Source organism: Populus trichocarpa, chromosome 15 (assembly GCF_000002775.5).
Source record: "Populus trichocarpa isolate Nisqually-1 chromosome 15, P.trichocarpa_v4.1, whole genome shotgun sequence".
In the NCBI taxonomy this organism is placed as follows: Eukaryota; Viridiplantae; Streptophyta; class Magnoliopsida; order Malpighiales; family Salicaceae; genus Populus; species Populus trichocarpa.
In genome coordinates this window covers 10,826,117-10,947,543 of record NC_037299.2, presented here as the reverse complement: position 1 = coordinate 10,947,543, position 121,427 = coordinate 10,826,117, and the positions used below count along the sequence as shown (strand labels likewise).

The window sequence follows — 121,427 nt, the reverse complement described above, 5'->3', positions numbered from 1 at the left end:
AGTCCTTGGTATAAATAATATTATTCCTTCTCTCTCTTAATTCTTTTCCTCTCTCGCCTTCACACTCACAATCATTTCCCATTCTCTTAATCTCTTTCCTTTCAATTCTATCCTAAACTTCATGTACTTAATTACATATCAATTTTTTTTTCTTTTACCTGTATAACCGATGCACTTTTATAACTTGATATTTTTTTAGGATCATCAAAGAATAATGGAATTAATATGCCTAACCTGCGGATATCTGTAATATCCATAATAGTTTTAGCCTAATATGATATATCCAACTCGCTCAGGGTAAAAAAAAATAGGTCAGGTTTATATTTTGTAAAATATCAAAAATTAGGTTCGAAACAATTTTAGGTCAAAACTCGACCTACTATATCCATGAACACCTCTGCTAATGAAGTCATGAAAAAACTTCACATATAAATTATGCTTTTCATAGCTGGGTTGATGCATGGTGTGATTATGCTGGCCATCGGTTGATGGGCTTGACTTGTTACTATGCAATTCACTTGAAAAAATAAATCCCCTAAGAAACACGAAATTTTTTGATGCTTAAGCCAATAAGTATACATAGAGGAAACAAATTTACAAGAACATGAAAAATAAAGTGAAGGTTAGGGAATGTATATCCACGTGTGTTGGCCTAAAAACTGTTTGGCTTAATCTATCTTGTCTTGGCTTTCAATGGTGTAGCTTTGGTTGGCTTTGGTTGGCTTTTATGGCCTTTGGTTGGCTTTTATGGTTGTATGTTAGGCTTGTCTTGGAAGGAGTTCAATTCTCTTACTTGCCTTGGTGACTGGGTGTGTACACTCAAGCCTTGAGATTTCTTAATGGAGAAGGAGATCATATAAGTGGTGGAGAAATTGGCTCTCAACCTTGGTTGTGGAGCTGGTCATCCATTGAAGGAAAAAATGGTGTTTTGTTGGCTAATATATCATGCCGTGATCATTGTTCCAAGTCCATTATTGGTGTAGAAAATGATATTTGTCCTGTAATAAAAAAAAATTATGTGTGTATAGAAAAAATTATATGCATAAAAAGTTTGTGCATGTAGCTCATGAAAATCAGAAAAAATACATAAAAAGATGTGTCAGAAAAGGTTGGATAGGTCGGGTCAATCCCGAGTCAGGAGTGGAGTTTCAGGCTGAAATTAAGCCATTTAGACTAAAATTAAAGGCATGTCAGGCAAGAGTGGATAGACCGGGTGATAGGATGGAGGAAAAATATTATGTTTTTTTAGAAATACTTCTAGCTAGCCATGAGCTGAACCGTTCTCATGAGCTGATCAATACACTTTTTTGTAATTATGGTGATTGATAAATCTCATTTAGTTGGTCTGTGATCTTTAGCAATGAAAAAGTTGGTTCCTTGACCAAGTAGCAAGCGTACCTGTATATATATATATAGTACTTTCAGTTATTCATGATGGAATGTACTCAAGCATATATATAAATTGCAAGCTTGTAGTACCCGTCAATTTTGCTTCATGCCAAAATTTACGACAAGGTAAATTAGCATTAATTTCTGATGATTAATATTAAAACGTAAGCAAGTACGTACTTAATTATTAATATAGGCAAGCATCATCACAAATTCAAACGTCTATAACAATTCATACGCTGAGATTATTGACTTTAAGCCGTGAGGGTAGCATCATTTGTCCCCTCATTAATACATATCTAAGCTACATAATATCCAAGGTATAGTTGAACTTGGACATGGGATCTCTTCAAAGTCTTAAAAGAAACCCTAGCTACTTGCCAGAACATGAGAATTGGAAAGGCAGTGCCAAAAATTTAGAGTCCTTTTTGAAACAATAGATCGAAACAAAAACTGGGGGGTGGAGAGCCAAAATTTTCAAACCCTTTTCCATATAAAGATCCTTTATGGTGGTTAAGGCCTAAAAAACAGCCTCAGCTTTAGGGCACCATGCTTTGCCTCCCCAAAAAAACCCTTCACTGTCCATCTCTCTCTCTCTTTTTCCTGTGGAAACGTGCCGTGTCACTACTGTACATTAAAGAGAGAAACGTGCATGCGGGAATATAAGATTAGGTAGAGTTCGCATAGTATGCGTGCACCACGATATTACACAGCTGCCTTGACATAAAGCTTTCCCCTCCTTCTACTACTACACTTTCCATTTTAATATAAATGATCATACTTGCATAGACATCTACATGTTTTTGAGTCCCTTCTCTTCTTCTTCTTCTTCTCTCTCAAGTCTCAACCAAATTAAGAGGTAATACTGCACCGGTCTTCATTTCTATTCTCACACCATGGTGGTAGCATTCAACTTTGTGGTTATCAAACCCATGTTTAATTCTTTCCTTCAAGAAAGGCCATTTAGACAATATCCTACTCATTTCCATGAGAGGAGTAACCTTTCAAGCTTCCATTCGTGCAAGCTAGAGATGGTTCTTCCATAACGAAGGATAATTACATGCATGGGTGCATCCATGCGAGGGGAATCGAGCGTTCCTGGTCCGACTGATTACTATATTTATGTGAATTTTGCTTCTACAGTTGTACAATTATCAGTCCTTGTTTTCATTACAGATTGATCCTCTCTTTGTTTCTGTTCTTTTCCTTATCGAGCATTATTGATTTTCTTTTCAGAGCTAGGATTGTATGATCTGTATTTGATTTTATATCATCATAAGTGCTCTTGTAATAGTGGAAAAAAGAGAAGTGGTTATATTGGCTTGATGATTAATCTGTGTCGATGCAGACAGTTGTTATTATTAGGCTGTAAGAAGTGTGTGTGAGTGCTTAATGAATTAAAAAAATTCCATGTTGTACTCTAATCAATATACTCTTCTGTATTCCTTCCTCTATCTCCTTTCTCTCTCTCATAAACTTGTGTGCTTATTCACACCTCAAATGGATATATCTTCTGTAATTCACTGATAAGAATGTATACAAGACCACAGCTTTGCCAGTGACCTAATGAAACATATAATTAAAACGTAGAAAATAAGACATGAATGATGGCTCCATGTTTCCAGAGGTTAAGAAATTAATTTAGGATTGACTATATTATCATTTTTTCCTCTTTTTTTTTTTTTTTATTATTATAGTGTCGATTCATCATTACACTTTTGTTAGCAGGTGGGATCTGCATTACTTGACTCATATATTCACTTTAAGGTAGTAAAAGGAGATGACAAAGCCCTTATCTGGGTTTTTCATTTCCTGAAAGTTTTCCCAAGAGCTGACCCCATATATATATATATATATATATATAAAGCTTTTGAGGGCGCTATTTACTTGCCAGTTGATGACAACATTATAGCTGGGGCTGACCCTTTCTTTCTTTAATCTTGACCCACAGCTTAGCTATGCCTCCACACCTCACCTCAAGCTCAAATTAAATAGAACGCAAAAACTAACATTCACTTGCTGACATTAATTTAAACATGACAAGCTGTAAGAAACACTCCTTTTTTTCCTTTTTCTTTCTTTAATCATGAAAAGATTATCTAGGTTGACCGAGGGTTGGTGTTGTGCCCCTTAGGGAGATTCCACCTATATATATAGATCTTATGTGTTAAAGGCTAAGGATTTGCTGGTTGTTATCATTTCTCTCGTTATTCCTTTATAACTTAATGATAACAATAGCTAAAGCTGCTGTCTTAGCACAGATTTCATAGAGATGGGGATCATCTGTCTGTGGGGAGCACCAAAGCCTGTGGACCCCAATATTGTAAAATTCCTTTTTCTAGTACAATTAGAAAATTATTGTCTTGATTTACTGGGAAATACCATCGTTGAAATTCTAATTTTCCTCCTTACTTTAAACTGTAGGATGGTCCAAAATCATAGTAAAGTTTTTACCATGCTTGATAACACTGTGAGTACCTATCTCTTCCTGTCAAAGTCTGGATTGTATGTGAATGATCGATGTGTCCTTTATCCACCAATTGTTGAGAGCACCATGAATTCCTGTATGGAACCTTTTTCTTGAAATAGTCCTTTGTACATTTTATGCGTGCACATCAACCTGCGCTCCTTCCATTTGTACATGGACACCATGAATTCATGCTGGGGATGAATATAAGGATCCGTCCACATTACAAAATATACTGCACCAAGCTGTTGGAGAACATGAACGCCTCTGAAAAAGAAAAGTAATCTCTTGTGTTACAGTGATCAAGCATTCCATGCGGAATCAGTTCCTTTCTCTATGTATATTCTTCTGTTGATATACAGTACTGTTTCATCTTAATTATAAAATCAATGATCTCTTGCCTTAATGGTTCTTACATTCTTGCATGAGTAAGGTAAGAGAGATTCGTAAACCGAGGTAGGTACAAGGCTTGGGCCCTTGAATAATAGATATTAGATTGTTAGGTTAATATATAAAGCAAGATTAACAGAACGTTTGTTTTTATTGTTTAAAGTGTTTTCTTTTATGTAGAAAGCATTAAATTTATATTTTTTAAGTGTTTTTCATAATCTTAACGTATTAATATGAAAAAAAAAATATTATTCTAATTTAATTTTAATTAAAAAACACTTTTAAGTATTACCGAAAACAAACCTCCCTCTGTTGGGTCTTTACAATAAGTTGGGCTTAAGTCAGCGTGTCTGATCATCATCTCTTCCTTTTATATATATATATATATATATATATATATATATATATATATATATATATATATATATATATATGCACTTATATACGTTTTCTATTTGAGGGTTCAAGAATTTCCATTACTTCTAGTTTTGATGAATCAAATAATTAATTAAATACTAATCATTTCAATGAGATTGTGTTGATATAAGTTCATTACTATATATATATATATGCACTTATATACGTTTTCTATTTGAGGGTTCAAGAATTTCCATTACTTCTAGTTTTGATGAATCAAATAATTAATTGAATACTAATCATTTCATTGAGATTGTGTTGATATAAGTTCATTACTATGCTTTACATTTATCGACAAAGTTTTAAAGTTACGCTAAAAATATCAAATTACATTTATGGGATACTATACATCAAGATTAGTATTAAAATGTTGTTTTATGTTACTCAGAGTACTTCTAGGAACTAATTTAACTTTTAAAACCAACTTTTTATATCAAAAATACTATCCTAAAAAGTTGGCCCCGAAATTTCCTAAAACATCGATCTTATGTCTATTGAAGACACTAAATGACCATATAAACACATTTCTTAAACCTTCACGTAAGCCTAACAACATGTGGTACATTAACCACAGACATAATTCTTCTGCATCAAAGATTACCTGAATATTAGCTTTTTTTTTAAGAGTTTGATCAATTCTTTAAGGTTGAATTGTTACAAATCACAAGTCATTTAATTATCTGGTTCTAATAGTAATCCATATGAACCATTAGATTAGAAATATCTTAAACTCTTTTATAAAAAAGAGATTACTATCAAGAATGAAGTCAGAAATTTTTCATGCCTTGGGCTATTAAATAAATATATAATTTTTTTTAAGATAAATTATTAAATCATGTACATGAATTTTTAAAATTAACAGTAAAGTTTTAATTCAAATACACCACCCAATATATTAAAAAATAAATTTGAAAGTATATAAAATTAAAGTGAAAGTAAAAATAAACTCACTATTAAAGTTACATCTTTTGATGTTTTGTAGAATATAATTCATCTATAATCGAATCTGAATCGATATTGTAACAACCCCTCAACCGGGATAAAATAACAATCTCATGTCAACTGAAAAATAAAGTAATTAAATTTTTTCCCTCTCTCAATTCCTCCTTCCTTCACGTGATTCTTCCTTAAATTAGTATTTTATAAGTTGGATTTTGTAAGTTTATATACAAGGTTATTCTCTCACTTTTCTTTTCTTTTTTCTTGGATTTTTTTTAATGTTTTTCCCTTACTTTTCTCTATTTCTCTCTCGCCTTTTCTTTTCTTTCTTTTTCTATTCTGCTTCTGCCCAGTCGGCAACATATAAAAGGAAGGAAGAACTAATTTTTTTTATTTTTTAATGGCAAATAACTATTTTACCCTTAATGAGTCGTTTTGCTTTTATTTTACGTTGTTTTGTAGCACTACCAAACTCTATTCATCCTAAAATTTTAACTAGATTTTATTCAATATATTTTAAGATTCCTCGTAAAATTTCAGCTCAATCTGATGGTCAGATTGAAAATTACATCAAATAACATAAAACTAGTCAAATTGTGATTTTTTTATCAAATTTCTGAATTTCTCCAAAAATTCTGAAATTTTAACCCAAGCTAAAACATCATATTAGAAGGCTCCACGTAAATTTTTAGAATTTTTTGATACCTCAATCGAGAATTACAAATTTTCTTAACATAAAACTAGTAAAAAAATATTGATAAAATCTTGATCTGGGCTAGAGCCCACCCGAGCCCATACATGCCTCCGCCCTTGATTACTATGCCTTGAGTTCTAACTCTCTCTTTTTTTATGTTTTCAGGTGTTTCTCTTTGATCTCTTGATAAGAAAAAAAAACATGAAGCATAACAATCTATTTATAGAAAAAACTTGATATCCTATTATTGACAAACTATCACTTTGCCCATTGAAAAATATCATATATAGTATTTCAGGATAATTATTAGAAATTTATACAATTAAGTCCCTACTTGATTTTTCTAGATTTAGAATTGTTATTCATTAACTTATTTACAATCAAGTCTCACTTGATTAATCATTCTAATTTAATTTTTTACTAATGATTCTTAATATGCGTGATCCATTAAGTTCATAATATGTTGGCCCATATATAAATCATAATTCTAATCAAAATAGGATTAATTAAATTAAAAAATTAAACCTTTATCAATTCAAAAATTGATTAATTTATATTTGAAAATAAAGTGCACCATTTAATATTGTGACATGATCCTTCAAATATTAAAAAAATTATATGTGATTTGACTTAATCTTTTACTGACAAGTTTCTTAGTGTAGTTCTTATTCTTTTATCTAGAATGTTCTATTAGACATTTAAACATATAGTATATTTATTCTGTCAAATCATATTTATTCTTAACACTATAATCATTGATTTTTTTAATAAGATTTGAAACTTTTCAAATCTCATTCCATCTTACGCAAAGATTTTATAATCAATATTATTTGAGAGCATGTGGAGCAGTTTTCCTTTTTCATATAAAGTGATAAATTCTCTCTTGATCACTCAAATATCTTGATATAGTTTATTTCACATCCAATACCTGCCTATTTGTTATCATTTGTTAAAGGAAAGTGTAGTCATGATCAAAACATATTGTAAAAAACACTAAAAGGCATGAAAAAAATATTGTTCTCAACACCGCTATTCACTTAGAGACAAATCATTATGGATTGTTATAGTGTTTTTTTTTTCAATTACGTCATTATAGGCCCAAATTAATGGCCAATTAAAGCACGCTTATTGAGGATGGTCAAGATTAAAGAAAGGGGACTAAAATGAAAATGGCAGAAAAAAGGGGTGGTTGTTTTAAAATTAAGGTGAAATATTCACTTTGGTCCTTCAACTTTTCAAATTATAAACTTTCAGTCTCCTAAAATTTAGGCAATTAAGTTTTAGTCCCAAAACATTTTTTTTTTATTTTTATCTCTAGTTTGAAAGAGGAGAGATAAAGTGGCCGGATTCTGATTCAAAGAAAAAAAATCTCGGTTGACAATGATCTTAGCCATGAAAAATGGTTATTTTGGTATTAATAGGTTTCTTTCGATGAAGAGAGTTCATCCTAGGTGTTATTTGCCTTTAACCATGCTTGAGATGGTAGATCTGATCCCGAAAAGAATTTTAATTTTAGGTTGATTATGGGGTTTCGAGCTAATTTTTAGGTTATTTAAGGCAATAGATATGTTTTACAAGGTACTTAGGGTTTTTTGTGTGTTTTTTGAATTAAAAGATATGTTCGCCTTTTGTAACATAAATAAACGAAGTTAAAATTGGAGGGCAAAAATATTTTTTTTCATAAGGTTGATTTGATATTATCAAATTGATCGGGGTAAATCAGCTTCTCATATTTTTTTAGCACATTAAAATAACATAATTGTTCTTAAAAGCAAAAAAAGAAAAACTAGCGTCCAAGGGTCTTTTAGTCTTTTTTTAGCATAGTAAAATGACTTCAATAGCCTTAAAAGCAAAATTTACTAAACTTGCCTCTGGGGGCTTTTTAATAATTTTATTCATGTTTTTCTTGTTAAAATTAAGTTGGCTTAGGGATTGTTTCATATTTTGATATTTATATTATATTATTAAAAAATGATTGGCGTGCGTGTTACACACTTCAGTATGTGGAGTGCCCTATGCACTTTTTGAGAGGTGCATAGCATCGTGACACCTCTTCCACCTGGACCAGTATGTATGGTGTTTTATACGATGATTTGTCGTCAATGACTTTTTCTTTTTTCTTTTCTCCTCTTTTCTCTATTCTCCCCTCAAAATTCACGTTGACCATTCAAACTTTCATAATTGTCTTCTCATTTATTAATATTTCAGTTTTGTTCCTTATTGTTTTTTTTATATTTTTTTGTTTTTGGCCCATTTGTCAATTTTTTTAAAAAAAATTTGATCATTGGATCCATAATTATAATATGCTATTTTTTCAAATTCAAACCTCATTCTTTTGATTTTTTTTTGTTTTAGATTATTTTATGAATTTGAATTTTCTTTTCTATTCCCCTCTTCAATTCAAAATTCTAAGTAGTCCTCTCATTTACTTTTTATTTCAAAGTAGGTCCTTATTCTCTTTATTGTTATTTTTTTTTATCCTCTTGTACAATTGATATATTTTTTTGGTATAGTTATCTACTCATGTACTATCTAAAAGGAATAATGGTAAAAAGTATTGGAGTTAAGGACATGAGTTCTTCTATATTTCAACTTTGATTTTTTTTTTAATTTCTTGGATCTTTTATCAAATTTCAATTTGCTTTCAATGTCATCCTTAGATCCATAATATAAATTTATTATCTTTTCAAATATGATCCTCATTCTTTTTTTTTTTGGATTCTTTTATGAATTTAATTTTTTGTTTCAATTCAAAATTCTAGGTAGTCCTCTCATTTAATTTTTATTTCATATTATTTTCCCATTCCCTTAATTTTCATTTTTGTTTTTGAACATTTTGTATAATTAATTTTTTTTAATTTTATCCTTCAACATTTAATTTATTAAGGGTTGAGACTCGTGGTTTTTCTAAATGGGGTGCTTTATGTTTAGTGACTTCATTCATAAGTTTGAAAAGTTAACACAAGTTATCATTTTTTTCACTCTTTTTTTTTATTTCATCACTTAACGTTGTTCATTTTGAAAAATGAGCTTTTTTATTTTTTTCGGTTTTTTTTATCAAGTTATCATAATCTCATTATTTGGACAACAAGTTTGGCCAGGTAACCCGAGTATATATTGAGATAATTTTTTTAATTTTATTTTTTAACATTGGGTTATCTTGAAACTTATATTTGTAATTTTTATCTTTTTAACAAGCACCCCTTTTCTTCTAGTTATAGCTACCGTCTTTTCTTTTAAAATTTAATTCATTTATTAAGTGAAACTATCTTATTAAATCCATTAGGGTATATAACTCCAGTCATTAATTTTTTTTTTCTTTAAAACACACTATCATTAACTTAGCATTGTTTTTTTATGTTACAAGAAAAAGACCCGATGGGGGCCACCTATTTAATATTATCTACTTGTATGTTTCAATTTGAAACTAAATAAGAGCCATTTTTTTTATATTGAAAAAATTGGAATTACGAAGATTCTAAAAAAATATATTATTAAATTAATTTTGAAGAATAAAAAATATAAATATGAAAAAATAATATGAAATTATTAAAGAAATTATATAAGAATTTATCCTGACTTGATCCGTACAACTAATCAAAATATAACCTAATCAAAAATTTGATTTTTCAATGAATAAAGTCATTTGAACTTTTTTTTTTTATTTTTTTATAATAAAATTATACCTGAAGGCGAAACCCAGTTTAATAACTTTAGTTTTAAATCTCCAACACATATGGGTCGGAGACAAAGCCCAGCATGAAGCAAACCCATTCATTAACGTCATATATTTAAGAGTTTGGCTGTAAAAGCAAACCCTAGCTGCTTCTTGAGGCTAAACCATCTTCTCGCCGCTTAGAAGGGACAAAAACAGCAGCAGCAAGTCATGGGTAAAGCCCTACATCCTGAGAATCATCTCTTTGACAGATTTCTTGAAGTTTGTTTTTTCAATCTTATTTTTCCTAACGTTGGATATGATTTGCAGGCAAAGTGCATGGTTCTTTAGCTCGCGCTGGTAAGGTGAGAGGCCAAACTCCCAAGGTGGCAAAGCAGGACAAGAAAAAGAAGCCCCGTGGCCGTGCCCACAAGAGGATGCAATACAACCGCCGTTTTGTCACAGCCGGTAATCTATCTTTGCCATTTATTTATTTAAATTTTTGAATGATCTTTGTTTTGTAGTCGAACCAAACTTAATGAATTTATTATAATTATTACAGTTGTGGGATTTGGCAAGAAGAGAGGGCCCAATTCCTCTGAGAAGTAAAGCTTGAGAGAATGAGGAGATGAAGAAACATTCATTTGATTTTGGATGAACTATGTTGTTTTTCTTTTCTACAATACTACTGCTTTTAGTTTTTAATCTCAACTGTCAGACTATGTGGAGCATCTGCTCTCTTTTTGTTAAGTAGAGATGATTTGATTTCTTTTTTATTAAATATGTGTTTCTTCAAATTCATGTTATGGGCTTTTGCTTAGTTTGTTGTTATGATGTTGTATTAGTTAATTTTTCTGCTCCTCAAATATGATTAAGGATGAAGGAGATGGTCTGTCTGGTTAGTATGGGGAAGCAATGGATTTTGATTGAATTAATGAGGCAATGGGCAATCTTTATACACTTTGATTATCATTTGTACTTGCTAGAATGCAATAGGTTATCTACTTTGGTAGACTTGGAAGAGAATTGGAGAAACTCTGAGAAGATTCTAAAGGAGGGATCCCTGCTCTCTCGTGGCTCTAGTTTTCTTTTGAATATGGTCATATTTCTTATCGGTGCTGCTATGGGACCTGTTTTTGTGCATAACAAATCTGTTCTGAAAAATCAATGTTATTTTTTATGGTTCTTTGTACTGAAAGTACCGTTTCTGAAGCTTTTGGTTATGTTTTTAATAGTTCACACCTAGAATTCCCTGCAGAAAATGGCACTGACCCAGAATCCTTTTGTTAAGAATATTACTTGCTGTAGAGAGCCTATGCCATTACATTTCCTGCAAAAGGGGTAATTTGTGAGTGTATCTTTTTCCTGTTTGACCTAGCATGTGTCTGCCTTGAATCATGGATATTACTTAGTTGATGCCTCGAGTTGTGCAAGAAATCGCAGGCATAATCTGAAGCACTCCTGAGAAAGCTAGTGGACTACAAATTTCTCCAACGAAAATGCAAAATTGCAAATGGCTGATATACAAAATTGGCCATGGAAGGTTTATCCCAATGCCAAACCCAACAAAGTTAATTTCTCCAAATACCTATATTTGGGCAATGAAGAAAACAACTGAGGGTTCGTAAGGTGTCTAGCAGGTATGAATGCTTGTGTGTGGCTCTTGCTCATGTCTTGTGAGCTAAGAGATTTTAGAAGCCAAAAAGAGTCGCATTGCCCAGTTGTTTGAGCACCTAGTAACCATTGATGCTGCCTTGAGGGATACGGTTTTTTCGTGTTATTGATGGTGTATGTTTTGGAAGCCAATAGTAAGGTAGCTCCTAGGAAAATATCGCGGCTAAAGAGATTGATGAATGCTAGAAAATCTACAGTCCAGTGTATAATAAATATACCTTAGGGCATCTCCAACGGAGAAGAAGGGATATGGAAAGCCTTGCATTAACTGCAAAATTAGCTCTCTATTATTGAAATTTTGGTCTCCAACGGGATAGGGACATGGAAAGCCAAAACTCCTTTTGTCAGATTCAAAAGTCATTCCTATGTGTTTTGGTAAAAGAGCTATATAACCGTTGGGCATTTCCCACGGTAAAAAACAATAATATCTTTCTCTGTTAAGGTTGTCTTCATGTTGGCTTACGAATCAAATTAAGCTTATAAATTAAGAATTCAATTCTTTCTTTTTTAGAAATCTAAACATGTGCCCTCCTATCTATCTCCAGAATTCAATACCCTTGCTTGATCAATTTCTTTGAATTGATCCCGCGTCTCATCATCTGGGTAAGTTTCTTTTCTAGTATATGTTTACCTGTTTGAATGACAATTTTGCAACAAGTTTTTCGGTTAATTTTGTTGATTCTTTCGTTTTAAGTGGGTTTGATTTATTGGAGAGTTAGGTTTCGTTGAGAATATGAAGCTATTTTAGGTGTTTTGGACATGGTTAGTTTGCAAAATATGAGATTTAATGTGGGAAACCAAGTATATTGAGTGTTGCATGCAAAATGTTGTTGAAATTTCCGTGTGAAGAAAAAAGGTCTCATTTTTTTCATTTTATAGCTGAAAACATTAACAAGAAATTGCTGTAAAGAAATAAAAGAAACACTTTGCTGTAAAAGGCTTATGTGTTATTAAGAACCAAAGTGTATTTTGTTGTGCCTTCCAAAGTTTATTTTTGTTCTGAGATAAAAATGTCTTTCTTTGATCAAGACACTTTAACACCCTGCAAATACTTCAAATCTCCCAAATATTTTTATTTCAAAATCACTATAGAAATTTCTTAAGAGTAGATATAGTAGTAGAGTCGTTATCTGTAATAAAAATGTCATCAATATAAATCAACAAAGCTACAAAAAATTTTCCTCTTTGATATGTGAATAATGAATAATCAGCTTTGGATAGAGCAAAACCAGCAACTTCAATAGATGTAGAGAACTTGGCAAACCATAGACGAGAAACTTGTTTTAAACCATACAAAAACTTTTTGAGAGACATACAATGTTCTCTTCCTGTCGGGGAAGATCAAGAGGTAGAGACATATAGATGCCTTCATTGAGATCACTGTGAAGGAAAGCATCGTGAACATCAAGTTGATGAAGGGATCAACAACATAATGGGAAAAAGTGTCATGATAGTCAATACATTTCAATTGGGTATAACTCTTAGCCACCAAAGAAGCTTTATAATGCTCTAAAAGTCCATCAGAGTAGCGTTTGATTTTATAAACCCAACGAAAACTAATGGGTTGTTTGCCTAAATGAGACGGAATAAGAGACCAAGTGTTGTTGGCTTCCAAAACTATTAATTCAGATTGTAAGGTGTTTTTCCAATGAGAATGGAAGGCTGTTTCAGCATATGAGGTAGGCTCAGAGTCCTAACTAACAGTAGCAACAAAGAAGCGACGTGCTGGTGAGTATCGATTGTAAGAGACAAATTTATCAAAAGGATATCTCGTACCTTTTGGTAGATTAGATGACAAAGATAACGACGAATTAGGTGACGCTACTTGGTTGCAAACATAGTCACGTAAAGCTGTAAAGGGGGCATGAGAACATTGGGAACAACGCAGGATAGGGACAAAAGGTTGTAAGGATGAAGAAACAGAGAAAGGTGTTTTTATCTGTTAAAGGAAGGAATATTGAGCATAGACTCGAGAGATGAAATGGATTGATTGATTGGAAAAGAAGTCAAAGGGGTAGAGTTGTCCACACAATGAGAGAGTATTGTTTCAACATTGTTGGATGGAGTGGTAAGAGTAGATTCAAAATGAAAAATATTATCATGAAAAACAACATCTCTACTAGTAAAGATTCGTGGGTTGCAAGTTCATATAGTTTGAAAGCTTTTTGGTCAATTGGGTAATCTAGAAAAAAACAATGGGTGGCCATAAAGTCATTAAAAAAGAGTTTTCCATGAGAGAAGTGGTGCAGAAAAGTGGTTATGACATAGACAATTGTAAGGACACACTCAGCCTAAAAATATAAAAAGATTCGTTTGAAAACAAAGGGCTCGAGCACACTCAATATATGAAGATGTTTACGATCTACAACCCAATTTGATAAGAAGTTTAAACACAAGAATGATGAAAGATTGTTCCATTTTGTAAAAAAAAAAGTTTTATGGAAGTAAACTATGTGCCACTATCAGTGCAAAAGTTAGCTATAAAAGCATTGAATTGTGTTTTGATGAAAGAAAAGAAAAATAGTCAGTAATTGACGTGTTTCACTTTTTCAAATCTAGAGTAATCATCCACAATTGTCAAAAAATATTTAGCATCAAAAAGAGATGAAATGGAATAAGGATCCTAAATGTCATAGTGAACTAATTCAAAATGTCAAACAGATGACAAAGAAAATAAGTCTTTTTTGCTTTGCAAATGCACAAACATCACAAGCATTATATGCCTTGAAAGGAAACTTTAAAGAACTTTTAGCCATAAAACTTAATCTAGAGGAATATAGATGCCCCAGTCGACGATGGCAAAGATCGGCGAGGGAAATGTTTTGAAAACATGATGGACGATTAGCAATGGTCATTAAGGGTTTACGTTTTGTTTTATCCAAAACTAATGCAACCAAGTAATAAAGTTTGCCTTGTTGTTTACCCAAACCTCTTCATCGTCAAGTCCTGCAAAACACACCAATAGGGAAAAAAAGTCATGAAACAGTCGATGCCTCTTATAACACGACTCGCAGACATAAGATTCACTTGAAAGGATGGCACATCAAGCACATATTTCAAATGAAAAGCTGAATTCAAGGGTAAAGTTCTGATTGATGGTAGGAAGTAATATGATTAGTGGCACCATTATCGATGATTAATTGAGGGGTGTGCAATTGTGTTTGTGACGAACCTGAAGAGACACCGACAACATCAACTTGATGAGTGATAGATGTTGAGGCTTCATTACCTTTAATGATATATAATATCTATTTAAATTACAGATATGAAAGGCCATTCATAATGGATTGCATTTCTTGCATCATTGGAACCTCTTTCGTATTAGTAGATGAAGACTGATTAACCAAATGATGAATGGTGTTGTTGTTTTTAAAATGATTTCCCCTTTGATTTGGTTTATGTTCTGGGTGTCCCGGTGGATAGCCATTAAATCTCCAGTATTTCTCTCGCACATGATGATCCTGATCACAACAAGAACAATGTAATATTTTGCGATTAAAAGAGTTGGAGTGGGAAGAATAACCTTGCTGAACTCCTAATATTGCTCGTTCCTTTGTACCGTTGTTGCTGCAGTTTCTGTCATCTCACGTGCACCACCCAAACCTCGCTGCTTTTCTTCTTGCGCTATGGCAGAATAGGCATTTGTGGTATCAGGCAGCGGATTCATCAATAGAATTTGTTCTCCAATTGCACTGTAGGACTCATTGAGTCCCATAAGAAATTGAATCAATCTATGTCTTTTATGGTCTGCTCCACAAGAACAAATAGTGCCATTATAGGACCCCAGCTCATCCCACAATTCTTTTAATTTTGTATGACAAGCTGCAACAGTCATGTGATCTGAGTGAGACAAGCTATGTCCCTCTGGATTTAAAAAGATGCAAGGAACATTACTTCGACAAAAATAGTATGTGAGGTCTTGCCAAGTTTCTTGGGCTGTGGTCAAATATATGACATTATCTGTCACGTCTAGTGTAAGTGAATAGGATCACATCATTGCATCTTGTACATAATCATCTGGTTTGTTTTTCACATTATTTATCATACAAATAATGCAATACAACATGTTTACAACAATAATCTAAGTATATATTTGTTTTTACGTTTAAAAAAGTGTTTTTAAATTATTATTTTTTATAATTTTAAATAATTTTAATGTGATGGTGTCAAAAATATTTTTATATTAATATATTATTTTAATATATTTTTAAATAAAAAATAAAAAACTGATTTTTGTTCATAATTGGAGAAGCCTTCATGGTTATACATGTTGACGAATTAGAAACAAGCCTTTTCTGGTCTTAATACTAGAATAATATTTGCTGAAGGTACATCATATTTGTTGTTCTGCTTCAAACACCATTGATTCCCTCTGAATCTCAACTAGCTGTAAAGGGAAAAATCAGGCACGGGGCATCCAGAAATTATCGTGATCCACCACACGAGAAGTAATGATATCAATGCTTTCGTTCCGGATTTGTTGGGTGCAGAGCAAGATGCAATAAAAAAAGGGGCTTCCGAGTATCAAGATCTAAGCATGTGATGGCACGTTTCAAAATTATAACAAAGCTGAAGAAGGCCTCAATCTGTTTCTTAATCTCAAGGTAGCAGGAACTCAAATCCCAAGAGATTATTATTTTTTCCCTTTCCTTGCCTCGCAAGAGAGTGCTACAAACCACAGCTAACTATCTTTACCCTAAAGATGGCTAACATGGAATCGCTACCAGCTAAATAGAAGTATTTGGACACAAGAAATGCCACGAAAAAGAAACAAAAACAGAGAGAAACAATCTCCCAGGTTTTATTATTTTGTCCTTGCTACTTAGCTAGTTGCTCCAGAAACTAAACAGTGCAGCCAACGTTCTAGGCTAGTCTGCCCGCTTTAGCAACGAACTCCAAGCATTTCCACATCCCAATAATACTAGCATGTGGCAAGAACTAGGATGGCTGACCTTGTAGAAAGCCATTGTGTTGCATCCCACCACTTTCTTTTAATAACATATAACAACAACAACAAATAAATCAAGGCACAAATAGCGAAAAACTGCTTTCAGTCTTTGTAAAATTCACACCCTTCATAGCATTGCCTAGCTTGATGAATTTGACAAGGATAATACAATCACTCCAACAACAATTTTGAACCAGCAAGGCTTCACGTGTAATTCAATCAAATGAAACATATGTACAAGTATACATTCAACAAAATTTTGATGACCCATATCAGACTGAACAAAGGACAAACAATAAGGAGATAAAACTGTGGGTGTGTGAAGTTGGGGGCGTGGTGAAAAAATTTTAGGTGAGCTAATATTACAAAAATACATGACTTACTGGACCGTGCCTCCTCTCTAGTGCTTAATTAAAAAGATTAATGTATGATAAATATTGTGCTGCGTCTGTTTCTGGCACATTTTGAGTTGATCACCACATATATCTTCATGCTATGATTCTGCTCTATCGTCTCTTGTGGCTTGATCATCATGTCTTTCAAGTCATGTCAAGCAGCAGGCTTTCTGCAATGAAGATCCTTGAGTCTCGTAGATGTCTTGATCCATCGTGATTGGTAGAAAACCTTTCAGAGTTCATCTAATTACAGACTTACTAATCCATTGTCAAGCTGAATATTAGCAATGCAAGACACCTCGAATTCTATAGGGTAGCCCAAGTCTGTATTGCGCTCAATGCACACTCCATCACCGCATTTCATAACCAGGTATTTTCAGTTTACATATATTTAAAATTTCAACGCAGATTTCTGGAGAAACTTCATTCAGAAGGTCTGATATGGCTACTTTGTGCTTCCTCTTTACTTCCTCTAGTTCTTGTTGCTGCATTACCAGAAGATTCTCAAGTTTCTCAGCAATTATCTTGACAGATGTACTGTTTCTATTAGCAAAATGCAAATTATCAGATCTATGACTTCCATTTTTTCCACTGCCATCATCACCATCAGACATGCTCCCAGCCTCCAACTGTCCAGGTGACTGGGCATCATTTGGACTACTTGGACAAGACCTGTGAAAAGACAAGTTAGAACATCCAAGCTTGCTTGGAGAGTCTCCATCAACATCCTTGGGTGAGTCACGCCAATACTTGTGGCCTGAAGACAATTTTTCTAATACAAGACTACCAGGAGAGAGACTAGATTCATTTGACAAAGGTGAACTGTCATCCTTAGTTTCCGAAGGAGGTTCTGAGTCCTCAGCAGCTAAATTTTCTGGTGAAACATTGTTGGAATCCCAATCGGGAATATGAGACCGAATTTCTGAATCAATCATAGCAGCAATTGTTGAAACATCTTGATCAGTCACATCCAACTCTTCTACCATTTCACTAGCAACTGCAATTGCTGTATCTACTTTAACATCAAAAGGGAAGTGGATATTGCGGAAATGACCTTGAACATGGAAACAACTTTTAATTAGAATTATTTGTGGATGCTGATGGACAAAACCTTTAATGGAGAGAGAGAGAACCTGTGGAATCAGCTATCCTTAGTTTCAGAAATATTGTATTAATGTCTTTCCTCTGACCTTGTACAGAGAAATCTCTACTTGATTCAGCAGCAGAATCCTTATCCTTGGCACTTTCATTAACATCAAGCTGATCAGAAATACCACCTGCAAATTTATGCAAGGTGTCCAAGCCGAAAAATTAATGATATGGTTGGCTTACAGAATAGTAAGGGGGAAAGGGAAAATTTGCGAGGAATCATGTTTCTCTAATTTGGTTGATAACATGAAAGAAAAAGGAGGCAAGCAAGTTGGGAACCTTTGTACTAGTTGTGAATTGTGTGTTCCCACCAAATTGGTGCAGATTTAAGGACTGAAGAACTTTTATTGTTGTTTTTCATAGATAGACAAAAAGAAAAGAAAATTTATTTCCCTTTACTCTCATTTTCTCTATCCATGATTTTTTATCAAGTACCAAACAAAGCGTAAAAAACGTTAGAATACCATAGAATTTGGAAGCTATTTAAGTTTACCTGAAGAATGGGCTTTGGGTCGTAAAGAGCAACCTCCACTTACATTTTCCTCATCTGATCGAAGAAAGGGATCCATCAAAAGTTCCTTTGCTGGCAATCGGTCAGAGACCTTTGCAATACATTTTTCTATAAATGCTTTAACAGCAGGATCTTTCACCTTTGCTAATGATGCCGGTTTAATTCCCTTTCAAAAAAAAAAAAAAACCACAATCGCAGCTTAGAACCATAATGTAAAACACAATGAAAAAATGATAATGTGCTGGGAGCCACACTGGCTGTGCAAGAATTGGGATGGGAGCAGGGTGTTAAAAGCTGGACAAGCTTTGATTCAGAAAAGACTTGTCAAGGAAATGAGACATTAATGAATGCATGAAGGTCTAAAAGCTTCGGTGTCTGATCTAATCTGACAACAAAAGCATGGGAACACTACAAGTGGATAGGCTCCCTTTTCTCCATTCATCAAAACTCTATGTAGTAGAAATTTTCCAAACGCAAACTAGTTGGCTATTATTAGAGGTATGCTCTGCAGAAAAGTCTACAAACTTCTACTGTACAGATTCAAACTCTATCCTACTGAAGATACAGCCTGATCCATGATGGCAAGAAAACATGTTGAATGGAGGAGGAACGTGACATCTGAGGTAAAGTCAGTATACATTAAGGAGGAATACAACATATGCATGCCAGCATAATATTCAAGTATATTGGGGAACTATATCATGTCCAGAAGCTGAGGGGTTCAATGATATCTACCCTAATATGTCATGTAATAACTAAAGAACTGAACATCATATTAGTGTCACATTCTTTCACCAATAAGTGAACTGAAGCTCATATCTTAAACTATCATGAGAATCATAACGTCTATTGAGAACAGAAACTCCACAAGATTAATCTGGGGTTTTCACTTTACAACTTCCATATAAAATCAAGATCGTAAGAAATCTGATACCCAGTGAATCATGTGGTCAGGAATGGATGGAGAAAGAGAACCGAGATTAACACCTAGTAATGGTGAGAATTTTTTTGAAAAAATAGACAGAAAATCAACTTCCAATACAATTTGACAAACTAAACTATCAAGACCACAGCGTTTAAAAGTTTAAAGATGCAGCAAGATATTAAGCTACAAAGGCAGAACTGCATACTTTGAATTGTGTTAAAAATAGTCTAGACTCTATGACATAAGACACGTAGCAAGAATACAAATTGCAGAAGTAATTTGTTCAATAAATTTAAATTTGAGCAAGGATGATGAATTCCTTACTGATGTCACTTTCTTATATATTTGAGCAGCATTGGAGCATTCGACATATGGATATTCAACAGTCACCAACTCCAGCAAGCACATGCCAAAGGCATAAATGTCAACAAGCTCATTGTATTCCTCCTCATAAAGCTCTGGTGCCATAAACTCCGGTGTACCTAATTTCGCATTAACAATACCATTATCATTGTGTACAGAACAACTTCCATGTAAAAAGTAAAATAAAACAAAATACCATGCAAATCACCGGAAAGCAGTCCTCACCAATAACACTATGAGCTGACCGAGCTTGCTGAAGAATGGCAGCCAAACCCAAGTCACCAATTTTCACCTCACCTTGGTTTCCATTAACAAAGATGTTGTCACATTTTAAGTCTCTGTGAATAACTGGTGGATCATGACTATGAAGATATAAAAGTCCCTCTAAAATCTGCTTAGACCATTTCTTCAATGCTCTCAGATCAACATGCTTATGCTTCTGCCGATACCTAGACAGCAAGTAAACACGCTCCTCAACTCAACCAAGAGCACAATCAAACAAAATTAAAAAACAAGAGATGTTTTAATAGTAGAATTCAGAGGCTTACTTCCGCAATGTGCCTGAAGTGAAAATCTCAGTGATGAAGTTGATATTCTCATTTTTGGTATCGACCCACGAATTGTAAAACTTGATAATGTTTTTATGCTTCAAAGTCTTCAGCAAATGAACTTCAGAAAATAAACGCTCCAAATCCACTGAATTACGCAATAGATCTGCCACTTTAACTTGATTCCAAGCTACTTCTATTCCTTCCAATTCATCAAATGCTCTATATCTAAGCCCCCATAATTCAATCAAGGACCAGAACAATATATAATTTCAAACCCATTAAACCTTGCATGCATATCACGCACACAAAGAAACAATACTAACAGCCACTTTCATTATTCATGCAAAAGTTGTTTCCTTTGTAAGGTGACAAAGATGTACAAAAAGAAAAGGATACACTTTCTTGAAAGCACCCCTGCCTAAAACCTCTTTATACTGCAAGAAAGACAATAAAAGAATCCATTAATCAAAATGCCAGAGAAACTAATAAAATCACATAGCATTGAGCTGAGGAAGAGACATTGCAACAATATCATTTATTTCTAACATGGGCTAATTCAACTTTGATCAACAAAAGCCAAAAATGGAAACTTCAATCAAAATCTCAAATTACATGAGGAAAGAAGAAGCACAGATACAGACCCGACCATAACGACCAGAGGGGTCAATCTCGACGAACTCAGCATCAGAATCATCGGGGTCTGGCTCGGACGAGGATTCATGTGGCATCCTCAGCTTCCCCAAAAAAAAAAAAACAGAAACCTTTTTTTAAAATTTATTTTATGTCTTTCAAGATAGATCAAATTCAAAAAGCAATAGTGTTATTGTTCTGAGAATAGGAGAAAATGGCAGAAATAGAAATGGAAATGGAAATGGAAGAAGTGTGGAATAGAAAGAGCATTAAAAGAAGAAGAGCGTTGAAGGAAGGGTGAGTTGTTTTTCATCCAGTAGAAGAAGCTATGACCCCTCGTATTAATTGCCTTCACTTTTTTTTTCATCGTCATCATGAATTGATTTCTCTTAGACTTAATTAGTTGCTGTATACAGGTTAGTAAAACAATTAATTAAATTGAAAAAATAAAAAAAACAACTGAAAAAAATAAAATTATAAAAAAAAATTAATTAAACTGGTTAGAATATTTAAAAAATCAACTGATTTAAAGTTAGGCTCGGTATTGTTTTTTTATACAGCCTGTATATTCACTATTTTTATTAATTAATTATTACTAATATTGATTTATTGCGAAATTAAAAGATTATTGCTTCTTTTATTTTCTATGGTTTTCTAAAGTATTTAAATATATTTAAATAAAAAAAATATTTTTTAATATTAATATATAAAAATAATATAAAAGTAAAAAATAAATAAATCTTACAAAAGTATTTTTCAAACAGGAGCCCTCATTACATGGCACAGAACACAAGTGGCAGAGATCTTAGATGTGCTGTCACTTAAGATGGGGGGCACTGCACGTGTCAAGCTTCAAAAGTTCTCAACTTTTCTTTTTCTGAAAAGCAATTTTTTAAAAGACAAAAATCTCAATTTTTCTTTCTCTTCTTCTTAATAAAAGGGAATCCTCAAGGGTTTCCGTATTATAAAATTATAATTTAATATATTTTTAAATGAAAAATACTTCAAAAAATTATATAATCATATACTTATGATTGATTATATTAATTTAATTTAATTTTTTAAAATTTCAACAAATTTTTAATTTAATATCAAGAGCAGCATCATTGCCATAACTGGTAATGCTTGTGGATGTGGGGTGTGTTGTGTCGTCTTGTTAACAGTAATAGCCACCGACGATTCAATGGGTTTGACGGCCAACATATCACACAAAGAACATGTCAACCAACTATTCAAGAGAGTGAGAAATGGTATCTGCGGATTGAGAAAAATATATTTATTCATTAAAAAAAAACTAAAAGCTGAACGAAAGTTATTATTATAATACTATAATTACTAAATTATTCTTTATCATTTAAACTTTCAACTGGGCATTAGATATAAGATGGTCTTTTCAACATAAAACAATTATTTTTTATAAATTATATAGATTTACATTAATCATCTTGTTTTATTACAGTTAAATTACTAATTTGACCTTAAAATAAAATAATCTAATGTTTACTTCTCAATGATAATTGTATATTTTTAATTTTTTAGAATAATATATTTATTTTGATGTTCTTAAAGATAAAACTAGCTGAACTCACTCAAGAGTTTTCTTCTCTATTTTTTTTTATTTTTCATTGTTTTTATAGTAAATTCCAAGGGTAGTTGAGGGCATTGTCATATATTAAATTTATTAAATATAATTAAAAAACAGCTAGCGTGTGCCGAGAACGCACCAACATGCATATGGATGCCCTTGCTCTTTTAGGATAACGTGTAAGGGGATGTCCGACAATCAAACCCTGCCTTTCAGAATGACGTTTGAAAGTTCTCGACACCCCTGACTCGATAAGGCGGCGTTTGTCCCAAAATTCATGATGGTTTGGCATCAACGACCTTTTCATCTTTTCATCTTCCAACCTAGATTTTCGAGCAAGCCCTTTAAAAATTCAATAACAACCCTTTAATTTGTTGATTTCTCATATTTGGTCCTTTTTATTTTTATTATGGTTTTTTTATCTTGAATAATTTATAAAATTGATATGCATTTTCAATTTTATCCCTTTTAATTTTTTTCATCTTTCAAACTTGGTCCTAATTATTTTAATTGCTAATTTTTGCTTGGAATAATTTTTTAAATTGATTTTTGTTTTACAATTTTACCCTCCTTTGATTTTTTTTTCCTATCAAATTAAATTTTTATTCTTTTGATTATCAATTTTTTTTCTTTGACAAGATTTTATTTAAAAACATTTTTTAAATTGATTTTACTTTACGATTTCACCCTCCTTTTGTTTCTTTCCTATCAAATTTTGTTTCTTTCCTGTCAAATTTAATCACTATTATTTTAATTGTTAATGTTTTTGCTTTGACAAGTTTTAAAAATTGATATTTTTAAATTGGTTCATAATAAAATTCTTGATTAGACTTGGATCCAGAGTTTCACGGGTTATGAGTTTTTAATATTTGACTAGGTTTGGGATGTTTGTCCGAGTTTATTTGATTTTTTTCCTTTTGTCTAAGCTAATCTTTTCCATGCTTCATCCTTGAGTGTTTTGCTCTTTTTTTATCTTTTGTTTTTTTTTCCTTTAATATTAAGTTGTTTGTGATTTTTATATTTTTGTATTATATAATAACATAAAATAAAATAATTATTCAACTCAATGAAATTCATAATCCAAGTTGCAATAATCTAACAAGGATCAACTTGACTTATTTCTTAATTATTTTTAGACCTATCTAATTAAAAAGTCAAGTCTTTAGAAATTTTTAAGTTTAAAATGTTGTATTTAATTTAATAATAATACAAAAAAATAAATTCTAAATTCCAAGCAATAGCACGGGCAATAAGATGGTTATAACTAATTATTATGATGGTGACACCAAGAAAGAACCCTCCCATTCCTCAATTATGTGCCTAATTTGCGAGGGAAGTGTTTAGCAAGACTATAGAAGGGCACAAAAAGGGGCAGAAGGTTTCCGATTGACGACCACCACGATCCTTTGGAAGATGCAAGACGAAATGAACCTAGGGAATATATTTTACTAATTATATTCATCGCCCACTTACTTGTTCATAATGTAGAAATGAAGAGCACCATCAATATAAAAAGTAATGATAAGTATCACCTCTTTGCTAGGAAAAAAAAAAAAGTCTACTAGAAAACCTTTACTTAAAAGGGGACTAAACACAAAATAGACCAAGACAAGAAACATAAATCTGGAATTTCAAATGGGAGAAGAGTAGTCAATTAGCATATTATCATGTCTGCACAACAGCTCATTCTATCACAGCAGATTACAAGCAGAAATTAGAGCAAAATACAAGTTATTGTTAGATTTAACACAAGATAAAGCCACTATTGTTCATCTAGTGGTCAGTTTATTGATATTGAATTTAACAAAGAGGAGAAGCCAAAGAGTCTAAACTCAGAGATTTTTGTTTAGTTGTTGTTCTTCAAAGATAAATATGCACCTTGGTAGGATGATGAGAAAATTCAGATGCATATGAAGGGATAAGAACATTTACTGGGTGCCTTCTAATAAATGTACTGCGTTTAAGTTGAAACAGGTAATCCTATCAACAACTTCACACATGCATGCATGCATACAACACACACACAAAAATAATACATGTACAGATAAATTATATTTTAACAATGCACATAAATAACATGGATCCAACTCCATATAGCTAGGTTAGGGTATATAAGATTCAAGATGCAGATGGGATGTCATATTTTTCAACTCGAGAAATTTGAAAAAAAAAAATAATAAAAATAAAGAATTATAGTTAAAGAAACAAAGCAGGAGGATCTGTAAGTATCAATATCATCCAGTCAAAGTATATCAGTAAAAGATGTGCCTTATTCAAACTTCTGATACACAGAGACATGGCATATCTCTGCTGCGGGGGTTGTAAATCATACTTTGGCATCAACGACTTGCCAAATGTGCCTCAGATACCCAAGGGCCTCACAAAAGGGTATAACATGACTCATTATTTAAGCATCACAACCAGGTAAGTCTCCCTGACACTTCTATAATTTGAGAAGATAAAGGCAACACCATCTCCTATTTTACCAAGTTCCTGAACTGGATAATACAGAAGGATGAGGTTTTATTCTCTATCCCACAGGGAAATGCTAGTTTCTAATCTCAGTTTAAATAAACAGTGTGACAAGGTATATATAGTTTTAACTTCTGATCTAGTTAACAGAAACCTTGCCATGTACATCCAAATTGTTACCACAATTTCTTTTCTCCCATAATCAATCTACAATATGGACAAAAAGGAAAAAGAAAATGAAGGAGCGTTCACTATAACTTCAACATATCTAAGTGAAGGATGAAACTTTTATGTTCTTCAGAAAATATATAGAACTTTATTTAACTTCATTGATATTCAAACACATAACGTGTCTGCATGCGAAACAGAAACAGATCAATATATATATATATATATATATATATATATATATATATATATGCATATGCATAGCTGCATTATGTGCCTGGCAGTTTTATCGAGTCTCTTGAATTTGATGCGCGAAGGAACATCAACAGTAGGCGCTGACAAACCTTCCGAAGAATTTTCTGCCAATACTGTCAAGCTCTTCCTACGATGTGGGAAATTCTTCGCTCCTTTTTCTGCCCGATCAGACAAATTCAACCACTCAAATTCGGCCAACCCCACTCAATTTCACCATATTTTGGCTGCCACAACCAATTAAGAAGAAATTAATTAAAAAAAAAGAATAAACACGAAAATTGAATGGAAAAGGAGGAGGAAGATACAGCCAAGTGATGAAATGAGCGAAAAGGTAGTGTATGAAGAATCATAGTTGAAAAGGCTTAATCCATGAATTTTAAAGGTAAATAAGCTAAAGTGGATTTGAAATGAGACGTGTTTAGGTTTAGTCTTCAAATTAAACTTCCGTACAGAGATTGCATTGCTTCCACTTAGACCGACCGACCCTGTTTGGTCGCTGAGAAACTGAAACAAAATGATTTCTCATCATCGAAAACCCTGCTTTTCTCACTTTCCTTGATGGGTTTGGCGATTTATGTACATGGACTGACCAAAATGCCCCCTCTGAATTTTCGGAAGACCTGTCGTTTTGAAGGGGTAGCACTTGTCGTTTATATTTCTATTTTTTTATTATTATTTAAAAAAAAAACACTAAAACACAAAGGAGATGGGAATGAGCTCCGATCTTGGTAGACTAGCAATCTAGCACACAAGGTGACTCGCCTGCCATTCTGACGAACTTCTTTGTTTTTGTTTGTTTTTATAGAACCACCTTTTTTCATATTTAAGCATATATGGAGGGATCTCCATCCCACTTATTTTAAACATTATAGTAGTCATGTAGGTGGCTTCATATCGGGTTATAAATGATAATTAAAAATAAAATTAAAAAAATAAAAAAATAAAAATAAATTAAGATATTTTATCTCGCAATAAGCGATATATTATCCGATTGTGTTTGCTAAATTTTTTTATTAAAATAATTTTTTATTTAATCAAACAATAATAGAAATAAATATATACGTTAAATTGATTGAGTAAACAAAAGGAAAAAAAGTCATGCAAGGCTGAATATATTATAAATATTATCTGAAAATAAAAAACTATTAATTGAAAAAATAAATTTTACCTATATAAAAATATTATAAAAATATAGATGAATAAGAAAAATCTCTTTAAAAACTAAATACATAATAATAATAATAATAATAAAGCTATCATTGAAAAGAAGCTCTACAAACAAAATAAAAGAGAGAAGTGATATTAATTTAAATATAAATAATTATTTTTGAAAATAAAACATATAAAAAAATTCATTAATCTAAAAAAATAGAAAAAACAAAACAAAAGGCCAGGTGCAGTTGGACCTGACAAGTCAAGCTAGCTCGTCTGGCCTATTTTGTTAGGGCTCGCACAAATATGCCTTGCACATTTGGGACCCCCCCTTTTTTTTTTTGCATCTAAGATGAATGACATGTTGTCCGCATTAATTTTTTTGAAATTTTTTTTTGAATTAGACAACACGTCGCCTACTAAAGCGAACGACGTGTCATCTGATTTTGCTCAGATTCCAGCCACTATAGTGCCTAGAAAATCGAGGTTAAGGTTTTAACCTGAAAAATTATTTTTCAACCCGTTTTGATCCAAAATACATAGAAAACACCCTAGGAACCGTGATAAATCTATTTATGGCCTCAAAAAAACCCAAAACACCATTTCAAAAACTGAAATCAACCCGAAACCAAAAATCTTCTCGAGCTCAGATATGTTTTTTTTCATAATCTTTAAAGGTAAAAAACACCTAATATGAACTTTCCTCGTCAAATGAAATCATTTGACACAAACATTGACCATTTTAGTGGCCTAAATCGTTGTAAACAACATTTCTCTCTCTCTATCGCTAGAATTTGATGACCTCTCTCTCTCTTCTCTTAAACAAGGAATTAAAAAATAAAAAAAATGAATCTTTTTACCAAAATTGAATTGAAAAAAATATTGAGGTACCAAATATGTATAATTTTTAAAGTATAAGGACTAAATTAAACTTTTTGTGTGAACTTTGAAATCATCACCCTTTTGTGGTGCCTTTTCTACTCTGGTCCTCTGTCTTTTAATTTTATCTCTAGTCAAAGAATTTGATTCAATTTCTCTTGAATTTGGCCCTAAAAGGATGCAATCATACAAAAATCAAATTTAATGACCGAATTAAAAAAGAAAAAGAAAAAATGAAAACAATATGTCCACAGTGAGATGTGAGAGGGTGCATAGTGTCAATTCAACAGTACTTATCCCATGCGTTCTAGTTTTATTAATTAATTTTATAAATAAGACTTCATTAATAAAAAATATATATATAAATATGTCATTTCTAGAATAAGTTAGTAACGATACTTGAACTCGAAACTTTTTTTATTAAATGAGTCTTCTCTAAACTAATTATTTTATAGAAAAAAGTCTCTTTGAGCATGACTAAGAAAGTAATATTTTGGGAGTAGATAAAAATAACTTTAAATGAAACATCATATTTCACTAATACTAGAAGAGGCACAAGTGCATCAATATTTTTACATTACATATGTATAAAAGATAAAACTGAACTTAAATCTTACTTTTTAAAAAAGACCCTGACAAAAGCAACAATGGAAACTAGCCTTTTAAGTAACAACCAATATTTTCATTTATTTGAAACTCTCAAACTCATATTGTCTTTTACAATAAACTTATAGCCTCTCTTGCTTACAAATAAGTTGAAGTCACCATAAATCAATAGGGAATATATTACACTATCAAGCCTTATTAATCAAAGATTTATATCCATCAACGATCACTTGAATACATAACCAACACTAATATCCAAAAATTGGTAACTTCTTTGCTTCCTTTACTTGTATGTTTAATTTTTTTATTTGTACTATTGAGTTATAAAGCCCTCACTTTTCCAAAATGAGTTTTCTATACTTCATCTACTTGTTCATCAAAGTTTTATGGGTTATTTAAAAGTTATAAAATGCCTTTACATAAATGCATGGATGCATTTGATTATTATTATTGATTTTATATATATATTTCTCTTTGAAATGTCATGCTTATCTAGATTTGGTGGTTTAATGGTGCTCCAATCTTACTTTCTTGAGTTGCATTCCAGGTATGCTGAATTGTCTATCTCCTGTCAAAAAAACATCTCACCTAAAAACTTAAGTTATTATATGATGCCCCAATATATGATTTATATTTAATTTTTATCAAATAAAATAAGAGTGGTGAGATTCGAACTCGCAATCACTTGGTCAACAAGGCCATGATATTATGTCAAAGAACCATCTCACCCAAAAGCTTAAGCTCTTAAATGAGCCCCCAAGATATGATTTATATTATTCTCCAACACTTCTATATGCAAACATATTTTTATTTTCTTATTTGATCAAACAAAAACATTTAAATATTTGTAAAAATAATATTCTTTTATCCTAGATTCCTATTTATTAATTCCTGATTATATGTTATTGTCACTTGTAAACATATAACAAGTACTTCAAAGATCTTGAACCGAGTTTCTTTCATTTTTCTTGATCCTCTTTTTACTATCTTTTTTTTCTTGAACATTATCACGCTAGATAGTTTAATATAAAAAACAAAGAGCTTGCATGTGATGTAGTTTACCATAAGTAATATATTGTTAACTAATGGTTATCTTCTGATCGCATAACCAACATCTTATTCTTGATCTCTAAATATCATTGTTTTTAGATTTCCTAAATATCTTAATATTATGTGACAACTTTTTTTTTTCTTTTTGTCTAATATCCTTTTGCCTCAATTACATGAAATTAAGAAATTTTATGGTGCTCAAGTTGTAACTAATGACATCATATTAATTACTCAATGAGATGAAATAGATAAATATAAGTAGGAGAGAAAAACTAGGTGAAAATATTCTTATTACTTTTGATAGGTCATAGATTTTATTCTTTCTCTCACTTGTTTTTGTCTTTTTTTTTAAATGAATCTCATTGAGTAGCTAATAGAATGTCACTAGTTATAGCTTCAACACCATAAAGTCTTCTCATAAAGTCTTATTGGTAAATAATAGATGGTTGTTATAGATATTAAGTTATTATGGGACTTCATTTTATATTGTTACGAAAAAGAAAATATAAACAACTTATATTTACATATTAAGTTACTAAAAACAAATCATTTCTAACCAAAATAATACTAATTTGAAGTCATGGAAGAAAAACCTCGATAAGTGAAAAGGTTGATGCAAACTTTTTTTGTTTTAATGGTAAGGTTGATGTCGAACTTAACATTCTATTACAATAAGAAAGCAGTAAACAAAAAATTTTATGGAGTCAAAATGTCTTACAAAGACTAGCATTGAAGCTTTGCTGTATAAAAGAATATATAACTTCTAAAACTTTTTTTTTCTGAACTTATATTTGAGAGACTAGTTGTCCACCATTATATTGTGTTAGATTAACTTTTATAAGATGATTTAATCAAGAAAATGATAAAGTCAAAATAAAAAGTACTTAAAAGATGAAATTGACATGACTATATATTAAGGGTTTCATGATTAAAATACCAAGGAATCAATTTGACCAACAATGTATAAAAACAAAGTTATTTTTCCAAACCATATTGAATACATTGCTCTTTAGCTAGTGAGCTAGCAATAGCATCTTATTATGACAAAAAACAATCACCAAGACAATAATCTATTCTCTCTCTCTCTCTCTCTCACACACACACACACACACAACTCTCAGTTAAAGTAGTGATTGATGCATGTGTCTATTTAGTATTGTGGTGCTGAATGCTTTTTAAAAGTATTTTTTTAATTGAAAATGTATCAAAATAATATTTTTCTAGATTTTTTTCTATTTTTGATATCCGCACATCAAAATCATTAAAAAAACATATAAAAATATCAATTTAATACTTTTCTGATGAAAAAACACTTTGAAAAACAAGTTATAACACAAAAATCAAACACTCACGAAGAATTAATATATGAAGCTGAAATTAAGATAAGTTGTGATTAAATTTCAGCTTAATTAGAATAGCAATTGGTCTTTGATTATCCAAATACATAAGAAAGTCCCTTGCATTCGTTAAAAAGCAAAACAAATGGCTTCCAACTTTTTAACTAGTACATTAATGTGATTTTTATTTAATTCTAAGAGATTGATCATATAAGATGTTTGATTTTAAAAAAAACCTTAAATCTTGAAGTTAAGTTTTTTTAAAAAAAAAACTCGTTTAATTTTTTAATGTATTTAGCTGATGTGAAAGGTATATTTTTAAAATTTTATGAAAATAAATTAATATTAGCTCAACTTTATCTTAATTTTGCTGAGTAAACAACCCTATTTCTCGCTTTGAACTAGTCAAAAAATTTAAATTTCTTACTTTTCATGAAGGATTAGACCTAATAACTAGAGGTTTATGGCTAACCGATATTGCACACCACCATTTCGTTATTGCAATTTTCATATGTATAGGTCTAATTGGAGCATTGTTCATGGTATAACAAGTATTATAGAGGCTCATAAAGGTCCATTTACATCTATGGCTCCATGAGTCTATATGTTTATATAAATATAGATCTTGTTCATTGATTAACAAAAATATACAGAAGCTCTATTTTTCCATGTCATTCTATGAATCTATTTATTTTTGTGTATGTCATCGCCACTCTCTTTGGCAACATCCACTAATCCAAAACTTAATTTGAAAATTATAATTTAACCCGAATGTTTTCGGGATGCTCCTAATAACCAACGAATGGAAAATGCTTTTACTTGTGTGGATCCTATTTCAATGGGAACTTGACGAGTAAATCCGCCTACAAGTCTTGCTTGATTAGAAAACATTTTTTCGTGTAAAATGATTTTGGTTATTAACAAAACCTAATCAGCATTGGAAAAACACTATAGACACAAGCCCATTTGCATTGTCACCAAAATAGTGTAATGAAATCTTTGCTATTCAACTAAAAAATATTGAACTCGTTATTAGATGCAATGAGGTCTTTTTACAAGGCGTATTAATCATTACCAAATTAATTGAGAATAAATAAGTCCTTTTCCATTTCAAAAGCAAAGTGAAACAGTCAAAATGTATTTAAAAGCCAAAATTTTAAAATTAGATTCCAAGGACTTTTTTTGTTTTTTCATAATGGTTTTTCTTGTTATTATCAGGTCAGCTGAAGGACAATTTGATATTTTCATAAATATAAAAAATATAAAAATTAAAGCACAACAAAACAAAAAAAATGTGTTTGGAGAAAAATATTAAAATTGGCCTCAATAGGTTGTTTTATATTTTCATAATGATTTTTTTATTATTATCAAGTCAAAGAAAATGAAACTTAATATTTGCATAAATATATAAAATAATAATAAAAAAGTAGTTAAAGCGTGTGAGAGGCGTCTCTAGTTAGCAAAATACCCATTTTGCTGTGTCATTAGAAACAAAGTTGTGTCCTCTTCCTTTTGAGACAACATGTGTGGCTAATGTTGGCACAGTTTGTCACCGACGATGCTTTTTTTTTTTTTCTCTTTCCTCCTCTCAAAATTCATACCGACAATGCAAAATTTCAGAGTTGTCATATGATTTATAGGGGTTTTACACTTTAGTTTTTATTCTTTTGATTTCTAATTTTTATATTTTTTTTCCTTTTGTAAAACTTTGATTATTTTTTAATTTCATTATTCAATCCCTATTTGTGATATGTTTTTTTATTTTTCAATTTGGTCCTCATTCTTTTGATTGTTTTTTTAGCATTTTGTTAAATTAATTTTTCTTTTCAATTTCACCCTTCGATAAAAAAAATTTGTCTGTATTTTTTATTTCAATTTTGATCCTCATTCTTTTTATTGTGTTTATCGGGAACTTTTATTAATTTTTTTTTTCTTTTCAATTTCACCCTTATAAAATTTATTTTGTATTTCAATCTTGATCCTTATACTTTTAATTTCTATTTTTTGTTTTCTAATCCTTTTGTCTAATTAAAATTATTTTTTCAATTTTATCATTTAATATTTTATTATTCGAGAATTAAGTTTCATGGTTTTTCTAAATAGAGTGCTTTCGGACTAATGACTCGGGTCACAGTTTTGAAAAGTTAACATGGGTTTACACTGATTGTTTTTTTAAAGGTTCGTGACTTTCTTCATTTTCTTTTCTATTAGGTTATCCTAGTCTCGTGACTTGGGTTGCGGATCTGGCTGGATAACCTGAGTTGGCTTCAACCCTGATTACCAGAGTTACAAGTTTATCGTGCTAACTCAAGTTGACTTGATTTGAGTTTTTTAGATCCATTTTTACCAAACTTTGTTATTACGTATTTAATGAATTGAGAATTGAGCTACATTATTTTTTTTTAAAAAAAATATTTTTTTCCATGTCATCATAATTTTTTTAATTTGATTTATCTACTATTATTATTTAATTTTTTATCATCTAATTAAAACATAACAAAGTTATTTAATCCTATCGTACCTCATACCAATAACCCAAGTAAAAAATAAATAAAATCAAGCCTGCAGTGTAGCGTGGTTACTATTGTAAGGGAATCTATTATGACAGGGATTTGACTAAGAATTAATAGATATGCAGTAACATTAAATGCACTTTAATTTCAAGGAGTCTTATACTATACTTCAAATGCATTAATTAACGTAATTATGTGATGATTGTTGATACCTTCCTCAGACTGGGTCAACCACTGACCACATCTAAGATTTCAAGCCATAAATTTCTGCTGTACTTTTTTTTTCCCTCTTCCCTCTCTGTCAAACTGCAAATACCAGGCTTGCTGGATCATAAAGACTGTAAAACCTCTCTGTCCTTAAACTCAAAATGGAGCTGGATCCGATCAGCAACAGCAACCGTAGATTTCATAGGCCTTTTCAGCTGCTACACCATCCCAAGATTCCTTTTCCTACACCAAAAAAAAAGCTGGAACTTAACCAATTATCAAATGATAAAAAAATCCTGGAAGACCCACATTGGAAAGCCAACTTCTTGATGATTCAGTTTTCTAAAGTTTTGACTGGTCATCTCTTACCTCTTCCTATCTCATGTGCTGTCATGCTACTGAGGATTCTACACATGTACGGGTGTAAGTATTTTAAGCTTATGTATAGAAAAGCAAAAACACCTTGGATTCATTAAAGTTGTCTTGCTAGAGGGAAAAGATGAAGAAAAAAGGTCATGAAAACGAAGGAAACAAAAACAAGTTTATAAAATAGAAAATCCAGGTAAGAGAACAACTGAGTGATCGAATATAAAAAGGGGTGTTCTTCACTCACTTTCACAGTCCACTCACCGCCATCTATTTGCCACTTAGATAGTATTTCTTTATTTCCATTAATGCTGCCAAGGAAACCTCTGGCACTATCTGTGCCTTGATACAGTACATCTTGCAACCACTAAGATCTCTCTATCTACCTGCCTCTCTCTTTCCTTAATTATGCAAGCAAAATCAGTTGTTTTTTTTTCCAACTCTCTCTTTAATTCTCATCTTGTTGTCTCACTTCTATTTTCTGTTCACTTCCTGCAGCTCTAAACTAGGCTACACCCCCCCCCCTTACTGTAGTTAATTGAAAGAGAGCAGTTTTCAAGTTAATTGCCATGCAAGACCATCCAATTGGGATTCCTGCTTGCTTTACATCCGGTGAGAAGGTAGCTGATGATCCTGCCACAGTAACCAGGTCAGGGCAGAGTGTTTTCATGTCTGCTTATCGTACAAAGATTGCCGATCAGTGTCGTTTGATCACAATAACATGGTGCAAGAATCTGTTACTCCATGGTCTATCAGTATCAGTAGAAGGTCCTGAAGGAGAGAGTCAGTACACCTGCAAATTGGAGCTGAAGCCTTGGTATTTTTGGAGGAAACAAGGCTCCAAACGGTTTGTAGTGGAGGGTAAAGCTGTGGATATCTTCTGGGACCTCAAGGCTGCTAAATTCAAAGGTGAAACTGAGCCTAATTCTGAGTATTATGTTGCTGTTGTTTGCGACGAAGAGGTTGTGCTTCTTCTTGGTGATCTAAAGAAAGATGCTTACAGGAAAACTGGGTGTAGGCCTGCTCTTATTGATCCCATTTTGGTTTCAAGAAAGGAGCACATATTTGGCAAGAAGAAATTCGCTACAAGAATCAAGTTCCATGAGAAAGGTCGGTTTCATGAGATCTCAATAGAGTGCAAGAACGGAAGTAATAGTGGCACTATTGTTAGTAATGGCAATTCTATTAATGGGGATGAACCAGAAATGGAGATAAGGATAGATGGGCATTTGGTCATTCATGTGAAGCATCTTCAATGGAAATTTAGAGGTAACGAGTATATTAACCTTCGTAAACTAAGAGTAGAGGTATACTGGGATGTCCATGACTGGCTATTTAGTCCTGGTTTAAGGCATGCTTTATTTATCTTTAAGCCAATAATGTCATGCACATCTCTATCATTACTATCAACTTCATCTTCATCACCTACACTAACTTCATCGACATCTACACCATTGTCCTCCCAGACAGGAGGTTCTGGTTCACTAGAGGGGCTAAATGCAGGTGGTGGATCATCTGATTTTTGCTTGTTTCTCTATGCTTGGAAAGTTGAATGACTGTAGCGCCAATGCTCCATCGTCATCAACATCCAAAAGAATAAGGTTGTAAAAAGGAAAGGAAATATGGGGTCTCCATGGGATGGGCCAGCACCATGGGGTGGTGAGGATACAGATTGGGTTAAGAGAGTGACAGATGATTGGGTTGAGAAAGAAAATGGGATCCAAGAGAGACGCTGGGAGTTAGTTACAGCTGGGGATGAACAAGTGGGCATAATTGGACAAGACAGATTGTATCAGATAACATGGCCAATATTATTTCACATCCAGAGGCATCTTCCTGTTCACTTTTCTCCAAAATTATCTTTTCGTTTATCTCTCTTTCACTTGATCTGGTCTTGAAATATGAGAAGTTTGCTTTCCAATTATATGTAGTATGTGGAGTGCCTTAATTTTATATACAGGAAAAAAGCTATATGACGACATGTTTTCAGTAGGCTACTGAATGTCTGTATCCGGCAAAACAATGCAAATGCATGTGATGATGGGCATAGGGGAGGATATAGAGGGGCTATGGATGACGCAGAGCACATGCAAGTTTTTATGCCTATGAAACCTTTTTCACTTGCTTTGTTTACTCCTCCCTTTTTCCCTTTTCATAAACTATTTCTGAGCAGTAGCTTGTCATTATAGAATGATGCAGCAATAAACATAAATAATTACAGGATCATGTCTAAATTAAGGTGTAATAATAATAATAATAATAATAGTTGTATTTGTGCTGAAGAATATGGGCGACAAAATACTTGCTTTTGATGGACTAGCAAGTGGAAACAATTATTTGTAAACAACAAGATTGCCGCCATCAACAACGATTGCTACAATGAGATGATGTTGCCAATGGCTATTCAGTGCCTTCCATCATTATTCTTTCACACCAAAAAAACAAAAAAAAATATATATATATATATATATATATAATAAATTAGGCACAACAGATTTTTCTTCAGGGAAACTAGCTGTCCACTAAAAAAAATCTAATCTCGTCACAAATCAACGTTTTTATGATCTTTATTTACCAAAACCAAACCACTTTGCCAGGAAGAACTTGTTCTTTCCGCGAGAGGCATCAGAACTTGCTTCTGTCGGTGCTGCTGCAGGAGCTGCAAGTTCATTAAAATGGTGCTAAACAGTAATATTAGAGTTTGAAGAATGAATACTGGTGGGATTAAAAAAAAAAGAAAAAGAATTAAAGCTTGGAGTTGGAGTTCGAAGCAACAGAGATTATCAGGACTAAAATGGATTAAATATTACCTGCTTTGTTGTATTGTTAGGCTTCCCATTCCTTACATTATTAGAATTTTTATCTGAATTCTGTGGGATGGCTTCATGTCGAGAGACAGGGGTTGGCCTGCTTTCTGTTCCTCTATGGTCCATTTGTGCTCCATTATCACGACCACCTATATGTTCAGCTGCAAAAATAGAGAAACAAAGTATGAACTGCCTCTGTACGTTGACAGAAAAAGTGTAATAATTCGAAAAGGAAAGAAGGACATGGATTCATGCACCACAATGATCAACTTCAATTCAATTCAAAGTACTTGCTAAGCATTTGTATAAAATTTGAAGTCCAGTGTCATCTGCATGGTGATTATCTAGAATTTTGTTTCGACTCTTGTTCTACATCAACAATCCTAAGAGACTTCCAGTAGATAAATACAATATGTAAAGGTAGCTGCTTACTCTCACTGGGGGGCTTTCCATAGTTGTGCCTTAGTGCTTCAATAAAGGAGCTGTCTCTTTGATCTTGCATCACTAATAGAGATCCCAAAAGAAAGGAAATAAACCATGAGACAAGAATAACTTGAAACTTATTTCCTGATGATTTGAATACGTATGAAAAACCATACATTGATCAAAAAGGGCATTTCTATATTTTGGGGTTGAGCCAACTAGAAGCAACTGAACTGCCTCTGCATCTCTTGTCATAGAACAGGTAGCAGATGCATTCAAATTTTGTGTGTCTAACAGGATACCTGCAAGCTGTAGCAGAGGAAACTATTGAGAACTCAAACCAAGAAAAACAAGTGATTTTAACTACATTGTTATACATGAGCTGTTAATACATAATTAGTAATTTACCAAAAGCTTTTTCAGCACTGGAGTTTGAAGTAGATCATAGGCATCTTCACAGTAGTTATCGGTAAGAATAGTGCACTGTGATCCAACCTATGCAGAGAACCAGTAGCATTAAGTACAGATAATTAGTGATGACTTAAACCACTCATTAACACAGAAAATCAGAATAATTCCAACATCTTATACTCATCCTATCATATTGATTGTTGTGGACTGACCTCGCCGTTAGTTCTGAGGATATCTTGCCCAACAACAAGAATGTTTAATTTCCCTTCCATCATTAGACTCTCCAAATCCACCTGCACCAAATGGCAAGCACAAAGTGAGTAACTTCTATAACTATTTTCATTGCCAAATAATGGAAGCAAAATTATTAAGAAGAAAAAAGCTTCATTCCTGTACCTTCCCTTCTATCCAGGTTCAGGGTATTTGATTGTGTTGAAGGTACATTCAAAGGGTGCAATAGCATTTAGAAAAGAGAAATTTTCTCATTAGAGGGTACTGAATTCTTGTGATCTTGCATGAATTCTGAATTAGTCCATGGGCATGCACAACAAATCTCATTTCGTTCCAAGCAAATTCCAATCGTCATATTGTGAATAAAAACTAATTTAAGTGATGCTTGTGTATCAAAACAATGATCCAACATTCTTCGGAGAATGAAACTCAAATAGCATGGAATGAAAATTGTTGGAAGTACCTCGTCAGCGAAGAGCAATGAGGTAGCATCAAGGCCAACATGTTGGAATAACCAAGCAGCTTGTCTCTGCTTCCACATTCTCCCTCTCCTTGTATTCATCACAGGGAATACCACAGTTCCCTCTCTGTCACTATTTCCTTTATTCTTCGTCATTCTATTTGCCAACAACAACGCGTAGCATATAGCTGCTACCATTGAGCTAGTACCTGCATTTATTCACACAATATCAGCGACTCTGCTTTTAACAGTCAACGTGAAAAGCCTAACTAATATGCACTTATATTATATTGAAAGCCTCTACAAATTCTTCATTCATTAAAATGTGCTTACTGTTTGAAGGACCAGAAAGGATGATTTTGGCCTTAGAATCAAGCTCCCTATTCAAGATCTTCTCAATCTTGGTTTTTTCCTCTATAAGGAATCCATTAAGACTAAAATCTTCTTCTCCCTCTTCTTCCTTTTTGCACCCACTTACAAGAGGCTTTGGTGCAACTTTCTCAATGGAACAAGTAGACTTTGATATAGACCTCCTGTGAGACGACTCCATGAGATTCTTTGGTGGGGACAGCGGTTGAGTCTCTGGTTTGGAACATTTGTTTGATGATATTGATCTCCTTTGAGCTGACTCAATAAGATTCTTTGGTGGAGAAAGCAAATGAATGTCTTGTCGTAATATTGGAGCTGGCTTGAAAGTTCTACGTGAAGTGGCTGGAATTCCCTGAGCGGTGGTCGCCGGGGGCTCAGTTTGGAACCGGGACTTTCGGTATGATGACTGCCGAGGTGGCAGATTCAGGGCCGGTGGATCCAAGAGTGGGGAGGAACGGTCGTTGGATAGGTGGGGGCTGCTGGGGTCTGGAACTGGGGCATTGAAATTAGAGGGTGGTTTGAGGATGTTGGAGAACCACCCTTGGAATTGTGATGCTGGGGATGGCTCTGCAGGAGTCTCGACTAATGATTCTGATTTATTACGGCTATGTTTTGCTGATTTGGTTAGTATTTCTCCACTGAAAGCTTCCTTTGATCTGTGCCTGAAGAGACGAGAATAATTGTGTCACAGGAAATGTAACATTGCATTAGCATACCACAGTACTGAATTGCATTTCCTTCATCTCGCAGCACATGAATTAAATGCAAATCATCTCTTACCTTCTAGCAGACCTGGAGAGTGGGTCCCTCCTATCAAGTATAGAGGCTGACGACAGCCTGGCAGGAACGGCTGCAAACCTTGGTGATCCAACTAGTCTAGAAGGGGATTCACACCTCGAAGGAGATGACGCCACCATACGTCTAGCTTCTTCTAGCCACTCCTGAGTTAACTTACTGCTGTTGCTCCTTGTACTGTCATCGAAACTTTCTTCTTCGTCTTCCGAATGGCCCCCAGTTAAGTCATACGATCTCTTGTCATTGTCCACGGTCCCAAAGAACATGTCATTCATGAAATCTGTGAGGTCTGGTACATTTTTGGTTTTGTTTGGTCTCTGACTCTCAACAATTTTCTTTTGCAGGGTTATAGACCCTTTGCTTTCTCTCGAGGACTCCCTGCTAAATCTCCTATCCATCATCATCATGGCCGAGACAGAGAGAGAGAGAGAGTGGTGCTTTGATTTTGATTCATATCACAAGAGTACGTTTGCACTGTCATGTATATCTGCACATCTACCTGGACAAATAATCCAATATTTGGGACATTGATAGTATCAATCAAAGGAAAGCTATATGGAAAGAATGTTAGCCGGCATTCCCTTTGCTTGTTTTTTTCGTTGCATCGTTGTTGAGGATGGAAAACGTTCTGGTAATTCTAAGCAAATCATGTTTTGTCTTTCCTGACGTCTGTTAGCTATATTTTCAATCAAATTGCAAGAATTAAAGCTTAATTGTACACTAAGCTGGCCAAGGAAAACTGGCATGGCTTCATATTGTCCATTTCCTAAATAAAGAAGCATCTACATCCTACCGAGCAACAAATCATCATCCGTCGCCCAAAAAATGATCTGAACCTCGAAATTCATTAATTAAATAAGGTGTATAATAAGGATTAACACTAGCATGCATCACCGGTTTGAACTTGCATGAGAGCTTAAAATATATTATTTTTTGTTTTTGATTAATGTGGGTGTTCGGGTTAGTTTATGCATATTTTATCTAATCTTACAGAGCTTGATGTTGATAACAATGTAAGCCTTCAATAATCCTGAGATTTATGAGACTCGAATGAATGAATTTGAATGAATTTTAAAATGCAAATCTAAAATTTTATGAGTTAAGCTAATTTCCTTGTAGATGTGAAATATATCATCTTATTCTGGAGTCAGGCTCTCTCCTGGTAGTGATTTTCCTTATAAAGCAGGTTGAGAAAATAGACAATAATTATACTTTGGTTGTTAGAGAGTGTACAGTACTTTTTACTAGATATTGGAAGGTCAAGGTTCAACACACTTTCAACTCTACAGCAGACTGGTTGGCGAATTCGTTGGGTTATTTTACAATGAAAAAATCGTTGTTTGTTATGTTAACGGGTCTTATTTAACTAACGAGAAGAGTTTAATGATAATATTTTAAAAAAAAACTTCCATGAGAAAAGAGATTGTGCTTGGTTTAGAGAATTTTTTTTATTTGATTAATTATTGTGTTTTGGGTATGTTTTAGTGTTTTTAGATGGTTCAAAGAGGTTTTTATAGTGTTTTAAAGATATTTAAAGTGTAAATAAGTTGAAAATAGATTTTAACAAAAAATAAAAACAATCCTTTATTTTTTTCAACCATCATAATGATAGTTGGACTCTAGGTTGTAAACTATCAGATGACATATTTTCAGACTCAACAAGTGATGTATTATTTGTTTTTTTATTTAAAAAAAATGAAGGGTGAATGATTTGTTATTCATCTTTAAAAAAATAATAATGATTGGCCCGCTTGCTCGGGTTTTTTTTATTTTGATTTTTTTTTAATTCCAGCATTTAATGTTGGGTTTTTATTAAAAAAAATTTAATCAATTTTTCCGTTTAATATTTGATGATTTTGAATAGGTTTTTATATTTTTTATCATATAATAAAAAAATTTAATTGAATCTACTAGAATTCAATACCCGGGTCATTTGTTTTGCGGGTGGACCAGAGTTAACTTGAGATGTCGTTTTTTTTTCTTTGATTTTTTTTTTTGGATCTGTCAAATTAAAAATGTTATGTCGGGATAACTCCCACACAATTTAATTTAAAATATAAGTTAGGTAAAGAATCAAGTTTGAAGTTTTAAAGCTTAACTAGCTATATCATATCAATATCAAAAAGTTTTTTGCAACCTAAATATTTTTTTTTCATTCAATTTTTTTTCTAAACCACACCATAGTGCAGGAAATAACCTAGTGAATACTAACCCACGTCACCCCATATAGTTAATTAAAAAGTAGTTTAGTATCATTTACAGTTTTTCTTCCTTAATTGTGTTTTCAACTTGTTTTTGGAACAAAAGCAAAATCTTGATTGTCTTAAAAAAAACCCCACAACCACTATCACCATTGTTGGACAATTAGTTGTTCTTTCTTGATGTTGTTTAAAATAAATAAATAAACAAGTTTTTTTTTTTTTAATAAAAGAATACAGAAAACGGAAATGATATCAAAGAAATCTAAATTTAAAAGTTTTCTTTGTCATGGATTACTGAAATTTTGAAATTGGAAAATTGCATACAACGGATTTATATTTTTATTTTCAAAAACCCAATAAAAGAATCACCATGCTAAAAAATTAGATGATGGCATCGATTGTCATGAAAGGTATATATATGCTTTTTTAAAAAAAATTAATTAGGTATTAAAATGGTTTAAGACGAACGAGGGTTCAATTTTAAGAGAACACAAATATTAAAAATACTTGTAAGAATTTATATATGGTCCACACGTTAAATGGAAAAAAAGAAAAAAGAAAAGATATTGAATATCTGTGTAATTGTGTACTTATCAATGGACACAAACTCACCACTTCTCAAAAGGATGGAAACTATTTCTAATCCATAAAGAAATTAACAAATTAATTTACCATTTATCAATATCTTATCTGTCCATGAGGCCATAATTCAGTCAACAAAGAAGACAACAAGGTTTCATAGCAGAAAGCATAACGACACGAAAAAGCTTATCTACCAATTTTAGCAGCAATATTGTGAGGCTCTAGTTTAGCCAAGATAACATGGCCCGGAACAGTAAACCTTGTTGTAGAAGATACCATAGAGTATGAAGAAGAAGACAGAGCATGAAGAAGATGAATATCAGCGTGATCTTGAAATACTCAAGGCTGTGGCACAAGCATGGCATGGTCATTCAGGAAGTTCAAGGTCTACCAATGAATATGATGCTTATCGCCAAAATTTTCAAAGCAAGCCTTCTCGGTTCAAGCTAGAAGCAATGAACAAGTCATCAGCCAAGAGGGTTGAGAGTGTAAGTTGGGATTTCAAGCAATCACTGTGGGATTCCTATGAGATTGTGAACGTGTCCAACAGGTTGGAGAGAGAGCTTGTTTTGGAAGATCCATTTAGTGGGGTAGATACTCAAAGAAGGGTGTATAGTAAGAAAAGAGAGAGTAAGAACAGTCTTAGAAAATTGTTTAATGTCATGTCTTCAAGGAGATTCAATGAGGCTGAAGTTCCTCGTGAAGATAACAATCAATTTTGATGTTGCATTTTTACTAGTCCTGTCTTGTTCTTGACTTCCAGCTTATGTTAGTTCTATCTCCAGGTTTTGCAGTGCAGAATGCTAGCTAGTGCAATCTTCATTGAAAAAACCTCACATGAAAATTCAAGTTTTGTTTTGCAGGTTGTTTTCACACTTTAGCCTAATAGGAAAATTAAAATCAAATTCTTATGTTGTGCTTTTAGTGACATGGATATGTCTTGCTACAAGTATTTGCTGTCATGAAACCACAACACAAACAACATAAGACTTGTATTGGCAGACAATGTATTTTCAGTAATGCAAAACACTTCTGTATTTTTTTACTAATCAACATATGTTCTCTTTTTCAGAGCTATTATTCATTACAGCAATTTGTAATGTAGAAGAGCATTGCTAGTTTAAAACCAGCAGATTTGTTATGATTTGTTTTTAATTATTTTCCTTGAGAAGGAGACTAGTACAAGCAAAAGATTAAATTGCATGATAGCAATCAATTTTGATCCTTGATTTGTCAACATCAGATGAGGAATATTGTAATAGAATTCAGGATTCTGTCAAATTGAACAGTTTATCTGCACCAGATATTGGAAAGGGCGTGTTGTTCTTTACTCAATTATTGTGGTCATGGTAGATTCCCTGTAAAGAATTTCAACTGTTGACCACACAACGTCTCCATAATTTGATTGCAGCTCTCCAGCAACCTGATGATTGCACTGAAATAAGGTAAGCTAACATGATCTCATCATGGTCCAACTGTTGATTAATATTCCCGCTAAATTGGGAACAATGACCGAATCCCCACTTAATTCTAGGCCGGTGTCGACTGTATGATATTGTTGTCGTTGATAGATGGACATATTTGCCACAAGAATTTCTTTGTAGTTCAGGTTTCTGCTGGAAATACCAGGACTAATACCTCTATAAGCGCCGATAGGACCATAATCAAGAAGTATCTGCCATATTCAATGCCAGTTCTAAAGACCATCTCTCATCATCTGTTTCCAGCATAACCTCCAAAAGTTAAATGATTTATTAATCAAATCTGCCAACTGAACATAAAACCAGTCAGGAAGTCAGAAACTCAGAGGTCATGAATTAGCTGCATCGAAAGACAGCTTATTTGATATGTTTGACAAGTCATTGGCAATGGTGACAGAAAGGACATTCATTGTATCAGGCAGTTGGCTTGAAGCAGCAGCAGCAGCAGCAACAGTTTCCAGCAGTTCCTAGTTAAATGAGCTACCAAGCATTTCTACAGGCCTTGCATGATTATTTTGTTTTCACCGATATACACTTCAGATTTTTGTTTTTTTTTAAATATTCTTAAACTATCTGCGTAAGCCTGGATACTTCAAAGGAAAGAAGGGAACATATAAAACATTAACGGGTTATAGATGTTATATATCTGCTATATAATTGATTCTGGCAACATGTATCATGCATGTATTTCAGAGAACCTCAAGCATCGACAAACTGTGGGATTCAGAACTTGATGTAATAATAATAATAAGGCGAAGCATCGTTTGTAATTTTCTCTAAAGTTTAGTTTCTGTAACACTCGTCACATTGACAATTTATTTGTTAAAGGCTCAATTGCAGCACAAAAATTGCAGCTTATGAAGCCCTGGATTCACAAATAAGCAGCGACGAAAAGTTATATATTATACTATGTTGTCTTATTGCAATATAAAATAGTTAAATTATCTTGGCATGCTATATCCAAACAATCCTGAAAGAAGTTCTGCAGCCGCAAGAAGACAGGCCTTTTTTATTTAAATAGCTGTGTTGGTTACAACACTGTAGCTGAGATATACTTTGCCTGTAATCTAAGCACAACCGACATGCGCTCCTAGCCTATGGCAACTTGAAGGTCTTCCATTTGCACAGTTCAAGGCCCTTGTGTTTCTGCTGGATGAAGCCTTCAGCTTCATGATCAACAGTTTCTTCGATAACTTCTGATTTCTGATTCCCATTTTGTTCTATAATTTGCACTTGCTCCGTCACCTGAACCTTCTTGGGAGACTTGGTGGGATTCCTCTTGTTGATTACATAATCTTGGCGAGCCTCGATAATCTCTTCTTCTTAAATTACCTTGTTGTTGAAGGCCTTGCGCACGCTTGGGTACTGGGGAGCACCATGGAGAACACTTGGCATCCTTGATAATTTTGAAATATAGGCATGATAATCATCGGACGTAGTGTCCCAGCCATGCTGTTGCCTAGTTTGGTGAACAGTACCTTTAGACATTTGTGCTGATTTGCGAAGTTTACAACAATTTATGAGAAGTTGCAAATTTATAGACCCAAATTTCAACTTTAATCTCTGAAGATGGTAACGTTGCATCTAATTCCTTTATCTCTTGTCAAATATCAAGTTATATCATCCACATTTTAGGAGGGATCGGGAATAAATGCCTGTAAAGTGAAAGGCTGAATGTATTATTTATCTACGAGGTTTTGTTTAATTTTACGTTTTAAAAAAATAATTTTAAATTTTTAAAATTTTTTTTATTTTTTTATTTTAAATTAATATTTTTTGTGTTTTTAGATTATTTTGATATGCTGATATTATAAATAATTTTTTAAAAAAAAATATTATTTTAATGCAACCATACTCTCAAACACTCTTTTAATCTATACTAGATAAATATTATAGATATCAACCCATCCTAAATTAGTGGGTATTTTTTAGACTCGATAAATAATAGATAGGGTGTAGATATTGTTATACCCAATCTGAAACTCGCTAAAACCTAACCTGAAATATATATTTATATTATATAAATATATTTGTAAAATATTAAACAAAAATTAATACAGTATGATTAAATTAAATTCTAGGAGTTCACGTCAGCTGAAAATTAAATTCCAAATTTCTGGCTCTTCCTAGAAGATTATACCACAACTTTTGCCACTCTGTGAAGGTACCCTGGAAAGGTGTTGTTTTCAATTGTCGTTTGTGCTATTAAGATTCTAGAGCTGTACAAGTTTTTTGGTTTGTGTATACTGTATAGTTTGACTCTGGAAATTTTATCATAAAAAAATATTTAGACTATGAAAATTAATTTGATGTCATCTGATTAATTTTATAAAAACAATCTATATATAACCGGTAAAAAAACATTGTCTAACTTAAGATAAATATTCAATATAATATTTATTTTATAAATATTGAGATAATAATTTATTAGATTGATTTGGGTCAACTAAAATTAATCTTTTAATTTGTATGTTGGATCATAAGACTATGATAACTTCATAAATGAAAATAAATTATGAAACCTAATTTTCAATAAACTCAATGTTAAAGGATGAAATTAAAAAAGAAATCAATTAAAAAAATAGATAAAAAAACAACTCGAGTCAACCCGAGTTAACTTGACAAACTTGTGACTCGAGTCATGAGACTGAAACGACCTAATAAAAAGTAAATTGAAATAAATTATGAAGTTCAATTCTCAATCAACTCAGTGTTAGAAGATGAAATAAAAATAATCAATTAAAAAAAAGAAAAAATAATTCAAATCAACTCAGGTTTTTATTTCTATTTCGAAATATAAATATTATGGATAGAGTTATGACTATATTAATAGATTTTCAATTCAAATTAAGTTGCGCTGCAATTCTTACCAATCAATCAAATTCAATCGCTAGTTGGGATTTGTAGCTTTTGTAGTTATTGACCAAACAAAATGAAAAAAAAATATTTCAGACTTTTAGATCAAACCTAAATCTTTGTTTAATGAATAAAAATGACTCTTCAGCGGGGGGTAGGATATACATGTATTTTATTTCTATTACTATGATATTCATAAATGAATTAATTAATAAATAAAATAAAATAGTTAAAGGTGGGGGTTACCATTATTCTTTTTGTAGTGATGAATCTTGTATGTGTTCCTAAAAAAAAGGAATTTGCCCACTTAGGGCCTATCCATTCCACACCCAAATGCAACTCAAAATGCCTATAGTATAGTTAACCGTCGATGTTGCTTCCTTAGTGAAGTATCCCATTCTGACTTCTGTAGGGTTTGTTTATCGATCATAGTTTCAGCATTGCACCTCACTAGAACGACTTTCTTTCTTCCCTCAGAGTCCTTCTAGCGTGTCTTATTACCTTCCTTTCTTTCACAAGAGGGAAGATCTTACCAAATTTCAAATACATACTTGTCTTTAAGAATTGGATATAACAAACAACTTAATTAGCATAAAATTATCTTTGGTCCCTTCTCTTCTGGGCTAGGAGTGGAAATCGACCAAAAACCTCAGACGAAATAGCTTCAAAACCTTTAAGTCCATCAACTATCAATATCTCGTTCTTGAAAAAACAAACCTTTTTGACAAAGAAACACCACATGGAGAAAGGTTAATTCATTATACTCATGACCCGAATCATGAGACGAGAATAATCTTATAGAAAGTAAACCAAAACAAATCATAAATTCTAATTCTCAATCAACTCAATATTGAAGGATGAAATTGAAAAAAAAATCAATTAAAAAAAGAAAAAAAATCTAAGTCAACCTGAATTAACTTGACAACCCTTTGGCGCAATTCATGAAACTAGAATAACCCAATAAAAAAAAGATTAAAATAAATTATGAAGTTCAATTCCCAATCATTCTAGTATTAAAATATGAAATTAAAAAAATAATTACAAAAATAACAGGAAAAAATTACTCGAGTCAATCTGGGTTAATCCACCAAACATATGAGTCAAGTCATGCAACGGGAATAATCTCACAAAAAAACAAATAAAAAAAAATCATGAAAGTTAATTCTCAATCAACAAATATAAAAAAAAATATCAATTAAAAAAAACTTCAAATTAACCTATTAAACATATATTCATAAAAAGTTTTAAAATCAAACCCCCAATCGAAATTCAAAACCACCAAACCAATATAAAAAAATTAGTGGCGCTCTCTCTCTCTCAATTTCCCGCCAAACCTAACTCTCATAACCAGTCATTTCCAGAGAACTCAAACCTTACGAAAGTGTAAAGCAACCATAATGCCTAAACTAAATACACAACGCCCACCTCCTCAAAACCTAGAGAAACCCTTTGACGGACTATGGCCTTTCCATTTTCGATAAAATCAATCATAGTTTTTAAATCCGATTCGGTTTATATCCGGGTTTCGGATTCCAGGTTTTGACAAGATCATCAAGTTTTGACCAGGTCACCGGGTCGGCCGGGTCAATCTCTATTTTAAAAAAAATTCAAAACGGCGTCGTTTTAATAAAAAAAAAAAACAAAAATCAACGGGTTGCAACCGGGTTTTGCCGGGTCAACCCGCCGGATCGACCGGGTCATGACTTTTCATATTTTTTCATCAATCCAGCCCGGTTCCAGCCCCAGGTTGGCCGGGTCCCGGATCGACCCGCCAGGCCGGGTTTCAAAACTATGGAATCAATGATCCTCATCCCCATCTTGGTAAATGGACACATAACCAGACCATCAAAATATCAATTGCTTCTCTTTTCTTTTGCTTTTTCTTCATCAGTAGAATATCATTTTCAGAACAGGAAGCTTATATAAGGTCTCTTGCAGAAATTGCATTCTGGGCCTCACTGCTATGTTTTCTCCCCCATTTTGGTAAAAAGAAAATGTTGCCCATAAAGCAGAAAAACAGTTTTTAATTTTCTCAAGGTCATAAAAGTCGACAAACATCGCAAAAATCTGTAAGCTCAGGCTTATATGAAAAAATATATATAAAAAAAAAAAAAAGTGGGTGGGGGGGATTGAGCTACCATAATCGGCTTCTCAAGAATAAATAAATAAATAACCCTTCCTTTATTTCATCCCCGTACATTAAAAACCTAACCTGGCAGATATTTCAAAAACCTTTTTTTGAGTGCAGTAACAGAAGTCCTAGAAAAAGTACATGATGCTGGCAAAAATTATGCGGAAACATAAGAAACATGCCAAAAACGTTGTCGGATGATATACTGCATAACACAAATCTCTCATCCAGAAGGGCACAAGAATAACGAGAATGTAGACCAGGCACAAGTACACAGAAAATCAGAAGGAACCATATTGATAAATTATTCATTCACAGTGCATCTGATATATATATATAAAAACATATCCAGTCAGCATTTGGTTGGAGCACCAAACACGATAAATGCTCAAAGAATCCGTAGATCAACTTATTAAACCTTAGCAACCCTAGATTTATTTAAAATACCTATTGACAACGTAAAGGAGGATTAAGATTCTAGAACTATGCCTTCTTTCCGGTGAGAATATCCATGACCACACCCTTGATACTCCCATTGTTTTTCTTCAGCAGCAGCTTGTTCATTTCCTTGTCACGGAAACCCTGCAACCACAACATACAATGTACATTCTGTAATCTTGTGTTGTGCATAAAACAACATAAACAAAAAACAATCCTAGTCTTGCTACAAAACGATCTAAAAATGAACTCCAGAGATGACTTACCATCTCTTGCAACTCCTCGAGAATGGGGTCCCAGTCAGAAACACCACAAAGATCATCCACTGACTGCTCCAGATCATACTCATTCCGCCTCAAGATCTCCTTATTCAAATCAACCTGCTTGAAGCCCATTTCCTTGAGTTCCTTTAGGAGGGTCTTCTCAACAGCATTTTCAACAATGACCTCTTCAGGGGAAGTTGAAGCATCCGCAGCGGGAAGGAGTTCGGTACTAGCAGGAACTGTTTCAGAAATGTCTATCATTGGATAAAGAACAGGAACAGATGAAGGCATGGCCTGGGGAGGAGCAGAGGCTGAAACACCATGGCCAATCAGTAAGGCATCATCTATAGGGAATTTTAGTTCTTGGCTCTTAGGCTGTTCGTCAACCATGGGGACATCTGGTTCTGAAAGCAAGGTATTGTTCTGAGGCTCCAGAAAACAGCCATCCACAGCAGGCTGGACATTCATATCTAAAACACCAGGGAATTTAGAACCAATGTAATTGGGGGACTCGTTCAAGTTCAGATATTTGAAGAATGGATCTTTCAGGGAAGCATCAACCTGCATGGAAAAATAAGGAATAACTACTGTGCACTTTCTGGTGTGTGCGCGTGTAATGAAAAGGTCCAAGTAAAGCCAACGAAGGGAGCACCAAGAAAGCCAATACCTCAATAAGAACCCAAACACGCTGCCCGAATTTTCCACCGGATGGGTATGCCATCCTCCAGTATGATATGTATCTACCAGGCAATGCAGGAGATACAAAATCAGCTGCAACATCAAGTTCACCATCAATAGGCACACCATTGACTGGAATCTGCATGGATCAATGAGACCACAAAATGAAGAAAGATCAGATGAATAGCTTAAAGCAAAGGCAATTGTTAAATGTTACTACAAACTGAAGAAGCCCACCTCTATCTCAACAGAATCAGTATTGAAGAACCTGTCTCCCCCAATCCACACAAGCCGCACTCCCTGAGGCCATGCGACACTACCATTGTTGCGCATTCGCCAAATCTTGGTAAAAGGAGTACATGTAGGCATCATGGTACCATCTGACACATTGACATCCAAAACAAAACGGCTGTCTAGCTTAGGTTGAGCTCCTTTTACTCCATATGAACCTTTAGAGAGAGGCTGTGGAATGGCCCAAGATTTCTGTGTCTTTTGGTAAAAAATAAAAAAAGACATGTCAGCAATGAAAAAAAAATAAAGCAAGATTTTATCAACAGAGAAAACTCGCATGTTGTATTAAATATCAAGATAGGCACAAAGTCTGCATACAGGATCATTAAACCCCTTGAAAGACCACCGATTACGATAAGGCATCGGCCTATCCATCTTGATGTAATCAGCTTCATTACCCATTTCAGCGAAGCAGATGCTGCAGAGGTCATAATCCTCTTTACTGCTAGAAAGAAAAAAGAGCAGAGAGGGAATCACTAAATAAATATGAGCAAATAGCATCGATTCAACAGCCATTATCTTTATAAGCATAGGCACAGCATCAAAGCTTCAAGTGTATATCTTACACTTTGGACTTGTATCGAGGCCCGGTAATTGGATGAACACCACAACCATCACATTGAACACCCCTATGAAACATGCCAACCATGGGATTATTAAGAGAATTGTTTCTCTTAATTACATGACTTTTGAGAGTGCGTGAAGCTGAGTCATTTGCCACTGACATTCCACTAAATGGACAATCAGTGTATAAAGGAAAGCCATGATTCACAGGAATGTTGGGGAAACCAAACCAGCCAGGCTTCCCAGTTGGAAGACCAGTATTCTGTTTCTTGGCTTCCTTCCAATCATCACAAGCAGGGACGAAGGATGCAAGGGGTTTATAATGCACAAACGAATTGGAAATTTGAGGGTTAGGATTCAGATTAACAGGAGAAGGGACAGCTGTGTGTGGTGACATCGCAGTCTTAGTACCATTTTCAAACCTCTCCTCCTGGCTAGTTTTGAGAGGTGAGTTTAAATTCAGCAAGTCTTCTTTCAAGCCACCATCCTTGGAAGCATTTAGAACTGTAGGAGCTGTAGCTCCAGTTTGGGCGCCTATACCATCATGAGACTGGGAGGTTGGATTCAGGTGGTATTGCCCCATTTTTGAAAAGCAGTCAACAAGCTCAGTGAGCACTGTATTAGAAGCCACAGCTTTTGAAGTCAGGTCGAGAGATATCTTTGAGAGTACTTCACGTAAGGGCTCTGGCACAGATTTCAAAACGTCAGCAACACCATTGTTGAGGCATGGTAATGGACTCTGGACCCTGGGGGACCTCATAGGGGTAGAACTACCACTAGATCTAGCATTAGATTTACCAGACTTATCATTATTAAGCTGTACATCAATCCTCAAAAACTTCAGGTTCTGCCTCATCACATCACGCAGATCATCATCATCAGCAAGAGTAACCACATCCCCATCTTCATCAATATAGGTCAGAGTGAGATCAGCATCTGGAGGAAAATTAAAAAGACCAAAGATCTTTTCCCTCAGTGCAATCATGTCAAGATCGAGTTGCTCATTCTCCTTTACGTGAGCATTAAAACGCCTAAGTGTATCACTATATTTAACCTGTATCCACATGAGCAAATATAAATAAATAAATAAAAGCAGAGGCAATTGGAATATAAAGAACATAAAGAAATTCAAAATTAACATATAATTCCATTTGTTGTCAAAACATTTTCTAAACTCAAACCACAACATATTCTAACCCTGTTTCGACATATCCCTACTCAAATCCTTTGCAAGGATAAGATAAAAAAACACAAAATTGTGCAGTAAATTGGTCCAGAGATCCTTTAAAGCATCAAAGAAGAAATCTCACCAGCTTTGAGACCAACAAAAACTGCATAATATAGTAACAATTTTGAAAAAAGAAGGCAAAACCCTAAATAAAACCAAATCCAAAAAAGATTCTTTTTTGAGCCAAGGTCAGAGTTCAAACTATTAAAACATTCTAAAATAAGCCCATCAGATTTAAGCACCTCATTACACACCCTAATCTAAAGAAAAACAAATCATAATACGAAAGACCCAGATCAAACCCTACTCTATAACAAAGGAGAAAATAATAAATGAAAAACATAAAAAAAATATTTCTCATATTTGACTCAACAAACAAAAAAAACAATAACACTTGATCAAAGAGCAAACACACAATAAACAAAACACAAAGAGATCAAACACATCATTGAAGCAATACATGGCTGTATCTAAAACCAAATTGTTCAAAACACAAAACCCCAATTTCCAAACTTTACATATTTTATTCACAAAAAACACAAAAGCCAATATGAGAAAACGTTAAAGAACAAACCTTGATCACCATAGTAGAATCCATCGCGTTCCAGTAAGCCGCGCAATAAAAGAAAACCTTAAAAAACCCAAAGAAAGGATTAAGGGAGGAATGGTTCAAATTAAGAATAAAAATCGGAAAAAGAAAAGAGAATATGAAGAATCAATCACTTACCAAGCGTACCTGTTAGCCGCTTTTACCGTCTAACTAAACTATAAAACTTGCTTTGATTTTCTCTCTATCTCTCTCTCTATATATATATATATATATATATATATATATATATATATTTATACTCTTTGTTTTGGCTTATTGGATAAGTTCTATTTTTATTTTATTTATTTTATTGAAAAAGAAAACCTATGGGATTAAGGAACTGAATTGGATGTGATTTAATACGACTGAGACTACTGTATGAATTTGTGAATTCATACGTGGGTTTATTTTATTGGTTGTTTAGTTGGTATAAGTCCTCGGTGGATAAGCTAAGACTTCAGTGGTATTGTGTGCAGTTGGGGATAAGTAGAGACATGGAAGTTATCGCTTAATTAGGTACTAAAACAGCTGAATTGATTATCATCGCATCTTTTTTTTAAGAAAAAAAGTCTACCTTCTAAATTATTATTTTTTCCGAATTTCATTCTTACACGTTATATTTACTTGCAAATTTATTTCTTTCGCTTTCATTCTATAATATTTTATTAATTTTAAATTCATTATCACAATTTATTTTAATTTCTATAAAATTATTGTAATCTCAAAAAAAAATGCTACCATTTAGTTCATGCTTAAATTTTATAAACATCTATTTTTATTATAATATTATTATAAAAAAATAATTTTAAAAAATAACGTTATTAAATCTAGTGAAGTTCATAATCTGAGTCATGAATTTACTAAGTTAAATGAAGCCTTTATTAATCTAATATATCACTGTCTTAATATTATAAAAAATATTCTTAATTTTTTAAAGTCAAACTACATTTTTTATTGGTCATCTAAGTTGCTTTTAGATCCTACGAATTCACTAAATTATGTCAAAATAACTAGAATTAAACAAGAAATCAAGTTGAAAGGATTTAATATTGACCTGTTAGGTTAGATTTAATAACAATATCAAATAATTTTTTAAAATCAATTTCAAAAAAAAAATTATTTAACTCGTAACATTTAGCAATCGGCAAAACTAATACAAACTACTCTTCATTCAAACTTTAATACAACATGCCCATGAGCCACTCAAAACATATCATCCTAAGACTATAAAAGTAATTGTTGTTGTTGTTGGCAAATTAAAAGGTAAGAGTGTTAACTTGATTGTTGTTAAAATTCTATTAAATGATTATTGTTTTATGATAGAAAAGATAAAGATGATAAATATATTTGGTTGAAGAAATAAAAACATAAAAATAAATTTATTTTTTATATAATTTTAGAGTGAATTTTTCTACTTTCAAAATAAAAGGTACACTGAGAGCATGTCTTCAAAGACTGCATTTATTATTTTCTATTCCTAAAGTATTCTAATGGAGAATTTTCAATTCTAAAATTATTCAACAAAGACATATAAAAATAAAAATTATTATACTTATAATTTTAAAGCCCAACTTAGGGTCGATCTGGGGAAGACCCGAGTCGCTAGTCGGGAAGGTAAACTCAGATTGACTCGAGTCAATGTAAGAATAAAAATGATTATTATCATAGTTTTAAAACCCAACTGAAGGGTTAATTCAGGGTAAGGCTCATGTCACGGGTTAAGAGAGTCAACAAGGGTTTTCCCGAGTCAATATAAGGATAAAGATAGTTATTATCATAGTCTTAAACCTGACTTAGAGGTCGATTTAGGGCAAGACCCGAGTAACGGATCGAGAGGGTGAACATACATGGATAAAAATGGTTATCATCATAGTTTTAAGACTCGATTCAAGAGTTAACTCTGGACAAGTCCCGGGTCACAGGTCAGGAATGTCAACCTGGATTAATCCAAGTCAACATAAGAATTAAAGTACTTATTATAATAGTTTTAAAAATAAAGGTGGGTCGAGTTGACCCGGGTCAATGTAAAGATAAAAATTATTGTTATCATAGTTTTAAAATCTGACTCGGAAGTTGATCTAGGGTAAGGCCCGGGTCACATGTTGGGAGAATCAACTCAGGTTTATTCGGGTCATCATAAAAAAAAAGTGATCGTTATCATATTTTTAAAACCCAACTCGGTGGTCGATCAAGGGCAAAACTTGGATCACTGGTCGAGAGGGTTAACCACCCAGGTTGATATGGACCCGCATGCGAATAAAAATAGTTATTATCATAGTTTAAAAGCAAACTCAAGAGTCGACCTGCAGTAAGACTCAGGTCACGGGTTAGAAGGGTCAAGTTAGTTTAACCTAAGTTTTTTTTTTTAAAAAAAAAAGAACAAAGCAACCTCATTTTGATAAAAAATAATAATTCAAAAAAAAATCAATGAGTTTTTACCCTTGTTTTACCCTGAGTAGATTGGGTTGCGGGCCAACAATGCCACTGGTTGACCTGGGTTGTTGATTAGGTTAGGCTGGGATAATCTTTCCATTATTTTTCTTAAAACCAGATCATTCCAGGTCCTGGATCGACCATCAAGTTAGTCTAGTTCTTATAACTACGGTTATTATTATTAATTTCAACATATCTAATTACTTTTTAAAATATGTAGATTCGATAGTAATACATATTAAAAGTAAAACAGATTTTTTTATATTTTATTTTGTCTTATATATTATAATCAAACAAAATACAATAACAATCATTCTATCTTATATACCACTACCAAACACAATTTTGTTATCATTTTTATTTCTATCTTGTCGCAGTTGTTAGTCTCTTATGTTCAGGATAATAATCAAACCCTACATTGAATCCACCAGGTCATAAAAAAATTAATTGTTGATAAAAAAAAAAAGAAGCTAATAGACCTGATTTTATATCTTATATGAATAAATTCAGTTGTTTTAATTGCGTTTAATAATCGAATTATATGGGAAATTATGAAAGGAAAAAAGAATATATGCACTTTTTCTTTCTTCTTTTTTTACTGTATGGGGGGGGGGGGGGGGGGGGGGGGGTTTACTAGCTACTATAAACTAGAAGATTGATATTGACGAGATCTACTTAATGACTTGGGTGTTTGCTTTTAGTCGGGTTGGAGCATAACTGGCCTTTCCTATTTCTTCTTGACGTATGTTCTTGTCACAGTCATGGTAAAAGAAATGGCGAAAAGAGGGAGGCTAAAGAAGTGAAAATTTCTTATCAATTTGTTTTCTAGATCGAATCGACAATTGTTGAGACAAACCCTTTAAAAAAGATCTGCAATGAACATGTACGAACCCTTGATGCTGTTCAGTATATATATAGAAAACAAAAGGAGAGAGACGAAATACAATTTGAAAATGGCACTACAAAAAGACAGTGAGCACTACAAAAACACCATAGGCCATAACAAGAAAGGAGAAAGATAATCACAGACAAATATATTCTTTCAAATACTGCAGTTTCCCTTTACATCCTGAGTTGCTTCTCGTTAATGGGTCTAAGCAGCCCCTCTAATCAAGTACATAACAACATCAGCAGTGATTTCCCTCCCTTGTTGAACAAGCACCCGGCGTCGCTTTCCCGAAAAAGCTAGAAGCACCAGCACCGTGATCCACGTCAACACCGTGGCACGGGCAGCAACAACAAGCAATGTTGATAATAATAAGACCCCGGAAACCAAGAAGGCCGACCCAAAGAAACCAGCCCGGTTGAGTCTGCTAGGGTTTGCAGTACAAGCGTAGAGGTAGCACACCACAGCACAGAAGGAAACCAAGAGAGCCAACATTAACAGGAACAAGAACAACAACAACGTTGTTGTTTTGGAAGAAGAAGATGTTCTAGACAGCTTGGACATGTCTCTGATAAAAAAGAAAAAAACCTTAATGAGAAGCAAGAAGAAAGAAGAAGGGGCAGTTTCTTGGAGAATTATTTTTTCTTGATCAATTGATGGGAGAGTGGAAAGAAATTGGAAAGCATGTGAGCACATGGGGAGGTTGGTGGTGCCAGCCTTGCTCCTTTATTTATGGTGATGTTGTTTTCGGTTCGGATTGTTGATTTGGGGGGCAATACTAGCTGTTGGATACTTTGTACAGGGAAATACTATCCTTCCAGTGTTCCGACTGCATATAGGTGGTTGTGTTAAATCGTGAGTCAGATTAATTTTTTAAAAAAATAAAAAATTAATGCTCAGATGATACTAGTATTTTCAAAGAAGCATAAAAAATCTAAAATTTAGATCATTGGTTCAACTAGATTTAATAAGTTTGGTTAATTTAATAATATAATTAAAAAAACATTAACAATAAATAAAGAAAATAGAACAAGAAAATTGATAATGCTTAATTGCAAAAAGTGATCACTTGTGAATATTATGAAAATATAAATTTTAAACATTTTAAAAGATCTTTGTAATCTTATTTGATAACAAAAGAAAAATTAAATGAGAATGAGATAATTATGAACAAAAATTTAATGTTCAATTCCAAGCAAACCAAATGTTGAAGATAATTTTAAAAATAATTTTAAAAAAAAACAAAAAAAAGGTTTGAGTCTACTCGAGTTAACCTGCCAAATTTGTGACTTGGTCATGAGATCGAGATAACCTCACGAAGAGAAAATTGAATACAATTATGAAACTCAATTCTCAAACCAACCTAATGTTAAAGGGCAAAATTAAAAAAAAATCAACAAAAAAAAAAATACTTGAGTCAATCTGGATTAACTTGCAAAGCCCGTGACTCAATACATTAGATCTAGATAACCTCAATAAAAAAAAAATCATGAAGGCCAATCCTCAACAAATATAATGTTGAATGATGAAATTGAAACAAATCAATTTAAGTAAAGGAAAAAAAACTCAAAGTCAACTCAATCTAATCTTTCAAATCCGTGATCCGGATCATAAGACCATGATTACTCCATAAAAGGCAAATCTGGAAAAAACATGAAGGCAAACTTCCAATTAACCGAAAAATAAGGGATGAAATTGAAAAATAATCAATAAAAAAAGGATCCAAAACAAAATAAATAGCAATCAAAAGAATTAGGACTGAATTTGACATAAAAAAATAAAATGAAATATACAATGATGAAACTGAAAAACAAATTCAATTAAGAAAATAATAAGAAAAAAACAAATAAAAAAATAAGGATCAAATTTGACATGAAAAGAAAATAAAACTAAATACCAAAGGATGAAATGGAACAAAAAATAAATAAAAATAGGATTCAATATAGGATAAATAACAATTAAAAAAATAAAAATCAAATCTGATACAAAATCAAAATGACATAACATCGTTCAATTTTGGCCAACTTGGCTCGAATCTTGAGGTGGGGAAAGAAAAAAAAAGGAAAGAAAAGAAAAAAAAAGTTATTGTCGCACTGCCACTCATTTGTTGCCATGCTTCAGCTTAAAAGGAAGACCAAATATCTCATGTGTCGCCGTAATAGCATGGACACAACCCACATGCTAGTGCATGCAATTTATGGTCTAGATAGTTTTGATATTTAAAGAATATTTTATATTTTATAAAATATCAAATTGCCCCTTGATCAACTTGATTATAACTAAAAACTTATGGTGAAAATACAAAAAAGTCATTGGATGCTAAAAAAATATTTTGCTTTTAAGAGTAATTTAGTTATTTTAGTGTGCTTTTAAAAAAATAAAAATTCAAAAAATCCTCTTGACACCAATAAAATAAAAATTTCTTTTAAAGATAATTTTATCATTTTATTGTATTATAAAAATATGAAAATATCAAGTTGTCATCGAATAATCTGATAATAATTAATGAACTTTGTGAAATAATCATATTACCTCCAATAACCAGACCAATTATTTTTATTGAGAAGGGTAAAATTATTATTACATTGTTCAAATCCATAGTGTTTTGTGCATGGATCAACAGTTAAACATCTCTTTTAGTTTATTTACTAGTTATTTGACCTATATTTTGCCGTGAGACAAATAATTGTTTTTGGCAAAATACAAATAAATATGCAAGCTATTCAAATAATTTTTTTAAAATCTAATTATAAATAAATAAAATTCTATGTATGCATTTATTTTAATACATTAAGAACTATATGTGTCAGTAAATGAAAAAAAAATAAAGTGTCAACGTATCTATTCAACTCGCCTCGCTGCAGATTGAATAATGTTTTTTCTAATGCAAATGAATTAATGTGTAGGTGTTATTAACGCATTTTTTTTTACATCAAGCAACAAATATAATTGTAAATCAAAAAGTCAATGTTTACTTATAATAATATTTATAATAAAGATCATATGCATTATTAAAAACATGTAAGATCTTAAGCTAATTCTTAACGTAGCAGAATAATGGAACAATATTGGAATTGTTACAGTGAAACAACATTTCGTTAGTCTTTGTACAATAATTTTTATAAAAAAAAGTGTAAAGAAAAAAATTTAAAAACAAATTACAAAAGAATAAAGATAAAAAAAAAATGGTATAAATAGGTCAAGTGTAAAGTGATAAATATTTAAAATGTAAAAAATAAAAAATATATTTTTTTCCAAAAAAAAGTGTAAAGAAAAAAAAACTAAAAAAATATTAAAAAATTAAAGATAAGAAACAAAATGATAATAAATAGGCCAAGTGTAAAATGATAAAAATACAAAGTATAAAGAAAACAAATATAAAAAAACTTGTTTTATATATAAAAAAAAAACTCAAAAATTAATATTTTACCACCATTACAATATCATTAAAGTAAAAAAAAAAAAAATGGCAAAATCTATAATTTTACCATTTATACATCAAAACACTGTTTTGTTTTAGTATATGCATAGTTATTATTAATTTAATAAGTGGACCGGAGATGTATAATTTAATTACGATTTAACCCATAATATGTTTTTTTCCCTAATGGTGGTGGGTTTGAATATTAATTCCTCGTCAATGTACTCTATGATTCATCTTTTCGAGGAATTCACAGTGTCTGTTCACTGTTGTTTATATCCTTGAAAACACGCAGCAGCAAGACACCTTTATTTTAATTAATTTGTTGTATGAACTCGCAACACTAATCATTAATATAATCATGATGAATTTGCTATTAGAAAAAAAAATTGAACTAGGATTTGAGATAAAATAATTGTTTTTACTATAATTCAATTCAATGTTATTTTAAAATTGTTTGAAGATATATTAGACTTTTTCAATCTTTTTTAAACACTTAAATTATTTAGATACACTAATACACCATAAGAGAGAGAGAGAGAGAAAAGAAGAGAGAGAGAAAGAGAGAAAAGGATGGCTTAATCTAGAGGCTTTCATGTCTCTCTCTTTTTTTTAAGTTAAATTATTTAATTACTCATTGGTTTAAAATTAACAAAACTATCTTCTAGAGGTTTTATGATTTTTCAACTTGGTTTTTGCTTTTGTTAATGTCAAGTTAATTTATAGACATTTTTATATTTTAATAAATATTTAAAGTTAAAAAAAAAAAAGAATGTTGGCACATGAAAAGGTATTGGTGTACCCCTAAACTAAGAACACTATTCATTGGATAGTGTTATAATGAATTTGCCCCTAGCCCAAGAAACCATTGAGTAGGATTTGAGGTAAGATTATTTTTTTACTGTGATTCAATGTAATTTTCAAATTATTTAGGGGATATTATTTTTTTCAATATTTTTATATAGCTTAAATACTTTGAGAACTAAAAACATTGATGGCTTAATCCCAGGAGCTTTTATGTATTTTTAATTTTTTTAATTAAAGTTAAATCACTTAATTATCTATAGATTCAAAATTAACAAAACTATCTTTCTCAGGGTTTTTTTTGATGTTTTCAACATGTTTTTTTTTTTTTTGTTAATGTTAAGTTAATTTAGGGGTGTTTTTGCATTTTAATAAATAAATAAATAAAAACAAGTGCGGCTAGAGCCTAGAATTGGCAATCTAGCCTAGAATTGGCAAGTTAGGCGTACACACCTGGCCCTTAATTGTTTTTTATTTGAAAATGAAAGAGACAAAATGCGACGAATAACATGTTGTTTCGCTCTTAAATGTTTTTTTAAATAAAGTTTGGCGACATATCACTTGTTCTTCCCCAAATCATTGCCGTAATAAAGGTCTCAATTATGTTCTCAAAAAAACTAAAAAAACAAAACAAAAAAATCTCTGAGATCTATCATTTTAGATGATAGAAAGACTAAAAAGTACCTAGATGAGGCTATTCTTATCGAATAAAACCCATTGATATCAAAATAAATATTTTTTATAGATTAAATCAATATCAATCAATACTTTTTTTCTCTTTACCATTTGAATATGATAACTTTTTTTTTTTTTTCAAACAAGGAATTAACCAGGAATTTAACTTAATGAAATTCTATAACACAATTAAAATTTTAAAATATTAAGAGACCGAAAAGTTGTGATTTAAAACATAAAAGGACAAAAGTGAGTTTTTTTCTAATTTTTTTAAACAACTACCTCTTTTCTCTTTATTTTACACTTCGGTCCCTCTTTAACAATTCTTGATAAATTGATCATCGATTTGGGCATAAAAAATGCTATTAAAGAAAAATAAAGTTTAAGAACTAAATTGTAAAAAAAAAAAAAATCATTGTGAATTGCTACCCATGCTGCAACTGCATTATAAACCTGCTTCTACCCGCCTACCTTGTTATAACCCAAACAACATGCATGTTGTTCATACAAACGTTCACAAACTTATAATTTATTTCACACGACCTCGGGATCAGATACAGCTGACACCACCTTCGTTATCAAGAGTATTCCAGTAAATAATCTATACAATCGTATTGTTTACCAACACCTTAATTGTTTGATTTTCTGGACTTAATTTTATTGTTCTATTTTCACTAATCTATACAGGAATGATCTAGGCCTCGAGGGTTTTAAACCTGCATGAGGGTGGAGTCCTGCTCTCTGCCCGAGCTGTTTTTTAATGACACAGTTGCTGGACCAGAGGTAGCACAAGTACTTGAAATTAGCTGTAGCAAGATGAGATGAGGAAGTTGGCTTGTGGTGTTGGCATTTAACACATTAATGGTAGATTCAAATTATCATCAAAACTCCTGTGGATATTGCTCATGATGTGTTCTAAGCGAGTTAAAAGAGAGACAAGTGTGTCATTATCTTCCATTAGTGAAGTGGTGTTGATGGATGAAATGTCCACCCAAAAACTGCAAGTAATCCAAACCATCAAGTATGCCATCACAGACTAATCCAAACCATTAAAGTCTATGCTATCACACAAAAATCCAAACCATTAAGTTCACTTAATGGCCTACAATACTTAGCGTCTTTATACAGGAGGACTGCCATTTGTGCATTTCTTCACGCTAGTAGAGTTATCAGGAGATTACTAGAACTACCACTAAAGCTTATATGCATTTTCAAGAACGTTCTAAGATATTATGAGCAACTTCCAAACATTAATAGCAGCAGAAGGAACTGTTGTGAAATTCGATATGCAGGAGATGTTTTGATAACAGAGTAGCCAAGAATCTACCTGTTTATTGTCTGGCAAAACCAGAATAGGACTGAGTGGAAGAAGAGCAAAATTTGCTGAACTTGCAGCTCTTTCTAGTTGGCATCGTTGCAGCTTCAAAAGAAACTGCAAGCAGAAGAAATCCACCTCATCAATCATATCAAATGTACATGCTGTCAAGAAGAAATGGATCTTGAAATATCAGAGACTGGGAAGTCATAGCTGTTGATCAAGATAAGGATCTCTAGGAACTCTCGGACTTAAGAATCCTGAAACAGTAGCAGAAACACCAGTAGCATAAGTTTTCAACCATGAGGTGCTGAGCGTCAACCATCCAGTCTGTGCTTGTTCTTGTACTTCAAGCGTGCTCTTCCTTTCTTCCTCCACCAGTATGTCAATCCACCTCTTAGCCATAAAAATCTTCACAGCCTCGACCCCTTCCTTGATAACTTCTGGCGGCGGAATTACAAGGGGATTTTGGTCCAGGTTGAGCTTGGTCAAATTATCCAGCCGACCAAATGAATCAGGCAAGGCAGAAATCTGGTTGTTGCTGAGATCAAGTTCCTTGAGGTTTGTCAAATCACCAAAAGTTTCAGGGAGTTCTTTCAGGTCACTGAAATTACCACTCAAATTGAGGATCTCAAGATTTGTCAATTTCCCAATAGCAAGGGGAAGGCCACGAAGCTCATTGAAATGAGCATCCAGGTGGCGCAGAGATCTCATCTCACCAATAGATGTGGGAAGAGAAAAAATCTTGTTCAGCTGGATCGAAAGCCTCTGAAGATTCGACATTTCATGTCCAATATTAGTCGGCAAGTATGTCAGGCAGTTGAAGCTCACATCCAATTCCAGCAACGACCTGAACCATTGATGAATAAAGTCCACTGTACAGGATTTCTGGTCAAAGGACAAACTTGTAATGAATTAGAATTACCTGCAATGACAAATGGTGCCAGGCAATACCTCTATCTTGTTGCTAGAGACATCCAGGATTTTCAAGTTTTGCAGTAATCCAATTGAATCTGGCAGTGCTTCTAAGAGATTTGAAGCAAGATTGAGCTCCTCAAGAATTTCTAACCCAGTTATTGAATCAGGAATGACCTGTTTCACTCACACAGGTTACTCAGTTACTAGGAAAAAATAATACAAGTAATAACCATTTATGAAATGGGATTGGACGGACAAATTAATCATCAAGATTTCAGTTGGGGCTACACCAAGAACTAACTTTTTACTACCACGAATGCAAACAAACAGCACTATGTTTATTTATCATAATAAAAATATCCATCCACGAAGCAAAACAAGTATGAGAAGTTACATATTGCAGTTAACAAGTCAGGTTGGTTCTCAATGATTTGCATATCTCATGCTCAGCATTATAGGATTCATGAACAATAAAGTGGGAAAGATTTTAAGGCCAGATTTACAGCTATCGTATAATTATTTTCAACTAATAAACTTGAGGTTTTCCTAAGCACTAAGTTCTACATAGAGTTCCAGCCTCTATTCTACTTGTTTTATGCGTCAATTCTGCTGATTTATTGCTGTTTTATCCCTAAACTACACCACAACTACACCTATGAACTCTCACCAGTATGATCATTACTGGGAAAGCTTTGGACATTAGAACTGCCACATAGTAAGAACTAACCACGTTAACGGAACCTATAAATGGTGTGTAAAAGAGAATTTTCCCTTCCTTTCCACCCCAGTCAAGGTAAATCCTACAATAACTATTGCAAAATATTGAAGGAATACTCAGCCAATAACTTCAAGTAGCTATATGATTCTGAAAGATGACATGCCATGTATCTAACTGAAATAAACATTTTCATCTACAGCTGAAAATACAAACACACCAACAATATGCACCAGCACTGCTTTAAACTAAACCAAACCCATATCAGAAGCATAGCTAGTACCCAAGTAAGATACATTTTTCAATTAGCAAATTCCGATTCGAGCGCTCTTTGAAATTCATCGCTTTCTTTTAATGACAGATTTGATATGCACAAATCCTTTTACGGTACCGATTATTCAATATTGGTAACAAATTCAAACCTCTTAATTCATCTTAATACCATAAAAATTATGTCATAACTCCACTCTAACCTTATCAACTCGTACATTAAATCTATATTATCACACAAAAGATTTTATAAATTCACAGCACATAAAAGATTTCAAGAAACCCTAACTACATTTCTAAACACTAAATAATAAAAAAAAAAAACCTGAAGTTGATTATTGGAAAGATTAAGCACTTTCAACCCCACAACCCTCCCAAATCCCTCAGGTAAGAACCTCAGTCTCCGATTCGACAAATCCACTCTTTCGATCCCTTTCGAGCTCCCCTCTCTCAACACTCCCACAACCTCCTCAGTCACCTCCACCTCCACCTCCTCCTCCACCTCCACTCCTTCCACCTCCTTATCTTCCTCCACTCCTCGCTCCGCCATCCTATAAATTTTCACCAACTTATCCTCCGCTTCCTTCAACAACTTCTCATAATCCTTGTGCATTTCATCCAATTGCAATACCATTTTATAAAACCCTATCTCTTTCTCCGCCTCTTCTCGAATCTTCTTCTCTTTCTCAGCCAAATGCGCCCTCCACTCTAACCTATCAATCTCACATGGCCGCGGAGAAAGCACAAGATCCTCCAATTGCTTCGATAAATTGGACTCGATTTCACTGAGTTTGAGTTTCGCTGTGTCCACGGTTTCATGGTCGGGCCGGGGGCCTAGAGTATGGAGCACCGATCGGGTTTGGGCAACATCGCCAACAGCCCGTCTCATTGAAGATAGGAGGGCCGGGTCGGATAATTGAGGAAATAGAGATTGTGGTGGTGGTTGTGATGGCTGTGGTGGTTGCTCGATGTCGAAGGAGGGGCCAGGGGATTTGTGTCCGAGAGAGGGAAGTCGGGCCATGACGTAAGAGAGAATCGGGTGGGTTTTCGGGTCTGGGTCCATTGTTGGATCTCTTGGTAAGAGAGTTGTTGTGATGATGAGAATCTGTTATAATCGAGAGAGGTGACAGGGAAGGGGGGGTTTCGTCGTGGATCCCGATAATCGTACAGAATCTGATAAGATTACATGCCGGTGATGTAATTACTGACTTGTCAATGCACTATTGGAGGGTGGTAAAACACTGTAAATTTCTTCTTCTAAAAAGTGTCCGCCTGGATCAAAAAAATAATTGAGCTAGCGGTGAAAGGGTATCGTGTGTGTCTCTATATATAAACCCAATAAATTTGATTTAAAAAAACTTATTCCTTTCTTAGTTTATTTCTTCAAATATATCAAATAAAAAATATATAAAAATGTGTCTTTAAAATCATAAAATTCATTTAAAAGAATAATTGATTGTGCGGAGTTTAATCACTTAGTTTTGTTTCCTATATTTTAGTTTTATTTATACAAGTTTATTGTAATTTAAAAAACAAAATTTAATATTAGGTTGATGTTCAGTTTATAATTTTTATTTTTTATTATATTATTAAATAAAAAAATTAATCTATCATATTTTAAAATAAAAAAAAACATAATTATTATAAATTAAACTTCATGATTTATTTCAATTTATTTTTCATGACGTTATCATGATTTAAAAATACAGATCGATATTAGATTGGTACTTAATTTTTTAAACATCTATTTTTTTATTATATTATTAAATAAAAAAAATTATTCTAGAAAAAACACAAAACTAAAAATTAACTTTTCTAATTTATTTTAATTTATTTTTCTTGAAGTTATCATGGTCTTAAAAAAAATATCTTAGTATTGAATTAGTGTTCAGTTTTACGAGTATCTATTTTTATTATATAATGAAATAAAAATAATTAAAATAAAGTTATTAAAATAAAGTTATGTAGTGATATTAGATAAAAGTTTTTAGTAAAATTCAAGGTTATTAGCTATAATTATGGTAGTGCCTGAATGCATGTAGTGCTAGTAAATGACACGATAACTTTAATAATTGTTGCTTATGACTTGATAATCATTAATACCTGTTTGTTTTAGTGGTTTTACCATGATTTAAAAAAAAATAAGTTTTTTTTTAAAAATTATATGTATTTTTAGATTGTTATGATAAGTTAATATGTTAAAAATATTTTTTTATTTTTAAATAAAAATAAATTTAAAAAATAATATATATTATGATTTTAAACACTCTCTAGGTAATTGCTGAATTAGATGCTTACAATGAAGAGATTATTTATATTACTACAGAAACAAGATACATCCAATCCCAGTCATTAGATTGGAAACAATCCAAACGCCGCCGCTTTGGCTGGCTGGGCACTGCAATGTTCAATACCCATAATATATATATATATCTGTGTGTGTGTGTGTGTGTGTGTGTGTGAACATTATTTAATTGCAACAATGCCACCTTATTTATTACCTATACCCTGGCAATCAGATAATAATCTCTTTAAAATTTCTTCTCATGTAATATATAAATTTAGATAGTTTTTAGTTATTATTTCATAACAGAGAAAACAGAGACAGTAGAGAAGGGAAAAAAAACAAGACAACAAAAGATTTAACTTTTAGTGGAGATTTAACTTCCCAAGTATGAAACCTAAGTTACAAAATTGATGTAAAGAACAACAATTTTACACGCAGATGTCTTAAAACCCTCTCAAAAGGTTTCCCTCTGCCTTTCAGAAGCATCTTCATTCTCAACCTGATAGAAAGCACCAAAAACAGTAGTAAGTGCACATTTTTATCTTTTGCGGCAGATATAAAAAGGAAAACAATTGGAAGGTGATGGTATGTCAATGCTCAGTCACAATAGTTTCTAATGCAAGAAAACTTCTAGCGGTATATATTGGGTTTTCCCCTTAAGAAAGCTGTGCACAAATCAATACCGTGTCCTGTTTGTTTTTGCGATTCAAAAGCGTTTTTGAAAAAATTTGAATTTTATTTTATTTTTTTCTTTGCTTCAAATTAATATCTTTTTAGTGTTTTTCGATCATTTTGATGCGCTGATATCAAAAATAATTTTTAAAAAATAAAAAAATATTATTTTAATATATTTATGAGTGAAAAACATTTTGAAAAGTAACCACAACCACACTCCCAAACAAGCTCGACTTGTTTAGAAAAGCATGATGGACCCATCCGATTGGTGTTTTGGCGCTAAAATGAATCTTTAAAATTAGGGAGCAATGTTTACACAAAACCAGAGATGCAACTGCTCAGCAACAGCTAATGCAACTTATAAACATCAGGGAGGGAGGTCAATGCTATTTCAAGGTAGTGTTTGGTTACTATTTTGAGACAGAGAACAAAAATAGTTAGAATAGAATGGACATGTCCCCTATCCTTCCTGTTTTGAAAGAAAGGAGATTTACTACAAAACTGTTCCAGAGATGGTGTTATTTTTATGTCTCCATCCCTCCAACCAAACATGTTTTTGTCCCTTCTGTATTTATCTCTTTTGTCCAGAGACATTTACCTAATGCAACCTATAAGTTTCATTTGTGTTTCGACTACAAGAGATTTGCATGTCATGCCAATACAAATTTCGGATTTTACACATCAAATAAATTTGGAATTGACTTTCTCCATCCCATTTAAAAAAACATCTAAAAAAATAGTGGAGATCTTTGATCACTAACCTCAACCAGAACCCTAGCTTTCTTTTTTGATTTTCTAGGTTCATCTTCCTCCACCTTTCGATGAGCAGACTCTGATCCAATCTTTAACCTCTTACGATCAACTGTGTCCATATCCTCTTCCTCCTCAGGTGCATCATCTGTATAAATTTCATAAACATATAATTCAAATTTGAACATTTTGCCTCGTGTATATATAAGCCTATTGAAATCTGAGGTTTGATATTCACAGAATGAGATCACAAGAATCAGTATAGTAAAACATCGCATGCTCAAGTGAGCTGAATCTTGTTTTTCAGCAAAAACGAAAAAATTAATTGATATATCAAACCTTCACACTTCTACCAATGATTGTCAACATAATTAGCATTGACACATCTACCAATGATTGTCAACATAATTAGCATTAACTTTTAAGGTGAAAAATTTTCATCATAATAAATGGAATTTTATATAGCAAGTACAGGAAACAGTGCGAATGCACTCATGGCAGTGAGCGTGCAGTAACTGGGAAAGGGGACATGAAAAATCCACACCACACTACTCTCTTTATAAAAAAAGAAAATACTTTACCATTATTCTTGAGAGACTCGTCAATAGCAAAACCACCGAAATCTTCTATATCATCTTCTTCTTCAAGATCATCATAGCCTTGAACATATTCTATTTCAGGTTCCTGCTGATTCACAAAATTCCTTAGTATACAAAACAGAAATGCCTTCTTGTATCACACAACATTAACTACTTAAAATTACCAGAAAAACATACCACTACATCATCATCATCGCTAACAGCATGCAGTTCATTTTCGTCAAGAATTTTGTTGAAATAGTTTGGTAGAATATTATGTATGTCACCATAAAGTCCTCCATTGAGTCTTTCTAGCAACTCTTTCTCAATACTCTGTTGAAAGCAGCACCGGTTAGAACTATGTAAATCCACAACATGGTTGAGACAATTATATCAAAGAAAGGAATCTTAACCTTATCCAGTTCAGCAGCTGTTTCAGCCTTTTTCTCCCTTCTAGATTCTCTCTTTATCTCTTTTCTGGGAGTAGTCATTATCTTCTCCCTAGCAACAAAAATTAATGCAAAATCAACTGTAGAGGTAAACAAGATCTCTCTGGGCTTTGGAATTTGATATTTGAATAAATCGGAAAGAAAAATGGAAATGAAAATGGCATCAAACAGTAACATAACCATAAAATTACAAGGAAACACCAAAAACTCCACAAATTATCAGGTTAAAACCTTGGTTAGAAACATGTTGGCACTCGTCTCATTTAAGCAAGTGTCATAATATCTCCATCTCAGCATTTAAGAATTTGTTCACATCAGCGTGGTAAACATCTATAATGAAGATGAGACACAATAACCACATCCAATCATATGGTTTTCACTTTGAACACTGTTTCGCTTTTAGATATCCAACATTAAACCCACATGTGCATCAATAATTTCATTCCGCCAAATAAATAATAACAGAAACTAGAAACCAGGCCTAACAAAGTCAAGCCTTATTGACAGAAGTAGGCCAAAAACTAAATGTGATGTGACTGATACAAATGAGTCAAGCCTTGCAAAAAGCTACGTGGCAATTTTAATGAATCTGTCCGACAAATGTATCAAAAATAAAAGAAGAAAAAGGAAAGAAACTTGCTAATTTAGTTCATAAATAAACTTGACAGCAACCAATTATAATGAAATATCCTACAGTAAACGCTGTAAATAATTACTAGAACCAAGAAAGTAGTCACACAAAATAAATTAATATTAGAACAGAAGAACAAAAGAAAGGCAGTTGCAAAACCTTGTTTTCAATGCCAGCTTCCTCATACGTATACGCATCTGAGTCATTTTTGTCAGGCGCTGTTTAGCTTTGTGCACAAGAAACTTTGGCCAGTACATCTTCAAGTTCCAAAGAATTTACAGATCAGCAATAGAAAGTCGTTAAAAATAAGTTTTGGTTCAAGAAATAAGTAAACACAACCAACATCAGAAGACATATAGAAATGAAATACCAAATGCTTGTCTATGATTTCAAGTGCCTTCTCATAGTTTCTCGGCAACTTTACTCTTTCCCATAACTCATTGGGTTTATGAGCTCTCTCAATAGTCTTCATATATAAATAAAAGACACCTGTTCAGAACCACACAAGCATCTAATTCAAAAGGAAATTCATCATCCAATTCTCACAAATATACGTAAAAGACAAGATTATTAAATTGTAACAGAAAAGACCTCAAATTAGATAGGTATCTACATAAATCACATCGCCAGATCCAATAATACATCTAACCAACCAATGCTTAGTTACAAATAAGATCAACACCTCCACAAGAACCCAAGACTCCGTTTTAAGTGGATCATAAAACCAACTCAGGATTCAATCCCAAATCGGAACTAAGCAATTGACAAGAACCAACTCAATCCTCATTAGCAAGCCATTAGTTACTAATCCAACATCGGGGAAGCAGAAACCGAAACAGTAGTAGCTTACTCCAACATGCACCGAAAAACCCAGTATAAATTTCTAATTTTCAACACAAAACGGAAAACAAATTTATCAACAATCACTTATCCTCTCTACATTGCTCCCAACAAACAAAATTCACTTGAGAGAATTGAAAATTAAAAAGAAAAAAAATAATATATAAGGTAAAAACATACCATCGTGATCACGGATAGTTGCATAGCGACTATTAGCAAGAGGGCAAGAGCTCCGATTACAAACCCCAGTTATGTTATATGGGTTTCTACAAAAATTCCCCGTTGTGATTCTACAATAAAAACACAACAAACCCATCAAAACAAAACCAAAAAAAATCAAATTAATTATAATTTAAACAGATTCAAATTCAAAACATTACTATATGCTAAAAAAAATTTAAAAATGGTTTTACTTGGCCATAAAACTGCAGTGATTGTGCCTGATAACTTGCCATATGACCTCATCGTGCTGCATTTTTCTTTCTCTTCTTAATTACTATAATTTTTTTATTCTATAAAAAAATTAAAAAAAAAAAGAAAGAAAGAAATATGGGGAGCTTTGGAGGTTTAGGGTTTATGCTCTGTCTGTCTATCAGTGAAAAGCTACCAAAACCTAAAACGGGTGTTGCCGTTTCTTCCTTTTCTTTTCCTGTTTTTTTTTTAAAACAAAAAACAAAATAATTCGTGAACGTATGGGGTCCACAAGGCTAGAATGATTACATACTTGTAAATTTAATTGTCACGGACAAATAATGTCCTGCCATGTCAACGTTACTGTCCAAACCATTGTTCTCAAACCAGCCCGCCGGAGGGACATTATTCTAAAACCCGGCCCGGCCCAGCCAAGTTTGGAGTCCTATCAACCCAGGATCCAGACCAGGTTGAGTTTTGTTTTGAACCGCCCATGTAGTTTACCTAGGCATACCCATATGACTTGGTGAGATAACTCACCACCCCAAGTGACACTATCATAATTTAAATGAGACCGACAAATATTTTTTAAAATTTTTGTTCAAAATTTCATTTTATTTTTTAAAAGAAAATTGTGTTAAAAAAGACTTTGTTTTGGACTAGAATTTTTTTAAAAAAAAAACAATAAAGTTTGAGCTTGACTTGTTAACCCTGTCAAGTGTCAACCCATAACTCGGGTTAGGTTTTTAAGCTATGATCCAAACTTTAGCAAGCTAGTTAGCCATGAAAAATAACATAGCTAACAAACCCAGTTTAGTTGATGGGTTGATCTAGCAACTCGCTAACTTAAAACTTAACTTGTGTCGAGTTTGTTTTCAAACCAGGTTTAGAGTTGACCAGGTCAAACTCAATTAACTTGGAGGTCCAAACACGAGTGACCTAGAGGGTCAAACCCAGGTGACCTAAAGGGCTAACTCGTAACTTAATTGACTCGATCAAACTTAGTGAGATTTGATTAAGTCAAATCCAAGAATTTTTATTTTATTTTTTCCAAAACAATGTCATTTGATTTAAAAAAAAAAAACTTGAAATGCCAACATTTTAGGATAGATTCGGGTTGATCATGTGAAATCACGAATTGACCCGACCAACCAAAGATTCAAGATGTTTCTAATAATTTTTTCTTTCTGAAAATGCATTTTTTTTTCATTTTTTAATTTTTATATTGACCATTTCATAGGGGGATTATGAATTTTTTTTCTTGTCTTATGTAGAGATTAAATGTTTTTTTTCCGAGAGTAGAAGGTTGCATAAATAGTTTATATCAAATCAGATGACTATTAATAAATCTGTATGACTACATAATCTAATATAATAGAGAATTGTTCACAAGTTTAGTTTAACAACTTAAACTGATTTCTTTCATTAGGAAAGATAAACTGAAGAATTTCAAAAGACACACTTTTTCATCTCTACTTACCTTTCTTGGTTAAAGCTATAACGAATCAATAAGACTCAAGCTTCATTTAATGGAAAGATCTAATGAGTAATTTCCTATTCTAATTTTCACCATTGTATATATTTTATACCCCACACTCATAAATTTATTGGGCTAGGCTGATTAAATCTGAAGGCTAATAATAAAAAGAAGATAAGGATCCAATTTCTATTATGTAATTGTAATAGAAAAAAATAAAAAGATTTAACTTATAAGGGAAAGCATAGATAACTATAGCAAGTTTGGTTTCTATTTAAAAAAAGAAAGTTGAAAACATATTACCCTTCTTTAGTTACTAAAAGCCCCTCCATAGTTTAGTGATTGGTTAAAGCAATGGCTAATGATTATGATTATGACGTTAATGTTAGAGAGAAAGGTCGATCTCCTATAGGTTGGAAGGCGATAATAGGATGGGTAGCAAGTGATAAAGGTGGGAAATTATTTGCCTGATGTGTGACTGATTGTCCATTTTCTATTCAAGGAGAGTGTACATGGTTTAAGCTTGCATATGATGATTTGGGTAGGTTTTATTATACTTATTATTCATATAAACAACAAGTTGATATGGCCAAGGGGTTGAGGGAGAAAGCTATGTTCGCCAAAAAGGCTTTATTGAATTTTATAGACTCTAGTGTTAGAGAGAAGCATGTTGAATTTTATGATAGTGATGGCAGTCACAATGCACATATGAGTCAAGAGTAACCATCATGTATTGATTCACTTGAAGATTCAATGAACGATGAAATTAAGGATGAGAAAAATATATCTGAAACATATAAGCCTCATATTTTAGAAGATGAGCAAGGAAAATAAAGGTAACAAGAGGATGATAAAATTAAAAATGATGGTGAGAAAGAGGAAAAATCATGTATCAAGTCATTTAAAGACTCAATGGACGATGTAATTAGGGATGAGATAAATATATCTAAAACTCAAAAGCCTAAGATTTTAAAAGATGAACAACGAAAACAAGAAAAGAATGACAAAATCATAAAAGATAATAAACAAGAGAAAAAAACTATGTATTTTTTTTTTATTTTTCCAAAACAAAAAAAAATTATGACTTTTTTTTTTTGTCTTACATGAAGATTGGATGATTGTTTTTTATGATCGATGGTAGCAGGTTGTATATAGAGTTTAGATCAAATCATATAACTTTTAATAAGTTTGTATGACTACATAATCTAATACAATATAGAATTGTACATAAGATTTCTTTCATTAAAACCTACCAAGGAAAGATAAATCAATGAATTTCAAAAGACACACCCTTCCATCTCTACTAACTTACCCTAATCAAAGCTAGAGCGAATCAATAAAACCCAAGCTGCATTTAATGTAAAAATATAATAAGTCTGTATGGAATTGATAACAATTAGGGTTAAGTATGTTTCAACTTATAAAATGTTTGATAATTATTAGATTATGAATTATATTTTTTAAAATTAGGATAATTGAGTTACTTTAGAATTTAAAAAATGATGGATTATTAAGTTGTTATTGCGAATTATTAGTTGGTTTGTGTAGATTAATTGTGATTTATTTTTAATAAATAGTTGAATTTGCTATTGGTATGTTTTATTATCATTTTACTATTTCTAAGTTATTAGTTCCAAATCTTACTTTACATAAGTTTTTGATATTTGATGTCTCTAACGTGTTTGGTTAATTGTGTAATGAAGTTTCTGAAGGTATTGTTTTTTTATTTTCATTTAGGGAGATAAAAGTTCTCTAGTTTTGGTGTAACTCATAATTAGAAGCAAAATATTTTTTGAAAGCTTAAAAATCATCTATCATAATCTGGATGGCATACATATCGAGAAGAATGTGTTTGACAATACTTTTAGCATGATCATGAGAAGTGAAAGTGAAAACAAAGGATAAGATAAAAACTATATTGGATTTACCTTCTTATTGTGATCATGAGAATATGAAGTTGATTAAAAATGAGTTTTGTGTTGTAAAGCCCAAAGTCACATTCACTTAGATAGTAATAGGCAATTTATTCTTTATGAATGGCTAAAGAGTTTGTGATTTTCTAATGGTTATGCAAAAAAATATATCTAGATTAGTGAATATAGGGAAAGCATATTGTATGGGATGAAGATTCATGGCTATCATGTGTTTATGCAAACTTTTATTCTTGTTACTTTTCAGGATTTATTGCTAAAATGACTTGTGATGCACTCTTGAAGATTAATCACTTTTTTACATATATATTTTTTTAATAAGTTTCATACCTAACACATGAAGCAGCTTGAAATGAACATCATTAAGACCATTTACAAACTTGAAATGATCTTGTCTCCTTTATTCTTTAACTCAATAGAGCATCTGCCTATACATTTAGCGTATAAGGCAAAGGTACATATGTAATATAGATAAATGTATCTATTCAAAAGGTAAGGGATGACATCCTAAGTAATTATCCATTATTTTTTTCAACATTCAATTATTCATCTTTTGTAACTTTTATGCATATATTTATTCAACTTTAAGAGAAAGGTTAAAAACAAAGATTATGTTGAGGCTTCGATATACAAGACTTAAATTGTTGAATAGATTTTCATTTATCTCGTGTTATTTTGAGCTTTACTTGAGAACAAAAGGCAATTGCATTCTCAGAAATGATGGTGGTGGTAAACTATCTTCGAATGAGAATTTATCAATATTTTGTTATCATGGATGACTTTATCGAAAAAACCAGTTTTTCAATTATATAGAATTCTCATTAATTATACTAAATTATAAGATTGATAATTGTACTAATTCATTAACTTCTTTTAGGCAGCAATTACAAGATGAACAATTCACCAAGTGATTTGAAACACATTTAAGTGTTTAATAATTAATAACTCTAAGGTTTTGAATTAGTTGTGTTTTTTCTTTGACTGTTAATAGTTGTTAAATATAAGTAGGTGTTCAACATGGTGCAAATACTAGTACATTGAAATTTCTATCTTTAGATCTTGAAAGAAAGGTTTAATATTACTACAATGAATATCTCATCAATGAATATATAATACAGTAAGGGTAGAAAAAAATTATAATAATAAAATATATGTAAATAGTTCAACTTCTAATAAATTTAAAGTTGATTATTATGGCAAGTTAGATGAGAAATTAAAGTTTTTAATCAAATAATTGAGTTGTATCATATGTCACGTGTTTTTATTTTATTTAAATATTATTAGTATGATATTAATAGAGTAATTAGAGTTGATCATCACATCAGTACCTATGTTTTCACTTTCAAATGTTGTAGCTTTGTCTTATTTATTTATCTTATATAAATATAGTATTAGTGAAAAACAAAAGGTGATATTCTCGATAGAGAGAGAGAGATTAAAGAAAAAAAATAGTCCGAATAAAGTACGATTATTACTTGATATAAAACCTTACGTAAAAAACTAATTAATGAAGTACAAAGACGCATCATACTCTAGGATACCGTATTAATGATACTTGTTTTGGATTAGACATGTCCTTAGCTCTAGAGGGATTGAATATGCCCTAAATCCTATTTATATCCTTAACATGTTTGATGACCCAAGGTCCAACTTTTGCCACCTTGAATTTGGTGCTAGTTGAAAGACATTAAGAACAAGAAAGAAATAGCCATGTATATATATATATATATATATATATATATATATATATATATATATATATATATATATATTAAAGAGAGTATCAAATACGCATTGTAGCATCTTCGTGTCGAAGGGGATGTTGATCATGATTTGCAAAAAGTTTCTCCCTCTTGATCAATTCAAATACCTCCTTCATTATTTGTGTGAATTTATCAGTTATGTTTCGAGTGATTCTTTGTTGGAACTTGGTGCTTTTCAACCAGGTGATCCCAACATAAACACCACACTTGCATGCACAATGAGCAAGGGAGGATTTCTCAATCTGGTACCGAAGATTGACCTGCAGAAAGGGAACGAAAAACAAGATCAAGGAGAGAACCAGAACAATAAATGACTCGTGTTAGCCGTAAACGTCTGTATAATAAGGAGACATCATACATGGAAGTAGTCAGCAAATGGGACATCATGCATCACCGTGAGCTCATTAACAGTCCACCCTTTATCATTTTCAAGCGGAGATTTATGTTGTGTGCAGGTGACTTCCCCTCCAAAGATTGAAATATGGTGTTTGAATCTGTACGTGATTTGCCGTTCAAAAACTCCAGGCTTTACTGACTCCCATGCTGTAGTTGCATAGCTAAGACGTCCAGATTTTTCCATGATTTCGTGCTCCATCTTTCCTCCGTCAAACATTTCCATCAGTGATTCTACCTGGCAACATCACCACAGCTTTCAGCACCAGTATCACAAGTAGCTATACATAAATGCTGAATCTTACCTCGATTCTGAAAGGTGTATGCAGAATTATCATTACAAGGCTTGAATGTCAACTCTTAGCCATCATATCACAAATATTCTACATAAAGAGTCCTAATCCGAGTCTCACTAGGTATCAACCTTATAGTATAAGTTGCAAGCAAATATAATAAGAGAAGCCACATAATCCTCATCTATTTTATGGTCTTAATGCTAGTTCATTAGACAAATTTCTGATGAAACGCTATTCTACTTGATTCAAAAGTTACAAATGAAATGGAGAGGTGAATGAGACAGGAATTATTTTCTTACACTAAAAGGAAGTTCAGCAGAGAAAATCTTGGGCATCTTTACTTCTTCAGGACTCACAGAGCATCCATAGTCTTCAAGCATGATGGACCGTTTTTCTTCATCTTGAGGCTGTTCTTCAGCAAGTTGTGTTTTATGCTCAGGGATCATTGTTTTTGTTTTCCACAAGGCCATGATTGTCCTATTGATACAACATGGTGAATCACATCAGCTCCAACAAAATAAATGTATCATTTCGAGTCAAGAGATTATTCGTCTCACCAAACCTGCTTGCAATGTTGAATGAAATAAATGATTGGAAGTGGTATCTTAGCCTGCCTTCTTCATCTTGTGATTTCGCCCAACGTCTTGCATGAAGACCTCTTCCCCTTCGCAGAATTATGACCAGAAAAGGACTACCCACGGATGATAGTGATGGAGGATGCACTTGGATGTCTTCGATATCCTCCCAGAGAAAGAAGAATTTTGTTTTATGTCCAAACAAATTGGAATAAAAACCAAGAATTCTTGCAGACAGAAAAAGCCTTCCCTGCATTTAAGAGACATCTCAGCATCGAGCAAATAGGTATTTTGGAAATGAATTAACAGGCCTAGTATGCAAGATCATCCAATGCGTTCTGCATAAATTTTAATTTTATCTAATATGTTACTATTATTAATAGTAAGGTTAGGTCATTATAGGTGTGATTTGAAAATTTTATAAAATAAACAACGTTTTAGGATTTTAGTAAAGAGGTCATCTGCAGTTTTGCCGATCTTACTGTGGTTTTACATCATGCTACCAACTTATATGTTTATTATATTTAAACAAAACGAACTCATTAAATTACAAAAGCCTAATAATCAATTGCTTTTAAGAGTGAAGAAGTAGAAATGGAAACCGTAACTCGCACCTGCAAAGGCATTTTCCTCTTCAGTTGGCATGTAAAATCATTGATGAGAAATTCTTCTGGTGGCAACTCAAACAATTTCTGGAAAGTCGAATTCCTGTGAGGTGATGGTAAGTTCAACTGCGACAATGTGAGATATAATTTAGATCACATTTCTATAATAGAAATGAAAGGCAATAAGAATGTAGATTCATTAATGGAATCCTATACCGTGATTTTTTTTCTCTTTGACTCAAGAATCTTATGAACTTCAGATATGAGCTATCAAGGGGACATAATAAACTCTCTAATCCAAGTGTGAAGCAGTTAACTACACATGGATGATGAGAAAGTTCCCTTTAAAAGTAATTCCAACAGATATCTTTGGTGTTTACCTTCTTCCCGACTTCCTTCTCCATCTTTGTTAAGTACTCCTTTACAGTTTCAACACCTTTGTCGTTATCTATAAATATTCGCAAGTGTAGCTTTGACTGAGAAGACTGCGAGAGCTTTCCCTCAAGGGGAATCCACATGTCTGCTAGTTCAGTTGATGTGTGCTTCAAAAACATTATCTCAGCATGCCCAAGTGAGGTGGCCTGGTCAAATGGACCGTCAAAATCAAAAACTTCCACATCTAGAACTGAGGGTGGTTCATCCATTGCATCAAACTCTAGTATTTCTGCATTATGTAGCTTCAAACATGGTTTTGCACATGTAATTATAAAAAAACATACGCAAATAATCCTCAGAAGAAAAACACCTTACCATTCCATTGGGGATCACTCGTATGAAGCTGTATAGAACTTGTTCTTGTTTTACCATTACAGGTCAACACTACATAAGGATCTGACAACCCTGTCGAATCCAAGGATGGTAAATTGGTGCCTTCAATTAATGCCACAGTAAGAACCCACCCTTCACCTTGGGCTCTGACACCGTGGTCACTGCCTATGAAATAGTTAATAAATTAAACGAATCCTAGGATGGAGTTACATGAGTGATAACAATTTCAGGGTGGTTTAGGCAAAAGTTTGAAACAAGATACAAGCAGGTAGAATAAGATTTACCTCTTTGAAGCCTAGCTTGTATGAAGTGTTTCATCATGTTACAAACTCGTTCCAATTGAATGACTAAAATTGCACAAGTGATGAGCTGTCCAAAACTGTCTGGTAAATCAAGACCATTAAATTCCAAACCTTGGACTATGCTTGGCTCACAGAAAAAAATATGAACAACTACGTATAAAATCATAAAAATGGTGGACACAGCTGTGAAATTCCAAAAGAAATCTGATGCCAATTGCCATTCTGACTGGTGTGCTGCTTCCAACTTTGCCAGCATATGGTCCTTGTTTGATGAATCCATAGAATCCATGGTCTTGAAATTCTGAGCCAACAAGTTGGCAAACTGATCAAAACTCTCCTTCAGTCCCTGCCTCGCTCCTCCTTCAATCATACCTTTCATCATTGTGCTTTTACAGAAATTAATTCCCCATGATATTAAAAGGTGGGAAGATGCTTCTCCTGAAGATATTTCTGGACCAGGCAGTATCTTGTATAGCAACTCAATGTTGAATGTATTTCCATATGGAACTTCTGGAGTGCTAACATTTGTCAATACTGCAAATTCCTTTCCATCTGCTTTTATATATGTTTGCTCCTCGGTAGCTTTAACGGACTTAACTAACTTTGTTGCAGCTTTTGTATAGGAAACAGTTCGCGTTAAATGAGACATGTTTGCTGATTTCCTTTTCCAAGGCCCCTCTTCAGCATCTGTTGTTCCCTGCAGCTCTTCTAGGTCCTTCATAAACAGTGAATTGGGTGCAAAAAGAAACATATTGAGATCCCACGAGGGGACAACATATATTTTATCAAGAAGAATACCACCCTGGAGGTTTTCAGGCATTTCTTGTTCATTATCTCTTGAACTCATGATCTCCAATCCTTCTACGAAACTACAACTTGATGAATGATCACAATCCTCACAATCAGAAGAAGCACTAGTTAACTCTGAAGAATCATCAGTTCTTGAATTTTCCTCATGCTTATTGAAAACCCTCTCCAAACGACTCACGATGGTCTTCATTAACTTCTTCCCTTCTGCTATCTTGACACGAGGAGCTTTACAGCCATGCATGCCATGAGATGATATGCATGGACCTTCAGATTCTTTATAGTCCTCGTTAACATTTGAGTTTGCATAAACAAAGTGGTTAGTAGAAGATTTGTCGCATTTTCTGCTCAGGGAGAGACTGAGAAGAATTTTCCCTGTGCACGTAAGTAAATTGTCATATATAAAATTGAGGCCTCCATTGCACCTAACATGACAAATCATGCATTCTTAACCTAAAATTACATATGCACCACTGTCAAGACTAAATGAATTTCAACAGACTAAACAGAAATACAAGGAAAAAATTGCCTATCATGTTGAGCAGCTGATCCATAACTATGGGGAATTTTTTGGATAAGCAATGGAAAATCAAATCCGCACATAAGCATGGTAGTTAATTCCATAACTGGCAATATAGTATCAAAGAGGAATCATAGTTGCCGAAACATGAAACTCTACAAAATGGCCCATTCAAGGAAAATCAACTAGCCTTCAACACTTACAAGTTACAATAGGTTCACCCAAAAATTATCACAGAATTGATTGCCTGGTAAATCTGAAGTTAAACAATCACTGGAGGGAAGGAAAATCATCCTAGGGAGAATCAATAATTGAATTTAGTTATAATTTACAATCAGTCTCTGTCAATGTATAAGAAAACAGAATGAAACAACCTAAAATCCTATGTGAAGGGTCCAGGGTCAACAAATTATTCTCCAAAAAAATGAAAAAAAAAATCCAATCAATGTGTTGGTAATTGAAGCAGGAATTCTCACTCAAATAATAAAATTCTTCTTTATCAGCATCAAGCACATCGTCACTGGTTATTTTATAACACTAAGAAAAATGGGTCCTCAAGCAAGCAAATGCATTTTTCATCTTTTGCTTAAACCAAACACAATTTCAATAAATATTCCAATAACGAACACTTTAATAAAAATCTGGAGGTAGCGACACTAACCACAATCCATATTGATAAACTTGTCAGTCATGGGCTTTTCAAGCGAGAACCAAGTAGGTGGCAAGGTCTGATTCTGCTCTGCTGCAACAGACCAAACAGGAATCTGAACCCGACCCACTAAATCCCCAGAGCCATTAAAGAAGCTGCCAAAATCATCATCATCATCATCATCATGATTAAAGACAGAGACAACCAACTCTTGCTGATCATTATTACCATTAACTCTGAAAACAAACTCCTCATTCATTACAGGATTTGAGTTGTTTCTGAATACTCTAGTCTTGGACTTGTGTTTACCAACTTGAAGTATAAAGTAAGTGTCCTTCACAGCCAAGCCTTTGCCTTGCAAGACATAAACATATAACCTCATGGTTGGCTGGCTATAATTAAAAGTCCAATCCTACTTTGAGAGTGGAGAACTGAAATGGGATTTGAAGAGATTTGAGTTTCCAAATGTTGAAAGAAGGAAGCAAAGATTTTCGGTCCTGGTTTTGCGAGATTAGTATTAAAAAGAGGAGGAATATTGTGAAGATGGCATTTGGTCTGAGGCTGAGGGAAACGTGGACATGGGAGATATATGACACGAGATGATTTACCTGTTAAAATATTGAAAGAGGAAATGTAGGAAATTGGAAGCAGAAATTTAAGAGGCGGTTGGTTTGGAATTCAATGACGATGACGAGCCATTCTTTAGCCTTTGCGTAACGGTTATCTCAGCTTTGTTGTTCTTTGGTGCTTCCTCAACCTTTTCGATTACTCCTCGTTTCGTACTAGTACTATTGTGCGAGTTATAGTTATCTACTAGTTACGTGGGCTAGTTACGTCGGCTAAGCTGCGAATTTACTTTTTATTTTTATAAAAAATATTATAAAAATTAAATTTTATCATAAATCTAAAAAATTTGGGTCATGATATAAGGTATTTGGAAGTGTGGTAGCGGTTACTTTTCAAAGTATTTTTCATTTCAAAACACATTAAAATAATATATTTTTTATTTTAAAAAAATTATTTTTGATATCAACACATCAAAATGATCAGAAAACATAAAAAACATATTAATTTAAAGCAAAAAAAATCAAAAATTTTCAAAAGCATTTTCTAGCCGCAGTGTCAAACACTGCCTAAGCTTGGATCCTAATACCAGGACTCAAGAGAATTAGGTCATGGGCTGACCCAAGAGAATTGGGTCTTGATAGAGGACCCAATTCGCTTGGATCCGGCTTCAGGTCTCAAGCTTATGGATCCGGCGTTAGGATCCAATTCTCTTGGGTTTGGGACCCATTAGACGGCAGACCCAAGAGAATTGGATCCTAACGCAGGACCCAAGAGAATTGGGTCATGGCGTCAGAACCCATTAGCCTTGGGTCAGGTGGGGCTATAAGATCCAAGATATTTGGGTCGTGACGACTGACCCAAGAGATTTGGGCCCTGACACAGGACCTATGAGAATTGAGTCCTTACGCAAGACATATAGTCTTGGGTCAGGCGGGGCTGCAAAACCCAAGAAATTTGGGTCTTCGCTCATGCCACAATCAAGCAACTTGGGTGAGGCGCCCCTTTCCTGCCTGAAAGGGGATTTCTTAATAATAATAATAATAATTGAGTTTTCCCTTCAAATCAATTCTATGTTTTTTTTATAGTAATAATATTTATTTCAAATTTAATAATATTAATAAATATAATAATATTAAACTCATCCGACCTAAGTTCTTATAGTTTTTAATCCCTTCAAATTAAATTTATAGTTTTTAGCAAAGAGCAAACCTAAACAGTGCAATCTACAGTGAAATCATTCACAATCTACAGTACTTCCAAACAGTGTAATACACAGTAAAATTACTCTTAGTCTACAACATTTTCAAACAGTGCAATCCACAATAAAAACACTCACAGTCTATAGTAATTAAAATTTACTAATGATGATAACAACAACAATAATAGTAACATTAATTCTTAATTTTACCCTACAAATCAAATTTATTTTTTCTTTTTAATATTTATAATATTTTCTACAAATTTATTAATTATTATATGAATAATATTAATTATCATCAAAATTATAATATTTATAATAAAAATAACGGTATTTTTAATATTAATAGAATTAATTATAATAAAAATCATAATATTTATATGAGAATAATAATATTCTTGATATTAATACTTTTAATTATAATAAAGATAATAATATTTTGAACACAAATAATAATATTTTTCATATTAATAATAATATTAAACTTGTGTGACCAAAGTTTTTATAGTAATACTTTTTTTAAAAAAAAATTGTTAACTATTAACGATAATAACAACAACAACAATAATAATAATTGTTATTATTTTTTTTTCATTTTTCTTCTCTGAAGGGTCTGCAGACCCAATCGCACAGGCCTCTAACTCCTAGGGGGGCTACAGAATTGAGGTGCATGTCAGAAGAGACCACGGCGGGTGGGTCTGCACCTAGCACACGGGTCTGCAAACCCCAGGCATGCAGATCTGCAAACCCGCTCACCTGAGTCTGCAGCCTTACCATGCCCAACCAAACAATTTGTTATTCTTCGTTTCAGGGTCTGCAGCCTCACCATGCCTTACCAAACAGTACAATCCAAAGTGAAATCACTCACAGTCTACAGTAATTCACTCTATAGTACCAAACAATACAATTCACAGTGAAAAGCATTCATATTTTACAGTAATTCACTCTACAGTAAAACATTGATCCCTTTTAGTTATAGTTAATTATTAACTAAAAAACTAAAATGCATGAGGGATTTATTGTGCAAAATAAATAATGAATCTTCTCGCATGACATTGTGTACAGACTATTCACACTGTTATTTTTTTCATCTCTTTTTTTTTTAATTTGCCCCTTATTGAACCAAATTATAGGTCAATTTGTTAAAGGAGAGTGAGATTAAAAGATATAGAACCAAAATAAAAAAACATGTAGGGAACGAGTGGCTTTAAAAGTTTAGGGAATATGTTTATTGTAGTCCCTATATTTTACAAATTATAGATATTAGATCCTTTTAGTTTCCAAAATTAAAGGGATAAATCAATTTTGGTCTCAAATTTATTTTCCTTATTTTTTGGCCCCTGATATAGGGAGATGAGAGGAAGTCATCGAAATCCGATGCTAAAGAGAAAATTTATATTGGCACTAATTACAACCACCAAAACGATTTAAATTGGTGTCAAATTGTTTTTTTTTTTTTTACGAGGGGAGCTCATATTAGGGGGTTTTTTACCTTGAAATTGCCAGGAAAAACATATTTGATCTTGCTAAGATTTTTGCTTTCAAGTTGATTTCGAGTTTTGGGATGTGTTTTTAAGTTTTTTAAGGCCACAAATAGGTTTTTTCAAGTTCCCCATGATGTTTACTAGGTGTTTCTGGTAAACAAAATGGGTTGAAAATTCAGTTTTTGGGTCGAAAAGACCATCAGCCCTGTTTTTCCAGCCACCACGGTGGCCAGAAATTGGGTAATACAGACAACACATCATCTAACTCTTTTTTAAAAAAACAGAATTGAAACAGACAACATGTGTTTAATTTCATAGAGAAAAGCCTAATTTAGAGAAATACACAAGGAGTGTAAACACGTGTGGAAGTGAATGAGAAAATAAAATTTTATTTATCAATAATGTATTTTTCAAATCTAAAAATGTCAAAGAACACCAATACGACACAACCAATTGAAAATTAGGCTTTTTAAATTCAAGCCATGGAAAATAGATGGAAATGATTAACAAGGTAATAAGAAATTTGGAGGATATGATATAGAAAAGGGAGAGCCATATTGGAAAGGATTAATAGGGTAAGGCTTTTTTGTTGTTTTATTTCATTATTTGGATATTAACATTCAGTTTATGACTTGTGTTTGGGTTTGGGTTTGTTTGATCTAAAATCAATGTTTTAGAATTGTTTTAAAACTTAGGCTTGTGTTAGTTGATTATTAACATGGATCTATTTTTTTGGAATCTAATAAGGGTCTATTAAGGTTATTTAAGAAGATAATATATTGTTTTCTATGCTGCAAAGATTCAGCATCCATAATATTTTGAATAAATTTTTGTTTTGCGTGAAACAACGATTTTTTTCTTTGTTGGGATAATAAAGATTAGCTGCTAACTTATTAAGGTATAGATGACCTTATGGCGTCTTTCATACTTCAAGTTCATATTTTGCTATAAAGTTCTTTTTTCAATACCTTTGTTTCTTAGGTATATGGTTATCTTTGGGTTAAGGTTTTTATCTGAACTTGAATTTCAGCTTTCTTGTGTTGTTTATGTACTTCATTGTGGGTTTCTAGATCTTTATATCCATGTAGTTCGCAGCAAGAGGCATATGGCCTACCCCACAGACTTTAGAACATCCTTTTTTTTATAATGGTAGCGATGGTGTCGATCACATCATGCTGGTAGGGAAAATCCAATGGTTTAAAGTTTTGGTTGTATGTTGTCTCATTCTCTTCTTTATTATTGTTTTGTTTTTCTTCTTTCTCTTTATGTTTTTCTTGCATTTGCGGTTGTCATGGATGGATGTGCTGCTACGGATGGTGTGGAGGAGCTCGTGGTGGTTAGAATGGTGGTGGTTGGTCGGCATTTGGTGTTGGCGGGGAAAAGAAATGAGAGAGATAGTTTCTCTTTTCTCTTTGTTCTTCTATGCTTTCTTTCTCTTCTTTTTTTTCTCTAAATTTTTCAACACACTCTTTCTTCTATTTGTCACTTGCTCTCCATTTTATTTTTTTGGTTCATTAATGATGGCTGGGGGGTTTTAAGGTCAAAGAGGAAGTGAAAGTTATAAGGCTAGTTTTTTTTTTTTGGTGGATTGGTTTTCAATAAGTGACTAAGTTTTCTCTCCTCTCTCTCTCTCTTTGTTTTCTCTCTTTTATCTCTATCTTTCTTTTTGTGGCTAGAGTTTTTGGTAAAAGAGATGAGGTTATATTTTTCTTTTCAAGGAAGAGATAAGATTAGGGTTTTTTTGTGTGATGACTCCCCTATTTTTAAACAATATTAACTTTTTTATTTATAGTCTAACTTATGAATATTCTTATCCTAAGTATATCCTAAGAATATTACTATTGTAGATTTTTTTTTATTTTTCATTGTTATTGTTTTGCACATTAATCGCTTATCTATTTTGCTCCATATTTTAATTTCTCATTTTTTTATATTTTGATTTTAAAAAAAAACAACATCAATGTCAACTAAATAAGAAAAATAATTGAGAATAACAAAACATATGCAAATGCATTAAAAATATATTTTTAAATTTTGATTTTTGAAAAAACATCAGCAAGATAAAAATAGTCAAAATAGCAAAGTGGGTGGGCAAATCATTGAAATGCATCAACAACAATTTGTTTGAGTTTTTTGCTTTTTTTTTTCTTGAAAAATATTTTGAAATTGAAGGTTAAATTTTAAATAATGACAACATTGTAGGGTAAATGTCTATTCGATTAAGTAATTAAGTGTTATTAATTATAAACTAAATGAGGAGGGGGTTTTATTTTACCTCTCCTCACATATCATTATTCATTGAAATAGTATTTTGTTTTGCTCTATTTTTTTCTTCTTTGATTTTTTTTCAATCAATTATTTTTTTAATTTCATCCTTTAATATTAGATTTTTTTCTGTTTAGTTATCATACTCTCATGATACAGATCTCACGTTTGACAGATTAACTCGGTTGACTCATTTTTTTTCTTCCAATTTTGTTCTTTAATATTGATTTGATTAAGAATTAAACTTCATGAATTGTTTTGTTTACTTTTCATTAGGTTATCCTGGTCTCATGACCTAAAAATAGTATTTAACGGATTAACCCGAGTTGACTCGGGTTCTTTTTATGTCTTTTATTTAATTGATTTTTTTAAAAAAAATTATTATTCAACATTGAGTCGGTTGGGAATTGAGCTTCATAATATGTTTTGATTTGCTTTTTATGAGAATGTCTTTGTCTCACGATCAAGGTCACGAGTTTTGAAATTTTAACTTTAATTAAATCAGGTTATTTTTTTTCTTTCTAAGAGGTTATATCAGTCTCATGACCCGGGTCACAGGTCATAAGACATTGGACTTGCTTTTTATTGGGTTGTCCTCGTCTCATGACTCGAGTCACAGTTTTAGCGGGTTACCTAATTGACCTATTTTTTCTCTATTTTTTTTAATTGACTTTTTTTTTAATTTTATCAGTTAATATTGTGTTTGATTGAGAATTAAATTTCATGATTTGTTTCAGTTTGTTTTTCATTAAGTTATTCTGGTCTCATGACCCGAGAATAGTGCTTAACAGTTAACTCGAGTTGACTTGGCTTATTTTTTGTCATTTTTTTAATTAAGATTTTACAAATTTTATCGTTCAACATTAAGTCCAACAGGGGCTATTGAGAATCAAGCTTTATAATTTATTTTGATTTTCACTCTATGAGGTTATCTCAGTCTCAAAACCAAAGTCGTGAATTTGACAGGTTGACCCGGGTTAAATCAAGTTGTTTTTTTTTATTTTTTTCTATAAGGTTATCTTGTTTTGATGACCCGGGTCATGGGTTTGGTGGATTGACTCAAGTTGTTTTTTATGTTCTCTTTTTAATTGCTTCAATTTGCTTTTAATTAGGTTATCTCGGTCTTATGATCCGGATTGCAAGTTTGACATGTTAACTCGAATTATTTTTAATTGATTTTTTTCAATTTCATCATTCAATATTTGGTTGATTTGATATCTATTTTGATTCATAATTTATCATAGTCTTATAACCCAGGTCATGAATTTGACATGTTAACCAGGATTATCATAGGTCAATTCAATACATTGTTATTTTAATATTAAAAAAAAAAATTATCTTAAAATTTTGTTTAGTCAAATATTATTTTCACGAGTTATATGAATTATTTTTTGACCAGTAAAACCAACCAAGTTTCATCGAATAAACCCTCATACGATTTTTTTTTGCTAGAAAAAAAACATTAGCAACATTTAATATTTTTGAACGTTCAAGAAAAATTTTACTTGACTCGTAATGTAGCAGAATCAATCATCTAGTATACACCATGAGATAATGGGTATGTAAAAAATAAATATAATTAAATTTATAAAAGTTATTTTATATATTAGAATATTATCTTCAAAAGAAATAATAAACCGGTACCCAAAGTTTTTCTATCAATTGAAAATTCAGAACATCTACCAAAATGATATCGATACTTTTTCATGAAAAAAAAAAAAAAACCGTAACCCAAAACTTAAAATAAATTACTTACAAAGTAGGTAAGGGCGGCCAAATCTGGAAAATATTGCAATCAGGTAAGTGGCTTTTCGAGAGAGCTCATCATGATGCTCGTTGACTGTATTAACTATTTTTTTCTCTTTTTTTTTTATTATAGAAAGAACTTATTAAAATTAGAAATAAATAAATAATTTTTCAATTTCTATAATATTTAACCTGTAGTTTTTAATTTTTTCATTTCTTTATTTCTTTATAATCTTAATAGTTATTTATGTAATAAAAAATTGAGAAAAAATAACTAAGTCATAGGAATCAAAAGACATGTGTCGTTTTTTACAATTTACTTAATGCTTTTAGTGAAATCATTAACAAATGACTCATATTAAGTAAATTAATTCAGCATAGGGATTTGATTTTTTTTTTAATTTGAATGTCTGAGTTAGCTTGATTATACCTCGATTAATTTCACGAGCTTTAAAATTAATAACCATGTAAGCATTTAGTGGCCCTGAAATTTATGAGATTCAGACTGGTAATTTTTAGAAAGCAAATATGGAATCTCATCAGTTGAGCTATACCCATCAGAGTTTATAAAAATTTAATTATTACTTAGATTGATACAAGAACTTGATTAATTAATTGCTTCTAATACATAGATGGTATAAATAGTTAACCCCATAATAAACTAATTTTCAATGAAGTTTATGATTATCATAATAATTAATAAACTTTATTTTTTATTTTCATTTTTCTTCATCTTAAAAAAATGAGAATCTATATATCACAATATTTAGATAGGATCTAGTTTTTAGCCTGCAACTTATTAGGGAAAAAAACCTAATTTAATAATGTTCTTGAAATTAAAAAAAAAAAAAAAGTCCCTCAATTAGATAATTGAAACCCTTTTCCTTTAATTAAATTAGGTAATCATTTGTGCGGGCAGAAAGGTAGCACAGTGAGCTTCCGATTACGCACCACCACAGGCCCACACAACTTTTATCTTGAGCATATATGCTGACATGGCCACATAAGTTGGATGACCCTTGAGGTGCTAAAAGGGAGGCCATATTTTATTTTTATAGAAAACTTAGTTTAGTCTCTAAATTATATATGCATTCTCGATTAAGTGCAAAATCGTAGATTCTAACAATTCCATCCCTGAGTTTTTAAATATTTCTCAATTAGGTACGTTATAATGTTCATTAACTTTCCCGTCAAATTTATCACATTCTTAGAAACCTCGATTTAGTCCCTAGATTATACATCCATCCTCAATTATACCTTAATGTTGTAAATTTTGAGGATTTGGTCATGATATTTTTAAAATATTATCAATAAAGCCCTTTGTTCACGCTCATCAACTTTCCCACATAATGTTCTGCATAAGCATGCGCTCTGTATGGGAAATGTTAGGGGAAATCGACAAAAGGGCCATATTGAGAAGTATAGAAGATGGTGGGTCCTAATTGATGAAATCTATAAGTTTGGGAGCCGATTGAGAACGGGTATTAGTTAGGGACTAAATAGAAGTTTCCCGTTTTTTTGGTTTGAGAGAATCTCTTTACCCCACGTCTCATCACGCCTTCCAGCTGGTTCCTTCACTCGTCATTGGTTTAATATAATAATTATTTTAAAGCAAGGGCAGTCCAAGAGTTTCTTATTTTAATTATTTAGTTTAACCATGACCCAGCCAGCCAGTTGTTCTTTTACCCGGCTCGTACGCGGAAGGAATCACAGAACCGCAGGTGTCAATTTGTGATTTTTCAGCTGCTCCGCAACCAAACATTCTGATTCCCACCATCTTTTCTTGACCTGCAAATCTTCAAACAAACAAGAATAAATTAATTAGAACAGCACGTATTTTTGACCAGTAAATTGAAAGAAGCTTACACCTTCTTCTCTTTTTCCCAAGCACAAAGAATTGGTCCCAAACCAAAACCCACTCAACCTGTACGTGTCAAAAGCTCCACTTAACAAGAAATTGAATTTGTCCTCAATGGCCGACGGACGGGTGGTGCCTAAAATGGCACACAGGCGAAACAACGGAACCCCCTCCCTCTCTTTTAAAGGCCATGGATAAAATATTGTCCGGCGACTAAAGTATTTGGTGGTGGAGGCAAAAAAAAAAGATTTGATTCTCATATTTATATTATTCCAAACACACACAAATTTACTCTCTTTTTTTTCTTGGTCGTCGTCGTCATCATCTATAGTTCTTTTCTGTATAAAAAATAAACTAATTGACTAACTCCAGCGTTTAGGAAATTTAATATAGTCTTCAAGTACTAGTGCCAATAACCGCAACACTGATGATTATGACGTAGGAGTTCTTGTGGACGGCTTGGACTGCAGCGACGGCCTTTGTATCCGATCGGAGGGGAAAAACTGCCAGATCGGTCATGATTCAAAACTGATTTGGTAGGTGAAAACTCGATGCTGGAAGCATTCGAGGTCGGAGGAGAGATTTTCTTGAGCGATTTCGGAGGAAACAATATAGCTCTAATCTTGGAACCCGGACAAGATCTATCGTATTCGGTAATCAAGTTGGTTAATTCCTCGTCCGATTTTACCGAAATCAATGTCTCCAAGTCTCCGTTTGGTAAAGGACACCTTAATTCCACCGAAAATCCACAGAATTCACCTAGCTTCACCATCAACTCTGGACACAAAAAAAAAATCAGCATCGAGCCAAATCAAAATTAACCTAAAAATTAAGTGTTGATTAGTGAAAAAAAAATAACAAACCTGCATAGGATATAGAACGATCGACGGCAAGAACTCTGGTCATTCCACCGACGTAACGGAGAACGCCGTCACTGGAACGAGGAAGCAATTTCCCGCTGTAACTACATAGAAACTTGAGAGTTTCTGCTTTTGCTTTATTGTCAATCATCACCATGTTCTTTGTTTTTTCGGAGTGAAAGTGAAAAAGGAAGCTGGTTGTTCGAAGAGGCTTCTAGGTAGTAAAAGGGGGAGAGAGAGAAAGAGAGAGTTTTTTGCTGCTCTGTCTTTCAAACAAAACCTAGGCGAAATCGGAGGTATAAATAGGAGGGTGTTGAGGCTAGTGTGGGACCTACACGGATGTCATGAGGTATTAGCAACTTCTGCCGGAAGCACTCTAGGAAGGTTGAAGGGTTAAGGAGTCTGTCATACACCATACGTTACCGTTTTGGAAAATCCAAATTATATTCGGATATTCGTAGCGGTTAGAGCGGGTTGGCTTGGCTACGAAAGAATTGGGGGCATGGTGGGCCCTAGTCTAGGTTAGCGTGCTGCTTTCTTGGTCCAAAGAGGCATGGACCTACTATCAAATTAATTTTTTCTTTGCCTAATTACGTTCCTTTTTTGTGGGACACCTTTAATTATGCTCTTGGTTGTTTCGTAAATCATGGGATTTCCTTGCCAACCATTTATTGGTGTTTGCTTTCCAGTACACGCTGTAATAAATATAGTGCAATGTTTATTAATTCGGTAATTAATCTCTTAAGAATGATTTTTTTCTTACAAAATAAATAATAAATGTGCACGATTGCCTTATTATCATACATTAATTGTATGGTAATTAATTAATAAGATTAATTGTCCCAGTAGATTTTTTCATATATAAAAACTTGTACTGGTAAAGGGAATCCCTAAAATATTATCATAAGATTTAATATAATAATAATATAGCATTTAAAATTAGAAACTTAATACGATAAAATAAATTAGATCCATGAAAAATAAAACTTTTCTTTAGGAGAAATTTGTCTATTATCTTTTTAAATTTAATTACTAATAATAAATATTAAAGTTAGGAGTGACTATTTGTGAATTGATGTGTAATTTTAAAATATTTCTTGTTCATATGTCACTTTTTTTTTTAGGGGAATTGAATAATTGATGTATCTTTGCAAGTGTGATAGAAATTATTTTTAAAAGTATTTTTTATATTTTATATTAATAGCATATTAAAATATTTAATAACATATAAAAATTAAAATTTTATAAAAATACGGTCCAATTAAGAGGAGCGGGTAGTAAAACTGATTCTCCAAGCAGCCGTCTTCAAGAAGATATCTAAATTAAGAATTAAGTTTACTTTTACGCGTTTTCTACTCATAAAATAATACTACTATCTGTGCTGCCATAGACAAAGGATTGATTAGTAATTAACTCTCAATTAATGATATTTTATTTTTCTTTCTAAGATATTTATTTAATTTCCACAAAATTACTCTACAGTATATGTAGGCCCCTGCGTTCACAACCCCCGGGAAACAATCAGATATTTTGAAATAATGGATTTGAAATTAAAAATAAAAAAAATTATATCAAAAAAATAAAATTAAAAAATTAAAGCTAAAAAAAATTTCAAAACATAATTCAACTCCAATCTCAAACACTCCTTAAATATGTGTTTGATATTATGATAGTTTTTATGGTTGTGGTAATATTTTTAGCTAAATTAAAAAAAAATTAAAAATATAAATATTTAGTTAAAACTGTTATGAGATGAATTTTAATTTGGAAAAATAAATAAAAAAAAAGCCTCCCTAAATAAAAATAGGTTATTTTAGCTTTTATAAAATTAAGATTTGAAATGTGATTATATAGAAGACCCGGTGCAAAATGCAAAAGTTAACAATGATAACTAAATCTAGAAATTTATAGTATTTGTTTCTATGATAATGGTTTTTGAAAATATATCAAATTAATATTTTTTTATTATTGATATTAGTATATAAAAAAATTTAAAAATATAAAAAAATATTAATTTAAAAAAAAATCAGTTTTTTTTTAAATCACAGTGACACCCCAGAACAAACAATGCCTTATTGGATTCCTTCCATAATAATTTGCTTCCAAAAGAAGTCTCACCAGAAAAAGTTTCTTCCTTCTGTTTTTGTTTTTTCTGCCTTTAAAAGAAAGTATGAGTGTGTGTCCAATCTCTCTACAGTCAAATGATAAGCCCAGATGAAATAATTTGCATTCCTTCCATAATACTTCATGTCAGCATATGCTACACAGTATATGACTAGCATATTTATAAAAATAAAATAGTTTTTAACCATGAAATGAATTGAATTTCATTTCATGATATTTTTATCTAATATTAATATGGAAAAACTTTTAATCCATTTTGATTAATTTAGGTTGATCTGCGAAACTCGCGGGAATAAACTTGAAAAAAAAAGCTCAATCCCAAATTAATTTAATAGTGTAGGACTAAATCGCTAAAAAAAACATTTAATTAAAAAAAGCTAAGTGAACTCGATTCAACCAAGTAAACTCGCAATGAAAGTCATGCACATCATCGGATTCAATAAATTTATTATTTCAAAGATTATTTTTCATTTAAATTCATGAAAATAAATAATAGCCTCCATGTTTTGGATTAACCTATTAAACTAGTAACCGACTAATGGATTGAATTGGGTTCAATGCTTTGTTTTATCAATTTAAAAAAAAAACCAAATATAACAAAGCAAAAATAAATAATAAAAACAAAAGGAGCCCGACCTCATAGGCCTGCACATTAAAAATAACCTAGACACGTAGGCCTTCCAGCCTAGTCTGCGTGAGTGGACCTATTTTTATTTTTTTTATTTATTAAATGGGTAAATGATCTGTCGTCTACTTTTTGTAGAATTCGCGACCAAGAGTTGTCAAAAAATCAGGAGTTATTTTTGCTATAAAAAAAACCTATAAAACACCCTAAACACCTTAATAAACATATCAATGGTCTTAAAAACCCAAAAAACAGCTTAAAAATGAAATAAACCCAAACTCAAAATTATTTTCGATGTCAGATCTGTCTCGTCGAGCCAAAAAAAAGAAAAAAACACTTAGGTGAAACTGCTCTCATGAAATGGAATCCATTGACACCGATGTAGTCTTTTTTGTATCTGAAATAATTATCAATGGTGATTTTTTTTTCTCTATTCTGGAATCTAGTAAGTTTCTTTCTTATCTATTAAAAAAAATTGAAAAATAAGAGAAATGAAATTTGATACTAAAATAAATTTTTTGACTTCTAAAAGGACTGATCATCTAATAATAATAATAATAATAAAAAGAACTAAAATGAACTTTGTAAATGAAATTCGAAGCTGTTGTCTATTTTACCCGTCCTTTTCACTTAAATCATTTATCTTTTAATCCAACAATTTCTTCAAAAGAAAAAGGGAAAAGCAATTGGATGTTAATTTTGGTTCTATCGTGTAAAATATATTTTTTTTAAATGACTATTCCAATTTATAATAATTTGTAAGATAGTGCACAATGCAAATACTATAGTAAAAAAGCCTCACAACTTAGTTTTTTTTTTTGATGTAATATTTTAGGCTGTGGACATTCACGTAATGTTGATTTAGAAAGATATAAACATTCCACGAAGACTTGCTATGTCCAGTTAGAAGTGTTAAAAGGTTGAGGAAATTCGTCAATCTAACTGCACTGTTAATTTAAATAAGTAACTTCTTCTATTGAAATCATTATTAATTAATTTTTCTCAATTATCATTATTACAGAGAAATTACTTAAACTATATATAAAAAAATAAGATAATTTTTTATAGTGTGATAAGTACACTTATTTGACAGATATTAAAAATTTATTTATTGTAATGTAAATGGTATTTATTTTTTTATTTAAGGTAAGAATTTACTTTTCAAGTCATAATTGTACTATAATATTCACAATAATAATTAGCACAATTCCAGTATTTGACTATATTATAGAAAATGAGATGAAAAATAATTTATTAATATTTTTTTCAAGTTTATTAAAATAATCAGAAAAAAATCTTACAAATTAAAAAGTTGAATGCGAATGAAATTAAAAAAAAAACTAATTTCATAAATGATCTACAATAAAATAAATAACAATTAAAATAATAAAGATAAAATCTAACAAATAAAAAAGTTGAAAGATGATGGAATAAAATAATAATAATTAAAATATCATAAATTATTTTAAATAAAATAAATAACAATAAAAAAATAAGGATCAAATCTAATAGATAAAAAAAATTTCAATTAAAAAAATGATAAGAGAAAAGTAAATAATAATAAAAAAGATCAAAGTTGATATAAAAATCAAATTAAATCAAATTTCAAGGAGTGAAATTAAAAAAAAGATTCAAAATAAAATATATAGCAATCAAAATTTGAAGGACAAAATTTGATATAATTAGCAAATAACATGACATTTCTAAATTTTTCACAACTTCAGGAAAGTGTTTTATGCCCAAAATAAGAAAAAAAAACACTTTTTTAAAATTAAGTTAAATTTTTTTTTACTGAAAAATATTTTTTAATAATTAATTTTTTTAATAACAAACAAATACAAAAAAATTTAAAAAATATTTTTTAAAAAATATTTTTCATTCAACAAACGGGTTTAATGTTTAAATTAAAAGCACGCAGGTGATGCACAATGCTCTTCTAACTCTTTATATTTTTTATGTAAATAAATATTTTTGAATTTATACATGAATTAACATTAAAAATTATTAGATATATTTTTAAAATTATATTAAAAAATGTCTTTAAATAATAATTCTAACATTTGAATAAAAAAAGAAGAAGGAATGGACATGTACTTTTTTTAACAACGCTATGGGAGGAGGGGATATGCAGTGGTGGACACGTAGAGGGATGTGTGTCATTTGCTGGTGGAACAGTTAAGATTCTAATGCAGTTAGGCTTGGACACGTGGAGCTAACATCATCTCCGTTGGCATTCATGGGGGGCCGTAATTGTTTTAATATTTGCCCACTACTATCCTCGATACTGACGGCGATTCCATTAATATTATATTTATTGTGCATGGAGTTAAAAGCGGGTTTAGTGTGGGTGTAGTTATTTTTTAAAATATTTTTTATTTAAAAATAATTGTTTTTTAAAAATATGTTACATAAAAAATATTAAAATAATATTTTTTTATTTTAAAAAAATTATTTTTGATATCAGCATATTAAAATATCTAGAAACATCAAAAAAATATTAATTTGAAGTAAATAAAAAAATAAAATAATTTTAAATTTTTTCAAAAACGCTTTTGAAACAAAAATAAACAGGGTCTTAGATATTCTACTAATATCATCATCGTTTTTTCAATGTTTTTTTTAAATATATTAAAATATTTTTTTATTTTTTATTTTTAAAATTTTATTTTTAATACCAACGTATCAAAATGATCCAAAATTATAAAAAATAAAGGTTAAGTTTTTTCAAAAATAGTTTTTTAACTAAAAAATAAACTATGTGTGAGATTCTTATCTCATGCATTCTGATAGAAGGAAGAAGATAGGTAGTGAGATGCTGACACATTTAGATGAAAAGAAAATAATATTAATATCCTAAGATCCATATCCAAAACTATAGTTTAAAAAAAAACCCATAACCATGGTTAGAAAGAGAGAGATTAGATTTGGGTTCTTTAGTTTGGATATGATGTTTTTGTTTTTTAAGTTTTGAAAAATCTTAAAACTAGAATATTCATTATTACATGATGACTTGTGATTTGACGTGGTTGATTTTTAATTTTATTTTAATTTATTTTAAATATTTTTATTTTAAATATTTTTTATTTATTTATACTTAGAGAGAAATCAATTTATGAAATCATGAGTTCTAATTAGATTGAGAAACCTATTTAAAATTTGTTTTGTTATCGATCATAGCTTCTTCTACTAATAATCCAAATTAAGCTATTTTGGTGTAAAAAAAAAACTAAGAGAAAATATATTATTTTTATGTTTATGACTTTTTCAAAATAAGGCTTTGAAGTAGCCTCTGATGACATTCTCAAAATTCTAATTTATTTTACTGAAATATTTATTAATTTTTATTGAATATACATCATTATATCCTATGCTTTTGAATGATTAATCACCATGAGCCCAGGCCTAAATACAGACACTGAAATTTTCATTACCTAGTTTCATGGAGCTGTGGCAGTGAATATATATATATTATTTTATTTTATGCGGTAGGACACGCCCTAAGCCCAAGCCTAAAAGGAAGAAAGGATGGTCAGCTGGCTTGGAATTGCCATCGGGCTTCCGTTTCTGTTCAGCTGGCTGATCCATGTTCTAGTCTGTCAATAACTGGCCAACCTCCGAGACCATGAACTCGACCAGTCCCGGTGCCCTTGCTCTCTCTCTACCTTCGAATATTCAACACAGCAAATTCTTCCAGAAATAATTACTTGCTCAGGAACAGTTATACCCTAGCAATGGAAGATTCTAGGCACCACAAAGGGAAAGGAAATAATAAGAATAATAATAATAATAATTAAAGGATTGACATGGCTTAATGGGAATACAGAAAATGAACCCAAGGAGCTAGGGCTAATTTAACCCCACCACCACTGACCAGACCAAAAGTCGACTTTAGTGGCCATGGAGTGCCAATTTTGTGCTCGGTGTCGTTCGGTATTATGGTTGCGGATGAGGTTCATCCACAATCATAAATATTGTTGTTTGGTATTACAATAAAAATAATTTTTTACTGGTAGGACCCATCATTAATTGTGGTTGTGCCACATGTTTACAAGAAGCAGCTCTTGTGCGGAGAAAACCCATGAACAGTGTAGACATTCTCCACTGTTCCTGCTGGACCGGGTCCGATTCAAAGCTAAAAATGCATTGAACCGGGTCTGACCCAGCAGAATAAAAAAAAATATTTTTATTTTTAATTGTGTTTTATTCGAAAAACTAGTGTTAAACATTATTTAATAACACTACATAAATTAGACGGAGATTGCTTGATGACGTAACATTTGCAGAATTTGATCGCAATCCCAATTTTGTTCCTGATTATATTTTACCTGATGTTGCTGCGCTCTTAAGAAATTTGTAAAAACTGTAGTTCTTGTTGGATGTATTTCTTACGTGATGAAATTGTAGATAGTTTAATAGAACAATAAAAAATATTTTATATAAAGTATTATTTATTTCATGATATAATAGCAATAGTTAAATCTATAATATTTAAATTAAAAACCATCAATATTAATATATATTTTTTAAAATTATTTTATAACCTCAATTTCAAAAGCATTCTTAACCAAACACATTAAACTATTTTTTGTTTAACCTCAATTTCAATCACAGTTTTAATCAAATATATATTTTTCCAAACCAACTTTAATTAAAAATAATTTTTATAAAATATTTTTTTTTAAATCACAATCACAACTACTACGTAACAAGCATACATGTACTACGTAACAAGCATACATGTAAGAGAGTCACGAAAATTGTAGCTGTCACCGAGCTCAAATCACGAGAATTCACTGGCCACGGCTCACCCGTTCTATTTTCCAGTCTTCACTCTAAGGTAAGAAGCCTCGACAGCAAGACCCATCATCTATAGCAATTGGCAATTTGCTTGCCCTATGCGATAAAAGATGGAATTTGGCACTTTTATCTTTTTGCTATGTAGATAATATAAATTATATTCTTGAATTTCATCTAAAAATTTAAATTTTTAAATTGAATTTGTTCTTTAAAATTATATTAGAGTTTTGATGATCAAGTGGTCACAAGTTCGAATCTCTTTATTTCTGTTTATTTGATAAAAATTAAGCATAAGATAGTATGAGTTTGTACAAGTTTTAAACCCAAAAAGCTTTCATTTAAGAGATGTATTAAAAAATAATTTAAATTATATATTGAAACCTCACTTAAAAAGTTAAATTTTTTATTAAATTGATATTTGATTTTGATATTGGAGCATGTTTCTCAAGTTGAAAATATGTAATTCCCAAATATTAAAGCAACGCCATGAACAGTTCCTTAAACATGAATTGTAAAAGCTCTGAAGTCTAAAGCACAATCCCAGGCGAGAACAAAATAAACGTCAATCCAGGCACATCGCTGATTGATCAACAAGGCAGCATGTTAGTCAGCCATTCTGGCTTCTATCCTTTCAACTTGACCACATGCCCTTTCAAGTTTCTACGCCTGCATGCATCAGTCAAGCATTTTGGCTTCTATTCTCGAAGCCATCAATCAGCGTATAGTGAACGATAGGTTGCTTTCACTTGCAAATTGATCGACAACGTAACATGCTAAACTTTCTTTTCTGTTCGTCATAAAATGAAAAGAAAAGAAAAAACAAACCGATGCATGCACGTCCAATTGTCTCAGGTTATATTAGAATATATTGCGTATATTAAATAATCAAGACAATGCACACAGAATTTGACTTTAAGTAAAATAACCATAGTTTTGAGTTTTGAAACCCGCCTGACGGGTCGATCCAGAACTGGAACCGGGTTAGGTTGAAAAAAAATAAAATAAAAAAAATTCGGTATAATCCGGTTGACCTGATAACTCAGTAATACATAGTAAAAAACTAGGTTACAACCCGTTGGACTTTTTTTATACTAAAACGGCGTTGTTTTAATTTAAAAAAAAATTGACCCGAGCGACCCGTTTAAAACCCGGAACCCGAGTCTTGAACCGGACCGGATCTGAAAACTATGAAAATAACAGTATATATAATAATCCAAAACTGAACTACTGTATTTTTTTTAAAATCTCATTATATATATATATATATATATATATATATATATATATATATATATTACTTTCATTTACTTTCATTTGTTATTGATATGTTTATAAAAGTAAAGAGTTTTAATTGTAGAGAATAACTCCTCTTTACTTTTATAAACATATCAATAACAAATGAAAGTAAATGAAAGTAATATATATATATATATATATATATATATATATATATATATATATATTATGTTAGTAATATAAATAATATTAATATGAATACAGGTGACCATCACTTAATAATAACGTAATAAAGTCATTAATAATGCAAAAAAGCATCATCAAATGATGAACAATGAAAGACAGAACACACCTACCTATCTATCTGATCTGATGTAATGAAACAATAGTCAGTCAAATGACCAGTAACGGTAAAAAAATTAATCCGACCTAAAATTTTAAATTCTTACGTAAGAAGTTAGGTTACAAATAATTTATAATTTATAATTTATATTATATTTTTAATATATTTTTTTGAATAAAAATTCTTGAACTTGAAATATTATTTTATATTTAATTTTTATTAAATAAATAAAAATAATAAAATTTAAACTTATAATCATTAATCACTGATTAAAACTCTAATACGATATCAGTAAAACTAATTCAAAATTTATATTATTCTTACTTGCAATTTTAATCATCCACAACCATACACCTCCTCAAATCTCTCCTCCGGCTGCCGGAATCCTTAGGGATGCCGTCGCGACCACCTCTCCTCCTCTTCCTCTTCTTGATTTCTCCCAGTTTCGCCCTTGACTTCCTCTTTGATTCCTTCAATGCCACAAACCCTGGAGTCATTCTCATCCCAGATGCCATAGTCGACACCTCGGTGATCAGACTCCTCAATGACACCAACCAGTACTCCCTAGGACGTGCTTTTTATCCAACAAGAATGAAGATGAAACAAACCCAGAACTCGACTACTACTCTCTCTTCCTTTTCAACTTCTTTTGTCTTTTCTATATTGCCTAACATTGCTTCAAGTCCTGGCTTTGGTCTTGCTTTTGTTCTCTCTAACTGGACTAACCCTCCTGGTGCTCTTGCTAGCCAATACTTTGGTGTTTTTTCTAATCCGACTGTACCCTCTGTAGCTCCACTTTTAGTTGTTGAATTTGATACTGGGCAGAACCCAGAATTTAATGATCCTAATAGGAATCATATTGGTATTGATTTGAACAATATCGAGTCTGCTAAAACCGCGCCTGGTGGGTACAATTCTTCTGCCGGTTTTGTGCCTGTCAGTATGGGAAATGGTCAGAATGTCCGAGCGTGGATTGAATTTGATGGGGCCAATTTTGAGATCAATGTTACAGTTGCCCCTGTTGGAGTTTCTCGTCCATCTGTGCCGATTCTTAGCTATAAAAATCCCTTGATTGCGAATTATACATCTGAGGAGATGTATGTGGGCTTTTCTGCTTCAAAGACTACTTGGGTTGAAGCACAAAGGATTTTAGCTTGGAGTTTTAGTGATACAGGTGTTGCTAGAGATATCAATGTTACGAATTTGCCCGTTTTTAGCCTACCATCTTCGTCGAATTCGTTGTCAGCTGGTGCTATTTCTGGCATAACGATTGGTTGTGCTGTTTTTGTTATGATTTGTGTGTTTGTGGTTTATTGTTTGTGGTATAAGAATAAGTCGAAAGATTTAGAAGAAGATGAGATCGAAGATTGGGAGCTCGAATATTGGCCTCATAGATTCTCCTATGAAGAATTAAGTCAAGCCACTAATGGATTCTCCAAAGATCAGCTTTTGGGTTCAGGTGGATTTGGGAAAGTGTACAGAGGAATCCTCTCAAACAATTCTGAAATTGCAGTCAAATGCGTGAATCATGACTCTAAACAAGGTCTAAGAGAGTTCATGGCTGAGATATCGAGTATGGGCAGGCTGCAACATAAGAACTTAGTCCAAATGCGAGGCTGGTGTAGAAAATCCAATGAGCTTATGCTGGTTTATGATTACATGCCCAATGGCAGCCTCGATCGTTACATATTCCACAAGCCTAAGAAGCTATTGAACTGGCAACAACGGCGCCAAGTCCTTGCTGATGTAGCTGAAGGATTAAACTATCTCCATCATGGCTGGGACCAAGTAGTTGTGCACAGGGATATTAAATCAAGCAATATTTTGTTAGATTCAGATATGCGAGGCAGGCTTGGAGATTTTGGCCTTGCGAAGCTTTATAGTCACAATGAAGTACCTAACACAACTCGAGTGGTTGGCACATTGGGATACTTGGCTCCTGAGTTGGTAACAATGGCTGTAGCAACATCCGCGAGTGATATCTATAGTTTTGGAGTTGTGATATTGGAGGTGGCTTGCGGTAGAAGGCCGATAGAAATGGGGTCAACTGAGGAGGAGGATTCAGTGCTGATTGATTTGGTGAGAGATCTGCATGCTAAAGGGAAGGCGGTGGAGGCAGCGGATGAAAGAATGAAGGGGGAGTTTGTGGTGGAGGAAATGGAGATGGTGTTGAAGCTTGGATTAGTTTGTTGCCATCCTGATCCCCAGAGGAGGCCTAGTATGAGGGAGGTGGTGGCAGTTTTGGTTGGGGAGGATGTGGCTGCCGCACCTGCTGAGTTGTTGAATGTTTTGGCCAGTGGCGAAGGGGGCGGTGATGATAGTACACATGGTGGTGAAAGAGGTGGCTCTAACACTACATGACCCGCAGGTGTGAATATAGTTCTTCTTCTGTTAATATTTTTTTGTTGAATTTGTGGTGGTAGATATTATAGTTTCAATTCCTTTTACATTTGTAATTCAATAAAGACTAGTAAAACATTCATCCAAGAACAAGCATGAGTTAGTTCTCACGTAAGTAAACATTTGGAGGAGGTTTCCTTAGTTTTTACTTTATGCAAACAAGTAGCCCGAAACCTTTCCTCTGACTGATTGCTTTTTTCATCTTCATCTAATCAAACACAAGAATAGGACCATTCCGAAGGAACAAAGATGTAGAAATATAAGAATGAACTCTCTTTCCCTTTCAGATTGAGAGGTATTTACTGATGATGTTGTCTTGTCCTTTGGATCAAGTGAGAAAAGTCTCTGCTTAAGAGAATATCTTTGATCAACGAAGTTTAGCTTTCCTATCAGAAAGTTGACTGTACATAATAAAATGAGGCAAGTTGGCTCCCATTTTCTTTTCAGCTATATTAAATTAAATATGCATTTTGTAAGTCAGCGTTTGCAGAGCTGTGGTACCCTTTGTTCGAATCTTCAATAATCAGTACCAGGCGTAATTCAGACTGGACCAAGTCCAGCTCATGGCTAAGATAATTAACAATTGGTTGATGAGCTTATTTTGCGTGATTCTTCTTCAGCATGATCTGTTATCAGGAATCTATTCCAAGAACAAAATACTGTTAGATTAGACTTGTGAAACAATCATCAAATCCATGCCATAAAGTGGTGTTTTCTTCTTTCCTTTTTCAATGTTCATGCTCTTTTTCTCTCTTAAATAAGCTAATTAAACATGTCCTATGATGTAAGAAAGAGATATCTGTTTCTTTCCTGCGTGCTTTTATTCCATCAGCTTCTGTCAAACATGTATTCAGTTCATATTCTTGGCATAATAAGGTATATGACATGCTGTTTCTGAAAGGTCCATCAGAGAATCAAATTCTTAATTCATATAAATGGAACAGTCACATTAGAGGATCAAACAGTTATGCACGATTATTCACTCGGATTTCTTCTACTCTCTTAAAATTCTGCCTTCTGTTTCCTTTTGCCTTTCCTAAATTGGTTAGCACTCGTTTTAACTTTCGAAGACTTGATCGATCCATCCTGCGAGTGTCAATATTTACTAACATTCAAAACTCTTTTTCACGTCCTTGAGATGTCTTCCGCCCAGACTTAAAGATTTCAGAGACAAAGCAATAAGAACCGGATTTAGGCTTGCGTTTATCAACGAATCAAGTTCCTGTTCTTCTCAAACTATACTAACTAATTTCTCAGGCTCCAGCCCAGTTATAACTCTTCTAGTTGTTGGCCGTTTGGTGCCATGGGGGAGCGACGCAAACGACTATCATGAGGAAAAGGACTTCATGTGATTCTTTTTTGTGGTTGCAAGCAGCCAAGTAGTATGATGAAAACGGGCAAAGAAGCAAACCCAGTCATAGTGCCCATAATACATGTCGCTTGAATTACTATGGATAGACCATAAGGAGACCAGGCATCAAGGAATTCAATGTTCCAACTGTCCTCGATCCTTGCTGCAAGATTAAGAGTGATGATTGAACAATAAGTGCGGGAGTTAAAGATTCAAGGCCACACCAGCCACCATAAGCTTCTCTCGCTTCTGTCAAACATTTGTGTACGAAGTTTTCTGTCAGCCTTTAATATGAGATTGAACAACTTGTCACTCATGAATTTGTGTTGAAGTTCCGTTGGTTTAAATTATTAAGTGAAGCTAAATTGGTGAAGACCTCAATTCTTGTCAAGAAATGATTTTCCTTTTTGTCTCTCTATTGTTTTTCCTGAGGATCGATGACCTGGGGGTGTTGTTACAGTGTTTGAAATCGTATTTTTAAAGAACTTGAATTTATTTATTTAAAATTATTTTTTATATATATTTTTAGATTGTTTTGATGTGTAAATGATAAAAATAATTTTTTTAAAATAAAAAATATTATTTTAATACATTTTCAAACGAAAAACACTTTAAATTATAACCGACCGTTATTATATTTACAAACCCCTTCTAAGAGGGTGCTTGACAGTGTGGTAGCGGTTGCTTTTCAAATAACTTTTTGTGCCGAAATGCATGCCAATGATGTTTTTTTATTTTTTAAAAATTATTTTTTACATCAGCATATCAAAACGATCCAAAACGTAAAAATCATATTAAATTTTAGTAAAAAAAAAAATTAAATTTTTTGAGAACGCGGTTTGCACCGCGTTCCCAAACATGTTCTAAGTAAATGATTAAGTCCCATGACTGCAAGTTAATTGTTATCAAGTCTGGAATTTGGGTTGCTCATGTTACTGTGGAGATGCCACAATTATAGTGGCAAATTGACCTTGAAATGCCTTATTTGCCTGCTGGACTTGATTCTCCCTTCGAATTAGGGTTTAGGTGCTTTTTGGAGAGAAAGCATAATGACATCCACATAATTTTAAGCCATAATGACTAGCACTAATGCCCTGTTTGAGATATACATAAAGTCACGTGCAAAGGCTCATCATAGAGGCAGAAGAAAATTACACTAATATCCTCTCTCATGACAAAGTGGACGCCACTGCTATACTGTTAACTACGAAACTCCCTCAAAGTTGGGGATAAATTGGGCATGTAAAATGAAAATAAATGGTGAAATGATATATAAATTCAACATATTTCATAACAGCTATATTTATTTAAATTTAGAATTTAGCTTGAACTATCTCATTAACCTATAAATACATTTATCAGATCATTCATGTAAATTGTTTAGAGCAGATTTTTATTTAATTATGACAAATTCATACCTAATTGCTCAGAATCATAAGTGAGAACTACTGTGTGAACAATAATTTTTTAAAATTTTAATTGAAGTTTATTTTCGAGTTTACAAGTTGGACAAAGATGTTTATTTTTACTGATAAGATATATTTAAAACAAAAAATTTATGAAATTATAGTTTTTGTGTGAAATGATCGATCAACTATACAATTATATCTGACTGGTCGATTAGTTGATAATTATCTTTATTTTGAAGCTCAGTATATTTAAATTTCGCTGTTGTAAAATGTGATAATTATTTTATCGCATTTAAAAATAATAAAATTTAATAAACATTATATCTCAAAAGTGATACAGAAAGGATGTTATTTACTTAATTTTTGAGATAAGAGTATTTTTTTAAGGGGGGGGGGTAATAATTTATAAAACCACGAAATTTAATTTCAGTGTGGCCCGCAAAGCACTTTGATATCCATCCATTGAACTTATTTTAAATCCACAAGCTCTGAGCTGAGCTGAGCTGCTCAAGCCTTTCTACAATTAAATATGTACAAAGTGGAATGTAGCCATCCATTATTTAGAAAGGCAGATGCTACTAGTTACATTTGGGCCAGTTTTTCTGTGTCTCCATGGCGATATTGATGATGAGACTAGAGAGTGAAGTTGAGGGAGTGGAAACTGAAGTATGTTTTCTTTCCCCTGGAACTAATGTTGAGTCCTTGAGACTTCAGCTGGCATAACGATGCCACCGACTCCGTCATACTTACCGGTCCACACACCAGCACTCCGATATCAGACCCGCCGGTTTCATTTGGAAACTTGGAGAATATATCTATTGGCAACATGTAATTACACAAACTGAAATTAGAAACAGAAAGTTCAAGAAGTAGATTCAGCAAGAATTGGAGGAAAGGGTTGAGAATAGTACCTTGAAAGTCAGGCCTTCCTCCAAAATGAAGTTCATGTTCTTCAACAGGACTTTTAGCCTCCACTGAACCATGTTCTGTGGCTTTACCTTGTTTTGGAGAGACAGGTGGGATATCTTTCTTGAGTCTTTTCCATCTCAAAATACTTGCTAAAAAGGTGTTGCATGCCAGTGCTATGATGAAAGAAGCTAGGAGAAGTAGATCAACAAGTGAGGAGGGGGTCTTTTCTTTTGCGGCCTTCTTTTCTGAGGGAAGAACCATCTTTTCCGTCACAGCACTCTTCTTTTCATGGGGAAGAAAAATGTGATTGAAGCAAATAAGAGAAACTATGAATTTGATGGAGGATAATGCGGCCATGGCAGCCATCCAAATTGGACTTTCTGGTCCATGTACGGCATATTTTGAGCATTCGGTGCTAAAGTTAACTGTTCTTACTAGAGATAAGTCATTCACTAATCCTCTCACTGTTGCATTAGACCTCTCTTCTTGAGTTACATATACTTTTAGCTTCAGAGACAGTTGTGTGGATGACTGGTTCAGAAGTAGAGAAGAAACTGAGTTTAAAAGGCAAATATCTTGTGATTTCTTCACGACATAGATAAGCTGAACTTGCGTGGGGAATCTATATCTGCTGCTGTTTACAGAAGCAATTTCTTTTAAAATGCTGAGAAATGGGGTTATCCCAGCTCCACCAGCAATCATTAGTAGGCTGTCATGCCTGCAAAAAAATTCTTAACTAGTGACAATCTCTAAAATCATCTTACTAGTGCAAAAAATTTATAAATTTCTTAACTAGTTCATTATCATCTTTAGTTCAATTAAAATCTTGTCCTGCAATACCAAGTTCTTTTATGCAAACCTTAGGAAGTCCAGGGAAGCAGGTCCATAAGGGCCTTCAATCGACACAGGCATACAGCTCATAGAACCAGTATCTGAATCTAACTCTGCTTGTATCACGTCATAGAAAGTACTTGTCCAGCCCCCATTGCATTTTACCACAACAGACATCGTGTGATCATCTAGGTTAGAGCTAGAAGTTATACTGAAGGGATGCCACTGAAACTTGGAAATACTTGGTATCTTCATGTATATAACACTTGTTGGGGTATACTTCAATCCTACAATTAGTACGAGAGCCATTCTGATGAGAGAATTCACTGTCACAACACTAATAAATATGATTGTAACTGGTAAGATTGAAAAGTTTACTTGGGTCCTTTGGCAGCGTAAGTTCTATGGCTTTGTCGGGGAATAGGAATATTCGTGCTGAGAGAACGCAAGTTTCTGGTCTTGATTGTACAATTCGAAGTAGCTTGTCAAGACCGAAGAGAAATATCCCAGCAAATACTGAGTAGAAGTGCCGATCTCCAGCATGGAACAAGAAGAATATCAGAAAGACTATGTACAGATGGTGTGTGTAGTAGAATATTTCAAATCTTCTCCTCCTTATTTGAGGAAGAGATGAGATCCAGATTACTAGTCCTGTAACAAGAGCTATCTCCCCTGCCAGGTATATCCGTCCTGTTTTCTGCCATCTCCACATCTGTTATTGAAGACTCATAGCAAAGCAATAAAACAATGAAAAAACTAGTTAAATGTTAATAACAAAAGATACCAAATTGAATCACAAAAAATGCAAGTTGAACCAGTAAAACAGACAAACTTTAGTTTCAAGAGGGAAAGCAGAAAGGGCATAGAATACCTCATCTTGAATATGGTGGCTGACACCCCAGATAAACAAAGTGCTTGCGCCATGAATGGTGGCAAAAAGTATCATTGAAGTACCTAGCCATATATGGTATCTTACTGAAGCTTCAAACTGGATGCCAAGTATCTGAAATAAAGCCAATCCCCTTAAAATAGGAAGAAGAAGCAAAGCTAGGCAGGCTTCTGCTAGCAATCCGAATCGGGTTGCCACTCTTAGATACTTGAGTTGCCATCTGAAATACAAGTGAACATCAGTAATGGTGTCACTCTTGATTTTTACTCTCCACCATTTGTTATTTAGGATTGTTAGAACTCACAAATCCAAGTTCAGTGACTTGATTGGCATCAACTTTTTGAAGTCATTGCTGATGCGGGCATAATAAGTCCAAGCTAGAAAGAGGACAAAGAGGAACACTGCTAGAATCTCTATGCTAGATAAAATTCCCAGAAAGCTGTTTACCAACACAGGATTTGAAAAACCAATAGTTGCACTCCTTGCTGGCCTGCCATCCATATTAATCATAAAAAAAGTAAGCCATTGATTTCCAGTGAGCATAATCCGATTTCGCAACTATATTACCTGCTTCGAGGAGGCTCCCTCGAAACCAAATTCAAGTAAACTAGTCCAATTATGGTCAGGGAAATAAGAGGAAATGTGTATACAGCAAAGTTGAGACCTGCAGCGCATTCAGTATAGGATAAGCATGCATACCAACATCTGTAATTGCAATCATGAATGTTTTATGTTTTGCAGTAAGAATGAGCATGAGAACGACAAATCTTGCTTGATTCTACAAATTAATAACCGATGCAATCATGCCGTGAATAAGGGATTATATGTGAAAAAGATGTTCTAGGAATATGCAAAAACCTTTTCAGATGATATCTTTTTATACATACCATAATAGCCAAACACTGTATAACTAGAACTATCTTCGGCTCCTTTCCATTTTCTTGTCCACATGTTAGTAGGCTTTTGAATCCAGACAGCAATCCAACCAGCAAATATGATGATCATCAGTACTTTAAGAACAGCAAGCTGAATGGCCTTTGCCATGTCTGCTTTCTAAGATTATTTCAAGAAGATGCTTTATTTTCTCTTTGATTCATTAACTTGAAAGTTACGGCTTATATACAGAACATTGAACTAGAATTGACCCTTCAAAATTGTACATAGCCCCGCCACCTCTCACAAGAGCCAGTCACTTACATGGCGATTTCGTTATGGTTGTTAGTGCACTCCCAATTCCATAGCAGTATGATCTGTAGTATCTGAAATGGATATGTATGTGTTCATATGATCTTCAAATTTCAGCAATCTAATAATATTTTCCACTACACAAACACTACAAGAAGTCTATATCAAGATTTAGTTGGATGAGTGGTAATGGCCGAAAAGGATGAGCTAGAGGAGGTATTAATTCATGCATATGACGTTCATGGTTTCTATTCATCTGCTGTTTGACATAAATTATCACTTTTTGTAGCTAAATGACAGATTTATCTTTCTGTTATAATCATCTTTTAACTCTAGAAATGGTCCCATGCATCATGTTGTGGGAAAATGGTCCACCAACACTAAGGAATAATATTCTTCTCCTCCTCTCCTCGCATAATATTTCCTTGGTCCTGGTCCATTTTGGAATCTATCATCACTTGCAAATACAAGAATTGTGTGGATAGATGATAAAATTTGTCCTGCAGATTCATGCGGATTAAGCTTACAGCGCTTAGAGGATTCTACTCGAGGATGTGTCCCTTCAATCGCTAACCATGTTGCCACGCGAACAAGTAGACCATATATAACTTTGAAAATAAGCTACGTGGGCCAACTTGAAATAGAATTCACACGAAGTGGGTGGTAGAGTCTTCTATCGATGGCTTGATGGGATGCTCTAAAATATGGCTTCTCAAGCTTATCAATTTAAAGCTTTTGGTATTTACTCTTTTATTAATCTCAACTCCTCATGATATTGTGTGTTATTTTAAACTTCAAACTTTAAAGGAGGAGGAAAAGAGCATATAGGTAAAGAGGCATGCTTATTAAGAGCATCTCCCCTGTTGTTCCTAGAAAGAGGGTGTGGAGTCATGCCCTTATTCATATATTTTTTTCAATAAACTAGTCATACGAGTGTAAGCATTGGGCACGGATAACTTATCTTGCATCAATAGGATTATCAGTTTGGAGGTTTCCTCTCTTCCTTGTGGACTAGAGATGTTTAACTTTCAGGTCTAATCGTGGGATAGGCCTGTTTATCGTGTTTCTAAGGTCTTCGTTCTTTGCTTACGGGAATACCGAAGCACTGTCATTAGGGGGATTACGTGCTGTGGAGGCTTTCATTGACCAGCTCTTAAAATACTAAACTTTCTTCTTCGAATCCTGCTAAGGTCTTTGTTCTTTGCTTACGGGAATACTGAAGCACTGCCTCATGCCAATATTCAAATTGAATTAATGTTCCATTACCATAGCAGCAGATGCAATTTACTTTCTGCATGTCAAGTGAGCCTGTGTGTGTGCACGTTTAAAGCGTAAGGCACTACATGGCGCAGGCTTGCAAGGATTGCACAGAATAAAAAGGTGGCATTGACTGGGAAAACTACAACACGGTTTGAATTGTTGCTGCTAGGAGAAAGATTTGGGGGAAGCATGATGGAACACACCTCACTTGTATATTATATTACTATTATACTGGAGAAATTTAAATGGATTTCTACTTAGATGACAAATCATTACTTTATTCATATATTAACACTAGTCTAAGGATAATTATAAACACTTGGAATAAGATAATCACATTATTATGCATCTAGAAGAACTATAAAAAGAACTTCTAATTTATACTTCAAAATTTAATTTTGAAAAATCTCAAATCTCTTAAAGTGAAAATATGATGGGGAAGCTTGCAAATTGCAAAATAGTTTCTTCTTTTTGTGACCATTTTCCTTGGCCTTTATCTTGTGAATTTCTTGGATTACTATTTTAGTTATTTTAAATTATCATAACTAGCTAATGACATTTCATTGTTATCTCTTAAAGTTTTTTTCTTAACAAATATATTTGCTTGAACATGCCTCTCTTAATCATTTTTCTTGTTTGGTGGCTATTGTCATATTCTTCATCATGATTCTTTGGCCACACACACACACACACACACACACACACATATATATATATATATATATATATATATATATATATATAAAGACAAAAGAGGCTAGGTGCAAGTTTGTAAATAATGCAAGATTTGAATTCTCTTGTTAAGCTTTATCATCTAGCATCTTTGTTTATTTTTGTTTTTATTTTTGTATTTTAGATGTCATTGGTTTATACACTCACTTTTATGATTTTTCTCTTATTTCTACACATATGTTATAGTCTCTTAAATACCCTGGTAGATCAAAATAATCTGATATTGCATTAGAAAATCTTCTTGTTAGACTAAATTGATAAAAGTAATAAAGGTTTTTGTTTTTTCTCTTATCTTAGAAAGACAGATTATCTAGGTACATCTAGACACATAAGAGCTATTTTTGGATGTGTAAGATTGAAGGCTATAACTATGGTTGTCCCTTAGAGTAAGGGATTTTACAAAACTTTCTATAAATTAATTAATTTGGTTCTTATATGACAGCTCACACTGACATTCCCTCTCAAGTAGATGCATAGATATCTCTAATATCTAACTTGTTGAGTAAGATGTAGAAATTTTTGTTAGATACTACCTTCGTGAGTACATTTGCTAACTAGTTTTCTGACTTGACAAATATAAACTGAGTAATTTTCTCTTCAAGATTTTGTTTGATGAAGTGCTGATCAACTTCAATATGTTTAGTTTGATCATGTTGGATCGGATTATGAGAGATGTCAATGGTTGCTTTGTTGTCGCAAAACAGGTTCATTTTTGAGTTAGGAAAAAACCTATTTTTGTTAGTAGCCTTCTTAGCCAAAAAAGTTCACACACACCTTTGGCCATGCCTCTAAAATCAGCTTATCATTTTTTTTATTGAAATCTGTTAATAAATGAGTGAACATTTACTGCTAAGGAAATATCATTACTTGGATCTATCATGCCTGCAGCATGGGAGCAAATTGACATCTCCTGATGTTTTTTGCACGGAGAGTGAAAGACAAGCACCGGAGAAGGGGTGCCCAGGTCCAAATTCTTGTATGTGTACTCAGGGCCAGTCTTTAAAGAACTTCGTCTATGCCCACAAAGCTGCTTAAAATATTTAAAATCAACTTGGAATTATCTGCACAAGAAATTATCCTCCTAAGATGGTGGAATATTAGAATAAGAACCCAGCCGAATTGTTGTATTCTTGTAATTGGATGGCTGAGTTGTGCAGCACTTATGGAATAGGACACTCCTGGCAGACGAAGGTGCAGAGAGAAAAAGAGACCCCTTTTCCCAATACGAAACAATCAGTAGAATGCATTGAATCATCCTTTTCCATCTACGGGGTCGGTTAAAATCCAACAAAGATTTGCTCTTCTTTTTCCATTCCATGTTTTAAATCAAGAACAGAAGAAGCTGATCAATTAATTTAGAGCCTGGTTGTATGACCTCATTCATGCACGCTTTTTCATTGATGGCAATCTGAGGTGTGGTGTGTGCCTAACAATAGGTAAAACAAGGACTGTGTTTTCAAATGTGAGGATAGTACACGAGATGCTATCTTCCCAAAGTAAGGTCAATCCTCATGACAAGACACTCTGGAGGAGGGGAAAGCAAAAGGTTTCCAAAAGGGCTCTTAACAAGAGAGAAATGGTCTTCTGTGACATATCCAGTGGCCTACAATGCTTGACAAGAGAGAATTCCCTTTTCTTATTTTTCCGTTTACTTTGTGGCCTTGAGAGCAACGACCATTTCCTTTATAACTGCCAATATTTAACTAGCGGCAAAAGCTTGTTATCTTCGCTCTCAAAAAGACCACCCACCTATCTCTATCACATAATTTACGTTGTTGATTTCTGTATAATCTATGCTTGTGTGATTCTAAGAGTAAGAGATGGAAGAAGAGAAATATGTGCCGGCAAGTTCTATGCGGTACAGTGCACGAATCATGTCGCCAGAAATCGTAGAGATAGGGGATGATAGCAAGACTATTACTAACAGCATAGATGGAATCAATGATGATGTTTATGTAGCTGTTGGTAAAAATGACACTGATGTACTGAAGTGGGCTCTAGATCATGCTGTTTCACCTGGAGCTCGAGTTTTTCTTGTCCATGTTTTTCCTCCTCTGTCATATATCCCTACACCAGGTAAACCTTTATATCCTACCAGGTTGTTCATGTTGTCAGATTAATCGAGTTTAGAGGGATGAATTCTTGCTTCTCTGAGGAAGGAAAGATGACTGTGCTTCTTCCAGAGTGACCTGATGTAACGTACAACAACACATCTGATCAACTAAAATAATGAATATCTGCTGCTCAGGAGGTTACACTAGTCCATTACTGATATGTCTAGCATAACTATGTGATATGGATTTTGTTCTGAATTTCTCATATCAAAACCTTGGAATCATGGAGTCCCTATGTAGCAATTGACCATTTAAGAAGATGACTCGAGTCCACTTGTGGCCAGAACTAATGCAGGGGAAATCTGATTAGGAAAATCAGACTTTGTTATTGTGTGGACCATCATATATATTGATGACTTGAATCATCGGAGGTCATAAAGCTGCTAGACTGTATAGGCTATGTTTGACATGAACAAGTAGAGTTGTTTTCTCGCTTGCCACATCCCAATGTTGTGGAGCATGACAGGTTTAATTATTTTGCAGTGCTTTAAACTCTTTTTAATCGTTTGTTGACAGTTGGAAGGTTATCAAGGAGCCAATTAAGTCAAGATCAAGTGAGATTTTACATTAATGAAGAGAATAACAGAAGGAGGAACCAGCTGCAAAAATACATTCGCCTGTGTGCCAATGCCAAGGTGCGGATAATGGCAACTCTATACTACTACTCAATAACTCATCATTCACCAAGACCATTGATACCAGAACTTGTTTCGTTTGACAGGTGACAGTAGATACAATGCTGCTGGAGAGCAATCTGACTGCCAAAACTATTCTAGAACTCATTCCTGTTCTCAACATCACCCACCTTGTCATGGGAAACAAACGCCTACCTCGCTCAAGGTGCAGATGCTTGTTTTCTATATAACCCCTCATAACATATTTGTTGTGCTTTCTGAGATTTGAAAAAATCTAGATTGTAGCAGACAAAGCTGTTCATCCGAGTGCCAATTCGCTCATATTTCACATGGACTACAAGAAGGCTATTTAATCCGCTCAACCAATCTATGCTAACGAATAAACTAATCGATGAGCTTATTGTCATATGCTTGCAGATAGACGTTAATAGTCAACAATCAATTTAATGATTTCACCTCCATCCTTGCAGGCTGCTAAGGAAAAAGTTGGGAAAAGGAGAATTTGTGAAGAAGAAAGCTCCAGACTATTGTGAGGTTAGTATTATTCATAATGGAAAGAAGATCATGGATGGTAAGGATGGGATAGAGCCAGTGTCATCCTGTGCCCGAAGACCAGATGTTATCCGCAGCTCTGCTAACAAGTTTTTCAACCTTCCATGTTTCCCAGGCAAGTTGAAAAATGGATAGCATTAATGCTTACATTTTTATAGTTTTCTATCAGTTTCTACGAAGAAAATGACGTTTCCTGTCTCATCCAGTTTGTAGGAACATGGTGATGGATTCTTAAGATTTTATCCAAAACAGAAGAAGAAGAAGAAGCAGCCGGCAATATGGAAAGACCAGCAGGAGCAACCCAAAAACTCTCAAATCAAGGTGGAAGCTGAAGGAAACAGACTCCCGGTGGCTACCATTTTTTTGAAGACTACAACTAACACTATATTAATTTCCGTGTTTGTACTAAAAAAACATATTAAATACAAAGATGTAATGTAAATCAAACCAATGAATGGAATAAGTCGAAATCCTCATATATATATATATATATGATTCCCTTCTTTCTTGGTTTTTTTGATGAATTTCTCATAGATATTGGTTTCTTTTAGGAGTGATGATACACATACAAGGAAATGGAGAAGGAATCTTTTGGATTCTCAAAGTAGTGTTCGAAATTTCATTTCGGAAATGATTTTTAAAAATTTGATTTTTTTTAATTAATATTTTTTTAATGTTTTTTATATTATTTTAATACACTGAAAAATAATTTTTTAAAAATAAAATAAATATTATTTTAATATAAAAAATATTTTAAAAAATAATCATTACCACACTCTTAATCAGAGCAAATAAAAACTAGGGGTGAACAAAAAAACCAAAAAACTGATTAAACCGAGAAAACAGAAAAAAAATAACCAAAAAAACCGAACCGAACCTAAATAAAAAAAAACCAGAAAAAACCGAGCCAAACTAAAAAAACAGAGCCAAACCGGAAAAACTCGAGCCAAAATGAAAAAACCGAGTCAAACCTGTTTGAACCGGTTTTTGTCCTAAAAAACCAAACCGAACTAAAATTAATTTGAATTAATTTCAATTTTTTAAAACAAATTTAATATAATTATTTTTTAAAAAAAAATCAAATTGAACCAAAAATCATCACCACCTCTGGTAAAGACGGCTTGCTTGACCTCTCCCTTGTTTTTTCTTCATGTTTTGGCCAATCTACGTGTTAATGATAATAAAATAGTACTTGCTAATCCCTTCTATGACCTTGTTAGTAGTGGTAGGGCCCTACACGTGTCTATCGTAAAGACCACGCGTCGTTCAAGAGTTTTCGACAAATCGTTTACGAAGAAGCCTAAAAGCCCAAGCCGTCTTATTAAATCTGATGAAAAATATTTTCTTGAAGATATTTTTATGGCTATATTATAAATTAATTGATCAATAAAATTCAGTTTGCAATTAAAAAATTAAATAAATTTTAGATAGAAAGAAGTGTTTTTCAGTTTGGGAAAATAAAAAAATAATCTTAATGACGAACTCAAAAATTAAAATGATACAGTATTATTTATATTTATATAGAAAATAATATATTAAGATATAATATAAAAGTGAATTTGATCAAATTAATAGCTTTAAATAATTTTATTTTTTTAATATGAAAAAAATATTTTGGAGTTTTAAAATTAAAAAATATTAATAGATTTTATTTAAAAAAATATTTAGAAAGTTTATATATCTATAATATTATATTTAAAATATTTAGGTTATATGTACTAAGCGAATAAAGGAGGCTCAAAGAAAAAAAATATCTTTCCCGCGATCTGATAAAAAAAATATTCTCTCCTCGCTCTCTCAAACTTCCAACACGAAGAAAACTCAAATCGAATAAATCCCAGCCCAAGCAAGCTCCAATCAGTGATGAACCCTTACGACAACCGCTACTCCGACCCTGACTCTTACCGTCACCGTCACCATCGCAGGCAATTATATTCTCTCAGTTTTGATCGAATAATCCTTTTTTTCTTACTTTAATTTTGGATTCTTATGTTAACCTGCTCTGTTTTTCAGTGACTTAATGGGCCAAAAAACTCCAGTGGTACCCACAATGATAGGGCCTGTTCCTCATGGCGGTGGTGCTGGGGTTCCTCCGCCTCCGTCTTTTGCGGGTAGAGGCGGTCCCCCTCCAGTTGGTGGAGGTTATCCTGCTTTTGAGCGACCTTCTAGTGGATTCAGTGTTGGACGAGGGGGTGGAGGAGGAGGAAGGGGGTTTAGTGGTGGCCGAGGGTCTAATTTTCATGGTGGGGATAGAAGAAATGATGCTGGCCGTGGGAGAGGCTGGAATTCTGGTTCTGGCCGTGGTGGTGGTGGTGGAAGAGGGGGGAGGTTTGGAGGGGGAGATCCAAGGAGAGAGTTGGATAATATTGCACTTCCAAAGCAGGATTTTGGGGACTTGGTGCCTTTTGAGAAGAACTTATACTTCGAGAATCCTTCTATTAGGGCTATGTCGGAACATGAAGTGGTTACGTTTCGTGCTAGAAGAGAAATTACTGTTGAAGGTCATGACGTGCCTAGGCCTATTCGAATTTTTCACGAGGCCAATTTCCCTGGTACTTCAAATTTTTTTCACATCAATGCTTATATGGTTCGTTTTGAAAATTTACGTATTATTTTAGACTGATTGATTTAATTTTATGTGGTAGATTACTGCTTACAGGTGATTGCTAAGTTGGGTTTTGTTGAGCCAACGCCAATTCAAGCTCAAGGGTGGCCAATGGCTCTAAAGGGTAGAGATCTAATTGGCATTGCTGAGACTGGTTCTGGTAAGACACTGGCATATCTGCTACCAGCTTTTGTGCATGTTGCTGCTCAGCCTCGATTGGGTTAGTATTGATTGCCTTTCTGGTTAAGTTGAATTTTTGAAGTTGTCACATTTTATTGTGTGATATTTATTGTTTTAAACTTTATTGCTGTCTAGTACATGGTGATGGTCCGATTGTGTTAGTATTAGCTCCTACAAGAGAGCTGGCAGTTCAGATTCAAGAAGAAGCTTTGAAGTTTGGTTCAAAGGCGAATATTAGGAGCACATGCATATATGGCGGTGCTCCCAAGGGACCCCAAATTCGTGATCTTCAAAGAGGTATTTTCTGTTTTGAGTAGCTTGTTATGCTACTTGCAAATCTAAGCAGATTGAGATTGGTGAAGTATGGTAGTGATTCAGGATCTGTCTTATGCCAGGTGTTGAAATTGTTATTGCTACCCCTGGTCGACTAATAGATATGTTGGGAGCTCAACACGTGAATTTGCGAAGAGTCACATACCTAGTGTTGGACGAGGCTGATCGCATGTTGGACATGGGCTTTGAGCCTCAAATTAGGAAAATTGTATCTCAGGTAAGCATCTGTCTTTAACTTCCTCCTGCAATAATGTGGCCGTACAAAACATGGAATTTTAATGAATATTCTTATTGAGATAATTTGACTTTTGGTAAGGTACTTGGATTTTTCATGCTAATTTAAAGTAATTCACACTGAAGTAATTTGTATTTTTGGCCAGAGGGCCAGCCCAGAAACTGTTATTACAATGGAATTTCCTTAGTCAGGAAGTCCTTTGAAACTGAATTCTAAGGTCTATTTTTATCGCAGATTCGACCAGATAGGCAGACATTGTATTGGAGTGCAACATGGCCCAGGGAGGTTGAAGCTTTAGCAAGGCATTTTTTGCATAATCCATACAAGGTCTCAGTCATAGTTGTCCCCAATTGCCATCATATAAGTGTTTTGGGTTTATTGTTATTTGCTTGTTATAAAGGCATGTTCACCCAATATTGTTGAAATTTTTACCATGTTTAGGTTATCATAGGATCGCAAGATTTAAAAGCAAACCAGTCTATAAAGCAAGTTGTTGAAGTCATGATGGACCTGGAGAAGTACAAACGGTTTGTCTCAGCAGCTTGTAGCAGAGAAAAATTGATGTTTTAGCATGTTGATATAGCTACTTTAATATGTCTAAATCTATGCAGGCTGATCAAACTGCTGAAAGAAGTGATGGATGGAAGTCGAATTCTAATATTCATGGAGACAAAAAAAGGCTGTGACCAAGTTACAAGGCAGTTGAGAATGGATGGATGGGCAGCTTTGTCCATCCATGGTGATAAAAACCAGGCTGAAAGGGATTGGGTCCTGGCGGAGTTCAAAAGTGGCAGAAGCCCTATAATGACTGCCACTGATGTTGCTGCACGGGGCCTTGGTAGGATCATTGTGTGTAGGAGTCCTAGGTCTATTCACCTCTGTCTAGAAATTTGAAGATAGGCAAGTCAGCCGGCTGCTATCCAGTTTTCCCTGAATATAATCTGTGGTATGGGTGCAAAGCGAGCTACCAATATGAATAATCATCCACTGATTGCTGTATTAACTTGTAAGCATGGTTCTTTACTTCAAAGGGATTTTAAAGTTGGATTGAGTGGCACCTTGGTTTCTCATATTCGCTAGAATATCCCATTAGCTACAGCTCATGTTCCATGGACACAGGGAGCACTGCCCATTGGTGTTGTGGACAGCAGTTTAAGATTTTATTCTGTGACTGGGGAAGTTGCATTTCTGTTTCTCTGGCTTTCATGAGGCAGTAATTTGCAGAATTCTCTAATGTCGCATAGCTCCAACTAACAGGTGTCTGCATAACATGTTTGCAAGCGATTGTTGCCCATCCACAGTTATGGAGCTGGTTTATCTTGGCAGCCGGGTTGACTGACATGTTTATTAAATAGCTGGATATGGAAATAGTGGTGGTGAAGCTGCTCCTTATCCCTGCAAGGTTAAGGTGGGCACATTTGTCTCTTGAATGTGTTATCTTAAATTGATCATTTGGATCTTAGGGGTGCGGGGATAAGGGGGTGTTCATACATTTCTAGAGCCGTGAATCAGGCTAGCATGGTGGCTAAAAAACTTCGTAAACTGGCATGCTTATCCTAAGAGGCTCCAGTCCAGATTTTTATTTAGCTACCTTATGTCAAACTTTGATAGCTTTACTTTGAGAATGAAAGTCCTGAAAGCCGAGTAATCTCTTGATGGGGAATCAAACAATGTTTTCATTTTGTTAATTATCTCAAGAAGAATGAGCCATCTTTCATAGCTGATTTTGTCTTGGGGCGTATAGTCCTGCGCTTAAGTGCATTCAGTGAACTTTATACACCAATTCTTTTCACTTAACTTCTACTTTAATTGCTTGTAGATGTGAAGGACATAAAATGTGTGGTCAACTATGATTTTCCTTCCAGCCTTGAGGATTATGTTCACAGGATAGGCCGAACTGGTCGAGCAGGAGCTAGGGGAACTGCCCTAACCTTTTTCACAGAGTCAAATGCAAAATTTGCTAGGGATCTTATTAAAATTCTGCAAGAAGCAGGGCAGATTGTGCCCCCGTCATTGTCTGCTATGACTCGGTCAGCTGGTTCTTTTGGAGGTAAAACATATGTGGACGTGTTAATCAGGATTGAATGCTAAGTCTATTCAAGGATGATGAATTTCATTTATTTCTCATGTTCATATGTTCTGCAGGTAACTTCCGTTCCAGAGGAAGAGGCGGCTTCGGCAACCGGGGGATGATTTCAGGATCCAATACCGTGCCACTTGGTGCTGGTAGACCTTGGTAATTTAGTGGACAACTGCAGCTGCTACTGGCATCATCAACAAACAAGCTTTAGTTATGTTAAGAAAACTATCTCTGCGAGTGGGTGCATTCGTATTGAAATGAAGGGTTAAACAATGCTGTAACTAATAAAGTATAGGAATTCATGTATTGGCAATTCATATTTATGTGATTGTAACTTTAGGTTGGCGTAACTTTTGAGCATAGGTGATTAGGTTCTCTGTTGTGGTTTGCTTAATTCTTGATATGGTTACTCAAATATCCAAAGCCAATTTAACCGGCAAAGGTATAGCAGAGCTTGTGTTTTTGTTAATGATAAATCTCTTTTGAAAAACAGGAAAAATGATCAGAGAAAGTGCCCGTTGATATACCGCAAACAATTCTTCAATGAGGTCATGATGGTTGAATTCTTTTCTTAGCCCTTCAGTTATTTGATTGTTTATAGTTTGATAAATCGGTTTTTCTAGCAAGTTAACTCGAGACCGAGCTGAACCGGGGCACGAGTTGAAGAGGAAATATTAGATAAGAACTGGCTACCATGGTTAAAAACCCTGAGTGTTATAAGTGATAGATAAGTAATGCTTTTATGCATTTCACAAAAGTCCAAACTGATATGCTAAGGCCAGATTTCGGCACAACAGAACCGGTTCATGTAGCGGCTCTTCAGCAAGATATTCTTTGTCGCCCACAAGGGCACCACTGATCTCTGGTATTTGAGCTTCATGTATGCAGCAGGGCTTAGGAGGACACCGCCATCATTTTTCTAACGCTTCAAGGAGGGTGAATCCCGTATAATTAATCTAGATGCCTGGAAACACGAGCATCATCAATGGCGCTGCATGTGAGAAATGATTTTCTCAGCTTCCAATTCGGCAACAATGGTGTCCTCCTCCTCCACATGAAATGCCTGGTCAAATATGTACGGTACATACTTCACCCAAGTTTCCATTGCTTGAACGAGGTATTATCTCTCTTTATTTGATAAAAGTAGAGGCAAAAATCACCATGAAAGGGTACCCATACAAACCCAACATGATCACCTTTCAATAATAGGATAGGTCACTCCTTATTACAAAAAACAAATAAAATAAATTAAAAATAAAATGTGTAGCAAAAATACTTTAGCAAAAGAGTGATTCACTGGCGATTGAAATAATGAATTGATGTCTGCCATTGACAAATAAAAATTAAATGAATCGACTTTGAAAGGTAAAATGGTATTATCATGGAGTTAGTTTATTTGTTGTTCTATCCGACAAATAAACGACAAATAAACAAGTGAAAATCCGTGATCCAGTTAAAATTCTGATTGCAATTTGTTAATTTTTTATTTTTTAATTAAAATGATGTCGTTTTGATTTTAAAAAAATCAAAATTGACCTGGATGACTTGGTGACCCGATCAAAACTTGAAACCCGAGTATTGGACTGCACCAGCCACCAGACCTGATTTAAAAAATAAAAATGTATTTTCTCAACTTTTTAAGTGTTTTCCCTTCCTCCACGTCCTTTTTCGTTGTTTGGAAATTGGAACACAATTTCATGAGAGTAATAGTCTACCATATAAAAGTACAAAATCAGAAGAAAAAAAGAAATGATAATCACATCATGTAGTTGCCTTTGCAAATTTCCTCCATGAAAACGATGTTCAAGAGCACACATCAATTTTTAATTTTAAAAGTGTGTTTAAGAATATAATAATGATTGTTTTTTAAAATATTTTTTGTTTAAAAATACATTAGAATAATATATATTTTTTATTTTTTAAAAATTATTTTTACATTAGTATATCAAAACTATCTAAAAACATAAAAAAAAATAATTAAACCAAAAACAAATT

The 121,427-nt window shown here is 33.0% G+C and overlaps 14 protein-coding genes and 2 long non-coding RNA genes across 28 annotated transcripts; 6 read left to right on the top strand and 10 right to left on the bottom strand.

The window, feature by feature from the left end:
• Positions 1-10,017: 10,017 nt before the first annotated feature.
• Positions 10,018-10,748, top strand: LOC7457780 (40S ribosomal protein S30). The gene is made up of 3 exons (XM_002322166.4): positions 10,018-10,186; positions 10,282-10,419; positions 10,514-10,748. The coding sequence occupies exons 1-3, from the start codon at positions 10,183-10,185 to the stop codon at positions 10,558-10,560; spliced, it is 189 nt and encodes a 62-aa protein (XP_002322202.1). The 5' UTR covers positions 10,018-10,182; the 3' UTR covers positions 10,561-10,748.
• A 5,911-nt stretch (positions 10,749-16,659) lies between these two features.
• LOC7453804 (probable serine/threonine-protein kinase WNK3) lies at positions 16,660-21,448 on the bottom strand. The gene is made up of 8 exons (XM_002321602.4): positions 21,109-21,448; positions 20,864-20,901; positions 20,465-20,692; positions 20,142-20,365; positions 19,878-20,035; positions 18,611-18,794; positions 18,102-18,245; positions 16,660-18,022 (listed from the first exon to the last, which is right to left on the bottom strand). The coding sequence occupies exons 1-8, from the start codon at positions 21,193-21,195 to the stop codon at positions 17,319-17,321; spliced, it is 1,767 nt and encodes a 588-aa protein (XP_002321638.1). The 5' UTR covers positions 21,196-21,448; the 3' UTR covers positions 16,660-17,318.
• Positions 21,449-25,440: 3,992 nt separating this feature from the next.
• On the bottom strand, positions 25,441-26,362 carry LOC127904378 (uncharacterized). Its single transcript, XR_008057517.1, has 2 exons — positions 25,883-26,362; positions 25,441-25,801 (listed from the first exon to the last, which is right to left on the bottom strand). It is a non-coding gene; the product is annotated as an uncharacterized LOC127904378 (long non-coding RNA).
• Positions 26,363-33,559: 7,197 nt separating this feature from the next.
• Positions 33,560-35,684, top strand: LOC7457778 (uncharacterized). Of its 3 annotated transcripts, none has more exons than XM_052447719.1 (2): positions 33,560-33,736; positions 34,186-35,684. In XM_052447719.1, the coding sequence occupies exon 2, from the start codon at positions 34,257-34,259 to the stop codon at positions 35,241-35,243; it is 987 nt and encodes a 328-aa protein (XP_052303679.1). In that variant the 5' UTR covers positions 33,560-33,736; positions 34,186-34,256; the 3' UTR covers positions 35,244-35,684. The 3 variants fall into 3 exon arrangements, with proteins under 3 accessions (XP_052303679.1, XP_024441960.1, XP_024441961.1); XM_024586192.2 differs by having other exon boundaries at positions 33,560-33,744; XM_024586193.2 differs by lacking the exon at positions 33,560-33,736 and adding an exon at positions 33,740-33,883.
• A 207-nt stretch (positions 35,685-35,891) lies between these two features.
• Positions 35,892-39,763, bottom strand: LOC7453803 (uncharacterized). Its single transcript, XM_002321601.3, has 9 exons — positions 39,169-39,763; positions 38,353-39,050; positions 38,023-38,228; positions 37,541-37,621; positions 37,326-37,412; positions 37,094-37,226; positions 36,927-36,998; positions 36,498-36,655; positions 35,892-36,346 (listed from the first exon to the last, which is right to left on the bottom strand). The coding sequence occupies exons 1-9, from the start codon at positions 39,588-39,590 to the stop codon at positions 36,230-36,232; spliced, it is 1,974 nt and encodes a 657-aa protein (XP_002321637.1). The 5' UTR covers positions 39,591-39,763; the 3' UTR covers positions 35,892-36,229.
• Positions 39,764-42,079: 2,316 nt separating this feature from the next.
• Positions 42,080-42,704, top strand: LOC7457777 (uncharacterized). Its single transcript, XM_002322164.4, has one exon. The coding sequence runs from the start codon at positions 42,251-42,253 to the stop codon at positions 42,686-42,688; it is 438 nt and encodes a 145-aa protein (XP_002322200.1). The 5' UTR covers positions 42,080-42,250; the 3' UTR covers positions 42,689-42,704.
• Positions 42,705-44,169: 1,465 nt separating this feature from the next.
• LOC112324316 (uncharacterized) lies at positions 44,170-47,020 on the bottom strand. Its single transcript, XR_002978107.2, has 2 exons — positions 46,550-47,020; positions 44,170-45,102 (listed from the first exon to the last, which is right to left on the bottom strand). It is a non-coding gene; the product is annotated as an uncharacterized LOC112324316 (long non-coding RNA).
• A 1,684-nt stretch (positions 47,021-48,704) lies between these two features.
• LOC7457775 (protein JOKA2) lies at positions 48,705-52,748 on the bottom strand. 6 transcript variants are annotated; one of them, XM_024586643.2, is made up of 8 exons: positions 52,624-52,748; positions 52,471-52,527; positions 50,671-51,722; positions 50,423-50,549; positions 50,051-50,296; positions 49,803-49,952; positions 49,139-49,696; positions 48,705-49,016 (listed from the first exon to the last, which is right to left on the bottom strand). In XM_024586643.2, exons 2-8 carry the CDS (start codon positions 52,492-52,494, stop codon positions 48,918-48,920), a joined length of 2,256 nt encoding a protein of 751 aa, XP_024442411.1. In that variant the 5' UTR covers positions 52,495-52,527; positions 52,624-52,748; the 3' UTR covers positions 48,705-48,917. The 6 variants fall into 6 exon arrangements, with proteins under 6 accessions (XP_024442411.1, XP_024442409.1, XP_024442412.1 ...); XM_024586641.2 differs by having other exon boundaries at positions 50,051-50,302; positions 52,624-52,746; XM_024586644.2 differs by having other exon boundaries at positions 50,423-50,546; positions 52,624-52,746.
• An 8,454-nt stretch (positions 52,749-61,202) lies between these two features.
• Positions 61,203-65,101, bottom strand: LOC7457773 (plant intracellular Ras-group-related LRR protein 9). Of its 3 annotated transcripts, none has more exons than XR_002978158.2 (4): positions 64,248-65,101; positions 62,945-63,111; positions 62,032-62,869; positions 61,203-61,510 (listed from the first exon to the last, which is right to left on the bottom strand). XR_002978158.2 is itself a non-coding variant. In XM_002321597.4 (3 exons), exons 1-3 carry the CDS (start codon positions 64,983-64,985, stop codon positions 62,227-62,229), a joined length of 1,548 nt encoding a protein of 515 aa, XP_002321633.1. In that variant the 5' UTR covers positions 64,986-65,101; the 3' UTR covers positions 61,742-62,226. The 3 variants fall into 3 exon arrangements, 1 of the variants encoding a protein (XP_002321633.1); XR_002978159.2 differs by lacking the exon at positions 61,203-61,510 and adding an exon at positions 61,618-61,702; XM_002321597.4 differs by lacking the exon at positions 61,203-61,510 and having other exon boundaries at positions 61,742-62,869.
• A 1,344-nt stretch (positions 65,102-66,445) lies between these two features.
• LOC7453802 (uncharacterized) lies at positions 66,446-70,767 on the bottom strand. The gene is made up of 9 exons (XM_002321596.4): positions 70,546-70,767; positions 70,313-70,422; positions 69,663-69,781; positions 69,452-69,549; positions 68,626-68,713; positions 68,411-68,545; positions 68,216-68,318; positions 67,646-67,782; positions 66,446-66,708 (listed from the first exon to the last, which is right to left on the bottom strand). Exons 1-9 carry the CDS (start codon positions 70,605-70,607, stop codon positions 66,664-66,666), a joined length of 897 nt encoding a protein of 298 aa, XP_002321632.2. The 5' UTR covers positions 70,608-70,767; the 3' UTR covers positions 66,446-66,663.
• Positions 70,768-75,400: 4,633 nt separating this feature from the next.
• On the bottom strand, positions 75,401-81,412 carry LOC7457770 (C2 and GRAM domain-containing protein At5g50170). Its single transcript, XM_052447401.1, has 9 exons — positions 80,642-81,412; positions 78,636-79,835; positions 78,334-78,516; positions 77,964-78,247; positions 77,593-77,709; positions 76,966-77,228; positions 76,703-76,880; positions 76,073-76,345; positions 75,401-75,974 (listed from the first exon to the last, which is right to left on the bottom strand). The coding sequence occupies exons 1-9, from the start codon at positions 81,009-81,011 to the stop codon at positions 75,735-75,737; spliced, it is 3,108 nt and encodes a 1,035-aa protein (XP_052303361.1). The 5' UTR covers positions 81,012-81,412; the 3' UTR covers positions 75,401-75,734.
• An 8,556-nt stretch (positions 81,413-89,968) lies between these two features.
• LOC7453801 (uncharacterized) lies at positions 89,969-90,898 on the bottom strand. Its single transcript, XM_002321593.4, has 2 exons — positions 90,611-90,898; positions 89,969-90,524 (listed from the first exon to the last, which is right to left on the bottom strand). The coding sequence occupies exons 1-2, from the start codon at positions 90,762-90,764 to the stop codon at positions 90,151-90,153; spliced, it is 528 nt and encodes a 175-aa protein (XP_002321629.1). The 5' UTR covers positions 90,765-90,898; the 3' UTR covers positions 89,969-90,150.
• A 9,135-nt stretch (positions 90,899-100,033) lies between these two features.
• LOC7457769 (L-type lectin-domain containing receptor kinase S.1) lies at positions 100,034-103,878 on the top strand. 4 transcript variants are annotated; one of them, XM_052447709.1, is made up of 2 exons: positions 100,034-102,100; positions 103,397-103,878. In XM_052447709.1, the coding sequence occupies exon 1, from the start codon at positions 100,126-100,128 to the stop codon at positions 102,091-102,093; it is 1,968 nt and encodes a 655-aa protein (XP_052303669.1). In that variant the 5' UTR covers positions 100,034-100,125; the 3' UTR covers positions 102,094-102,100; positions 103,397-103,878. The 4 variants fall into 4 exon arrangements, with proteins under 4 accessions (XP_052303669.1, XP_002322198.2, XP_024441772.1 ...); XM_002322162.4 differs by having other exon boundaries at positions 103,390-103,878; XM_024586004.2 differs by having other exon boundaries at positions 103,286-103,878.
• A 1,446-nt stretch (positions 103,879-105,324) lies between these two features.
• On the bottom strand, positions 105,325-108,938 carry LOC7453800 (ferric reduction oxidase 8, mitochondrial). The gene is made up of 8 exons (XM_002321592.4): positions 108,409-108,938; positions 108,089-108,185; positions 107,826-108,011; positions 107,504-107,741; positions 107,011-107,344; positions 106,661-106,919; positions 105,804-106,519; positions 105,325-105,707 (listed from the first exon to the last, which is right to left on the bottom strand). Exons 1-8 carry the CDS (start codon positions 108,563-108,565, stop codon positions 105,526-105,528), a joined length of 2,169 nt encoding a protein of 722 aa, XP_002321628.1. The 5' UTR covers positions 108,566-108,938; the 3' UTR covers positions 105,325-105,525.
• A 2,887-nt stretch (positions 108,939-111,825) lies between these two features.
• Positions 111,826-114,513, top strand: LOC7453799 (U-box domain-containing protein 33). Its single transcript, XM_002322161.4, has 5 exons — positions 111,826-112,774; positions 113,329-113,447; positions 113,534-113,652; positions 113,918-114,114; positions 114,206-114,513. The coding sequence occupies exons 1-5, from the start codon at positions 112,519-112,521 to the stop codon at positions 114,232-114,234; spliced, it is 720 nt and encodes a 239-aa protein (XP_002322197.3). The 5' UTR covers positions 111,826-112,518; the 3' UTR covers positions 114,235-114,513.
• Positions 114,514-115,725: 1,212 nt separating this feature from the next.
• LOC7453797 (DEAD-box ATP-dependent RNA helicase 20) lies at positions 115,726-119,873 on the top strand. The gene is made up of 10 exons (XM_002322159.4): positions 115,726-115,924; positions 116,013-116,551; positions 116,645-116,824; positions 116,920-117,081; positions 117,180-117,334; positions 117,587-117,679; positions 117,794-117,879; positions 117,964-118,190; positions 119,172-119,402; positions 119,498-119,873. The coding sequence occupies exons 1-10, from the start codon at positions 115,863-115,865 to the stop codon at positions 119,590-119,592; spliced, it is 1,830 nt and encodes a 609-aa protein (XP_002322195.2). The 5' UTR covers positions 115,726-115,862; the 3' UTR covers positions 119,593-119,873.
• The last annotated feature ends 1,554 nt before the right edge of the window (positions 119,874-121,427 follow it).

Coding starts and splice junctions, on each gene's coding strand:
- LOC7457780 (XM_002322166.4), top strand. Junction 10,420..10,513: donor CCGCCGTTTTGTCACAGCCG/GTAATCTATCTT, acceptor TAATTATTACAG/TTGTGGGATTTGGCAAGAAG.
- LOC7453804 (XM_002321602.4), bottom strand. CDS start 21,195: ATGCCACATGAATCCTCGTCCGAGCCAGACCCCGATGATTCTGATGCT. Junction 18,795..19,877: donor TATATAAGAAAGTGACATCA/GTAAGGAATTCA, acceptor TTTTTTTGAAAG/GGAATTAAACCGGCATCATT. Junction 18,246..18,610: donor ACCCAAAGCCCATTCTTCAG/GTAAACTTAAAT, acceptor ATAAATTTGCAG/GTGGTATTTCTGATCAGCTT.
- LOC7457778 (XM_052447719.1), top strand. CDS start 34,257: ATGCAAGACCATCCAATTGGGATTCCTGCTTGCTTTACATCCGGTGAG.
- LOC7453803 (XM_002321601.3), bottom strand. CDS start 39,590: ATGATGATGATGGATAGGAGATTTAGCAGGGAGTCCTCGAGAGAAAGC. Junction 39,051..39,168: donor CTCTCCAGGTCTGCTAGAAG/GTAAGAGATGAT, acceptor TCGTCTCTTCAG/GCACAGATCAAAGGAAGCTT. Junction 36,656..36,926: donor TGGAAAGCCCCCCAGTGAGA/GTAAGCAGCTAC, acceptor CTATTTTTGCAG/CTGAACATATAGGTGGTCGT.
- LOC7457777 (XM_002322164.4), top strand. CDS start 42,251: ATGAAGAAGAAGACAGAGCATGAAGAAGATGAATATCAGCGTGATCTT.
- LOC7457775 (XM_024586641.2), bottom strand. CDS start 52,494: ATGGATTCTACTATGGTGATCAAG. Junction 51,723..52,470: donor ATTCTACTATGGTGATCAAG/GTTTGTTCTTTA, acceptor ATGTGGATACAG/GTTAAATATAGTGATACACT. Junction 49,017..49,138: donor TCGAGGAGTTGCAAGAGATG/GTAAGTCATCTC, acceptor TTGTGGTTGCAG/GGTTTCCGTGACAAGGAAAT.
- LOC7457773 (XM_002321597.4), bottom strand. CDS start 64,985: ATGGACCCAGACCCGAAAACCCACCCGATTCTCTCTTACGTCATGGCC. Junction 63,112..64,247: donor TTTCCAATAATCAACTTCAG/GTTTTTTTTTTT, acceptor TGAGTGAAACAG/GTCATTCCTGATTCAATAAC. Junction 62,870..62,944: donor GGCACCATTTGTCATTGCAG/GTAATTCTAATT, acceptor TCAATGGTTCAG/GTCGTTGCTGGAATTGGATG.
- LOC7453802 (XM_002321596.4), bottom strand. CDS start 70,607: ATGCAGCACGATGAGGTCATATGGCAAGTTATCAGGCACAATCACTGC. Junction 70,423..70,545: donor CACTGCAGTTTTATGGCCAA/GTAAAACCATTT, acceptor TTTTTATTGTAG/AATCACAACGGGGAATTTTT. Junction 68,714..69,451: donor AAGCTGGCATTGAAAACAAG/GTTTTGCAACTG, acceptor TTTTGTTGCTAG/GGAGAAGATAATGACTACTC.
- LOC7457770 (XM_052447401.1), bottom strand. CDS start 81,011: ATGAGGTTATATGTTTATGTCTTGCAAGGCAAAGGCTTGGCTGTGAAG. Junction 79,836..80,641: donor GTTTATCAATATGGATTGTG/GTTAGTGTCGCT, acceptor TTACGTGCACAG/GGAAAATTCTTCTCAGTCTC. Junction 76,346..76,702: donor CTGCTGAACTTCCTTTTAGT/GTAAGAAAATAA, acceptor TGATGTTGCCAG/GTAGAATCACTGATGGAAAT.
- LOC7453801 (XM_002321593.4), bottom strand. CDS start 90,764: ATGGTGATGATTGACAATAAAGCAAAAGCAGAAACTCTCAAGTTTCTA. Junction 90,525..90,610: donor TCGTTCTATATCCTATGCAG/GTTTGTTATTTT, acceptor TTTTGTGTCCAG/AGTTGATGGTGAAGCTAGGT.
- LOC7457769 (XM_052447709.1), top strand. CDS start 100,126: ATGCCGTCGCGACCACCTCTCCTCCTCTTCCTCTTCTTGATTTCTCCC.
- LOC7453800 (XM_002321592.4), bottom strand. CDS start 108,565: ATGGCAAAGGCCATTCAGCTTGCTGTTCTTAAAGTACTGATGATCATC. Junction 107,345..107,503: donor GCCACCATATTCAAGATGAG/GTATTCTATGCC, acceptor CTTCAATAACAG/ATGTGGAGATGGCAGAAAAC. Junction 106,520..106,660: donor GCTTCCCTGGACTTCCTAAG/GTTTGCATAAAA, acceptor ATTTTTTTGCAG/GCATGACAGCCTACTAATGA.
- LOC7453799 (XM_002322161.4), top strand. CDS start 112,519: ATGGAAGAAGAGAAATATGTGCCGGCAAGTTCTATGCGGTACAGTGCA. Junction 113,448..113,533: donor GCCTGTGTGCCAATGCCAAG/GTGCGGATAATG, acceptor TTCGTTTGACAG/GTGACAGTAGATACAATGCT. Junction 114,115..114,205: donor CAACCTTCCATGTTTCCCAG/GCAAGTTGAAAA, acceptor TGTCTCATCCAG/TTTGTAGGAACATGGTGATG.
- LOC7453797 (XM_002322159.4), top strand. CDS start 115,863: ATGAACCCTTACGACAACCGCTACTCCGACCCTGACTCTTACCGTCAC. Junction 116,552..116,644: donor TCACGAGGCCAATTTCCCTG/GTACTTCAAATT, acceptor TTTATGTGGTAG/ATTACTGCTTACAGGTGATT. Junction 117,082..117,179: donor AATTCGTGATCTTCAAAGAG/GTATTTTCTGTT, acceptor GTCTTATGCCAG/GTGTTGAAATTGTTATTGCT.